The 141,107-nt window shown below is 45.0% G+C and overlaps 4 protein-coding genes and 1 long non-coding RNA gene across 9 annotated transcripts in view; 3 read left to right on the top strand and 2 right to left on the bottom strand.

The window, feature by feature from the left end:
- SULT4A1 (sulfotransferase family 4A member 1) overlaps nt 1-11,167 on the bottom strand; it is a 29,256-nt gene extending 18,089 nt beyond the window's left edge. For both annotated transcript variants that reach the window (XR_012766223.1, XM_075443282.1), the window contains exon 1: nt 10,922-11,167. Coding sequence is in view for 1 of the 2 variants with exons in the window: in XM_075443282.1 (XP_075299397.1) it covers nt 10,922-11,090 (169 nt within the window). In the remaining variant the exon portion in view is untranslated. The remainder of the gene's footprint in view (nt 1-10,921) is intronic.
- Nucleotides 11,168-11,732: 565 nt separating this feature from the next.
- On the bottom strand, nt 11,733-21,971 carry LOC142360541 (uncharacterized). The gene is made up of 3 exons (XR_012763143.1): nt 21,811-21,971; nt 20,490-20,592; nt 11,733-12,182 (listed from the first exon to the last, which is right to left on the bottom strand). It is a non-coding gene; the product is annotated as an uncharacterized LOC142360541 (long non-coding RNA).
- Nucleotides 21,972-37,941: 15,970 nt separating this feature from the next.
- Nucleotides 37,942-56,866, top strand: LOC104326998 (1-acylglycerol-3-phosphate O-acyltransferase Pnpla3). The gene is made up of 9 exons (XM_075443267.1): nt 37,942-38,157; nt 41,844-42,076; nt 42,828-42,893; nt 45,774-45,983; nt 47,146-47,206; nt 48,908-49,123; nt 50,097-50,229; nt 51,473-51,589; nt 54,830-56,866. The coding sequence occupies exons 1-9, from the start codon at nt 37,971-37,973 to the stop codon at nt 55,119-55,121; spliced, it is 1,515 nt and encodes a 504-aa protein (XP_075299382.1). The 5' UTR covers nt 37,942-37,970; the 3' UTR covers nt 55,122-56,866.
- A 677-nt stretch (nt 56,867-57,543) lies between these two features.
- SAMM50 (SAMM50 sorting and assembly machinery component) lies at nt 57,544-74,426 on the top strand. 2 transcript variants are annotated; one of them, XM_075443243.1, is made up of 15 exons: nt 57,544-57,652; nt 59,655-59,765; nt 61,136-61,237; nt 62,037-62,124; nt 63,230-63,336; nt 65,108-65,238; nt 65,452-65,539; nt 66,095-66,223; nt 66,914-66,985; nt 68,079-68,165; nt 69,944-70,014; nt 71,472-71,539; nt 72,356-72,502; nt 73,359-73,500; nt 74,216-74,426. In XM_075443243.1, exons 1-15 carry the CDS (start codon nt 57,632-57,634, stop codon nt 74,259-74,261), a joined length of 1,410 nt encoding a protein of 469 aa, XP_075299358.1. In that variant the 5' UTR covers nt 57,544-57,631; the 3' UTR covers nt 74,262-74,426. The 2 variants fall into 2 exon arrangements, with proteins under 2 accessions (XP_075299358.1, XP_075299368.1); XM_075443253.1 differs by lacking the exon at nt 57,544-57,652 and adding an exon at nt 58,096-58,385.
- A 10,748-nt stretch (nt 74,427-85,174) lies between these two features.
- Nucleotides 85,175-140,792, top strand: PARVB (parvin beta). 3 transcript variants are annotated; one of them, XM_075443209.1, is made up of 13 exons: nt 85,175-85,391; nt 104,536-104,625; nt 106,547-106,617; nt 115,660-115,762; nt 118,680-118,820; nt 119,585-119,700; nt 125,310-125,368; nt 126,891-126,910; nt 128,668-128,729; nt 130,802-130,870; nt 133,082-133,183; nt 136,545-136,617; nt 137,257-140,792. In XM_075443209.1, exons 1-13 carry the CDS (start codon nt 85,277-85,279, stop codon nt 137,331-137,333), a joined length of 1,098 nt encoding a protein of 365 aa, XP_075299324.1. In that variant the 5' UTR covers nt 85,175-85,276; the 3' UTR covers nt 137,334-140,792. The 3 variants fall into 3 exon arrangements, with proteins under 3 accessions (XP_075299324.1, XP_075299344.1, XP_009930144.1); XM_075443229.1 differs by lacking the exon at nt 85,175-85,391 and adding an exon at nt 95,047-95,144; XM_009931842.2 differs by lacking the exon at nt 85,175-85,391 and adding an exon at nt 101,790-101,899.
- The last annotated feature ends 315 nt before the right edge of the window (nt 140,793-141,107 follow it).

Here is a 141,107-nt window from a genome sequence, read left to right as displayed (position 1 = left end):
TACTTACCTGCAGATATACACTGAAACTGGTGAAAGGGGAATGAGCTTGCAGGCAATTAGACGAACTATGTGGAGAATTGCTTTACAGCACTTACGCGGCCAATCTGACAGCTTTAGCAGCCCTCACTTTTTATGAGCACTGATATCTACTGATGCTATAAAAAAATTATGAGTCAAAATGAGTCCATTGCATTGTATTAGCTGAAAGTTGATCAAGCATTGTAGATCAAATGAAGTGCAACTAACTGGGAGTGCTAGAAGACATACTAACATCAGTATTTCTGTATTTTGTTTCTCCATGTGGTTTCCAAACAAGAGGTGAACATAGGCTAAATTCTGCTTGTCTTTCACTAGACTTACATCAGAGAACACCGACATGGGCCCGTTCGATCCGACCTGTGCTTCACCAGAGGCTGTAAACAGCAAGCTATGAAAACTGTATTCTGTTTAGGACTAAAATGCACTTCGGTAAAAAAGCTGTCACTAGGCTGTTGACACACATGTATTATCAGTAGAATTATTGCTATTATGTATAATACAGTATCCTAAAGCACTGTTTTAATAAACTGGTTACAAAAGTGTTATTTTCAGCTAATGCATTAGTACTATTTTTAAAAAATGGCTTCTCCTTCACATTAGCACGCTACCTACTCAATAGAGGACAGGATGAAAAATGCAGAATCGACCACAATGCATCTCAGGCCAGGCACTGACTGTTGAGCGTCCTCACCTCCATGCAGCAAGGCAGGCGACGCAGTACGATTCTCACCTAACCAACAGCAGCAGCTTGGAGACAACCGCCTCCTGACGCTTTTGAGCATGCTGGATTCTAATGCTGGAGCAACACCAGTAAACAAAACACAGCAGGGCCTGTTCTCTGGGAGGACTCACACGACAGCCAAACCCAGATTCACGCAGATCAGCTTCCCAAAGCAAGGCAGCTTCATCCACAGCTTCCTGGGAGCAGCCCCTGGCTCCAGCCACCTCCCTCACCGTGACGGAGGACACACTGTCTGGGGGAGAGCAAAACTGTCAGGGAACTGCTAGCAAGGAAACATCACGGATGACAGCCTGTCAGAGCCTCTGTCACAGTTACGTTTACTAGTCTAGCCGTGGTGAAGCAGATAACTGGATTGTCTATGTTGCCTAATAGAGACTTTAAGAAAAAAAAACAAAGAAAAATAGCTCAAGAGTCACATACTCCCTAACCATTGCATCTAACCCATGGCTACCCCGATCTGTCCCAGTAGACAGGGGTCCACAAGGCAAAGACCTCTTGTTGAGGACAGCTGGGGCAAAAAGTGTTTCCTGCCTATCCCTCTTAATAAGCCACAACATCCTCACATGCACTGCAGCAAGGACCGGGTAAGTAGTACACTAACAGCCCTAAGAACTGAGTCAGGTCCACAGCTTGCTCAACATCTAGGGATTAAAAACAACAAGACACAGGACTGCCTTTATTTGCCTTTTGATTGATGAGCCATGATTTGTGTCTTCATGCTTGTCTCCACATCCATGATTTCATCATATCTAGGTGACCCAGATTCTGTTACAAGTCCTTCACTGACAGCTGATGCTGGGTGGTAGCTGGTATTTCTTGGCATCACACATTCAAAGGAAAAAGCATTGTACTCTTCTCTTTAAGCTTTAGCTGGGCTGATAAAATACGTCCATGCCCACGGATGCTTATCGCGTCTGCCCCAGATGTCATCACCAATGGAGCAGTTTGTGTGAAGTTACTCCAATTCACTTAAAAATTAAATCGGACAAATTAGCTTAAGGAGTTTCTGGTTTTGGCATCAATTCATCTAGCAAATTTTGCCTGGGACAAACTAGAATGCATTCACACAAAATACTCTGTGGGTGGTTCTTTAAGAGAAATGATGAACAGCAGGCTATACGGGCACCAACACCCTGCACTAGTGCAGATACTTTTAAAAGAGGACATCTACCCATACCCTTAGACGACTTCTCCCTTTCAGTTTCTACTTGCCAACCAAACACGCTCCCATGGTATAAGAGAGCACAACAGCTATCATGCCAAAACAAAAAGAAAAAAATGTATAGTATAACATGTCAGGAACATGAAAGTAACAGATAAGCCTGCTTGCTCCCTTACCAACTACCTGACAGAACGACATCCCTTCTCACACTCACTGACGGTTGGCCAGGTCTATAACCCAGTATGTTCAGTTGTTGTCTTCTTTCCCCAGGCCTCTCCCTTGGATGGACACCCTCATGACCCAATTCAGAGACACCATGCCTTTCATGACAACACCACGGAGCACACAGGATCATGCAGTCGTACCAAAGCGCTGTCAACACGACAGTAATTCACAGAGGAAGGGTACTTTTATTGGCCAATACACGCTACGGGGCAGATTGTCTCAAACCTCTGAAAACTGTCTGGCAAACTCTGGCCGTGTAAACTAACGATGGTAGCCCCTCACAGTGATGGGCAAAAGGTGTATGAACCATTTTTCAAATCTCACCTCCTCTCTGCAGCATATGTAAGAAGGTACATCCTCTCACCCCAATCTTACCTCATTCGTATCCTGCCCTCCTGCTTCCTCTGGCAGTCCCATTCTCCCAACCTTTTAGAACCTATAACAAAAGCATGCCTAAACTGCATCATGCATTACCCAGCAGGAGCTCACTTCATCTTCAACAGAAAGTCCCCCCCCACTGTGTCTAATTTCCCTTCATTTCAATACAGGTGACACAACAGTGTACCAAAGACAACAATGCAGAAAAGAACTTTGCTGTAATGACAAGTTTTTTAAACTCACCCTCAAGGACTTCATTATGTTGAAGAGAAGTGCACAGTTACCCTCAGTGCCACTGATTTCCAGGACAACTGTATCACTTTCTGTGTTCTCTTTTAGAGTCTTAACACAGTCTATGGCTAAATGCAGAGCCTCACAGTGAGCTCTGTTGACTGGAATAGGATCAGAAGGCAGGAGACAACAGGGAACAGGTATTAGAAACCTGTGCTGAGGTAATTGGCGTACCCTTTGCTGTGAACGTGTTCCTCTCCCTATATGGTAAGCTTACCTCAGAGGATGTCTGTCACTACTCAAAATGCAGTTCCATGCCTCAGTTTCAATCCCTTCCACAAAAATTGTTAGGCAAAACCTGCCTACACATTCATGTGCATTTGCATATATTGGGTGGTTAAATTGCAAAAAGGCAGCACACCAACATTATCATGTGAAACCACTGCAGATAAGAGTTATACAGCAAAAAAAAGCAGCACATTTTTGTTTCAGAATTTCAAGAAGCGTTGTTTACCCTCTATAGGTGAAGCTATGCAGCCTGTTTAGCCAGCCATTAGTTGTCTAAGGTCAGAGAGGAAAAGCATTTTGTCTCAAACAGAATCCCCTTCAAATTATAGCTGCCCTAAGCAAAACCATTCTTTGCAAGGTATCTGTGTCCCCACTCATATTTCGCACAGCCATTCCCTCTGTCTGCTGAGCTGCAGTTTTAGGCAAGCTACAGCCATTTCTACTCTATCCCTATCGCTGCACTTCAGAATTAGAAACGGAAATAGATCTAATTAGAGCATCAAAGGGGGATCAGCCAATCCACATCACCATGGGTTTTCTCAGTATTGCAGCAGAATCATTGAAGAGAACACACTATTTCTGACAGAAAGCACCGGTGATCCAACAGGAGCACTGACATTGATCATCAGTAACGTGCACTTCAGCTACACCTGCACAGAGCAATCTTGTTTCAGCAATGCCTGCAGCTGTTCTGTGCCACTTTGCTAACCCTGATCAGCAGTAAACAGGCTTTTAACTACATGGTTAATCTAGGTTTACAATTGCCTTGCATCAACAGGACACCGCAAAGCAGCCAGCGTACTGCCAGATCTGGACTGCTGCGCGTCTAGTCAGTGTGTGTCTCATCTCACCTGCTTCACGCTTGTCTCATCTTCTTGGCTCACATGAATTGATTACTCATGCAGTGAAAGGCTAATTCAGCACCACTGCCTATAGCCCATACGGTGATCTCATGTCACCATACATCATCTAGAACTTGCAGCCTTACACGGGACAGTGGTCTTCACATGCTGCGCTATCAACAGTGGGTGGGTAAATGCATGTGAAAGCAGCTTGCATTTCTTAAATTATAGAGGGGGTTTGGCATGTAGTGACGCAAATCCCTCCTCAGCTGCTTCTCCAGTGCTCTCCCTTTTGCTTTTTATCTCAGCCACTGCCTCAGACTTAACCAGCTAAATCTCCCCTACACACTTTCAGCCCCCGATATGCCTCCTTCCTGATGTGCTCACCATCCCTTCACTCCCCCTCCCAGCGGCTCTCCTAAGCCTATAGCCCAGCTTGCCTCAGATGTTGTCATGATGGAATGTTTCCTCTACCATGTTGTCCCATCTGCACATGCACACACAGCAAAATACTCCTCTTCCTTCTGAATCTGCAATACATTACAGGATTAACACATGACATAACTGGTTTATTTCTTTTGTACGAGTCTGTAAAAGACTTTGGTATACAGAACCGTCATTATTTCAGCTCTTGTGCCCCATCTTCTTGGATTCTCCAAGGTGCTACAGAAACTCTGAATAGGGTCAAAGTAATGAGATGCCAGGTGCCCCACATTATTAATCTTCTGTTTATTGCTCCCTCACACTGAGGGGATAAAATACATTGCTACACAGTATTATTATGTGCTCAGCTTTAATACCTACATACATAAATATAAGATAGACCCATTTCAAAAGGACTTTCAAAGCACAGGAACCCAGCAACCCTAACCTCCACAAACACTTGTCTACAGGTGTTATTTCTGCACCTGAGTAGCCCTCGATGGAGTGAGTTTAAGCAGCAGAGTATTTACTCTTCTAATTGGTGGAAGGAACATGATTTCAGTCACCAAGAGCATATAATCAGGTTCAAATACAGACCCTATACATCAGTCCCCAAAAGGACAGCTCACAAAATGCATCTCTGTCACCCAATGCAGTTTGCTGTTCCCTTTTTGTTTGTATAAGAAGTCCATTCCTTCTGGCCAGTTGGTATGAGAATTGATGCACATTCATATCACATTAAAATGGAATGATATCTGAGCTTTCTAAATTAAAGATAGAGAAGCGAGGTAACTGTGATGGTACCGTAAAAGAGAAAAATTTAAATACCATATGCTGATTTTAAAGAAATTGTTCACCCACATTCATTAAACTAACAGAGGTTTCCTATCTTTCCATGTCACAAGGAAGAGCTTGTAAGTGTGCGTAATATTGCCTAAAAAAACAGAGGTCAAAGGAAAAGAATCCCAAATGTATTTTGTGTAAAAATCTCTTGATTAAGCTGAATCTCATGATTTCTTGAGGCATGCCTCTGGGCCAGTAACATTTGCATTTACTCCTTAAATGAAAACGGATTAAGCTCAAGGCACCAAAATCCCGCAAAATAACAGGACTACAAATCCAGAATAGCAGAATCTAGCACTTTTGCAACTGCAAAACTATTACTACAAAATAATACCAACAAAGCTCTTGGGATGAGTTCCATATGAGAATACTGGAAACTAAGGCAAATCAACAAATTTAGCACACAAGCATCCATACGTATGCTTGTGCTCCCTGAGGAGCCTTAGCTGCAGTGGCATAAGGCCATCTCAGACTTGCCATCACCAGGGTGAACCTCTGTAGCCCACCGCAGCTGCCTCACATCACTGCGTCTGACAGCTCCCAGCCTGGAAACTCCCACAGCTTGGGCACATCCTTGGGCAACCTTTCAGCCCGATTCTCCTCTTCTCTGTGACTGCACAAATCAGGACTGACTATCAGCAGTGCTGGACCTCTGCATATCTGGGCAGGTGGGAAGAACTGGGTTCCTTGTGCTTAGGCTTGTCAGCCTGTCACATCATGCAGGCGCTACCGTACATGTTCGCTAGCGAGGCAGCAAGCCAGGGCACCGAGAAAGCACACCGTACCCAACCGTAACTGGGCGATGCACAGAGGCAGGTAACAGGCACAGCGACTCCCTGACGTAATATTCAGTCGATGGAGCTCTGTGCAGACCTGTCACCTACTCACCAATTTCTACAGCAGGTAACTGCAGATATGCTAGCTGGGGGGTTAGATGGCCACAGACTGCAGGACTCTCCTGCAAGCATAGGTCATGTGCAGCCACGTAATCCTAGTTAAGCAGTAACACTTTGTATTGAATCATAGAGAGTATTATTGTGCAGAACAATAAAGCGCAAAGAACCAGAAACCAATCTTACTTCTAAATATAACATCGCTGCCAAGAGATTTTTATAGTCTGAGGAAAATGCAAAGGGTAGGGCTGCACAAGACAAAGCAAGATTTCACACAAGGCATTGTCATTTGGTACATTTCCGTTATGGTGTATTTCTTAAACCAAGACTTTTTGCCAACATGTTTTATAACATCTTCCCACGGACAGCTAAGACTGACTGGAAGGTGAAAGGGAAGAAACAAGAGGCCAGAGACAAGAAATCCTTAAACCAAATTCACAGCCAAAGAAAAATCGCATGTGTCTACATCCCCAATGGTTCAAGCTTCCCTTTAAAGTGTAGCAACTTTTGAGTGCTGAGTCTGACTAAAGAATATTCTAGATGTTCATGAGCAGAAGTCTATTAATTTTAATGGGGAATCAGACAAAACAAAAAAGTGGGATTTACATTGTACCCTCTGTATCTGGTTTGCAGCCCAGCAGCTGTGATTGTCACTGCCGTAACAGCCAACGGATCAAACAACCGCTTACCCGTAACAGCGGAAAACCCTGGGGCCCATGGTGTCCCTGGCATGGAAAGGTCAACAGGGATTACAGTAGGAGGGAAATGGGCCATGGAAGAATGCGGACAGAGCCCCTGACATGTGGCAGAGAAAGGTGAAAGGCAGAACCTTGAACAGAGCTCCTCCCATCAGCCAGGGAAGGGAGTGGGGCATACCGGGGTCCCAGCAAGAGGAGGCGTTGGATTCAGGAGCGCTGGAAATAGAAGAGGATAGAAGAGTGGTATGCATGCAGTGGGAGAGGCATGCAGAACAGGAGACAGAAAACCCACCGTGCGTGCAATGCATTTCAACAGATACACTGAGAAGCATGACCTTCTTCTGTACACACATAATCTTTTAAGCAAATAAAATAATGGACAACTCCATTTAACTTTCTCTGGTTGATTTCATACAACACCGCAGGCAAGCATTAGAGAATTGAAAGAGGAGAACTCAATGAATGTACGCACAAGAAAACTGTCCTTGACCTGATCTGCAAATTCACATTAACCCAAAGGCCTAGAGTCAGCCATCATATTCCCTGTAAGCCAATGGGTAGTTATAAATTCCAGCACTGCAAAGAAAATTCAAAATGCCATCTACAAAAAAAAAAAACACACCTCCAGACAGATAAAGGCTATATCCAGCACTTGTTGTTCTGACCTGCTGTCTGGTACTAAATGCAATCATTCTGGACTTGAAGCTGGTGTTTTCCCAACAACTGACACTTTCCCCACACAGAACTCCAGAAAAATATTTGGCAAAATAATCAACGTGGGAGAGACAGCTTCATTATTAACGTAAACAGCTCACTTTCTCAAATTACCACTTTGCAAAAGGCATTAATTTGTGGGCTTTGACCCAATAATGTAACATGCACATCCATACAGAACAGATACTAAGAGATATGAAGAGAGCTACTGCACACCACTTATGAGTAAAGCCAATGGACAGATCAGGTGCAGTCAGAGGTTAGCATCGCCAGACACAGCAAAATACCAAGTGAACCTGGACTCAGTACAATACTTTCGGGACCGATTTAATTCCACCGAAATCACTGACCTTGACAGACAGCTAATCTAGCTCTTTGCATCGTGACTGAGGGAACACCACGAAACAATTTGCTTATTCATTAATTCTGTAGTTTAAGTTCATAGAGAAGTTTTTTATTTTCAAGTAGGGTACAAAAAGCCCACAGTATGAGAGGGTTCACGCGAAGCTGTGACAGAGCCACAGTGTTTCCTACGAACACTGCATCTGTATCTTGTCTGTGAAGCCCTCTGTTGTGGGAGCTCCAGTTATTTAATGCTATAGAGAGTGATATTCCATTTTACATCGTCAGCTACTGCAAATCTCAGTGCATCCCATTCAGCCTGCCCATTCTATACTGTAAGTTACACGACAGATGAAATTCGTGACTCCATTTCTTCAAGAACGGTAGCACACCTGATTTTAAATTACACCCCACGATAAAAAGGTTTTCTGTAATTACAGTTCTACTATATACACAGGCATAAGCATACAGGCACATTCATATATTTAAATGCCTAAATGAGTCACTGGCTTTTAGGCATAAGCTTCTCCTAGTCCAGCAACTCCCAAAAGCTGCTACCATTGATTGGACACAGGTGTTAAGAATAATTACAGATATAAGGAGTATGATCATTCAGGCATCCATCAGTGGAAATCACATTAAAGCAAATTCATTTTCCATTAGGCTTATTACATTATTCCCAGTAAGGCCACTGGTACATTCAATTTTCCACCATTATTGGACCAGCTTTTTCCTGGATGACTCCCAATTCACCAGTATCTGTAACTACTTCCAAGCACTGTCTCCACTGCACGTGTTTAAAGCTGTATCATCTAGGCTTGCAGAGCGTTAACGTCTTCAAAATGGCATACACACCACTTCCATCAGTTGCTAGGACTACCGAAGCAGTCCTGACCCTATAAGCCACTTGTGTATTTTCTTTGCCAGATAAACCAACATATGGTCAACAGCCACTGGTGGAGCCTTCTGCTATTGGATTGCAGCACAGGGCTCAGGAAGAGCTAGAAGCTCTGGCCTTTCACACATCTGGCAGACGGGCTTGTTTGTGTATTCTGCGCAGTTTGAGCAGATGGAGAGCTGGTGAAACACTGAACAAAACTGATTTCCTTAACAACAGAAAAGTTTTCCATTGAATTGACATTGGTGCCTTTTTCTTTTCCTAAAAAATTCTATTGACAAAGAAATTTTTGGAATTTTGTTCAAACATGATTTATTAACAGAAACTAGATAAGTGGTCCCAACCATGTTTTACCTTTAAAATTTACTACAAAAAGCTGAAGTACTTCACCCCAAATAATTCTATTTTGTGCATGAAATCCATTTTGTAAACCTACTTTTTTTGATTACAGCAACAGTATGAAAATTCTGCTTAGCTCCAGTGAACAGTAAAATCTTTGTCAATGCTACCAAGAGACAAGAAGATGAAGTTGTGGTTAAGGTCATACAGAGGAGCTTGGGGCTCTGGATGTAGTTTCTGGCTTTGCTGTAGACTTCCTGCATGACCTTGGCTAGATCAATGGGAACCATATTAGGGCAGCCTAATTTCTACTGACACGCCTGCCCCTGGTCAGCAGATGCTTTGATAATCGATTCAGAAGTCCTAAAAAAGGCACCGAGCTGTAAGCCACGTAGGATCAGCTGGCAAAACAAGTTCCAAGGGTCTCAGCAGACTTCAGGCCACCTAAAGGTAGAGCTTGCAGACATCATTATTGTGTTCTAGACCATCTAGACATCAGATTCCTCAAGACTTAAGTATTCTCTTTCCTGGCAAGTAAAATCATATTGCACCTGCTGTGATCCTAAGGCTGTTCCCCCAGCTCCTCCACACAACACTGCACCCTCAGTTTCGGTGCCCCAGTTCTCAGTCTTCCTTTTCCTTCTGCCCCAGGGACCGTTAGTCAACCCTCTCGTGGGATGCACTGCCACCAACTTTGTAAGTGGACAGTTCCCTGTCACTGGCCTCAGCTGGGGCCCCAAGAGACCAACACAATGTCCCTGTACTCACAAAATAGAAAATTAAATATCGTCATGCAAGCTGGCTTTCCATGGCCAACCGTACAGCCATCAGCACTAAGCCACTGCCAGTGACTTCTTAGTTCTACTGAGCCCGGCTGCTGGAAATGAAGGTTAGCGGAGGATATTTAACGATCCACCAGTATGAAGTTGGGGTGCTAGGTGTAAACCTAGATTTGCAAAACTGAAAGAATTCATCAGTGTTCTTGCTGCATGCTACAAATCTTTCAGAAAACAGTTTAAAAGCACAATAAAGATGCAGCTGTCTGCTCCTAATCCCAGCATGTTGGGGGCCACCCGTCTACATACTATCCCTTATCTAATGTCTGCATTGCTCAAGCTCTAGCCAGCCTTTAACAGCATCATTTGTAACGAAACACCAAAAAAAAAGTGAAGACAAATAGCTGAAACTGCTTGAGAAACGATAAGGTAACAGATGCCGCACTGTAGAAGCTGTGTGTGCGCCTGAAGCTGCGCACCAAGCAGTGGGAAGACACGAGCCGCGCACACAGCAAGCGACGAAGCCAGTCAGAAACCTGTGGCACCAAAACACCGTTTCACACGGGTATTTACAGCGCTGACACCCGTCACCCCCAGCCGACTTTGAATTTTCTAGAAAGAGATCGTCTTGTCGCCAGGAAAGAGTCACCCCAGAAGGATTCTGTCTGCCCGGGCTGACTCCCGGCTTTACCGGGTGGGTGAGGAGCCAGCACACGGCCCGGCTGCGGGCAGCACCTCACCCACGCTGGTTCTGCTCCAGCGCTTTCGCCTGGGAAGGCGCAGGAGCAGGAACCGAGGCCGCTCCGGGCAGGCGCCCGCAGGGCACAGCGCGGCTGAGGGCCGGGCCGGGGGGAGCACGGCCCGCTGCCGTGAGGAGATTTGTGGGGAGCGCGCGCCCCGAGCTCCCCAGCACGGCCGGGCCGGCCGCCGCGGGAGCCCACCCCGCCGCCCCCCGCCAGACCCCCGCACCCGCCCCGCCGGCGGCCCCGCCTTCCCCCGCCCAGCCCCAGCCAGGCCTGCCCGCGGCCCCGAGCCGCCTCAGCCGGAGGAGAGGGGAGGCGGGGGGGGGGGCCGCGCCGCCCGCCTACCTGACTTGGGGTAGGTGACGATCCAGACGTCGCTGTCCCTGACAGGGAAGTTGGCGATCTCCTCCATCCTCCCGCGGCAGAAGGGCGGCAGCCGCACCCCGCGGTACTCGAAGTACTTGCTCTCGAACTCGCCGGGCGTGCCGGGGGTCTCGGCCTCGCTCTCCGCCATCCTCTTCCCTGCCGGCCGCGGGGAGAGGGAGGCGCGGCAGCCGCTGCTCCCGGCCCGCCCCCGCGCACGCGCCGGGAGGGGCCGCGCCCGCGCGCGGTGACGTCACGCGCGGCGCGAGCGGGCGGCCCGGCGGGGCCTGGCTGCTCTCCGCCCGGGGCCTGTGCCGCTCGCAGCGCTCGGGGCTAACGGCGGGGCCGGCTCTCTGCCCCGCGAGCCCTCCATCTCGGGTCCCGCTCCCCGGTCTGCCGGGGTCCTCCGCTGGGCTGGCAGCGCTCGGCGCTCCGCGGGTGGGCTCCGGGCTGAGCCCCCAGCCCCGGCCCGGCGCTCCCCTGCCCGCTCCGGCTGCCCCCTGCGCTTCCCCGGCTGAGAGGCCGCCCGGCCCGCAGCGTGGCCGCCGCCTGCTCGCCCCTCGCCCCTCTGACAGCTGCTCTCCCAGCTGGGCTCCGCGGCCCGGGGGCTGCTGCTGGGGGTGGTTAGGGCCTGCCGGTGCCTGGTGGGGAGGCACAAAACCCCAGCCGCCCCGAAGTTCTCTTTGTGCTACAGCAACGAAGGCTCTTTGGCTGTTAGGTCTGGTACGAACAAAAAGCTAGCAGCAGTTCAACAAAATTCAGACTTCTGCTAGTTCTGGAAAGGTCAGTGCAGAGTTTTTGGTTTAGTTTGCTCATATTAGCCTTGTAACAGCTGCTTTGTGTTTAATTATGCGTCCTTTTGTAACGGTGCTCAAATAAAAGCTCTGAGAGCTTCAGATACAGAGTGTCTGTAGCAGATGTGCACGTCAAAGAAATAAAAAGCAGCGTATGAAGAAGCAGTGAAGCGAGGGAAGAGGGTACACGACTTGGACAATGTACGTCTCTAAGTACCAGAGAGTAAATTACAGCTAATTTCAATGGAATTTACCGAATTGCGAACCGCAGCCAGCTGGAGGTTGTGTGTCGCGTCAAAGCGGTCCCTTCTCCAGGAGCGACCTCAGGGAAAGCAGCAGCAAACAGCTGAGGGCAGCACTGCTTCCAGCCTCCGCCGCTCCGTCTACCCGTGTGTGTAAGCAAACGCTTTTACTGAAGCTTGCTGACAGTGGTTCGTATCGGTAATAACCTGCAGACATTAAAGCTACAGTTAGAGCTGGCAGGAAAAGTCCACCAAAAACTTAACATCGAAAGTATTGTTTCATTGAATGAAAACGGTTTGCAGGAATGTGTTACCAAAAAAAAAAACCCAAACAAAAAAAAACTTAAAAAGAAAAATTTATCCCAGAGTCGGTGGTTGACTCGTCAGACTCACCCTACAAGTTGATAATCCAGGCACAAGTCCCTGGGATACTGTTTAGTTTTGAGCCTGCTTCTTCAAAACACTGAAATCAGAATTATCTGTTGACATCTAGAAGAACTTTCCCAATTTAAAAAAAATAACATTTTGATAAAAAGTGGGTTGACAAGAATAACGGGCAGCTGGGCAGTTGGTATTCTGTATTTTGACATAATACTGTTATTATTATTAAGGCGAAACTCAGAAGCAGCCAGCATTCTGGCACTGGTGCCTATTTTATTCTTTTCTCTCCTGTGGTGTTTTAAATGGTCTGATTTCTTCTTTTCTTTGCTTAACAAAATAATTCAAGCCTGCACTTTCCTATGGAAAGTAGAGTTGTGGGGTTTTCTAGTGAACCTTTGAGGCAAAATTTATGTATTAGTCTTTTCTGATGATTAAAATCATTAAGCTATACTAGTAATAAATAACTTTAAAGTCCAACAAAGAAAACAGACTTGAATTCTAGTCTCTGTTGCTATTTTTTTAAATTTTAATTTAGTTTTTTAAATTCCTGGCTTAGTCCTCAGGCATGGATATGGCCTTTGCTCAGTATATCAAGTGGAGGGAGCCATACTGACAACAGAAAAACTCTGTTTCTGTTTTTCCTTTAAGTTAATGGGAGTTATGCAAATGTATCTCAGGGTGGAATATCAGCTTTGTAGAGAAAAAAAAGCCAGGCAAGTGTTACCACAAGGGAGGCAACAATAATTGGAGCTATCTCTTTAGCCACGGATGCTTTCATTTACCTTATCATGTTTCAATGAAAGAGCAACTGGAGCCCAAAGTAGCTGAGGAACCAGGTGCCCTGGATTAACTGCGCTTGGAAAGACCACCCCTGTGTTACAGGCGCAGTAAATCCCAGTGCAGGGATGTTGGACCTGTAGCGCGCAGACTGCGCAGCTCATGTACGCGTGTGGATATTGAGCGTGCAGGATGTGCTGCATGCATGTAGATCACAGCGCAGTGCTTGCTCAGATCTGACACATCTGAGACACATCAGATTTGCTGGGAATTCAAAGACAGCTGAACTAGAACATGCATGAAAGCCCTTTCCTTTAGGAATTCCCTGAAAAAACAAAAAGACTGCAGTCAGTACATTGTGCTCAGAGGCAATGCATCATGCACAAACAGGGCAGCCTACAGAAAAAATGGTGAAGCTGGTAGACTGTCATTCAGTTACCAAAGGGTATATACAAACGACCTGAGGATGATCCAGCATTAGAGCTAAATAAAAGTCAAATGTGCTGTAACAGATGAACCACGCTGAAGAGTTTCACTTACCCTCAAACTAGAGGGGAGTTGTGGAGGGACTCAGAATATGTACCCTGCAAAGTAATTTTCAGTAGGTTGCTTTTTTCTGCTTAAAAGGAAAATGTTAACAGTATCTCGGTCTATTTGAGTGTGTTCCCAGTCTCTTCTGTGACACTTAGACCTTTCTGTAATGTAACTGGTCCCAGAATGTGTAGCTATTCAGTGTCCCCATGAAGTAGCAGGAAGAAATGTAGGTAAAAAAGTTTGGATTCTCCCGCAACCATGTAAACTGGGACCAACTTCCCAGAAGCCTCTAGACTCCTCTCTTTGTAAAACTTAGATAAGACATGGAAAAAGAAGATGATCGTAGAAAAATAATGAAATGCTGACCTTAGGAAAATGTTGTCATTTTCAGATCTGCGAAAGTCGGTTTTAATGCTGGAAACGGACTGTCTGTTCCTATGCTGTTTGGGTATGTTCTGTATTACCGTGGTCTGTCACGACAAAAATCAGTCCTATACCTTTGTACTCCTGAAGAGTCGGAAGGCGTCTCCTTGACTTTGCTGTCAGATGCGCTGAAGGTACTGCAAAGAATGTCCCTGTCTCGAGATGTGTGCGTACAGTTGCACACACAAAAATGGAGTTCCGGCTTTCAAAATCTATCTGATGAAAAAAGATAAATCTGGTAATGTTTTAACGCACCTTTGTATTACACCCTTGTAACAGCAACCTGTGTCAAGTCGAGAGAGGCGCGTTCAGAGGAAGATGGACTGTTTGCACGTGTCAGGGTGCCAGCTGCCGTTCAGTTTTAGGCATGAAATGTGGAAATGCTAGCACAAGTATTACATGAAGCCGATGTCGTGATACCCTAACAAGAGCATGTGATGCTGTATCACTGCAGTAAACAGCTGTGCGGCGGGTTGGTGTTTATAAAACACTGCTGTCTGCTAGTCCTTTATGCTTGTTCAGTGAGTACACAGGAACTTTCAGGAATGTTTCTTTCTGACTCAGCCCAAATATCAGCCATAGCTGTGAGGTCTGAGCACAGGTCAACCTCGGAGATCTCAACAACAGCATTTAATTCTGGTAGTGAATGTGGCTTAGGATCAAGCCATCGATGGGCACTCGCCATCTTTTTTTTGTCTCTGGTACATGTAACAGTATGAAGAATGGGTGCTCTGGCCTCGTAGCCAGGATGCTAAGGAATCAGACCCTTTTTCTGCTGGGATTTCTGTGTAACCTTAATTAACTCAGTCTCCCTGTGCTTTAACTTCCACTTGTCAAACTGGTGCAAGCACTGTAATCCACCTCACGAGGCTATCCAAAGACAAATCTCTTACCTCTCATTACCCAAGCACAAGATTCAAGGCCTTTCTGGGAGGCAAGATTGATGCAGATCATGATTTCTTTGGTGTGATCCTGATCAATATGGTCAGAATGCAAAGGTTTCTATTTCTTGCTAAAGTGTTCATAGTTAGTACTTGAAACGAGGGCCAGTTGCTCAGTGTCCTCGGCTGCGGAAGACCACTCAGCATTAAATTCAGTAGCAATGCAAATCAGCCAGTGTGCCAGCTCTGAGACAGGTCCTTACCATATAGTATTTGTCACAAATATTCTGCCAAAAATATTGCTTCTAAAATTATACCCTGCAGCATTTCCAGTGCAGCAGACTTGGATCATGAGCACGTGCAGACGTCATGTATCATCGTTATTCTTAGCACTACGCTTCCCAGCAGGTTGTGCAGGAGAGACTTTCAGGCAAGAGGAGCTTGCCTTGCGGCCAGCCTGAGCGGTGTAAGGAAATGTGCGGTCACTTTGCTGACGCGTCATACACACTACGCATGAAACAAGGGCAGGAACATACAAAGGCAAGTAACTGAAAATCATCAGCAAGCTGTGGTATTGCTTCAAAGGAAAAACGCAGGAGGTACACCAATAATTTCGGTGAGTCAAAGCAAAGATCTCATGAGAGGAAGATGAGCAGCATGTAAGTCAGCACTGCAGATTAATGGCTCTGCTTTCCTGAAAGGTCACAATTGCAGTTTTGTAAACCTCCACCACAAATTGTGCAATGATAATTCCACCAGACAAGACAGTATGGGATACCTTGCATAACTCAGCTAGGCACACTGTAAATATTTCCCCAGTGGGCTGCAGATGGTTTTAGCTATCTGCGTGTTTCTATCTCCATTCCATCTTCCCACAATTTTGAATTTGTAGCTATTTTTAAACAGCAACTTTTATTCAAAAAAAGGGCTAATTTTTGATTTGGGACAATTTTTGTAGCATAACTGTTTATGGCTGGGACTGAGCCATAAGGAAAGAAAATTTTTAACATAATCTGCCCTAGGTTTCATCGGAAATGTTCATGATGTGGCCTTGTAGGCACAGTGCTGGCCTGGGACGTAGGGTATCTGCATTCCGTTGCAAACTCTTGCCACTTCCATAGGTGAAGTTGGGTGAGTTACTTTGCCACCCTTCGCTTCAGTCACCCTTCATTTTAAAGGGGGACAGAGACAGTTGATCATATTTATATGTTCATGGGAGAAAGTACAATTCAATATTGATATTTAACAATACTATCAGTTATGCTTATTAATTATTAGTCATGTTCATTTGTGTCATTATCAAGGTTGAAGAGAAACATTTTCTCATATAATAAATGGTCTCTTAAGTAAGATCTGGGCACTGAAGGCAAATGATTGTTTTAAGGCAGTAATTAGTGTGGCTTTCGCTGTATTCTTATAGTAACTATTTGCTAGTTTTCAGTGTGCTGGCAGAGGCAGACAACACAGTAGCCTTTGGACGTGCTAGTTTTATTATCTCTGCATAAGAAAGATTGTGCAGCTATCTATCTCATACAAAACTGGTTTATTTTTGAGGGACCTGATTTGAACATCTCCATGATTCAGTACCACAAAAACCAACCCGTTCTGCGGGAGTCATTGCGATTGTTCCAATTGCAACACCATAGACACGGAAGCCTCAGAGGAAGTGAACTGGATGTGGCTGCTTTAGCGCTATGGGCTAAGAGTTATTTTCCCTTCCAAGTGCCTTTGAATTTATCTATCTCAAAGCAAGCTGCTGTAGAAATGGCATGGATACAGTTAGTTGATATCAGTGAGAAAAATTTAATTTGTATCATGCTTCTAAGAGTATATTATTTTGATTTTTTTTTTAAAACATGGGCGTAGAGGCATGAAGATAGATAATCTTCGAGTCATGGGCCTTAAACCACACAAGACCCTATGAGTTTCTGAATTGACTTTAAAGTGTGTGCTTTTGTATCAGTATTCTGCTGTTCAGACAGCTGTAGAACGTCACGTCCAGTTAGCTGGGAGCATGTGTACATGAAAAGACAACTCCGAGCTGACTCTGCACAAGTGAGGCTGTGGTGTAGCCAGGTTTGTGCAGTGATGCAGGGAGGCTTCCCTGCTTCCCGACAGCAGCTCAGCCTTCTGTGTGCAGCTGAGCAACTGTGTGTGGATTTAACGGCTTGGGATGGTACTGGACTAGGGACTCTGCGCTGCGCTTTGCAATGCCTACCCTTCAGGCGCTTTTCTAAAACCACTCAGCTACCTGATCAGCATCTCCTACAAATTGCAGCTTTACAAATCTGGCCTCCAGGCTTTAAATTTGAAAAAAAGTGTGTTGAAGGAAATTAGCTACTACAGCTGTGCCGTCATTTTTACAATGAGGATGCAGATAGCAATAAAAGGTCATAGCAAAGAAAGGAGCTACTCAGCTGGGCTTCTGAAGAGTGTCTAGAGTTGCTTTAATCATCAAGTGTTTATCATAATTCTAGACTACATACCTCAAAAGGTACTAAGTATGCCATGTTAGACAATCTCTTATATGGTTTCAGAAAGGTTTAGAACAGTCTCTGCTACACATTCATTACAAAAATTGCCTTTCATCAACACAGAAAACTGAATGGAAATGCACAGCTGTGAGGCAGCTTTCTGCCTCGTTTACTAATGAATTTCTGGGAGAGGAAAGGCCAGAAGGAAGGAATTAGAGGGACTGAGGGGAAACCACGGAAAAAAGAGAAACGTATCTCTGCTACTGAGCTGAGCAAGCTAGAATGTCAGGGAAGAGACAGGATGATCACAGAAAGGCAGCGTAAAGGCAGTCAGTCTAGGAAGAGTCAAAGTGCTTACCAGATAGAGGTGGAATGAACTGGATGCTGAAATGAATGTGCCAGGTTGTTTCCAAGAGTGGGTGATGGCTTGGCACTGAGCCTGCTGCAGTCAGGAGCATTAAAGGTCCCAGAAACATAACACACAGGAATTGAGGGGGGTGGGAAATGGAAGACCACACAAGGGGCCTAAAAGAAGGTAAGAGCAGGTTTGTATAGTAATGTGATCCATACTAAACTACTCTAAATGTTAACTAGGAGTTAAGATGCAGACATTGAAGAATACATGACTTGAAAAGGATCTTTGACTGGATGACTAACCAGGGCGGTCCAAGTCAACTGGAGGTTAGCAAACGTGATGCCCATCTACATGAAGGGCCAGAAGGGAGATCCAGGGAACAACAACAAGCCTGTCAGTATGACTTCGGTGGTGAGAAAGGTTATGGAGCAGATCACCTTGAGTGCCATCACATGGCACGTACAGGACAACCAGATGATCAGGCCCAGTCAGTACGGGTTTATGAAAGGTGCCTCCCTGACTAACCTGATCTTCTTCTATCACAACGTGACCCACTTAGTGCATGTTGTTTACCCAGCCTTCAGTAAAGCCTTTGACAGCATTTCCCACAGCATTCTTCCAGAGAAACTGGCTGCTCATGGCTTGGACGGGTATACTCTTTGCTGGGTAAAAAACTATCTGGATGGCCGGGCCCAAAGAGTTGTGGTGAATGGAGTAAAATCCAGTTGGTGGCCAGTCACAAGTGGTGTTCCCCAGGGCTCAGTTTTGGGACCAGTGCTGTTTAATATCTTTATCAATGATCTGGATGAGGGGATCGAGTGCTCCCTCAGTAAGTTTGCAGATGACACCAAGCTGGGTGGGAGTGTCGATCTGCTTGAGGGTAGGAAGGCTCAGCAGAGGGATCTCAACAGGCTGGATCGATGGGCCAAGGGCAATTGTAAGAGGTTCAACGAGGCTTAGTGCTGGGTCACAACAACCCCATGCAACGCTACAGGCTTGGGGAGGAGTGGCTGGAGAGCTGTCTAGCAGAAAAGGACCTTGGGGTGCTGGTCGACAGCCGGCTGAACATGAGCCATCAGTGTGCCCAGGTGGCCAAGAAGGCCAACGGCATCCTGGCTTGGATCAGGAATGGTGTGGCCAGCAGGAGCAGGGAGGGGATCGTGCCCCTGTACTCAGCACTGGTGAGGCCGCATCTGGAGTGCTGTGTTCAGTTTTGGGCCCCTCACTACAAGAAGGACACTGAGGTGCTGGAGCGTGTCCAGAGAAGGGCAGCAAGGCTGATGAAGTGTCTAGAGGACAAGTCTGATGAGCGGCTGAGGGAGCTGGGGCTGTTCAGTCTGGAGAAGAGGAGGCTGAGGGGGCACCTCATTGCTCTCTACAACTACCTGAAAGGAGGGTGTAGTGAGGCAGGTACAGCTTACACCGTAGAGAGTACAAGTTTCAGGTGTGGACAGTGATCTTGCTGCTTAGTGAACACAGGGCAAAGTAAATTCCCCCCCACAATTATTCCAGATACTAGTGCAGTCACAGGCATATACTGCTGAAAGGGAAGGAGGTATTTCCTCATACAAGTGTTGGAATAACATTTCTTATTACGTAAACAGTGCAGACTGAGTAGCTGTTAGCGCTCGAGAAACTGCAGTCTAGACTCTCGCTGTGTTTTGCTAAGGCTTCTTGTGTGAGTGGTGGCAGCCACTGTAGTATCCTTCAGGACTTGTCTTCTTTCTGATCCTGCTTGTTGCTCCTCGTGCAAAGTGCACTCCCTGAAGGCTTGTGTGGCACAGGAAGGGAGACACCAGGCTCTTCCTCTGTTATTACCACAAAAAAATCTGTTCAGCAGGAAGCAGGAAGAGATGTGAGCAATGCCTACAGCATTGCCTGCATGTATTGTGTAAGGCACAGGGAGAACACCCTCGGGTACCCCAGAGTGACTACACAAACCTGAGTGAACCTTCCCTCATGTAAGACGCCATGACTGGTTCTGTGAGAACAGCAGTGTTAATTCGTAGTGGCCTGATCCTGCCCAGGTGTCTGTGATGGAGATCAACAAACCACATTACTACTGGGCACTGCTATCTGCCAGGCTTCAAGGCCACTCTGCCCTGCAAGTTCTGAAGTGATATACAACTGGAAGAGCAGGCTCTCTTAGTGGCACTTGCTGTATTTGGAAATGAAGCAGTTCATCTTTCAGCTGCCAAATCCACATGTTGACTATTGCATGGTTGAAAGATTTTTGGTTCCAGACCATCTCCAGCTCCATCCTGATCCTAATACTTACAGCTGACAATACGGTCCTTCAGATAAACAGTCACAAGGACGATGGTACCGTATCTGCTGGCATGTGGCAGTATCATGATGATTCTGGATGTATCATCATCATGCTTATAAACGCCTTAAGTACGGGTGTCAAGACGATGGGGCCAGACTCTTTTCAGTGGTGCCCAGCGACAGGACAAGGGGCAATGGGCACACACCGAAGCAGAGGAAGTTCCATCTGAGCATGAGGAAGAACTTTACTTTGAGGGTGACAGAGCACTGGAACAGGCTGCCCAGAGGGGTTGTGGATTCTCCTTCTCTGGAGATATTCCAAACCCGTCTGGACGCGGTGCTGTGCAGCCTGCTGTAGGTGACCCTGCTTTGGCAGGGGGGTTGGACTCGATGACCCACAGAGGTCCCTTCCAAACCCTACCGTTCTGTGATTCTGTGATCAGCTGCATCATGAAAGCATCCGTGAATAGTTCAGATGTAACGTGTCTTCTGCAGATGGCTGCAGTCATCTCCTGTGGGTGGACCTGTGATGAGGATAGAGGTCACAGTCCTTCAAGAGTATGTCACATGTTCAGGTGTAATATCACTTATCTTAACCAGGCTCATTAATTAGGCTGGCAAATAGCTCTGTATGTTTTTCTTACACCATATGTTATACCTTCAGCAGCAAGCCTACCTGCTTGTTAAATATCATTTGGAGCCTTTGAAATATAGTAACCTGCTATTATTCCTTATTACCTTTATTATCATAGTTTAGGTACTGAGTGCTAAGAAAGCATAGGCACTGGGTTTAAAAAAAAAAAGCCAACAAAACTGTAAGACTGCAGCTTAAATGCTCAGTCCTGACTATTTTCTGACTAGTTTCTATGGGACTGATCATATGAATTAGGAATGTAGGCTGTGTCTCTAAAAAGAGAAACAATACAAATCAGATGTATTCCAGGAGAGAGTATTATTCTGAAGTTTAAGCATGTGTATGGGCAATAGAAGTCTTAGTTTCTAATCTCAGTATTGTTCTGATTAACTTGATGTCCCCATTCAAGTTCTTAAACCTCCTCTTTCCATACTTATAAAATATAGTGTATGTCTTTGTCTTAGTGCCTCGGAGTCGCTATGCTGGATTTACTAAAGCCTCCTCCCTTATAGCAGCCTCTTCTGAGCTAAATGTGAGAGTGTTTACCACATGTCCAGTGCTGTGTTCTTCCCACCACCAACTCCAACTCCCAATACTTCATACTTGTTCAACCTTCAGTTACACAGCAGAGCAACAATGACTTTGCAAGACTATTATAACTTCTTCCTCTTACTTGTTTGCTGTTTCAAGCTTAGTAGCTCTGCCACTAGGACATATATGTGTAACCACCTAGTGAGATGAACAGTATAAATCCACTAGGGAACACCTAAAGGCCACACTATTAGTATAGTTTGTATAAGACAGAAAGGGGGCATCAGAGTAACAGCAGAAATTAAGGCACGGGGAGGCTACTTTTATGACTTAGGACAACTGAGCAAAAACTTACTTTTAGTTGAGAGGCAGCTGCAATGAGCACATAATTAAAATCTTCTGTGTGAATGATTTAGAGGAAATGAAATTTGTTTGCATCAAGCATTGACACAAAGAGGACGACTGCTAGGGAAAACAGCTGTTTGTTAGAAAGAAATTATTGCCCTATAAGTTCTGCATTGACAGGCTTGAGAGTTTCTCACCTAACACTGCAAGCTGTTCTGGTTATATTCAGTACCTTGTGTGGCTTGTTGGCTTGTGCAGGAAACTATTCCAGGAAGCAGAAGTCTCCTGAGTCTGCCTGTGTTCAAATGCCATCTGAACCAACTGCATTACGCCTGAGAAATACGTCTCATTTTCTCACAGATGAGCCCTTCTTGTGTTTATGTTGAAGGATCCTGGATGAGGGCCTACGCAAACAAAGATGAAAAACAGATTTGTGAGAAAGCTTCAAATCCCCATCATCTGTCTCCTTGGGCTGCGGCCTAGTCACCGGGTTATACACCGGGTGAGAATGAAGGGCCTGTCCGTGCTTGCTGTGGATGCTGCGGACTAGAAGAGCCTTTACTTCAGTTGTTCCCTTTTATAACGTTCATAGTAATGTTGCTAAACATGCCTCAACCTCAGTAACTTTGATGTGAAATGCAACCGTTAAATAGATACCTATAGAGCTTTGGAAACGGAAACGCTTGCTGTAGGCTGCAGTAAGGTCTCCCATATGCTTGCCTATGGCAAAGGTTGCTGTCGGAGATTTGCCAAAATTGAATGAACAGCCCAGTAACAGCCAATGGGTATGGACTGAGACACATTGCATTCACTTTGTGGCAGCTTATTGTGAGCGAATCTTGGCATTTCCCGAGACTGCACCCTGCTCTTTGGGGCTAGGATTTCCATGGCCCCACATAGAACAGCATTTTCTTGGTACTCATAAAAAGGCTGAAAAATATAAGCAGACACCAAGTTTAGAAAGTGTGTCTATAACCATATATGTGTCTTTGTAGTTAAAGCACTTATGTTAAATAGTCTGTGATCAAATATCACCTCAGTTTATAAATCTATGATGCAGTGAAAGACCTAAAATTGTCTTTCAGTGCTTATGATGTTAGTTGTTCTGTTGATATATGCGTTATTTTTCGTGGTACAATGGAAGTAGGCAAAGCCACATGGAAGTCTTCTCTAAGTAGAGAGATATCAAAATGTGTGTCTTAAATTATGCCAGAAAAACAGCTTACTCTGATGATACACTGAAAGTTCCTGTGTGAAAGGCATGATTATCTAGCTGAACTTTGAAATGCCCTCATGCAATCACGCTAAGCTTCTTGTTCTACTTGGGAAATTTAATGCAAGATAAAGATTAAAGCTACCAAGTACATTGTCTTTTTGTTTTCTGAATATGCAGAACTTGTGCTTATGTTGATCTTGGCAACAAATGAGATTAAAAGAGGTCATCTAAAGATAAGATTGCTTATCCCAACTACCTGTACTCTTTCTTCCTTCTAGCCTTCCAGTTAATCTTCATTTGTACTGCTGTGTGCCTGGGGGCAAAAGAGCAGTGGTGTTTCTTTTGAGCTAGTCTAGAATTATCTCCCCCCTTCCATGGAGCATCCAGAAATGATGGAACATTTTTGCTGTGTTAGGAAAAGACCCTGTTGTTGTGTTCGGAGGAAGAAAAAAGTAAGAGCTTGCTATAGAAGAGCAAATCCTCTGCCTGGCACATGTTGCAGTCCTTAGGAGCTTCCTGTGACCTTGCTGTATTTCCTGGGAATAATCAGTCTTAGCCTCATCTCTCGTGCAGTGAGATACATATTCTCCCCTTTTAGAGGTGCCAAAGAAGGGGTTGATCTGCTAGCTCTCGGTGTCTTACTCCAAACACCATCTTATGCTGCAAGGAGGAGCACAGTTCAGCTAGATGTGATGGGTCTGGGACTGTGCTTTGCCTAGGTGTGTGCACACCCCGAGGAGGGCTTTGTGGGAGGCCAGAGGGCAGCAGGCTGCCAGACAGGCTGCCAGAAAGGGGTGGATGGAAACAGGGAATTTTCTTATGCAGAACTTGACTTCAGTGAGACTAAAGTTTATTCTTTGCTTTTGAAATTGAATGAAGCAAACAAACCTTGTTTCTTGGGTTGACCAAAGTCAACATTTAGTTAGGGAAAGGACAGTCATTGTATCTACTTCTGTTTTTGGAGTAACATAATTCATTCCACATGACAGGTCGGGGCCAGATCTATCACTGTGGGTAAAGTTGAAGTTAAGAGTTTCTCTGAATGTGCTAGCTGGGAATTAAGATCAGAGTCTGGTTGTTTCACAACATGACTGACATACCACTGCACAGCCAAATTCCCTACAGCAAGCCAACATTTGGCAGCTGGGAAAGAAGGAGGGGAGTGGCGAGTATGGGGTGATGGTGTGACACCATGTCATAGATTAGCAAATTAGAATGGAGGAGAGAAAGGAAGGGGACAAAGGGATTCTGTGCCTTCCCAGTACATGGACAGGAACTTGAGGCATGAGAAGGTGACAACTGCTGTTTTGTACACAACTTAAGATCCGTTAAAAATGTAAACAGTGTGGTCCACCACAGCATTTCTCATAAGGCACTTCTACATCAGGGGCATCTATATGTGCCTGGGGTATACAGAGTGCAAATTTGGGGGTGGGAGAGGGGTACAGACCAGAAAAACCCACCTTTTCATCACTTTAGTCACAGTGAAGACAGAAACTGGAAAAGACTAGACTTCTGAAAGACCTGAAGGCAGACACAGCAGCAGTCTGGCTTCCATGGCATGTTTTGTGGGGGGAATGGCAGAGGGCAGAGGAGGTGAAGGTCAGTCTCTTCCCACACCCAGTGACTGAGGCACTAACCAGCCTGGCTGGCACTGCGCTGTGCCCTCTCCCTCACGCACCCAAGGGAGGGATGCGGGGGCCGCCCACAAGTCACGAGATGAGACAATTACAAGCGTGCCTCAGCACCCACAAGCCTCGCGGCACTGACCCCCATCTGAAGGTGAAGTTATGCTGCAGACAGAGCCAATCCACCAGCTGGCTCCTGCCAAGAAGGGAAAGACTGCCTCTGGTACTTGCTTAGCTGCTCTTTGCTAAGCCAATTCAGCTTGCTAACCAAGCAAACTATTCACTTTTGTCTTTCTGAATTTAGCTGATTGAATTGGCTAAGCCTAGGATCAGAGATGTGGCCGGAGAAGGAAAGGAAGATGGGGAGCACACAAACATGGAAGCAGAGAAGGAAGCAACAAAGAAATCAGGGGGACAAGGAGCAAAGGGATGAAACATAGAAGTACCAAGGAAGCAAAGAGTCCTTGGTCTTGCAGTAGAATAGAGCTAGGAAAGATGTCAGTACTCTTGGTCCAAAGAAACACCCACTGTAAGCTGCATAATTACTTATTTCAGCATAAGAAATCTTATACATAATAATAAAATGGTGAGAAAGGTCCAAGGGCACAGGGTGTCCCTCTGCGTGAGGGGTTTGTGCAAATCCAACTGAGAAAACGGACAAAGTAACTGTTACAAAAGAGGGACCCAGAAGTGACAAGCAACCACCCGTATGTCCTAGGAGTACACTCACATATTCCTACTGTGGAAACAATGGTGGTCTACAGGCTGTGACTTGCTATATGTGGCTCTCAGTTTGTCACTGGCCTTGTCTATCAGCACAGGTGAACATCAAGGAGGAGGATTATTCAAACCCTTGTGATTTAAAGTTTGGTCAAATGATGAATAAATACAAATAAGGCTTTATATTAGCTCCAACTAAATAACAGACAAAGAACATAGAACAGTTTCTTCCTTCAGAAAACTCAACCTTATGGAAATAAGTCACAGGAATGTAACAGTTTCAGTGATTTTCAATAAGAAGAGAACAGAAGAATTGCTTCAACTCTTATATTTAACTTCAATAATGCATTAATTTGAGTAAAATATTTCATTTAAATTCATTTGGTTTTAGCTCCATATTAATATTAATTTTATTGATGTATTTTAACGTTATCAATTATTTATTATTATTCAAATGAATAATTTGAATTGTCACACTGAAATATTTGCAAATAACCATTCATTTTCTTCTCCATAGCAAAAGAAAAGTAACCTGGGTTGAAAATACTAGACTTTCTCGGGGGAAAGGAAGCTGTAAAATCATAAAAAAAGGAGTGCAAAACAGCTACCAGAGGATGTATTGATTCTGTTCTCAGTTTTCAGCTTCCCTTCTGGTGACACAAGAATAGGATTAATCAGATATGAGTATCAGGTCAAGAGGAAAAACATGCTAGGGAAAGGTTCATATCAAACTGTAGCAAATATTTAAATGAAGATCAGATGCTGCAGTGAAACAAAAATTTAGCAGAGCATCAGCACAGTATACGAACTGACAGTGCTAGTTTGGGAAATCTGCATCAGTCTCCAAGAATTTAGGCAAAACTCTTTGTATGAATCTATTTCTCTAATGACAAATTCTGAATATATATGCTTATCGAAGTTAAATCTGTACAGTAAAATGTGTATTGCTATGGGGCTATTCATTTAACAGTAGACAATGTGCCCTGCGGTATGAATTTGAGTGAAGCGATTGACTCAGAAGCAGAAAAACAGTGAATGTACAATGAGAATGTGCACGCAATTTTTCCGTAAGAAACAATAACAAAAAATTCTGTAGCAGTCAGCACTGACCTATAAAAATCACTCTAAAATTAACCCATTGTACATGTAACGTGAGTTAGTTTCAGAATTATTCAGTTCTAACCCTAGTTACATTTTAATTATAAATATTAATGGCGGGAGGGGAGGGGAATCTATCCTTCAGTTGTCACCTTATGTGCTCTCAAATCCCTCATTAATTTGTTCTGCTGAGTTGCTTAGGAGATTGTCGCACAATAGTGAGAGAAGTGGTAAGTCCTGACAGATGCTTACTTTGTAGAGAGATGGTTGTTTAACTGTTCCTTCACCATCGCATCCTACGTATTTCGTTGTGTGAAACTCAGGCCCTAACTCTCTGAACCCTTATGCCCAAGCTTAAAGGATGTTCTCCAAGGTCTCTGGTCCAAAGAAAGACTTTGACTGACCTCACTTATCACGGTAAGATTGCAGTGTGAGTTTGAGTGTACTACGAGAAATTCCTTTCCATAAAACTGTTTCAAAATTGATATGGAGTTGCCTTGGTCTGAGCATGTTACTCATTGACTGGGGACACTGGGCAACTTCTCAGCATTGTACATGTAGAAGATGACTAGTGTGGCTACATGTATGTGCTTAATTTCTGCCCTCACAGTCTGCTCCTAACCTTGTTCCTCCTCTTTGCTGTTTTCTCCACGGGAAGGTGGAGCTCGAGCCCCGTGGGCATGTTTTAGCGAGAGAAGAGAATGGCAGTAGTCCCCATCCTGTCATTCACCACCCAGGGTAGCATGTTTGCTCAGCATCACAGCTCCCTCCTTACTTCAAACCATACCGCAACTACGTGCAGCCTCTCTTCTAGTTATCCCTGCTCCTCAACCGACGTTCAGGCAGCCATACCGCACAGGTGGTAACTGCTGTCCTGTTTTATGGGTATAGAACAACAATTTGTCTTTCTGGTACTAATTTTGTACTATTTTTCTCACTGAAAAGCATCACTGAAGTAAGGAGGAGCACTCGAAGTGAAGGTGTTATGCAAGCAGATCAGTTTACTGATTTCTAAAACTAAATTCAAGCAGATGAGTTTACCGATTTCTAAAACTAAATGCAAATTCACCAGCAGGTTTGAAATGTGAATACAACGATTTGCAGCAACTGAAGATCTGGACCTGGCATTCATTTTCAAATCCTAATACCAAGGGATAGGGGGTTGTTGATTTACAATGGCGTTTAAACAACTGGTGACACTGGAAGTCTACGGTAATATTCTTGCAAATTGTGAACTTCTGTAGGATTCCTGGTTAAGTTGGGAGCTCACCAGGCTCTTCTTTTCTGCTGTATAGGTCATTTGCCTATTAAACAGCTAAAAAATTAGATCATATCTAGTGCCACCTAGATGAAAATGAAATGGTGATTAGACCAACAAAAGGAATTGTTGTATTCGCCATTTCAACAGCTCCCTTGAAACACTCGATCCCCTGGGATAAATGTACAGCCTGGAGTTAAGGCTGTTCCTAAATTTCCTACGCAACACTTGGGAAGAATGGTGAATTCTGTTAAATGGGATTCACAACAGCCAGGGCCTTGCACAGTTAGCTGCCTAAAATAACTGACAGGAGGAGGATGAGGATGGATGTTTACTTTAAGCTAATGAGAGATGCATAGCTTAGGTGCCTTCCTCAGTGCCCTGACATAACATCCTTCCTCTAAAAACAAAAACAAAAAGCTCTCTATTCTTGTTAAAGCAGAGCTGTAGGAAGAGCAGCCTTCCTGAAGTTGTCCTCCTTGCTCTATAATTCAATGATTAAACCAGAGGTCCAGGCTGAGCAACAACATTTAGGAGAACTCCTGTGACACAGCTGGTTGGCCTGCAGAAGAAGCTGGAGCCAGTTCCAGTTTCGGACACTCCTCTCTAGCTATGTTCTTGAAGTGCTGCTCCAAACTTCCAGCTCCACAAAAAGGGTCCTTGGAGAACTTTTCGGAAAAGGCAGACTTCTTAAATTGTCTCTTCTTTCTTTCCTCCCCATTTTTAGAAATCCTAGAGGCTACAGAATTAATTTAGTGTGACTAAATGTGCACCATCTGGTTGTCCAGGTTCTTCACTACACGGGGATAACTTTCATTAAGTCCCTCAAATCTCCAGTACAGCTGATTTGAAAAGAAAGGTCCCTAACCACTGCGCAGTATAAGGTGTACATCACCCCCGTCTGGGCTGCCTCCCCTCCCACCCCTGGCCTCTCAGCTCCCCTCGCCTGCTGTTAGGTGCCAGCGAATGCCTTTCCCCAGGTCACCTGGCTGACGTGAAGAGCAAGGAAGCTTGTTCATGGTGAGGCCACGAGTGGTTAGCTGTTCAGCAGCACAACTGTTTAAGTTGAGAAACACCCCAGAGGAGAAATTATTTCCTGGCAGCGTAGTTCCTCCAGCCAGTCCACTGCGCACGGATGCTTGTGTGAGCACAGTAAAGGGTAGCAGAGGGCAGGCAGCAACTGCTCAGGTTGCTGTTGTTGCCCAAAAGCAAATTTTTGGCTTTGAAAGACAGACTACATGAACTCCTTGGGGCAGCCTTCTGTGGCGCTTGTGAAGTCCCCGCTGCTGCTGTGCTGGCCTTACATGGTTCTGGCATCCAGCCTGTGGTTTAGTTCAGCCATCTGCAAGGTGCAACTGTCTGAGATAATTTTCTTCCCTTCTCCAACTGGAAGGAAAATATCCAAGAATTTCAAGTATTTAAATAATCAAGGGATCCAGGACTACCATAAATAAGGCCTATATTTATGCACAGTGCATGTTTACATACCATCCACACACTCTGCTGACAGCATCTTCATCTACATTCAGCCCCGTAATCCCCTCTCTGGAATTTCTTACCCCATTTTCAAATGTTAAGAAGGGGCTAATACATGCTAAGCAGCTTGTTGGTTACTATTTACACAAGCAATAATTTCCTTTTATTACAAATTTTAGTTCCACACTGTTCTCCCTGTTTCCACCACTCGGGTGCTGAATTGAAGGACCAGCTGTTTCTGTGTCCACAGTTTCTTGCAGAATGGTAACTAGGTGAATATAAAATATTCTTCATGTGTATTTCCTGGCTGATGGATCATTGCGCTGCAAGGCAAGATCTGAAATGCATCGTAACTGTTGGGAAATACTCTGCCAGGGAAATTGTTCCTTATGTACATATCTATGTCTACAATATTTCCCTAAATATTATGGGTCTTAGACCTGGGAAGACAAATATCTGCTCTTTAGAGCAATAACAGGTTTGAAGTCTTTTCTTAGGTCAAGCCCAGGGAAGAGGCTTTGCTGAGAATCTGTCCCAGCAGCTGTTGTAAGGTGCTAATTATGGGGCCTTTTTACAACAAGATATTAGGTTTTTAAGATGCAACATTATTTGCCACCCATCAGTTACCAGATAATGTCCATAACTGTAATTAAAGATAATATAGTTAATGTAGAAATGACACATCTTAAGAGAGAAAACAAGTACATTACAAACAGAAAAAGGAACCTGTTGCTCTGCAAGACAAGATTTGAAAAGTCTAACTCCAGTGGCTATCTGAATTCCCCCCAGAGTTTGTTAGCCATACTCTTTTTTCTTGTTTCTCTGTCTTAATGAATAACAAATCTTTCAAAAGTAACTAATCAGAAAAAGCTAAGGTTGCAAGTTAGCAATGATCATGGTCATAGCTGTATCTCATTTGTAGGATATATAAAGTTGCATGGGATCTTTTGCAATAAGCTGTTGCCTCATGCATATCAGGCCACAAAGTTACAAAACAAAGATACTGTAAAAATATAACAAAAAAAAAAAAAAAGGACCATGTTCATATGAAATCGTATGAGGCTATTTGTTCTATGAAATAGTTTTGAAATTATGAAGAGTAAAGGCAATGGTTGTGATATCAGACCTGAAAAGCAAATTGTAACTCTCAGGATTTATCTATTGTACTTTAAGAATGAAAAACACAGATCACACCAAGGAGCTCAAGATACGAAAATTCATTGTGTCTCCTACCAGAACCAGTTACACTGGTTTCTAGCCGCCCTCTGAGACGAAAACACGGTTAGTGCTGGAGGACTTGTATTGCTTTTAGAAATAAATTGACGAAACAAGACTCTAGTCACAGAACTCAGTCGCTGTTTTCATTCCTTCATGGTGAGGTGGATAGCTCTTGGTTATCGGTGAGTGGGTTACACGCACGGTGGATTAACTCGACCCTTGCCAGCAGCACAGGGATGCCGAGCGCACGCTGCACACCATGTGCACCTTGCATCACACTCTTCTCTGCCTGCTGTCATTTAAAATGCATTATGTTCTTGAGAGAGACCTGTTTACAAACAAGCTGGTCAAAGGCAAATGCGCTCAATATATTTTGTTAACACGTGTTTTGTATTATCTTTTCTAAATTAGCATTACCACATTTCTCCCTCACACATCACTTGGAGTAAGCAAAGGTTGGCAGCAGAATTAGCATTTCAACAGACAGAATTTTTAGGGCATGGGATGCACCTAGATCTGAGGACCTCCCGTATATTTTGAGATTCAGCAATAGTCACAAAATAGTATACACAATACCAGCCAAAGTAGCCAAAGGACTTCTGATACAGCTTCCAGAATGAAGCTCCCAGTTTTCTAAGATCATACAGCTTGAAACAGGACCTGTAAAGAGATTTTTCAAAAGCTAGCCCTACTACCTCCATGCCTCAGCCACATTACAGAGAAAATAGGGGTCTACCTCTACAGAACGACTTAGTGCTGGATCCTAGCAAAAGGTATATGAAATGGATGCTTGATTTTTTTTTTTCCTTTAAAAAAGATCACGGCGTAAGCCCACGGAAAACTCCAGATGTTGCTTTATCTGTCTGGTTTTAGATTTTGTGTTGCTCCTTTCACACAGATCTTTACAGCTGATTTCCCTTTGCCCAAACCAGAGCCTGTTAGTCCACACCCACAACTAATACCCAGAGAACAGACCTCTTCGCTTAATTCAAAGCAGTCATTAGGATTATGCTGTGAAGCATGCAGGCTCCCCAGTTCAAGAAAGAGGAGCTACTGGAGAGAGTCAAGCAGAGGGCTACGAGGATGACGAGGGGACTGGAGCATCTCTTCTACGAGGAGAGGCTGAGGGAGCTGGGCTTGTTCAGCCTGGAGAAGGCTGAGAGGGGACCTTAGAAATGCCTCTAAATATCTGCAGGGTGGGGGTCAGGAGGACGGGGCCAGACTCTTTCCAGTGGTGCCCAGCGACAGGACAAGGGGCAATGGGCACAAACTGAAGCAGAGGAAGCTCCAGCTGAACCCGAGGAAGAACTTCTTCCCTCTGAGGGTGACGGAGCCCTGGCCCAGGCTGCCCAGGGAGGCTGTGGAGTCTCCTTCTCTGGAGATATTCCAGCCCCGCCTGGCCGCGGTGCTGTGCAGCCTGCTCTGGGTGACCCTGCTTGGGCAGGGGGTTGGGCTGGGTGACCCACAGAGGGCCCTGCCAACCCATACAATTCTGTGATTCTGTGAAGCTTGGAAGCTGCAATAAAATGGCTCAAAGTGTCAGCATCTACTGTATTAGATGTGTACAAACCAACTTTTGAGGTCATACTCGTAAATTTCTGCAGCTTTACTATGCACTGCCATAGTGACTTAGGAGCATAATCACCAGACTATTAACCCAAACCCCAAAATCTTACAAATGCTAGAAGATCAGGCCCAAGGGAAAAGCAGGTCAGTAGCCTTCACTAAAACGACCTACTTTCCATCTCTTGCCAAAGAAACCTGAGAGCAGTAAACTTGCGACCTTTGCAAGCTTAATGAGCCATGATAGGACATGCAAAGAGAAGAAAATCCCCGCAAAGTGCCTGTGTCTTTGCTGGGTGATATCACTGTTTTAAACAGCACTGGAAGCCAATAATGAAACAAGAACAATGCTTGTGCCAAGTGTAGTTTCTCTGTGAAGGTTAGTAGAAAGTGTAGTGAGGGTATTTCAGTTGGTGCTGCAAACAGATCAAAACCGTCAAAACTTATTTTGGCCAGGAAAATTTAAATATCCTTTCTGCAACCCTGCCCGCCAGCGTACGGCCCTGCAGCAGAAGCCGGTGAAGAAAGCGGTGCAGTGTGTGCGCGTGGGGCCTTGGCACAAGGAATGCAATGGGATTCCCTGTTCAGATTATGATCAGTAACTCTCCTCATCTTACCTCCCTCTGTAACTCAACACTTCTCTGTTCCTCCCCTGTGCTTCCTTGTGCATTTTAAACAGTAAAGGCTGTTTAACAGTCTTCTGGCTGCCGATCCAGTAGCATTTCCCTTATGGTCCACCCAAGCAGGATGATCATACAGGATGATCACACAAAAGGAGTAAGATTAATCTCTGTTGCTGATTATAATTTCTGTGACAAATTGGCATCTTCAGGGGAACATAAACAGGAGTTACCTGATAAACAAAGACAGCATAGCTCATACTCTTTCTCCTTTGCATGCATTGAAACAAGAGGGGGGTAAACTTGCAGCATCCCATATAAGAGATCTCAAAGGGAGTGTAAGCAATCCCTTGGTTTTGCTCTTTGCATCCTTTTAGGGAGAGGAGAACAAGGCTTTCTATCAGGAGACAAGGTTGTATTATTCACCAAAGGCACCCAAACTGTGCCAACAAATGCTCTGTATTTCTTCAGAAAATTTTCACAGTAGAGCATTCCCAGAAAGGTGTTAGGCAGAGATGAGGCCATGAATTTTTTAGATTAGGTAGATTATCACTTGACAAGGCCAGAATAATGTCACACACACACAAGACAGACTGTGCAATCAAGTTAAGGCAATTTTCCTGCGCTCCAGAAATTCTAGTAGGTACTTTGTCATCCTTCTGGAGAAGTGCTAGGCTATTAATCTGGCTTGGCACTCAGCAAATCAGGCTTCTCCTCCAACTTTGAAACTGGCCCTGCTGAGTGATATTGGACCAACTTCACTACTGTATCCCTTTCCACCTTCCCCACGAAAATGGCTATCGTGATACATCAATCTCTTCTAAAATGCTTTATGAAAAGTGAGAGATCAATGATTACTAATGAATCCCTGAAAGTCAAAAATATCATAGAAAACATTCGCTGTTTCCAAGCAGGGCTTAGCAATCATCTCTTGCAGCTCATGTCCTTCTCTTTCCGATGACAGAAATTCTCATCACATGTTCAAAGCTGGCCAGGATCTCAGACCTGATGACTTGCCACCTGTCCAGCAGTGCTCTTGTTACCTCCTGCCGGTGCTCTGTCCTGTGTGGTTCCTTTTCCTATCGGTTATATGCCCTGAGCTAGCCTAGTACTTAAGTGGTACCTTTCTTCTAAGGAGTTAAAGACACTTTGCAAGTGCACTATCAGTTTCTCTCTTCTTTTACGGTAGATTTCATTCAATACGAACCTTAGAAAATGGCATGCCTGTATCATAATTAACACGGCATCTAAATGGAAAGGATTAAGGGAGAAGCGTTCTGTGGTTAAATGACGGACAGATGGCACGCCTGTTGAATTAACGTGCCAGACATTGGGTTGGGTTGATGTCTGTTTACAGAACTTTGTTAGCAGCATGCAGGTTTCCTGGTAGATTGTACCCCCATCAAACTGTATTTGGTTTTCATCACGTGGCCTTTCAGACCTTGCTTCATATTCCTGGAGTTATGGGGAAATGATTATGGACTGGATTCAGTAAAGGATTCAGGATATGTCTGCAACACAGATTGCAGCATAGTATATGTAGCGATACTTGAGATAAATGGGACAATCCTGAAACTGCGTCTTGTACAACCCCAGGAGGGTTAGGGCAGTGCTTGTGACAAGGTTGCATCAGCTTTCTCACATGTCCCAGATCTTAGGGCTATCTCCAGGATCTTTATCCTAAACAGCTACGTGCAGGGCAGCTAAACCTGTAATTGGAATTAAATGAATAAACGGAAAAATGTGAAGAAAAGGAAGGAAAGAAAAAGAAGGGATTAGAACAGGTTTTGAGAGGAAGGACAATTATCGTTATAGGCCTGGAGATAAAAGGGAGATGAGATAGCCAGTGATTAGCCAAAGGTTCAGTGTGTCAAACTAATCTACCTTTTTGATGAGACAGCTGCTTTTCCTGGGAAGGGAAACGGGATCCATCCTGTTTATATGTACCTCAGCTGATTTTTTTTTTTTTCTGCATGAGAAGCTGTTTGCCGAGATGGAGATGATGTAGTGAAGAAATGGCAAGTTCTGTTACGGAGCAGCCCAAGGAGATAAAAACAGGTACTGAAAAAGTGTAGGCATATGCAGGAAGCGGAGTCCAGTGTTTGGAACAAACTTGGTGTTGCAATACATTTTTAAAAAAATGATCTAAGCGGATCGGGAAGCACCTGGATTTATCAGCTGATCATAATATAAGTAATCAGAATCAGTGATTCAGCTTCCCTAGCAAAGACTGTGTAAGGCTCTAGCAAAACCCCATCCGAAGGACTGGTTGCAGTACTGGTCGGGGAGCATTTGTAGTACCTTTCTTATGAGGGGAAGCCAGAGGAGCTCAGCTGCCCGAGTATCACGGAACGAGGGCTGGCAGAGAACAAGGCTTATGACTCCAAACATTGTCAGTGACATAGAGGAGATGCTAATGTAAAAGGACAAAGTACAAGAGCAGATGGTTATGAATTGGCCGTGTATCATTTTTCAGTAGAAATAAGACTCCTCCTATCAAAGAAATAAGGTTCAGGAACAGCCTTCTACTGGTGGTTTAAGGATAAAAAATATTTTTAAATGGAGTTGATCTCTACCAGCAAAATTGAGATTAGCCCTAAAAACCTATTGATGGGATAATGCTCTGAAAATCCCCTGCTCCTTTGCCAGTTAATTAGCTCTCCCTGTCAAATCCCTGCAGATGTTCAGAAATGTCCCTCTCTGAACACCTCAGTGTCTCTTTTCCAAAAACATGGATTACGAAATGGTACTCTCTGCACTTAAGTGCTCTGAGTAAACAGCATGAGAGCACACATGGAGAGAATATGAAATAACAGCGGAGCTGGCCCTTTCCTTTAGAAGAGACTGGAAAAAGACAAGGGTCACAGTCACCCTTTAATGAAATAGGACTCTTCTAGAAAGCGTGGGATGTGGTTTCAGCTTCCTCCTTCCCTGTGAACTGAAATAGGTTCAGTCTCGCACCTTCCTCTTCCCTAAATGAAAGGAAGCACTTAAATGACCGGTGGGACTGGTGTTAGGACACTCTCTGCTCTGCCCATGGAAATGGTGAGACGATGAGTGGATGAAGATGCACCGCCCAACAAGACAGAGGCAGCTAAAGAACTAAGTTAGAGGTGGGAGAACTGGATGTATGGCCCAGTGCTTCTGGTGCTCACTTAGCGGCAGAATCCCGAGTTTCTCATCATAGTGCTTTGTCTGAGGCTTGTTCAAAATCTCCATGGCAAAACAGTAATGATCGCTCGGTATGTCTTCAAGCCCACTCAGATTCTAAAAGGGCTTGAATCCTGCTCTCTCTTCCTGGCAGCGCGCTTTCTATAAATAAAAAATTGCACAACACAACCTCTCCTAGGTGTATTTGGAAAGTATGAGCGCCTCAGACTCTTTCGAGATGTTTTGAAATCCCATTGTTGGGATATGACGGTGCATGCAAGTAGCTAAAGATGTCGTCTGCAGCCCTGAGTGAGGCAATTAAATCCTAGAGGATTTCAGACACGCTGTTCTCTATTTCTTTTCGTAGTCCAGCTCTGGGGAGCTCCCCGCTGTGCAAGGTAATTGTTGCGAATTCCCTTCTGAGCCACTCAGTCTCCACCAGCATTACAGCGGGAGCCTGATGGAAACTCTGGGATTTGTGGTGATGGAGAGGAGCCACGTACAACTACCAGTTCCGCTTGCAACTGTTAGAGGAAACCAACACCTTTTACAGGGAGCTAAACCCTGCCTGGATGTGTTCAGATGCATTTAGGGCTTCAGAGGACGTGAGCAGAGAAACATTTAGGGCACATCTCTGGCCTGCAGTGCAGCACTCCACAGAAACACCTGAGCTAGCGGTGAGGAAAACAGTCTGCAGAGCCAAAAGTACGACGGTACTGCTACACCGACGCAGACAGGACTCAGGGCTGGTTGACACCGACACCGCGCCTTCTTCACGCAGGCGTATTATGTAGCAAACAGACCGATCTCGTGCAGTGCTGGGCTAATAAACGTAGGGGCAAGTGTGCAGCCAAGTTCACCATCACCACGCAGCACTGCATTGAGCAGTTCTGTGAAGACAACGGCAGGTGGTCATATCCATCAGTTGGTGCCAATCACTCTGTTGGTGTCCTTCATTGAGAATTTATGGAGGTCTCCAGTTGTTAAAGATGCCATTATGAGACCTCCAAAGGTCCATCAGTACCTGGCACCCGGTTTTGACTGATCAGTCAGCTGGGTGCTGTTGGAACCCTGTTAGATGACACTGCTTTAGACTTCAAATGGGGTTAGCTGCTTTGCTTGTACTTCTGTCTGTAAAGTGTTGGTAGAACATGAACACTGAATTGTGCAAGTTAGTGGTTTGAGATACTCAGGAAAAAAAGCAAATTATTCTATAATCATAGAATCATAGAATCATTAAGGTTGGAAAAGACCTCTAAGATCATCAGGTCCAACCATCCACCCAACACCACCATGCCTGCTAAACCACATCCTGAATTGCCACATCCACACATTTTTTGAACATCTCAGGGATGGGGGCTCCACCACCTCCCTGGGCAGGCTGTTCCAATGCCTGACCACTCTGTCAGTACAGAAATTTTTCCTAACATCCAATCTGAACCTCCCCTGGTGCAACTGGAGGCCATTTCCTCTCGTCCTGTCGCTACTTACCTGGGAGAAGAGACCAACACCCACCTCACTACACCCTCCTGTCAGGCAGTTGTAGCGAGCAATGAGGTGCCCCCCTCAGCCTCCTCTTCTCCAGACTGAACAGCCCCAGCTCCCTCAGCCACTCCTCACCAGACTTGTTCTCCAGACCCCTCACCAGCCTCGCTGCCCTTCTCTGGACACGCTCCAGCCCCTCAATGTCCTTCTTGTATTGAGGGGCCCAACACTGAACACAGCACTCGAGATGCGGCCTCACCAGTGCTGAGTACAGGGGCACGATCCCCCCCCTACTCCTGCTGGCCACACCATTCCTGATCCAAGCCAGGATGCCATTGGCCTTCGTGGCCACCTGGGCACACTGCTGGCTCCCGTCGCCGGCTGCCGACCTCCCCTTGATAAGCGCAGCAGGATCACCGTGAGCCCTCTCGGGCTTTACCTCAGGATTACCAAGCGGTGCGTGCTCCTGCAGCGGCTCGGCCCTTCCGCGCCCCGCGCAACCGGGGTGACGGCTGCGCCCGCGCCTCCCGCCGCCTGCCCGGGCTGTCCCGCTGCCCCTCCGGGTCCGGGAGCAGCGGTGCTCCCCGCGCTGCCTTCCGTCCTCACCTGAAGGCCAACCCTGCCTCACCACGCCCGGTCCCGCTCCGCCCGCCCGGGGCTGAGGGGCTGAGGGGCCGCCGCGCGCCCCCCTGAGACGAGGGGGAGCGGCGGGAGTCGGGGCCTCATTTGCATCCGCCCGTGGGTTGGCTCGGGGCGCCTTGGGCCACCGAGGCGGGGCGAGCGGCAGCGCGGGATTGGCCGCGGCGCGGGCCGGCGGCGCTGGGCGGGGCCGCTGCGTAAGCGCCCGGAGCGCCCCGCCGCTCGCGCCGCACTCGCTGGGCACCGGCTGCCGCGGCGGGAGCTGCCCCACGCGCGCCCGGCGGCCCTCGCCGCCGCCCCCCCCCACCCCAGCGGTGGACGATGCTGGACCGCGAGCGCGGCTGGAGCGTCTCGTTCGCCGGCTGCGGCTTCCTGGGCGTCTACCACATCGGCGCCGCCACCTGCCTGCAGGAGCGCGCGCCGCACGTCATCCGCGACGCCCGGCGCGTCTACGGCGCCTCCGCGGGGGCGCTGGCCGGAGCCGTGCTGGTCGGGGGCGGCTCGCTGGGTCAGAGCGGCGGGACGAGGGCGGCGGGGGGCCGGGCCGCGCTCCCCTTCCCCTTCCCTTCCCGGCGCCGGGTGGGGGGCGGCAGCCTGCAGCCTCTGTGTGGAGCGGCGGGGTTGAGAACCGCAGGGAGGGGGGGGGCGAGCCCTGAGGCGCTGCGAGGCGAGCCCTGAGGCGCTGGGGGGGACCGAGCCCTGAGGCGAGCCCCGAGGCGCTTCGAGGCGAGCCCTGAGGCGCTGGGGGGGACCGAGCCCTGAGGCGAGCCCCGAGGCGCTGCGAGGCGAGCAGCCGGCCCCGGCGTCGGTTCGGAACGAGGGGTCGGGGCGCTGCTGGGAGGCGGCAGAGGCGTCCCTAGCGTACCTTTGTTGTCGGTTATCTCCGCACGCAGGGCTCCGGCCGCCTTTAGCTTGCCGGCTCTCGAGCTGCCCCTCTCTTGGGGTGGGGCTGAGGGCGGTCAGGTCGGGGCTTAGGTTAGCTTTAACGCGCTTTTGCTCGCTAAGCTGCGCGCGGTGTGCATTGCATAGGCCACTTAGGGGTGTGTGATTAGAAACAGTGCGTTGGCTAAAATCAGCCATTTTAATTGCGGTTTAATTAGTAGGGTTAATCCTGTTTTGTATTTATGCTGGATGAAGGATGTTAGTTTCCCGCTAAATAGTCTCTCTGGTGAAGCAGGCGCTGCTTTTCGAGCAGTAGGAGAAGCACACCTTACTCGTACCTGTCCAGGGCTCGGGAGAGCCCCGAGCATCCATTTATCCAGTGACTTCGGCACGCCAGGCGTTAGAGCGAGCCTCATACACGTAAAATGTCAAGGTGTTTAGGGTAGTAAGAGGAATGCAGTTAGAAAATTGTATGGAGTGTCTGGGCATCTGAAAATGGCGTTCCTTTTGAACCAAAGAAATCCGCTGAGTAAAAGCTTGTCCGGTTCGCGACTCGGCACTGGCCGTTCTTGTTAACGGTATCCTTAGCGGATTTAGAAGTAGAAGGTTTTGTGAATTCACATTGATCTTACTTAGAGGAGGAAAACAATGAGGGCTTGTTCTGGATTTGGAGAGGGTGTGGGCTTTGCTTTTGAGTTTCCGAGGGAACAGTTCACTGGCTGACCCAGACAGAAGTTCCCTGCGTGTGTGAGAGTCACGCTGCGAGGGGCTTGTCCCTGCTGCTTGGCCACGGGTCTCTGCGCCGGATGCTCGATGTCTTCAAAGCTTTAGCGATAAACTTGTGCTGCTTAAACTTTTAATTTTGCTGTAATGTCCTAACAGCACACTTGAGTTTTTGAGCCTAATGCCGGCTTTTAAAACAAATCATATTTATCCACAATAGCTTTGAAGTCTTTTGAAACATTCAGTGTTTTAATCTTATACTCTTGGGTAGACACAGCATTTTTTTTTTTTTTTTTTTTTTTTTTGCTTAGGAGCCCTTCTTGTATTTAAAATTGGTTACAATAAATGAAATACGTAAACTTCATTTCCCCTACCCCCGCCCCCGTAGACTATCTAAAACGTAGAAATCCTTGTATGTGGAAGAGATGGGTAAACTGTGAAATCCAATTTCATTTAGATGGGTGGTTATTTTCTGAAAGGAAGTTGAAATGAGAGGAGTTCAAATCTAAACTGTTGGAGGTCATCAGTTTTGCAGCTGTTTAATTGGGCATGTAAAGTGAGCTGATACTTCTCTGGCATTTTTTATGGCGAGAGGTAAATAATCACAACACAAGGTTAGTAGATGGCACCAGTTTGCTGTATTTTTTCTGCAGAAACAGTGCAAATGGGTGAAGATGTTACCATGCTTCAAACTTGGAGTAATAGCCTGAGCTTCAGTTTGACAGGATGCTAGTTGGAAAAACAGGGTCAAGACCTGCCAGAGAAGTGAGAGCATGTGTGTATGTTTGCTTGCTCATGCATCCATGCACCCAGTGCTCTTCATCTGTTTTTTAGAACAAGCAATTTACTTGCTTGGTGCATAAGTTTTCAAAAATGTATTTATTTTGCAAAAGGAAATCAGTGCATGCATTAAGACTGCTGTTCCTGGACAGAGTTCTGGTAGTTCAGTATCTCAGGCTCCTGCAACGTGCCTGTAGAAAGTTTGGACGATTGAGTATTGCTCACTTAGTTTAATTAAAAAAAAAGGAGGCAGTAATTTATATCTGAGTGCATGAAAAATAGAACTGCTAAAACTGTGTACCTAACTGCTTTTGGAAAGAAGTTCTTCACTTGCCAGAATGTGTCTTGTGCCATTTTTTTTTTTAATTGCATGTAAAATGTGTTTTACTGGCACAGGCATATATTTGTCCCTGAACAGTGAGCTGTGTCTAAATTTTTTGCTGTCTTCTGGGATGGGAGGTGGGATCAGGCTATTGATATCAACGGATTCGTGACCCAAGGCTTCACTCTGCAGGAGTGAAATGAAAAAAATTGGAGTGGTAAAAATGGAGTTTGTCTGATCCCTCGGATTTTTTTAGAGGTACTCTTTTGAACATAGACTCTTGGTTTACGGTGTTAAGAATGAGAAAGGTTTAGGTATTGCTATATGAGGGGCGAAAGATAATATTTTTGGAAATTAATCTGAATTCAAAGGCTTAAGCGAAGTTGTTTGCAGTGCAGTGCTCACACTTAACTTGATAAGTTGACTCCTGTCTGTTCTACAGAGAGTCTATGTAAGTTCTGAAAATATTTTTGGATGACCTTGTAGCATATCACTCAGGTTAATAACCTGTTACTTTGACCTTCCTCCCCACCCCCTTTCCTCTACCAAGTTGACAAGCTTATCAGGCAATTTCCTCAAAGTATGCTCTGGAGAAACATGACATTAAAAATTCAAACAAAACATTGCAGGTGGATGAGCTGCTGTCCTTACTATGACTAGGAGTGTGGTGGTTTAAAATTATTTTAGTGTGCTTCAGGAACAAACACGTCTTCTGTAGTGGTTTGGTCTTCTTCCTAAATGCTGTTTTAATTGGAGAAAATATTATTAGGTGTCTGTTACATATTGGTAAAAATGTATTGGTTTAGGTGAAGACCTGTATGAGAGGTGTTACAGATCTCCTTCACATTTCTTACCTGCTGCTTTAAAAACTTCCCTCCTGATGTTCCTCCCCACAAGTTCGCATTTAATGTTCCCTTTACTGTGTTTATATATAAATGCAGATAAATGGTGCCCTGAAACCTGAAGTTCAGTTAAAGTCCAACAAGTGCTCCTAGCTGTGATGAACCCAGGTGTTCTTCTTCTTCAGCAGACATACTGTGGGCCTTAAATCTGTCCATCATACGCTGTAGGCTTTTATGGATGTTGCGTGTGGAATATGTCCATGCATACATGCTTACGGAAGGTCACTCATCTTTGTTTTTTCTTAAAGGATGTGTTTCTGGAATGCATAATTCCTAACAGAGGCCCCTTATATGCGTATTTTACACCTACAGTCTACTTACAAATAACATACAAGTGACATAGTGGCTGGGTCTTCGGCAGGAGTTCTATTTAAAAGTCTAGAGTGACTTTTTTTTTCCCTCAGAAAACTCCTAAACTCTGTTAAACACTAGCAGACAGTTATTTTATCTATTAAAAAGCTCTTGAATTTTCATGCTGGCAGTCAGAAAAAAGTTGGAGCTCTGGACGTGCTTTATTACTGGAAGTGGTTTTTGGTTTTTTTTGACTTATCTTCTGTTCTTAAATGAAATGCATTGTATTTGCAGCTCAAGCTTGTGCAGATGTTCTGGCATTAGCCAAAGAAGCTAGAAAGCGAAATCTTGGTCCTCTTCATCCTTCCTTTAATGTGATAAAGATAATAAGAGATGGACTGATGAGAAATCTTCCAGAAAACACTCACCTGTTGTCATCGGGCAGACTGTGTATTTCACTAACCAGAGTATCAGATGGTAAAAATGCATTGGTATCTAATTTTAACTCTAAAGAAGAAGTTGTCCAGGTATGCTTATTTCTGACAACTGTTAAAAGTTTCTGTAACCTTAAGTCCATTTAATGTCATCCATTGGATTTCCATTCTAAACATTTCAGGATATTGTGACTTTGACAGTATTTTAAAGATGAATTCAAGGTTTGTTATGCTAAATTCACTTATGAGTTTTCCCAGTCAATGTATCTGCGAATTGTTTTAGTGAGTAGGTGCGAGGGATCAGCCTTGAAAAGGATAAATGCCTTTAAAGTGCAGTGTATCTAATGAAACTATATCTTTCATGATTAAGAATTTTTTTAAGGTCATTTGTATAAAAGCGATGATCTGGAAACAGTTGAAAATAGCTTTTCAAAATTCTTAATATCAGTTACATAGCTAGTTTAATATGATCCCAGAAGGTCGATATTTGTGTCCCCAGTTAGTTCCTTAGGTCACTCAGAAAACGTATAGCTTGAGTGAATGATCATAAACTGTTCCTTGCTAATTAGCACTTCTGGAAATGGTCTTTTAGTGAGTATTGCCCTTTTTTTCAGATGGAGTGTGGTTGCATTCTAAAAAAGAAATGTGGAATACCCCTGTTCTCTTTAAAATAATGTTTGATGGTGCTTCCCCCCCAACTTCTTTTTATTCAAGCATACTTGCTGAGGATTTTTTTCATTGCTTGCTTGGTTGTTTTTGCTAACATGTAAAGAGATAAAGATAAATTATAATTTCAATAATAGAACAGTTACTGTTTAATTTATATGGTCTCCTTTTCCTACAGGCTTTAATCTGTAGTTCATTTGTCCCTATTTACTGTGGCCTAATTCCACCGTCATTTAGAGGTGTGGTAAGTCCCTATTGTTAAGATCTAAAAATAGTTCTAGGTATGCTGAAAATATTAAGAGACAACATGTATGTTTTTTCGGTTATCCTACTATAAACTAAATACTTTCATGGTAGCTTCTAGTACTGTAACTGTATGTTACAACTTCTGAAAAGAGCAAGGAAACACTAAGCGTGTAGAAGATCTGTTACATGTTTCTCCACCCTGCAAAACACACACATGCTCGCTCTCTCTTAGATTTCTTGCTTACTGATGCAGTAATTAGAAGAGGGTATTCTAAGCTAGCGAGTATTTAATTTAAGGATAAATATTTATTGAACAAAGTGATGCTCATTCACCTGCACAAGTTTATGGGAAGGGTCACTTGTTTATTTAAAAAAAAAAATCTTGTAAGATTGTTTATTGTATATCCTTGTGTTCTTGTTGTAGGTAGATCTGCGTTAAAACTGGATTAAAGCACTATGTTCAATCAGATATATATAAAGCTTTTTTAATGCCTTTTGTCATTTGTATTCAGTGTAAGAAAGGTTGCTTTTTAAAGGTAGAGTGTCAGTGTATTAATCTGTTCTATTACTTCACAGGAACCTGTTGGTTACAAAACCTCTTAATACTTGGTAGCTATACTGGGTTTCCTGAAATCCCCCATTAAAGAGGCAGCAACTGCAGAAAAGTTAGTGTAGTTTGTTGTAGGAGTTTTGAAGAACAGGTCTGGGAGCAGACATGCGCTTCAAATCAAGGCAGTGACATTCGTGGCTTTTTGTTACAGGGTTATATTAACTTGCATTGCCTTTCCTTCCAGTTTTGGTGCCCCTTACATAAGGAGAGGGGAAGAATATTGTAAGAAAACTCAAAACATCTTTGATAGTGGTTTATTACAGACTGTTCTCGAGGCAATCTGGAAGTGCTAAAAGGTCAAGGATAGATATGAAATGTATTTTCTTCTTCATGCTGAAAATTAAGCAAAAGTGATTAGAACTGTATAGGGATTTTTCTTTATCTGTGCTTCTAAACCTTGCATGTCTCCTTAAACTCTTCCAGATTAAAGGTGTTATGAAAACAGGACGTTGGACTGAATCCAAGGTTTAGGTGGATCCAGGCTAATCTGGCTATTCAGTTCTTGTCACCAGACAACAATGTTATTTTAAAAGGCTTAGTTCAGGGTACAAAAACATGCAAGTGATGCTTTATTTGTTCCTATTTTGAGGGAAGGGGAAGGAAGGAATCGTATCCTTTTGATCTTTGCAATTATTTTGATATTATTTTAGTGCTTAGGAGGCATTTTTGATGTTACTTGGTAAGAATACCACAGCTGCATATGCTTGGCATGGCTCCTGTAGGGCTTACACGGAGTAGAATGTCGAGTATGTAAACTTTGTAGCATCTTGCTGTTTGCTGGCTTGGTGCTTCATGCATGTATACTTTAAAACAAAGACTTACGTGTAACTTTCAGTAGGTATATCTAAGTGCCAGTTGTGAAGCTTTTGGGTGTAGTGGGTTTTGTTTAGGTTTTTTACCCCTTTCAAACCCAGCGATGGTTTTAGAATAAAAAATTACTAGGGGGAATACATAGTCAGAAACTCCAAATAATTAAAACCATTTACATCTGTGGAATAGTGACTGAGATGCATGCTTCCACCCGTTAATAATTTCACGAGAAGGCTGCATGCTATGGCTCCTCCTATGCCAAGCCTGTTGTATTGTACTTGGTACTTCCACAAAGCACTTGGTGCTTGCACGTGTACTGCAGTGATTGCATTCTGCACCTGTAGGAAGCTTGTCAGTAGCTGCATGCTGCTGGGTCTAAAGAATGTCCCAGAAAGCCGGCAGGTAGGAACAGGCTGCTCGAGAAGAGTATGTTGGGTAAATTGCTCTGAGCTGTCCTCTTCCTAATTCCTAGCTTCTTTCTCGGAATGGTCAGGGAGTGAGTATAAAGGCAGATGAAATTGATAACCCAGGTTGCTCCTGCTCAAATCGCCTGTTCTGTTACATTTACCTTGTACAAGGACCGACAGGTTCTGTCCAGCCTGCTTAGGAAGAAGGAAGATGCAGCCACTGAACCAGCAGAGCTGGTGGTCTTTTGCCACGTCAGAACAAAGTAGCTACAGCTGGCCCCGCTAGCAAGACACTGTTGTGAGCGAGTGGAGGAGTTGTCTTTAGCCGTAGCAGCTGCTGCACTATAGATTAGTTACCCCCATACACAACTCTTCAGTTCTTGGATCTTAAAATGTCTGAGATGGTGATGTGCTAAAACTACAGGAATGGGCAATTCAACGTGAAGGAGACAAAAGCATGTCCTGGGACAGCTTCTAAACCTGCACTTAAAGCAGAATAGATATCTGTGACTGTTGGCAGGGTTTCTGAAGCATTGTCCATTTTTACGTGCAGTTTCTTGTCCAAATATTTTTGATGCTTTTATATCAAATTCTAATTAATAAGAGTAATTTGAAGTTACTCTTATTCTAACTGAATGGTTTAGTATCACGGAACTTGAGCTCTGAAGTGTAGAGCTATTCTTTTACTCATATTGTTTCTAAGGAAGTACCCTCACAGCTCTTTGGTGCTGTCCTTTGAGGAAGAGGAGACAGCTGCCCAATTTTTTTCTGCATGTTGTGTGGGATTATGGTCTTTAAAATGGACTTGCTCTCTTTTAAAATACAGAAGAATCCCAAATAGAATACTCTTAGGCTATCTATGGAACTATAGGTAGGAATGTTTTATAACTGGCGTTAGAAAGCAAAGCATGCTACTCAAAATGTTTAACCCGGGAGCATAGGCAGAGACTGTTCTGTTGCAGTCTGAAATGCTGTTTAATTCGTGCATGGGAAATCTACTAGTCAGGAATTTTCAGCCTTTGAGACTTCTTATTTCTGATAATTTTTGTAGCGCTATGTGGATGGAGGAATCAGTGACAACTTACCTCACTATGAATGTAAGAATACCATCACAGTTTCGCCTTTCGCTGGGGAGTGCGATATCTGTCCAAAGGGGAACTCTGCCAACTTTCATGAAATGAATGTGACCAACACCAGCATTCAGCTCAGTTTGGGGAACCTTTATCGTTTAACACAAGCGCTGTTTCCACCAGAACCTAAGGTAACTAACTACCTTCATGTAGTTACTAAAACATCTTTCCATGTAAAAGCCTTGCTTTTGCAGAAAGCTGCAGTAATCCTAGCATTTCACCTAGTCATATAAACTTTTCTGGTGACATTTCTCTTCTTGTTTCTGTTTTTCTTTAATGGTTTGTCTTCATTCTCATTTTTAGTCTCTGTCAAACTGAAAATGGATGTCCTGCTATTTGCTTTCAGTATTTATTTGGGAATTAGCACAGGATTCTCTCAAAATCAACATTGGTAAATTAATAACTGTCAGTTTGTAGTCCTTTCATGTTTACCTGCTAACCAGGTGCTTCAGACCTTAGCAGAAGTTCCAAAGCTTCATGGTTTTGTAAAGTTCTCAATTAATACTTCATGCAGGCAGGTTGCCCTTAAACTTTGCAAAGTGCTGTTAACTGGAGATCTGATGCTCTTGAATTGCCATTGGGGAAGCTGAAAAAATGAAAACAGATTTTGCCAATTGGCTTGGGATACACTACAGAGGAGGGGTTGGACTAGATGACCCACAGAGGTCCCTTCCAACCCCTAACACTCTGTGATTCTGTGACTGCTATAGATGTATTTAATTGAGGGCTTTTTGACCACATGATGAAAAATGTTAAATTCTACTTATGTAGGCTTTTATTTTTGAATATTTTTTTGTCTAGGACTACTGAGTAGGTGATCTGGTGTTGCATCTGGTGAAAGTTGTTTTCATGTGGAAGACTAAGTCTGAGCATGAGAATTGCATAGCTGACTTTCTGTAGTTTTGGGAAGTGGGAAGCACTGGGAGGGAAGAAGGGGAATTGGCCAGCCTGTTTCACTGTTGCTTGCATCTGCTGAAGGGCTAGTCAAAGAAACAAAAGGGGAGGAAATTCTTGCAAACTGTTAGAATTCTGTACTTTTAGGTGAATAATTCAGTGCATCTGTAACAGCCGAAATAAGCTCACGTACATGTGATCATCTATGCATCTTCACAGTGGGCATATTAACCTGAATCTGTTGAATTATAGTATTGTTAATGTAAATTATAATATTGTTAATGTAGGTTTTTCTTACAAGAATGGAGGGTGAATGGAAGTGGCTTTTCAATCTGCAAATGGTTGATCTTAAGTTGAATCTCCTTTTATTTGTCTGACTCATTTACTCTATGCTTTCAGGTACTAGGAGAGATCTGTGAGCAAGGATATTCCGATGCTCTTAAATTCTTGAAAGAGAATGGTATGTTACACTTGTGGATAATTATTGATGATGGGGTTTTAACCTGAGTTTTGGGGAAAAAATAAAAAAGGCGAGAGGGTTGTGTGTAGCTAAGAAGGAGCTAGGTCTTTGAGGTTTTGAAGGGATCATAAATTTAGTTCTCATAGAAATCACATGGTTGTAGTAACTATTAACCTGAGGTAAGTTGTGCTGCCACACAGAAATTGAACTTTTGGGGTTTTGTCAGATTAGGGTGAAGTGAATGTTAAGGTATTGTTAAGTGAAATTACCAAAGAATTTCAATTCTAGGGAAATCATATTATTAGTATCTTTTGTATTAATTGTGAAGGATAGGAATAGGCTACTGTTTCCCTCTCCTGTGCAACCTGTAGCTTCTTATCACATCCTCTCTGCTATCATCCAAGTGAATTTCTAGGTGCTCACTGCTTATACCCTGTTATAACTAAACATTAAACATTCAAATTTTCTTGGAACCATTTTCTTCACTGTTAAAGAACGTCGTGGTTCTGCTTGAGAGTTTGATTTTCTAGTAATATTAAATACTTAATGAGAGAGTCCTGCTTTATACCTTTCACCAGGTGATTAAAAGTACAAGCTATACAAAGAGCCTATAATTTGTGATTGTCTGTGTTAAGATGGGTACCGCTGCTGTACTGCACCCACAAGTTTCCTGTGTGCATGTTTCCATCTGATGTTAATATCTGAGATTCCTTGCAGCTCTTCCTTGGTGTCTGTCCCCCATGTCCTCTGTGTATTGCACTATTGTCCTCCTTATTCACACTGCTGATCCTGTGATCACCTTTGTTCTTACTCTGTGACACGTTTGTCTTACTTCAAGTAATCAGTGATGACTGTAACCTTCCCAAATTCATTTGTTATGCATCTCCTTCTTGTTACTTCGACTGCAGGAGTTAATTTTTTCCCTGATCTGTAACACTTCAGATAACATTTCTGCAAAATTCACTGTATAGTCTTTTGGCGATTGTCTTTCAGGAGTAATCGTAAGTAGGATACGGATTCTGTTGTGTGTAGGTATGGATCCTAGTCAAATTTGGTAGTCTTTATATGTAAATAACTTGATAATGATTTTCTGGAAACTGGGTATAAATACCCTTCTTGTATTTTTCACTTTGTGCTCATTATCTAGTGCTTGTTTCTAAGGTAATTATCAGTGCTATTTCTTAATTGGCACCAGTTTTGCAAGGCAACCAATGTTGATCTAGATGTGTACTTTGGATGTATCTTAAAACAGTATTGTACCCTACTCATTTTCCTTCTCCACCCTGTTGTAGTAGTGCCTCAAAGTACTCATGTGATACCTGCCACGTCAAACTTTCCAAATGTCTGTTGTGTTTTAGGTGTTTTCTTTCAAATAAATACTAAATCAGTTTTACTTCTCTCCTTTAAATCATTTGCTTTCTTGCTTGAAAAGAACTTTGGTAAATGGCTGTATATTTCCAGTGCAGTTTCAGTTAATTGTTCGCTTTTTCCTTTTCTTTAGAACCTGTTTTAAAGTAAGACCTAAACCTGCAAAAGAGTACTCGTCACTATGATTAAACATTTATGGGATTATAAGAGCAAGTGTGTTTGACACTGGGTAGATAATGTTCCCTCAGGACAGGCCTTTGTCTGGATACATAGACTAAAGGTACGCTGAAGACCTGTGGATCAAGCCTAAGTGGATGTTCTTGACTCTTTCAGGTATTCTGAATGACTCGATTTATATCCACTTGTCCTTCACAAAAACAAATCCTCATGAGGCTGCGCAACACATTGACCATACGAAGCAAAAAATATTGACAGAAAATAACAGAGTAGAGACTTTGAAAATGGGAGTACTGAATGACCAGCTGAAGCAAAATCCGTGGCCCTTGGAGAAGAGCATATTTGAGAGTCTACCTCCTAGACTTCGTAAAGGTACATTCTTCCTACTGTTTCCTGTAACTTTGAATAACTTTGATTTATTTGTTCCACTACTTACTCTATAATTTGCGTAAGATGCTTTCTGTTTAATCTTATAACTGCCTGTAGAATTAGAAACTAGCTCAACCCAAAAAAAGTTCTTTAAATACTTAGTAAATGTGAACACGTATATTTTGATTGAGCTACAGAAATAAGATTTAAGCAGAAAGAAGGAGCTGCTTTCAGCACTGCAGAGTGGTGAATTCAATTCTCATTTGGCTTTGGATAAACTTTGTATGTGCACAGTATTTTTGTAAGCATGTATTTCACACCAAGGCTGAACCTCAAATCCAAACACTGGTTATCCCCATCTTGTTTTTGAAACACAGTTCTGTAGATTTCTAATTCTCAGGCTTTCCTGTCTTTTTAATAAGCTGTTAATAGACCAAAACCACTTCAGATATTTTTTTAATCTATAACTTTGACGTAGGTGTTTTTCTGCATGCTGATGGGTATTTTCAAGATCTGCAATTTGTAATCCCAGTGACCTAGGAGAACAAAATATGAAGTGTGGTATTTCTTGCAACTATATGTAACAACTGGAATATGTGAAACTCCAGAATTTAAAGAAGCCTGTTAGAGTTAAGAGAGTCTCTAACAAAATGGGAATGCTGTCAGAAATACATAAGTATTTTTGGAGAGGTGAACTTTACATCCACTTATAATAACTTGATTCTTAGACTTGTTGCTTAAAAGTTCTGGGTAATGCCTGTTGTCCCTGTGGTATGAGTCTGTGTTTCCCATATTTTAAAACAGCATAGACGAGGTTTATGAGTAAGAGTGCCTTGAGATGAATTGTTTCATTTTCTACCTGCGCCTTATTTTGTGATGCTTGATAATGTTGAATGAAGATTACCAAACTTTGAGAAAATTGTTCAAACTGTTTTCAAATGGTCTAACATCTTTTTCAAAAATAATTATTCTTAAGCACTGCAGGAAGCTTGTAAAGAACAGAGTGGATTCTATGCTCAGTTCTCTAAACTCTTCCCAATGCGAGTGATATCCTATCTGATGCTACCATATACGCTACCAGTGGAGTCTGCTTACTCTGTTGCTTTACGGTAAGGAACGTTTAATGAACTATTTTAGAATTACTACACTTTTGGGAGTGTACTTAATGAGAGCTTGTTCAGTGTCATAGGCATTCTGGTACCCCAAATTCAAGTGGTAACTGTCCAAAGACCATTATTTCTGCCTGCATAATGCACCCTCCTAAAGCCTCTGTAGTCTAAGGCTAGATAAATAAACATATTAAGAAGATGTTTAAACTATTTGCTCTTATTACTAGTAGCTGTCTTGTAATTGCTCGAAAGAAGCACCCTTAGTTGTGTTTTCCAGGACATTCTTTATTACTATATTCTGCAGTGGTATTTGAACTCTGTCCAGATAGTGCTTCTTTCTGAATATAGCTTCTTTCTGAATTCAGTAGTGAAATCCAGTGCCATATGCATTTTCTTACCAGGTTTGTTTAGGTTGACTGAAAGTTGTGGTCTTGAAACAGGGCTTAATTTTATAAGTTTTTTTCAATTTTCATAGAGGAGAAATTATGCTAAATGAAGGCACCATGAACCCCAGGCTTTGTGCTTGCTTAACAGAATGCCAGTCTTTGAACAGCAGATGTCATTACTGTCTTTAGAAAATACTTGAAAATTCAAATGTTCTGTAACTGGGGCCACATAGAACTCCAGTAAAATATTTATTTTTCTGTGGCACTTCTGTGCTAGTTTTTAGTGGATGGGGAGGAAGCAAGTTTCAACACAATTTTCCTGTGGGTTTTAACCCCTCGTCCCCCTGTGGTGTTACTGTCTTCTGGTGTTACTGTCTACTGTCTTCCTTTTCTAAGGAAAAAAATACATTTGTTCTGTTTCATTGTTCTGTTCTGTTTCTGCCTTCTGTTTGTTCTTCCATTGTGAATTTCTTTTGTTCTTCCTTCCTCTCCCACCCAACTTTAAACTGACCAGAAAGTTTCCACCACACACAAAGAGGTCTCAGAGACAGGAATTCTTTGCAGGCTTCCTAAATGTTGGTCATGAGGTGTAGAACGCACATACTTGTCAGCCACTCGGCATAGATCAGAGATGCAGCGGTCTGTGCTGCCCTTTTTCTTAGCTTGTAGAAAAGCAACGAGTGGACTAGATGGAAATTTAGAGAGGTTGTGAAGACCTGGAGACCTTGGTGTCGAGTTGACTTGTGGAGTATAAAGCTGTGTTATTTTGTTGGAATTTGGACGTGATATGTAAGAATATAATGCAGATTGGATCTACTGCTTACAAAACAAGAAGTATATTTTGTTTTTGATTGTAGGTTAGTAAACTGGTTTCCTGACATGCCTGCTGATGTTCGATGGATGCAAGAACAGCTTTGTCGGATTGCTGGTACAGTTTATTCCCGGGCTAAAAGCAAGCTGTTCTGTACCTCCAGGTAAAGTGGAGTGCAGCTGGATGCAAATGATGCGTTTTTAGAAATTCTCTCTCTTTTGTCAGAGCTTCAAGTAGTAATAAGTTTCTCTCTTAAAACAGGATTGAATAATTTTCTCAAAGGTAGCGCAAAACAGTTCTCACTGCTTCTAATCCTTAGCATTGTTTCTTGAGTATATTTTCTGGTGCTTCTTGTTTATGACTGATCAATGACTGCTACGTACTGTAGATGAAGAGGTGTGGCCTGTTGGTAGGCTTATGCTTTTTGGGGAGAGGGGTGGATTATGGAGCAGGCATTGGACTGAGAACAGAGACTTTGCTGCTTCTCTGCTCCACAGTAGCTGGAGCAATGGGAAAGAAAAGAGGAGGAAAAGGTGGCTCAGGATGTTCTAAATCAGATGTAGCAGGTAGGAACTGGAAAACAGTGGGAGAAAGACTAGATTCTTACGAGTCTGGACAGGAAAGGTTTTAAGAGTTAAAAAGTAGATGAATATGAAAGACAGTCTTGTAAGATGGTTGGGAAGAATTAAAATAAGACAAATACAGAGATTTTTTAGGAACTTTTGTTTCTGTGGAAGAGAAACCTCTGCTCTAACCTAGTTGTAATTAGGTTTGTTATGCTTCTCTTACCAAGCTGGCGTGAGATTTAGCCTTTCAGACTTTCTACTTCTGTTAAACTTTGTAGGACTATGTGTATGGAGGGATTGGTGACAGCTCACCTCGGTATGAATCTGAGAATACCATTACTGTTTGACTTTTTGCTGGGGAGTGTAGTATTTGCCCAGGGAGCTCTGCAAACCTTCACAGACTCAATACGACCAATATTCAGCTTTGATTTTCCTGCTAAAAAATGGACTTGTTGCTGGAACAGTGTTGCACAGCCATGTCAGAGTAGTGCTGTAAGTAGAGAAACATAGGTGCTCTCTGAGGTCCAAATGCTTACAGGTATGAAGTCTTCTAAGATTTAGTCTGAAAAAGCATAAATCCAGACTTCAGCAGAGGTGGCCATACCTATTTTACTGTGACTTTTCTGATGGTCTCAGCTCCTGGAGTTGCTGGGTAGGAGGTAGAAGAAGGGAGAGAGAAATTAGTCCAGAAAGCTGTTAGGAGTGAACAGGATTCTTAAAAGCTTCCAAGAGGTAACTGTAGCACTAGAGACTCCTAACTGCAGCAGTTACTTCAATTAAAGCATTGCCATGTTCTATATACAGCACATTTTTAAATTAAAATGAAAAACACCCTTTTATTTGTGCCAAGAGTTCTTGAGCTTTTGCCTTCCTGCTTGTAGGAATAAATTTAGATAAGGAGGAAGGTCATAGATGCTCTCTTTTGCCCTGGCAATGCACTGACCCATCGGAAATGCAGATTTGGTATGTCTGAGAAGAACTGCTTGATCCTACTTCCTTATAAGAAGCTTTGACAGGTTCTGGATTGGCATCGTGAAAGATCGGATTCGTATGCTCCATCCCTTCGAAGCACAGAGTAGTCAAACTCACTGTTAAAGGTTCTGGCTTACTGGAAGGCTTAACGAGGTTGAAGCTTGGGTTTCCTTCTCCCTTCAAAAGTATTAAATGGTGGCTTTAATATTAGGTTGTAAAGATACTTTCTTTTTACAATATTCATTTTTTTCCGGACACATTAAATTCCTGTATACAAATAGCCTCTCTTCTCCCTCTCTGAAATCAGTTAAAGCCTTTTCTTGTCTAACACTAGTTGGCTTTTGAGGCCACGCCTCTGAGCAGAAACGTAGTTCTTGGTATATATTTGCTATCATCCTACCGTCATCTCTTCAGTTCTTGGATACCACATCTAATCCAGTGCCTTTTTTTCCTTCTTTCCTAAATGATATTCCTGACTCCTTTCCACAGTAAATTTAGGTATGGTCATCTTCCTGCTTTTGCCCTTATTTAGCAGCTTCTTGGTGATGCTCGTGTTCCAGCCGTAACAATCATGAAACTCTTCATCCGAAATGGGCATTTATCACAAGATTGTCTCAGATCTGACTTCTCAGAGGGGTTATTTGGTCACTGAGTCATAATTAACTGGACACATTGTTTCTCTTCTTGCTGAAAGAGAAGCTCTTGGCCATAAAGCAGAGCATTGTGGTCGTGGCTTTCACTGTACGCTTATGGTGTCTTCAAGGTGATCACCTTCCCCTGGACTGTTCACACTGTCAAACTTCTGAGTTTTCTGAAGCCTTCCTTTAAGTGGATTCCCTCTTCAGGTAGCAAGGTCCCAAGGCTCTGTGTGTAGAATACTGCATTGTATTCTACAGGTCGCTCTTTGTGGGCTTGTACTTTTGTTTCAGCATCCACCAAGAACTTACTGCTGCTTTTGCAGAAAGTGCCCCCACACCTTTTTTTTTTTCACACTCTTCCCTTTTTTTGTCATCAGATCTAGCTTCTGTTTTGGAATCAAACTTAAATCATGCAAATTTGCACTGTTTACAGTTTGAAAATCCTTTTAGGAAACTTAACATGGTGGATGCTATCTTCTAGTGCACCTGAACTTCAGGTATGGAAGCTGGTGTTGAAGTGTCTGTATGGCGAGTTGGGCATTTTTGTGTGTGAGAGGCGGTGTTGTGGGCTGTTTTGGGTTTTTTCCCAAAAGCACTGCAAGAGAGGAGGGAGAACTTTGAAGAAAAACCTGGGTATTCTTGGTGACAGCTTCTGTTTCCTGATTCTCAAATTGGGAAAGACTAACCTGGTGATTAAGGTGCTGGTTTAGAGTCTAGGAAAATTCTGCTCCAGCTGTTCAGGTTGGTGATAATTAGCTGGTTGTAAAGTAGAATGCAGAGATGGCATTTGGGAAGCTGAACAACTGTATTTGCTGCTCGACTTGTAAGTGTTGAGAATGTTCTTGTTAATGTTCAGTTAGTGCTGCGATTGGTAAATCGGCAAATATTCCAAGTGGATAGCTGGGGGGGGAATCGGGACGATTTAAGAGATAATGTACAAGCTGAGTCTACTCCTCTGAGCTCATCAGAACGGTGTGACTTTTAGCATAACTATTTTATACCTACTTCTGAGGACAACACATAGTGGCAGAGTGCCCCTCTTCTAGATATGGTCGTTTCGAGATCCTTTTCCTGTTGTCCCATATCCTAACTCATTAAATGCATTTAGAATTAACCATTTTCCTCTAGGGTTATTCCTTATATGAAGATACCTGCCAGACATAAGAACAGTAGTAGAAACGTCACTGAAACGCTAATAACCTTTTCCTTTTTTCTTCTTTTAAGCAGGAAAGACAATTTTGCATCATTAAGAAAATGTCAAACTGTCCCATCTACTATGGAATTTCATTCTTCATACTGCCACCTTAAAATGCCTCACTCTTCTGCAGACCTTGAAACCTGGCTCTGGGAATCTTCATGCTTCGTGCACTCAGCTATGAAAAATGCTTCTCCTGACACGCGGGAGCATTCAGACTTGAACTCCTGTCCTAATTTTCTCCCAAATTCTGATGAGTCTGGTTTGGAAATAGATTTTGACTCTTCCTCAGAGACAAGTTTCCAAACTGCTCCAGAGTATTAATTTGGAAGTAGGTTCCACAGTTTCCAAAATTCCAATCTGGCAGAGAAATTTAAATCCTGAAGGATGAAAGATCACTTTATTGCCAATAAGTCTTGGACAATTATTTGTTTACAGCTTCTTGACAAACCTGCCTTTGGAATTCTACTGTTTAAGGATTATAAAAACAGTGGCTGCTATACTAAGTAACAGACTACAATTCTGTCACAGCACCAGCTCAATCAACTGTAGTAAGACTTGTAGGAAACAGTGTCTCTCTGGAAATAAATTTTTTAAAAATCTACTTTCAGCATAAAAATGTAAATTCTTTAAACAGATTGATAGAAAAAACAAGCAATGATAACAAAAGCTTTTTAATAATACAATTCTTAACAATATTATGTGTGAGGATCACTTTTGTAGCACTTAAATGTAACTGGACTTTCACTTCATAAAGGGAAATACACAAATGAGCTTCTTGGCGGCCTCCGGTATCCATTTGCCTTACATTTAAACATCTTGAATTGTTTATGGAAATTGTCTGCATGAGGTACTGTAGGAACAGTATTATTCTAGGTGGCTGTACGCATTCCACTGTTCATACTTCTCCTCTATGGCTCTCTGCCCCTTCAAATACTTAAAGGGAAAAAGACAAAAGAAATGGGGTGCGTTCCGCTGAAGTGTAAACAGGGACAGTTTCAGTGATTTCAGAGGACTTCTTTTGTGCTTAATAAGGGCTTAATACTAATACCAAGTATTGACAAGTAGGTAAAACAGTGACTGTGATTAGTAGCAAACAGTAATTTGGGAAGGTGTTAAACTTTATGGAAGATGTTAACAAAAATCAACGTGTAGCAGCTGGTGAATGATGTTTAGGTTTTCTGTCTCAGTGCTGCCCAATCGTTCTTGATTCCCCCCCCTCCCTGCCCCCAATTTGAGAGATTTTTTTTCTTCCCCCTTGCTAAAGGAAGGAAGAAAAAAGGTTCCCTCCTGTCTTAGTGAGGTGTGATAATGCAAAGGAAGCTTTCTGAGGCCGATTGCTAGAAGAAGCAAACGTGTAAGACTTCGTGGAAGCGTCAGTGTCCAGGGAGCTGTGCAGAGGTCTCAGACAATGGGCTGAAAGTCAGCCAGGTAATACCTGTGAGCGTTTTAAACACTTCCCACTCCAAAGGTTCTGCATAATTTTAATAAAGACAACGCATTAGTCTACGAATACATCAGGAGAAGTACAGAACTGTGAAGATTAACTGCTCTCTTGATGTTTTGTTACCACGTCTTGCACATTTTTTTTAAAGTGGAAGGAAGCGATGATGGCTTTGAGTTTGCGCGTGTGTTCGGGGGCAGGCGTGGGACGTGGGAGAGCTGCTCACTCAGGACTGTGTCTTCTGTGCACCCCGGGTGCCGCCCAGCAGAGAGCCTACAGGTGCTTACGGAAGGAGAAGCAGCGATTGGATCGTGATGCTCGGGAGGGGGAGCTCTGGAGTGTGAGCTTCCGTATCCGGAGGTCTGTCAGATATGAAAATGCAGCATTTTTTGAACTGGACCAGCCTTTAAGCAGTTTCTCAGTTGTAATTTCCCTAAGCTTTAAGTGCTAAATTTTACAACATTAAAATTTTTAGAGTGGGTGTGGGACAGGGGGGACATGTCAAGCTGTCCCTTTCCACGCTGCAGGAGACTGGTGCTATTTTACTTCAACCCTTGTTCATTTCTTCTGTGTGTGTACCTTCAAATTTGCAAGAAAAGTCGGAAATGTTACTCTAACTACAATTAAAAGACACAAAATCTGTTTTATATTGTCTGTATTTATGACTTTAAACTCTGTGTAATTTACTGGGGTGATGTTCAGCACAGTGTCAGTTTAGCAGCGTGTGTGAGTGCCAGGGTTTGCTCCCTTTCCGGGTACCAGAACGGCTCCGTGCCCTGCGTTCAGCGGCCGCTTCCTCTGTCGTCTCCTTTTTCTGAAGTGGAGACGGTCTCGCCTGACGCCGCGTTTCCTGCGCTGCCCGGCGCGAGCTCGCCTCACGGAGCGTTGGAAAGGTTTAATGCGAGCGCGGTGAGATCGTGAGGCGTGAAGCTGCCGGGAGAGGCCGGGCGGGGAGCCCCGGGACCGAGCAGCTCCTGTCTGTGGGCCCGAGGGTCAGAGACAGCTTCCTGCACAGGAACAGCCGGGAACCAGAGGAGCCGTCACTTGGCGCGGGGGGACAACACAAACGTTGTCCCCGTTCTCGGTTAAAACTCAGTAACTGAGCGCAGCGCAGGTACCGGTGCTAACGAACCGTTGTAATTAATTCACAACGTGAACTTTTCGCGGGCTTTCAGACGCGGGCTTCCCCCAACAAGGTCCCCTCCCACCGCTCCCGACTGCGCATGCGCGGCTCTCGGGGGGGCCGCATCCGGGGCGCGCAGGCTCCGCCCCGCCTCTTCCCGCGCCTCTGGCCAATGGGAGCCGGGGCGGGGCTGCCTGTCATGGCCGCCCCCGTGCTGCGGCCTTGAGCGCCACAGGCCCGGCCGCCCCCGGCCGCCGCCGCCCCGCCATGGGCACCGTGCACGCGCGGGTGAGCGCCGCGGGGCAGCGGGAGGGGCCCGCCCGAGGCCTGGTCCAGCGGCCGGCGCCCGCCCCGGGCCCGGCCCGAAGGTCGCCGAGGGGGGGGCACGGACGTGCGACCTTCGGGCCGGGCCCGGGGCGGGCGCCGGCCGCGCTTCTTCTCCGGGCGCCGCGTGGCCGGGACCGGGATCGGGGGCTCCGGTGCGCCGGGCCCGGCTGGCGGCGGGCGGGCGGGAGGGGACGGGGAAGGGGCCCGGCCGGGCGGGATCCGCTGCCGCCGTCCCGGCGCTGGGGCTGAGACCTCTCCCCTCCCCCTTCCTTTTCTCGTTCCTTTTCCTTTTCCCCCTTCCCTTTCCTTTCCTTCCCCCCTTCGTTTTGTTTTCCTTCCTTCCCCCCCTTCCTTTCCCCTTCCCCCTGGAGATCCCCCTGAGCAGAAGCGTGAATCCCCAGATCCGCATACGTCTGCTTAGAGCTGCAGGGTGAAGACGGAGGTGTTTGTGGTGGTGGGACGGGAAGTAGCGGCCGTACAAAAGCGCAAACCTGAGGAAAGAATCTCAGAGCAGAAGGTTGCGTCGGCTCTGAAATGCTGCGGGAGGGCGTGAATCCTGCGTGCCTCGGGGCTTCGCTAGAGGGGCATCTGTGGGGGGAATTTTAGATGCACTCCGGCGCATTCTGCTCTGTGGAGGGGCGTGAGAGCCGTGCGAGGTCGGGCTGTGAGAACACCAGCGCGCAGGGCAGAAGAGGTGAGTGCTGCCCTGGACTGTAAAGCAGAGGAACCACCGTGCAAATCTGAAGCCCGTTTGGTGAAACACCTGGTGAATTTGGCTTAAACTGCTTTCCCCTGAAAGGAACCATGGGGAGCCTGCGTAGGGGTGCTCAAAGCTGGCGTAGATAATTTAGGTGTGATTAATGAGGGACTGACCTGTCTGGGAGCTAAGAATGATCTGGGTGATTCCTCAAGATCCCAGGTAGCAGACCTCTTTGCTGCGAGCCTGTTGAGAGCCAGCGGGCTTTTACAGTGTTTAATTAGAATGAGGAATGTGCTGCTGCAGGGGACTGTTAAGGCTCCAGAGTATCTAATTGCCATCACTAACTTAAGTTCTGTTTCAGATTTTTTTTCCTCATATTCCTGGTTTTATATCCATCTGCAGTATAAACTGGTGTTCAGCACTGCGTGGATAGAGAGTGTTCCATGTTTGCTTCAAAGTTATGGGGAGTGAGAGGGGATTCTGTCTTCGTTTAACTTGATTCTGACAGGCAGCAGCCGTTTACTATTCCAGCAAAACAGCTGGCCATAAATAACGCGGCAAGTGCTGTGTCAGTGACTTCAGACTAAAAGTAGAGGTACCGAGTTCTCGGGCGGCGACCTCTGCTCTTGCAGGTAGCCCTCTGTTCGCTCGTGCTGGAGTCCGTTCTCTTCAGAGGAGCCTTGTTTTGGGACTCCTTCGGGTGTGGTGAATAAAGCCATGCTGTGCTGGAAACCGTGTGGATGAAGGTGTTCACCTCTGATGGACAGGGCCTGAGGTCCTTGAGCATTACTTGGAAGGATGCTTGTAAAAGAAAGATTAAAGTAGAAAAGCTTATAAATATCTGAAAAGCAAAGTAACATGCTGAAAACACCTTTTGTTTTTTTTCATTGTTCAACATTCATGCTCCTCTCCCCCCAAAAAAAGCCAGACTAAGTAGTGACACCCTGATTTTTGTACTAAGAAGGTAGCATTCATCTTTAGCACAGGAAGCATCCCTTAAAAATAAGGTTATTTTTGGAAGAGTGCAGAGTACTTTTGAGAAATCATTCAACGTGGACGCTATTCAGCTTTTATTAGAAGTTTCAGCCAGCAGGTAGGTAACAAGCGTGCTGGCAGTCCCCCCATTTGAATTCTTCTCTGTTGCTTTTTTCCTGTAGGATCTGATGAGCACAGTGTCAGGAACCGTAGCCTTTTTCCTTTGTGAAGGGTGTAAATCGCATAGCCATGTGCCATATTCAAAGAGGTTTTCTTGTGTGCTTTCAGAGTTTGGAGCCTCTTCCCATGGGTGGGCCAGACTTTGGTGCCCTGGGAGAGGAAGCTGAACTGGTTGAAGTTGAACCCGAGGCCAAGCAGGAAATTCTGGAAAACAAAGATGTGAGTACCTGAACAGCATCCGGATTTTTTCCTGAAGAGGAATGTCTTGGCACCCTTGCTTGCTTATTTCTACCAAGGGAGCTTTCTGAACTGTGGCTTGAGATGTGAAAAAGTTAAATTTAGTTCTGTGAATTTCATCAGATGTTGTCGGGTTCCTGTTCTTTTTCTCCCTCCCGTAGGAGTTGTTATTAAAATTCAGCTCTGAGCTGAGAGACCTGTTGCCAGATGCTGCTTTCCCCTCTCTCTCCTAAGAGATTGCTGGTTGGGAGCAAACCAAGCAGCTGCCCTCAGTCTGCTGCAGTGCAGTGCTAGCCAGGTTAGGACAAAGTGCCCCCACCTGAATTAGGTTACTAAGAGAAATGCTGACTTCAGCAGAGGATGGTCATTTTTTTTTTTTTTAATGTTTCACCTGTGAGAGTGTGTCTTGTCTTGCCCTGTAATCTGTTTAGCCATGGTAGAGGGGTGAGATATCATGCACTATCTTAGTTTTTATTAAAGATTTCTTTTCTCTTGCAGTACTCAGAGTCATCCTCTCTAGAAGCTTGGTAATAACATTTGGTTTTTATTTAGCTCGTGATTTATATATTCTGATAGGGGTTTTTTTCAGCAATTTGAAGTAATGCTGGGTTGCTCTTCTGCTGCTGTTTTATTATATGTGAATACATGAAAGCTTTGCAGATTATTATTTTTGGACACCCATAAAATTATAATAGACTGAAAAGTTTGGAAAACTAAGGGAAATGCAATCACTGTAGTCCATTTGTACCGGCTGACCGGGAGGGTGTTGTGATCTGAAGATAAATTTATCTCAGATGGGTATATAACAAGGTGAATGATTTTAAGAAAATATAAAACCTTATAATGGTGGTGTTCTTAATACACATTTTAAAGTACAACGCTCCAGTGGTAGTAATAATTTTAATAGTTAGAGTTTAAATATTTATGGCTTGTAAGTTTTTTTTTGTTTTTATTGTAACTCTTTGCTTATGTGTAGCTGATACAAGAAAGAGCTAACTACGACTGACTACAGGTTTTGTCTTGTGTGGCTTAATAACTCAGTGTGGCTTCTGCAGTGACGTCCTTGTCCATACAACTCTTGTCAATCAAATCTCAGCAGCTGCAGTCCGTTACTGCCTCTTCTGCTGCAGCCAGGATTTGGTTAGTGTTAGAGCTCTATTTTCTTTCATTTTCGTGTTAAGGGAACAACTTTCCAGAATTGTAGATAACATTAATTTCTGATAACGTAGGCTAGCAGTAACCAGCCTAGGAAGCTTCAGGGTTTTTCACTTGGACAACAGCGCAGTGGTCATTTTGATACTCATTGTTAGATCCCAGTTCAATATTTGTGTTTAAACGTCTGCTCTGTTCAGGTGGTGGTTCAGCACGTGCACTTCGATGGGCTCGGAAGGACCAAAGATGACATTATCATGTATGAAATCGCTGATGTGTTCAAGGCTAAAAATCTCATTGATGTAAGTACTGTGGTGACTATCAAACCTACTGTTTAAAAACTCAGGTGACCATTTTCTCGCTTTTTCCTGCTTTGGGCTGCTCCCTTCAGACGTGGGGCGACTTCGTTGAGTTTTGTGATGATTCTGATCTTGTGATATGGAAGCCAAACTTCAATATGAAATACTGGCAGATACTGTATTTTCTGATGCATTCAGCTTAAAGATGTTGTGAGGTGACAAACAGTTACTCTCAGATCACTTTTTCAGCTTCACTCTTTCCATCTGAGAATTGCTGACTGTGTAGGTGACAACTTCTGTCAAAGTGGCTAAGATAAACGGTTGTATCTCAGCACAGACAACTGATGCCAGTCCCCACAGCGGATCAAAGTGTGAGTTAGACCGTATGTCCTTGCACTTTGTAGGTGGTGATTCCTGCTGGAGTGTGACTGGCAACTAGACCTGTAAATTGGTCTAAATTTAAACAGATTGGGGTGTTTGGGTTTTTTTTGTGAAAAGCATGGGCCCTGTAAATAGGTGTGTAGGTTTTAAGTGCTGAAGCATATTTGAATAATAGGTTTAAATATTAGAAGAATTAGGATGCAAGCTAACAGAAGGCAGGAATTGAGCCGTATGCTCTGGGTTTGATTTATTTCTTTACAGATTCAAGTGCTAAAGTGGTTGTGATCCGCCTTGAAGGCGCATATATGTGTCTTCGTATACAAAGTCTGTGAATATTGTATGACTTTGCTGCATTTTAACTATCATATTGTAGTTATTTTTTGATAACATGAAAGACTGAGCTACCTATCTCGTCCTGTAGGTGATGAGAAAATCGCATGAAGCTCGTGAAAAGCTGCTTCGTCTAGGAATCTTCAGACAGGTGGAGGTTCTGATTGATACATGTCAGGGTATGTATTGCCTCATTAATCCCCAGCTTTCTCCTCATACACGTGTGGGCATACGTATACCTGTAATGTATGTATTTCCCTGTGCAACAGGTTGGAGATTTTTAGTGTATAGAACTTACTCATATACCTTTATATATTTTTAGATGTACTTGTAGGTGTGCCAGACATACGAATGTGTCTACATCCGTTATCCTTATGAAAAAGACGTGTTTGCATGTTGTGTGTAGAAGTGTGTATATATAAATATTACTTGTACACACGCAAAAATGAGTGAATTTCCAGCACTAAAATACTTCACAGTACGCAAGCCTTAATCCAAAGTTTCGGAGGAACGCTTGAGGAAAAGCTTGGAAATGTGTCCCGTGCTTCCGTGTGTGACACGTCACGTAACTGACGTTGTATCTGCGCATCCCTGGTGCTTAAGGAAATGGTTGTACCCGTCTCGGTGCTTGTGGTTAAAAATGGGCGTACAGCGTGTGTGGGGCAGTGAGGCTCAGCTGGCGTTCGCGCGCTGGTGGGTGCTGTTCGGACTCCTGGCTGCTCCTGCCGGCAGAGGGAAGCTGTGGTACTGGAAGGAACGGCAGTGCAGTCCCGCAGGTAGCTGGCGGTGGGATGCTGTCCCCTTGGCTTCAAGCAGAACTGGGTACCCTTGGCAGCTGTCGTTCGGAACAGCCGCCGTGGCCAGAGCCCTGCGGGAACCGGGCGGTTTCTGTTGTTGAGCATTTACCCACAGGGTGCCGAGAGCACTGCCCTGGGGACCCTAGGGACGCTGTTCTCACCATGCCCGGACCACTTTGAATTTCTGTTTATTCTAGTGCAAGAATTTGCATGCATCTTTGCTTTTAGTGGGTTGGTAACAAACAAATGTTACTATGTCATAATTAAACGAACACGTTGATGATTGAAGCCAGCCATGCTGTGATTGAGCCCAGTTCTGCACTCATGTCCAAACGACATTGTTTTCTCAAGCCAGTTTTCTCTGTAATGTAGACTGTTCTTATCTAATTCAAGCAGTTTTCAAATGATTCAAGTCATCTTCTGTCTGCATTTTTTTTCAGTAGCTCTGTAGAGATAAGTTTGTCGGTTGGTTTGTTTGTTTATGCAGGAGATGATGCCCTTCCGAATGGTTTGGATGTAACCTTTGAGGTGACGGAATTGAGAAGACTGACTGGAAGCTACAATACTATGGTTGGCAACAATGAAGGCAGTATGGTATGGATTATTTCAAGTAGTTATTAATTCCTTTTGATAGTCCTCTTGCTTTCATGTCTCAAACCTAGCAAGGAATTCGGTGATTAAATAAGTGAGGACTTGATCCAGGCCAAATTATTTTCTTGATCCAGCTTTACGAAGGCTTTGCCAGACCTTTGTCTCTAAAGAGCCTTTGTATTAGTCAGGCTTTCATTCAGCAAAAGCCTATTTTGAGCTAGGGGAGAATGCTGTACCTTCCAAATGAGTATGTTAATTTTTCAGTTCTTAAAGTTACTTAAATTATTTCTTGACAATATTTAAGACACTTTATCTACTGGAGAGGTTAGTGAGGAGTTTGGCATTTAGTTTCTATGAGATCTATTTAAAGTGTTTTTCCTCTCAGTCGCAATGCTCTATGTTTGACATGGAAGTTGTTCTTGGTTTTCACTGTTTTAGCCCAGTGCCGGTTATTCCGGACAGCAAAATGCAAGGTTTTCCAGAACCGTACAAACTGCGGCGCTTGTTTCCAGTTGATTCAATTAAGGAGGCATCAGATGAAAATGTTGTGTGAAAAATACTTAGCAGTTGGCAGACAAAGTGACAGCCGTGCTGCGGTTCTGTTGATGTCCTGGGAGCAGCAGTGCTGCTGTCGGTAGCGCGTGCTTGCAGGTGCTCGTTCCTGCACCCGTTCTGCCTTCTCCTGCCGCCGTGCCGCTGCGCCTGGGGCTGGTGGATAAGCCAGATCAAGGGACTCATCCTTTTCTGAGCAGGGGTATTTTTAACCTGGATAACGTGCATGACTCAGGTGATGGTGTTTTGCACGCGCAGGGGGGATAAGGACTCGGCGAGCGGAGAGCTGCTTGTGCAGCTCTGCGGCTGAGGTCGGTGTCCACGCTGTCGGGGCCTGACTGAAACCGAAGGGGAATCCTCCCGGTTGGTGCCAGCGCATTTTAAAGCAGTCTGAAAGCTGCTGTGGTTTCTCTTTTTGTACTCGACGCCCCCCTCCATTTGATTTTAATTTGTTGCAGAGAAGTAAAACGTTTGGATGATATAAAAGCATGACTGGTAGACACTGGTATTGGCAGTAGAGATTACGTTTCCTTAAGAGTTAGGTAGTTTTGACATTTAATCTGTTGAATTCACCTGAAGCCGACACATATAACATTTCATAGTAATAGCCCTTTGGGTTAGTGGTTTCTGGTTAGCTGGATAATTGCGTAGTAGCCGTCACCACAAAGTTCGGGTGGCTGATTTGCTGCCAATAGCTGTTAGACAAAGGCAGGCAGGGTTTGGTAGCTTTTTTACGTTCTTTTAGAACAGAACACACAACAGTAGAAGAGTCCTGGTGGCGTCTGGGCTTGGAGGAAACCTGCTCTGTCCTTGCTGCCAGAGGGCCAAGCGCTGCCAAAGGGACGCAAGGGATTTGTGCCAGCACGGGCAAAAGGTTTAACTGGTTTCTGGCGAATTGTGCTGGTGTGCTGCCCTGCTGTCGAGGCTGATTGCAAAAGCAGCTTGTTACTCAAAACACAGATACAGGGGTGAGAATGCGGATGAAGTCAGTAGCTCCCAGACAGCAATAAAAATTGGGTGGTTAACTGTGACTAGTGCTGTTGTGATGGCTTTTGCTGCCAGTGAAAGAGAAGCCTGACTTAAAAGAAACACGTTCAGTTACAACTATATTTAATGTTTTCATTTCTCATTCTCATGGTAGATATGTTTGTCTTCAGCATACAATGAAGATGCAGCACAGCAAACCACATGAAATGCTGTTGGGGGTTTTTATTTTCCGTAGGTGCTTGGGCTCAAGTTCCCAAATCTCTTTGGGCGTGCAGAAAAGGTGACCTTCCAGTTCTCCTACGGAACCAAGGAAACTTCGTACGGCCTGTCATTCTTCAAACCACAGCCTGGAAACTTTGAAAGAAAGTAGGAGATGCATTTTTGAGGACTTTTTTATTTTAGCGAAGGAATATAAAACAATCAATAAGATCTTTAACTGAGTAATAATTAAATTTATTCCTTTGCTGAGGGTCTGTTAATAATGTAGCAGAGCTGGCTTCTGAAGTTTTTCTGAAAATTTGAAACTCCACCTACTTAAACAGTTTCACTTTCAAACCCACCAGTAATGTTGTGTTGCAGTTTTTCAGTGAACCTCTATAAAGTAACTGGACAGTTCCCTTGGAGCTCTCTGCGCGAAACTGATAGAGGAATATCGACGGAGCTCAACGTAAGTGTAGCACAAGCGTTCGTGGAACACATGCTTTATTTGCATTTAATTCAGGTCACAACTGGCTTTCGCAAATACTTGGTTTACTTTTTTAAGGATTGAAACACTGTGCACAGGAGTACCCTGTCATTATTTCAAAGAGATGAACAATTTTTAAATGAGAGAGGTAACATACCTTAGTCGTTTTGTTAGAATTCAATCTTATTTTGGCCATATAAAAATACCAATGTGTTTTTCTCCAGCTTTTTAATGTTTAAAGTATCATTTCAGAGGGGCAGCTGATTGCCTAACTCACTATATCAGCACAATTCAAGATATTTTTTGTTTGGGATGGATGAAGTAGTGTGCACCTATTTGGAGAAACTCGCTTGGCTGGAGCAGAATTAGCATTACTCTGAAATGAAAAAGGCTTTGTCTCTGATCCAAGAAATTTAGAAAGAAAAAGCATAGAATCGTGCATAAATAAACTTTAGAGAGAAAGATTTTTCAGGGAAATATTGATTTCAGTCTTGTAGCAAAAATTTTTTCCTGTCTTACTCAATTCTTTATTTGTAGTTTCCAATGTGGAAGACCAACCATACACTGAAGTGGGAGGGTGTGTGGAGAGAGCTTGGCTGCCTTGCTAGAACAGCATCCTTCTCCGTTCGAGAAGAAAGTGGACACTCTCTGAAGTCTTCTCTCTCTGTAAGGCTTTTTCCTGACAATTACTTTAAACACATTATTTTGTGTCATTTAGTACCTACGAGTGATGCCAAAGGAGCTTTTTGTGGTGTGTTTTACTGCAGCCGTCTTTTGCTGTGTTTGGTCATTCAGAGTCATCCAGGAGCTCCAAGCAGAAAACATCCTTTCATGGTTGACTGCTGCGTTTGGACGGCTGCCTCGGCTGCCTGGTTCTTCCTGCAGGGTCATCCTCTGTCTCTCTTTGCAGGACTGTCTTGTTGTGTAGAAGACAGGAGCAGTAAATTTCCTCATCCTACAGTTGCTGTGCCCTTTCTAAACACGCGTTCATATACCAGTTTTTGGTCACTTGTCATCTTTAACTTGTGGCTTACAAATTGTAGGAGATAAACTGTTTGCAGGTTACTGTCACAAAACTGGTGATTTACACTGGGGCATCGTTGCTGCTATGGTTTTGGTGTGTATCATGGCTAAAAGGTGTAAATATATATATATATATATATATATTTGATGTGGCTTCTAAAGTCAGAACCAAGTTAGTCTGTAGGTACATTGTTCCCAAATCCATGGATCTACACTAGCCTGAGCTGGAGCTGTCTTCCACTGCGTGCACAGTTTTTGAAGGAAAATAATAGTGTCCCTCTGTGGTATTCAACAGAGATGAGAACCTAAAAACAATTGTTTGATTCTTTTCAGCATGCTATGGTGATTGATTCCCGGAACTCTTCAATCCTGCCAAGACGAGGTGCTTTGCTGAAAATTAATCAGGTAGTGTTAAATCATGTACGCTCTTACTGGATTTTATCTAGAAGTGTGTTTGAGTAGTGTTAAAAATGTCTGAAGTTAGATATTAATCATAAATTGACTGGGAGACAGTGATGGTCAGTATTTACTTTTTATCTTTACAGTGTGTGCCTTTCAAAATCACAAAACCTTTTTTATGGTGGCAAAGTTTCATTTGTATACCGTTGGTCAAACAGCACGGCCATTTCGGCTCACCGTTAGCGTTAAATTATTTATTAGCTGAGATATACTGTCAGGGATAGTGTTTACACGTTACAGTAAGTATTAGTCCTTGTTTTCTAACACTGTAACGTAGGAGTACCAGACCATGGTCCTGTTGCCACTTACAGAGTTTGTAAGTCTTAGAATTAAAAATTAAAGACTGGGTAACAATAGCTCTCAAAGGCATACGCTTACCTTTTTGGCATGGAAATGGTTTTCACTCTGGCTTTTAGAAAAGCTGCCTTCTCTGCTGTATGGGTCAGTGCGTGAGACGCATTAACGTCTGCAGTGCTTCAGAAGCAGACTGCTTTGAAATGTCGTCGGTACCAGAAGTGCTGGTGTTCCTGTGAGCAGCTCTGAACCACTCTGAGTGCGAAAGGTGGTTACAGTCGGGGTTTGGTTAACACGTCGTTTGTTGGACGCTGCTTCTAGCGCCAAGTCAGTCACTTCGCTTTTGTTTTCAACTGTCGCTGGTGTAGTGCAGCTGCCTGGCTGGTTCTTCAGCCCTGCTTTAGTACGTGTGAAATCTTTGTGGGTCTAGGTAAGTACAGTAAGAGTTTTTATTTCGGGTCCTGAATTTTTTGGGTCCTGAATTTTTCAGCTCCCTTCTATTTCGCTGTCATTTGCAAAATGAGTTACAGCAATACCTTGGTTTACTATTTGGAGGAGGAAATTGAATCTCGTTGTTCTGAGGGTCATGCATGCTTTTTCATTGCTCCAAAATTCCGTGGTCTCTCCATAGCACTAAGTCTGCCATTCTTGTACAGAAAGCACTGCTGATGCAGACATGATGAACTTCTAGAGGGCAAAAATGTGTAAAATCTGTTACAACTTTCATAAACTGATGTCTTTGCAGGAGCTGGCTGGCTATACAGGTGGAGACGTGAGCTTTCTAAAAGAGGATTTTGAATTTCAGTTGAATAAGCAACTTCTCTGGGATTCGGTAATTCTTTTAAAGATATTTTAGTAATTGATCTGAGTTACCAAATAAGGTTATTGAATCTGTGTCTTGTGATGGTTTTTCACCATGGAGTAGAAAAAGATCATGGAAGTGAAAGATGACTGGTGTAGATGTCTTGATTTGTTTTTTTGACAGTGAAATACTCTTTATTTTGTAACCTTACGTTCCTGCCGTGCACAGTCACTCGAGAAGGGAGCCATTTCGAAGGAGTGGCCTGTTTGACAGTATGAACTGTTCTCCTTTCGGAAGTAATGTTGGGCATGTCTGTTCTTTCTGATCTCCCTTAAGAGGGATTTTTTTCAAAAACTTTTTACAGTCTTTGTTCTGTCTCTTTCACCTGATTATATATAGTCTGACTAATCTTGGTTTAGTTTTTGTCATGATAAATTATTAGTATATGACTACTGATTTTGGTGTCCTAGCATGTAATTATTTCTTCTGTGTAAAATTATTGGGCAAGAGTGGGAAAGCTGATTTCACTACAACACTCAGCTTGCACCACAATGCGTTGAACTTCTTCATAATTGTGCACAGTGAACAACTTAAATTGCAGTAAGAAAGACGCATGACGTGATAGTGTGACAAGTTTATGAAACGCCAGTCTTGCCACCCTGTAGGCAGAGCACATCCCAGATCTTATGGTGTGGTGTTTATATTAGTGCTTTGGTCTGGAGTGACTGTGGTTTTGGAGCAAATTCCTGTGTCGTCATCACTTAGAAGACTTGGACCCTTGTCCTGTCGCTGGGCACCACTGAACAGAGTCTGGCCCCATCCTCCTGACCCCCGCCCTGCAGATATTTAGAGGCATTTCGAAGGTCCTCTCTCAGCCTTCTCTTCTCCAGGCTGAACAAGCCCAGCTCCCTCAGCCTCTCCTCGTAGAAGAGATGCTCCAGTGTCCTCCTCATCCTCGTAGCCCTCCACTGGACTCTCTCCAGTAGCTCTTCATCTTTCTTGAACTGGGGAGCCCAGAACTGGACACAGTGCTCCAGATTGGGACCTCACCAGGGCAGGGTAGAGGGGAAGGAGAACCTCCCTCGACTTAAAGAGTTCACATCTGATAATGGCCGGGGTGGCATCTGGGGACTCTCAGGTCAGAAGGCAGCAGAAGTGTGCTGTGAAATCAGAGAAATTATCTAACACCTTGAGCCTGGTTACTGGCAATAGGTCTGGCTGTCTGGCAGTAGTACTGCTTGGTACCCAGGCAGCAAGCAAAGGATTAAATGTATTTATTGTAGTGGTTTGGCTCCCAAGAATTATGGTGTAGACAGGCGGTAACAATGTATGTGTGTTTGATGTCAATACAGCGAGTTGCAGAACATGGTTTAATTCCAAAGCTAATTTACAGACAGGTAATAACTGTACATTTTTGGTAGCTATTTGCTGGACTTAGCCTCCTATGGGTTTAAGATTGGCAGGAGTAATTAATGTTAGCAGTGTTGTCTTATTTCAAGACATGAAAATTCATAAGAAAATAGGAGCTGGATGGGTGTTCCCTCTAGCTGTTGCGAAAGTCGCGCGTGGTTCTGGTGTGCTGCGTGGGCTTTTTCAAGGCGTAGCACTGCGTAAAAGGAAGAGGGCAGCAATGGTCAGGAGTTCCCCAACATGCCGTTACGGTGCGATAGCCATGCACACTCTGTCAGCATCCCCAGCTTTCTGTCAGACCAGCGAGAGCTCTGCCTCTTGCTGAGCAATGAAATTTTACTGTTTTTAGGAAAATGAAGTAATAAGTATTAATAAACAATTTCTTTTTCTCTCCAAAGGTTTTTTCAGCATCAGTTTGGGGTGGAATGCTGGTACCTATTGGAGACAAGCCATCCAGTATAGCTGATAGGCAAGTTTTTAAAAGGTTTATTAATTTTTTTTCACTCAACCCAGGTAATGTGTAAAGAAAACCATATAGTAGAGAAGTAGTAGTAGTAGTTCTGGTTCTGAGGAGAATACAGTAAGTTTCTAGTTAGCTAGAATGTTAGTACTCAAACCAGGCCTTCTGTTGTTGATTTTCATATTGGAGTAGTATAAATTTATAATTTGCTATGTAGTAGCTGTGCCTGTCAGTGTTTATAGTTGCAAAATGGTATGTGCCATGTGCAAAATTTTGTATTGGGCTGTCCTGCGTGCGGTTGGGATCGAGTTAATTTTCTTCTCCATAGCTGCTGTGTTTTGGATTTGGCACAAGAAGACTGTTGATAGCACTGATGTTTTTAGTTCTTGCTGTGACATCAAGGACTTTTCCCAGCTTCTTATGTCTGGCTGATGAGCTGGTGTGCGGGAGCTGGGAGGGAGCACAGCCGGGCAGATGGCCACGCTGGCCAGTGGAAATACTCCATGCCATGGGCGTCGCGCTCGCTTTATAAACAGGGGTTGGCTGGAGGGGGGAAAGAGGCCACAGGAATCCTTTTTTTTTTTTTTTTTTCTTTGTTTTCTTTTCCTTGAGTTCGAATCCTCTCTTGTCTGGGTGTTCAAACTTTTCTGGGAGCTTGGTCTTTTTTGGGAGCTTTGTGAAATTTGCCAAATCTGCGAGTTTGGGGTTCCATGATCACTGTTCAGGGACTGACTGTGGCTTGGTCATCAGGGGGTGAGAAAATTGTATTGTATATAGTTTGTTTTGCATATTCAGTAGTAGTAGTAGTAGAATTTCCTTCGTTGTCTTATTAAACTGCCTTTGTCTCCACCCATGAGACCCCCTTTTGTGCGTCCCTCCTCCCCATGCCGCTGCGGGGAGGGGGAGGGTTGAGCGAGCGGCTGTCTGGTGCCGCGTCGCCAGCTGTCAGGTGAAACCAGGGCACAGGCATAGGCAACGCTGCAGGGGTTTTTAAAAGTAAAGCCATGTTGTGACTATGTTGACTTCTTAGGCAGTTTTGCCCTCTGACGCCTGTGTTTAAAGATCACTAGCAGAACCATTTAGACTTAAATCTATTTGCAATAAATACTAAGTGTCAGCTTCCCGTGTGATAGATCGTAACGACAGTATTTCTGTCAGAATGAGTACAACAGGCAGAATCAGACAGTATTCTGATTCTTCAGTGCAGGGGAACCTTCGGTTTTGATCTTCATAAGTGATGGAAGACTGATTAGTATTTTTAATATTTCCATTTATTTTGAATTTTTTTCCAAATGCATCAAGATCTGTATTTATATACAAATTTCTTGTATTGTTTTAAATACACTTTACTAAAGCTGTTACAAAGTTACCTGTAACTCTGAAAAGCAATGTTAGACGCATGGCTAGATATTTTCAAGTATGTCCTTCAAGCGAAGCATTAAACTAAATCTGACTGTATTCTCCAGGTTTTACCTTGGTGGACCAACAAGCGTGCGTGGATTCAGTATGTACAGCATTGGACCCCAGAGCGAAGGTCTGAAGCTTTTAAATCCCGCTCCTCTGACAATACTGTAAATATTAGCATGTAACAAAAAAACAGATTCTGTCCTTAAGCTTTGTATAGCTTAAAAATAATTGTACTCATTCTGCGCTTTCAATCTGAGAAGTGTTGTGTCTTTGATCTCTTGTTCTGTATTAGCTCACAGTGGAATAAAGCCTGGTAGTTCTTAGTTAAGCCATAAACTACTGTTGAAAACCAAGTATGAGTTCGGAGTTGCACACTCCCCGTATGTCACTTTAACTAGTAAGCCGCCCTCAAGCTGAGCAAGTTCCCAGAAGGTTATAGCAACAGTCACGTTGAGTCTCTGATGCAGCGCATGTTCAGGTAGCTTAGGGGAAGGGTGATCTGGTCAGCAGAGGGGTTTGGAGAGCTGGGAGCTGCCTCAGTTCTGCTCCGTACTCTGCTGCTGCCTTGCTGTTGTCAGTGGATTCAGTACTCGGTATATTTTAAAGTTAACTGTCTAATTGTATCGATTTCCCATTTTTAAAAGTAAGGCAGGTATTTCAGAGGTGTTCAGGAGGTGGTCTCTGATGACGCCCAAGTAGGTGCGTGCCTCGGGCTGTTCGGCTGAGGGAATGACGAGAAAGGGTGATTCACTGAGACGGTTTGAAGAACTGTGTAAATGCTGATTTTTTTACTTTATAGTGATGAGGTTGGAGGGAGCTAGAAGCAAGTGGCAAGACTTGTAAAAGAGGTAGCGGTGCAGTATAAAACAACTTCAGGATGTGTTCTTGTTCTTTTAATATATTCCACAGTAAATGCTTTTATTCCAACATTTTCACTGAATAGGGGACTACTTGGGAGGAGAAGCCTACTGGGCTGGCGCCTTGCATCTCTACACCCCTCTCCCTTTCCGGCCTGGCCGAGGAGGGTTCGGAGACCTTTTCCGAACGCATTTCTTCCTTAACGCTGGAAACCTCTGCAACCTTAACTATGGTAAGACTTAGTAGAATTGTGTATAACAAAACCTGCTTCTCTCTATATGTAAAAGCACAAAGAAGAGAGCTGTTATGTATCTGTTTACGCAGAAGCAGTTTGTTTACGGCATATATTTTGGTGCCTGTCAAAAAGCTGCTGCTGTTCACTTGTGTAGTTGACGGACTGCAGTAGTTTTTGCAGAACTGGACTGGTAAGAGCAGTATCTGTGAGAGGGTGATGTCTGCAGACCAGTGTGGTAGTTGATTAACACCGGCTATACAGCAGTCTGAAGGGAGACTGGAAGGTGATGTTTTAGTGGGATTCTAATTTTTTCTGGGGTGAACTACATAAGTGGTGGCATCAGAGTGTGGATGAGGGTGTAGTAGCTGATGCTTTTGGATTTTTTTCTTCCATCCCCAGCGTTTTTCAAGATATATTTCAGGGTATTAGTCTACGATTTTTCATTTACCAGTTCAGTCAGTTTGGGGATATAGTGATATTTGATGTCTGCCTCGCTTAATGGAATAGAGGTGGCATCCATATGGGAGGGAAACGCTTTGTGCACAATTGAAAAGCAGAGGAATCAACTTTAACAGAGATCCACTAAAGACTTTAGTTAAGTCTTTGGTACTCGTTTACAGATTCATGCAAGTATTCTGTAGTGGGAAATGAAGACCAACCAGCAGTCCCACTAAAATCACAGTACTTTGAGTCCAAGGTGTACGTGGCATGCATGGGAGTTGCGGGTAGTAAATAAATTATGAATCTGCAGGAGGTGCTCCTAAGTAGTCTGTCTCTTAGCTCTGAAAATCCAGTTAGCCTTTGACCACCTTGACAGTCTACTTTGATTCTTGTTCTGCTCTTTTGGTTTCAGGTGATGGTCCCAGAGCTCACCTGCAGAAGCTGGCAGAGTATATCCGATGGTCTTATGGTGCCGGAATAGTGCTCCGACTTGGAAACATTGCTAGATTAGAACTTAATTACTGTTTCCCCATGGGAGTACAGTCTGGTGACAGGTTTGTTTTTTACACAGATTTTTTTAATAGTAACTGGTCTTAACGGTTACTGCACTTTTATCTGGTTTTGGCAGAGAGAATTGCTGTCTTGAGGTTTTGTTCATTCCATGCCAGTTTAGAGATTTTTCAGCAGTTGATGCTGCTCTTTCAGCTCAGTATGAGCAGCTGTGTGGCAGGTTTTGTTTTCTTAGGAGAAATGACCACTCAAACAGCTCATGGGCTTTTCTTAAGCCTTCCAAAAACAAATAATTGGATAAATACCAAGTTTAATGTTTCTGCTTGAAAAATGCAGACAAGTTCAACTACAGGTAAAGAGAAAGGGAGAACAAATTAATGTTAGCAACCAATTACCCTACACCAAGCAAGCACCGTAGTACATAATAGAAAAGCTTCGGGGGGCCTGTTCTTGCCGGCGAAGACTGTGTGAGATGCTGTGTTTTGTACAGGAGTTGGATTATGCTTCTACTTGTCACTTGTGAAACGTGAATGAATAATAGCAATTTGAAAATTATGGGCTTTATTTTGCAAATGTAAATACTCAGATGAATGACAGATTGACAAAGCATTCATTTTAAAAAGCCTTTGTCAGCTAAAATTTGAATTGTAGCTTTCCAAAGTTTGAAAACCTTGGGAATTTGGGGTTAGGGAGAATTTATTTTAATTTTATCAGTACCTTATGCATCACTTATGTTGTTTATTATTTGTTTCTTTTCAGGATATGTGATGGCGTTCAGTTTGGAGCTGGAATCAGATTTCTATGATACAGAAGCATTTTACATCAGTATATGAAATTGTGCTCTGTAATTGAAATCAAGACTATAATATAGCTCGATCCGGTCTAACTTTTTCTTGAAATACAGATACACTTCTGAGTGGTTTACCTCTCAGACTCCACAAAAAACTACATTAAAAAGTTATGCTTGAAAGGTTCATTGCATGTCTGATTCTTATGAAAGATGGGAGAATGTTTGTAGGATTGTAGCTATTTTAACTTACAGCTTTTAGTTATTAGTTGTTACTTAATTAGAGAGTTGTGTCAGAAATTGGCTCTTGGATAGGTTCACGTGATTATGGTTGTCACTGGCCTGCACAACCTTCACTCTTCCCACCACAAGTCTCACGAGTGTTGGGGTGACCAAGGGTGAGTGTGGCTGGCGTGGAAATCCTCAGCACACGAAGGACATGGACCTGTTGGAGCGGGGCCAGAGGAGGCCACAAAAATGATCTGAGGGCTGGAACAGCTCTCCCACGAGGACAGGCTGGGAGATCTGGGGCTGTTCAGCCTGGAGAAGAGAAGGCTGCGGGGAGACCTTATTGTGGCCTTTCAGTGCTTACAGGGGGCCTGTAGGAAAGATGGGGACCATATTTTCAGTAGGGCTTGTTGCGGTAGGCTAAGGAGCAATGGCTTTAAACTAAAGGAGGGTAGATTTAGACTGGATATAAGGGAAGAGATTTTTTACAATGAGGGTGGTGAAACAGTGGAACGGATTGCCTGGAGAGGCAGTGGAGGGCCCGTCCCTGGAAACATTCAAGGCCAGGTTGGATGGGGCTCTGAGCAACCCGATCTAGTTGGAGATGTCCCTGCTCACTGCAGGGGGGCTGGGCTGGCTGACCTCTCAAGGTCCCTTCCAACCCAAAGCATTCTGTGATGTTATGAAATGAAGGGGGAACAGGTTTTCTCCATCACCAACTTCTGTGAGCAAATGACCTTGAAAAAATTCTGTTATGCATCAGAAATTATATTAGAAAAATAAGGGTTGTAAGTGAACCAAAATGTTCTGATTCACGTATATTTCACTGTTGTAAAATCACCTACCTATAAACGCCTCCTACAATCTGAATTGCACAGTTCAAGTCAGCTGTCTAGCACAGTATATACTAAAATTCAGGAACAACTTCGAAAGGTTAAGGGTTCTCAACTTGAAGGGAGTTTTGAGCATTTTAATGCTCTCAGTGAAGCCGTTGGTTTGGGTCTTGCCAACAGTTCTTTTTGTAGCAGTTGCAAAAAGGGGTGTCTAGACGTGTCATCATGTGGTACTACCCACTTTGCTTCTGTGTGAGAGGCAACATGTCTCGTTTCACTCAAAAGTGACCTCCTGTTTTGTCACTTGGTGTATATTCCAGTTTTTATAAGTTTGGACTAATCATTCACTAGTTTGGTCCTAATGACTCAGTTACAAATTAAATTTTTGTGGAAGTATCAATCGTGAGTTGTCAGTACCCTAAGAGAATCTGAACCTAGAATCCACTTTCCCTGCATCTAAGTTGACATTTTTTGTTATTAGGTGTTGGCAAAATTAAAATCATGATACTAAGAAGATTCTGGGAGAGCAGAACAGAAATGTGCAAGCTGTTATGCTCCTGATTTCTTCCACTCGGCTAAAGACACAGGTGTGGATGTACTGGCAAGCTGCTTGACTTTGCTGAACCTGTCAGGACTGTGGTGAGATCCTGTGCCCAGTGAAGGTAGCGCTGAGACTCCATCCTCGTTAAAGAGGCCACGGTTTTATACCTTGCATTAGCATTGGTACGTGTTGCTGTTGCTGTAGTAGAGTAACTCCGTCTGTTCCTGTTGAGAACTCGCTTTCCAAAACAGGAAGGCTGGAAACGGACCTGCTTGGTTGTGCAGGGCTCTGTTTGACTGAACGTTCTCCTCCGTTGGTAAAGCTGCCGCAGCGGGCTCACAGATGTTCAAAACAGAAAGTGGTGTGAATGACAGAGGTCAAGTCTATTTGAAATACCAAAATTTAACACAAATAATCTTTTTTCAGTGTGTGTGTCTCTCAGCTACTGTAGCAAAGATATATTTAGCATAGCATTTCTGTTTTTTATTTTTACGACATAAAACAGGACACTATGTTAAGAATGTCAACAAACGTTACTCTGTTTTTCTCCGGCACTATCTACGTTTTGACATATAAAAATATTTTTAATGGGAATGTTTAGATACTAAAATACTGTTAGCGTTTTCTCCTAGGAGTTCAAAGTTTATTTTGGTCCTTTTGATCATATTAGATGTATTCTGTTGCCGTAAGAACTCCTTACTGTGCACGTTGTTTGTTACTAAAGGCTGCTGAAGTGTGGTGCTTCCATACTAGCTGAGAGAGCCCCAGGCGAGTACCGGGTGGTCGTCGCAGAGGGCACAGCGGTCTTCCGGCGCTGAGCAGGCCTGCAGGAGCGGCCCCGGGCTCAGCCTGCACGCTGAGAAGCAGCCAGCCCGTGGTTCAGTTTTGAGAGAACTGTGAGCTACGTGAGAAATTAGGGGTGAATGGGGGAAACTGCTGAAGGCCAAAGAGGCCTTCCCAGCACATCTACTGACAGACCACGCTGTACCGCACACCATAGAACTGTCCAGTAAGAAGAACAGGAGAAAAACCATGTTACATGAGCCTTTACTTGGGTCACTTTTTCTACCCAAGTTGCACTACGTTGAAGGAGAACGTTTTCTTACAGTCTGTAACAAGTGCACAAAAGCTATCGTGGTACGTGAAGTACTCCTGTATTCCTCTAGAAGCAACATCTGGATGATGCTGTTATTTTTATAGAATATTGATACGATTACTGTAGTCCCATCTGGAATTTGCAGAGGCTCTGATAACTGGGATGGGTAAGACAGAGATGAGAATCCCACTGGAAGCTGCGGTGGTGCTCAGCAGGCTCAGTGGTAGAACAGCTCTGGATGGACCTAACGCAGGTTTCTTCGTGGATGACTGTGCTTCTGGCCTTAGGGTTTGTCCATGAAAGGGTGAAAGGCGCAAGGAAGGCCTGCAGTCGTAACTGTGGTTCAAAAGCACGGTCTTTGCTCAAATGGGTAGTTCGGGATATTGCGTTACCTATTGAGTGGTTGGGATGCTCTTGCTTTTATAGCCGTGCCTGCTGCTTGGGACGGGAAGGTGGTGGCAAACACCTCCAGACAGCACGCCTGAAAGGGCTGGCCACCTGGCTGTGGGCTCCTCGATCTGAGGTTGCACATCCCATTCGAAGTAGAGTTTCTTCAGCTGTGTTGTTACTCTGCTGTTTACCGTTCTTCCTAGGGGCTAAAAGAGGCCTGGGGAGGAGAGGAGGGCTTTTTGGGACCAGGACTGTGCGTCTTGTTGCTGCGTTGGGGGCAGCTCTGAGCCAGCGAGAAGGCGGCAGTAACGTGTCAGAAGCAGGGCTAATAGTTGTATCGCCTGTTCCGAGACAGCGGGTGGTTTCTTGGAGCTTCCGTTAAGAAGTTGAAAATGCTCTCTCTGTTTGGGAGGTGTGGTGGCATTAGGCGCTGTTAACGATTCCGCTGCTCGGGAGCTCTGGAGGAAGGTGGAAGAGGAACTTGGGAGGTGGTTGGAACGTAAAGTGCAGGTTTGCTGCCACACTGTTAAGAGTATGACTGTATTTGGTTTAAAAATACAGGCTTTAAAAATAAAATATGATGCTGATCTCAGTAATATGGAAGCGTGCTTCAAAGTAAGTACAATTCCTGTTGGTCTCTGCCTTTTTAATACAGATCCGTACTTGCTGCCAACGGAAATCTCTGCGGAGCTGCGGCAGCTCATGTTTGGTACTTCCCACCTTTACGAAAGACCTGTTGGTTTTGTCAGGCTTCTGTGTGGAAATTGCTGTCCGTGTTCTGGCCTTTGAGGGAAGCTTTCAGAGTCTTCCTCTCCCGTGGGCAATAAAACGTACAGGCCCACAGGAAAGCGAGCGGGGTTGGCCGTGGCTCTCCCTGCTCTGGGCTGCGTGAGCAGTCACTCAAATGAAGACGTGTAAAATTTTACTGTCTGTACGGGGCAGGGGGGGGAACCCTTACTCCTTCGTGGGAATATTAGAGTTGGTCAGATGTCTGGGAGATCATCCTGAACATTGTATAGGATAACATCAGAATATCATCTTAAAATTAGAAAATTTGACTGTACAGGATTGTAAGTTCGTCCTACCATTCTTGTCTTGTTTTTAAAAGGGCTGGAGCCTGGCAGCCACAGCAGCAGGGATCCTTTTTGGGAGGATTTTTACACAGCTGCTCTACCATTGAAAAGTTTTCGAAACAGTGTAATTGAATGTATGTTTAGTGACAGCAGTGCTAAATTGCTGATAGCAGCTGCAGTACTCTTGGATGATTCTAACTTAATTGGGAGGAGTGCACGCTGTGCAATACAGAGCGTTGAGCCTTCTTCCCTTGTGAAGATGAAAAACCAACCCGGTCAGCAGCTGGCAGAGCTACTGTCTGCATGGCATAAATGGCCTTTGTAAGGTTTCCAGTTAAATAGAAAACAGACTAGAAATTATTCTGAAGCAAATCAGTGGCGTCAGTTAAGTGGTACGTTTCTACCTCAGTATTGAATAAAAAATATGATTTAAAAAAAAAACAAAACCAAAAACAAAACCACAAGCCAAAACAAAAAAACCCCACCCAAAACAAACACCGAAACCCAAACACCAAAACCTGTCCAAAGCACATTTTCACCCATCTGGCAGACCAGGAAGAAAAATGAACTGTGACAGTGTCCTGTGTCTGTAAGGTATCTATCATCGTAGAAAATCAGCGCGGGTATTATTATACTAGCACAAGACTGTATATAATGATTTTCTGGTTTAAAAAGCTGGTGGTTTTGCTTTGCTGCAATACACGAAGAACTGTGAGAGACCATATATTCCATGTCACCATTATTTTGTGATACAGCTAATGACAGTAATCTCAGGTAGTTTAAAATTTTGAAAACAGTAGAAAATACTGTAAGGCTAAGGCAGAGGAAACAGAACACCTCTAAAAAAGGTGAGCGATGTTAAAATGAGAAAATGTGAATTCAGACTTTTAAATGTTCAGCTAAATATTAAAGCTAACAGTTCAGGGCTGAAATTAAAAACAGAGCTTGAACTAGGTTTAGTCTTCCCAGTGTTATTCTCTGTTTCTGAAAATACATATTTATGCTCTGGCAGTTCTCTTAATGAACATGCGCTGACAGGAATCTCATCCCTGATGAGAGGCAGCGTACAAGCGAGAATTTTCTGGGGTGTAGAGTGCTGGCATCTTCTTCAGCAGGGAAGGTTTAAACAAATAAGAGAGCTGTCCTCCTTCGCGCTTCTCTTCAGACGGAGCACGCGCTCCAAACTGCAGGCCGCTCAACTCGTGGGCGGCAGCTGTGTCCCCTGTACTGGCCATCAGGCAGTGCAGTTATTGGAGACTAGCACACACTCGATGGAAGGGCCGATAGCAGCTCCTACTTCCTATTCAGAAGAGCACTGTTTGAACCACCGTGATGTGACTCAGAAAGACTCCAGGCTTTGTTTTGGTTTTTCTGAAGTGTAATTTTACTTTCTTTTGCCATAGGCGCTCTCTTGTCTCAAATAACCTGGCCTCCTTTTACTTTGCAACTGGCTGACGTACTTTCTCTACTTATTGTACAAATTTAAGTGTTTCTTTATAAATACATAGGACATCAAAGTTGGAAGTGAATGGATCTGCGTGGTTTTATTTCAGTTATTAAAGGATACTAGCTTATAAGTCGTAGCACCTCGAGTGCTGTGCTGGAGTCGATGACGTTTTACATGCCGTCTGGGCTGCGCGTGTAGCTTGTGAACCAACTGGTGTGCTTTCTTGCTGGAGGCTTGTACTCGCAGATTATCTGATTACAATTTCATAAAAAGTTCAGGTATGAGAACTGATTGATTTTTATTTTTTTTTCCGCTAGAGGTTGGATAAAATGCTTTTTCCAGACTGCCTTAAAGCTAAATGTAATCTAAGGCTTCAGTATGAATTTTATGAAATGAAAACATCCACTCTGCTAGTCCTGCTGCAGATCAACGTTTATGCATACTTTAGTGCTACTAGATTTTTTTATATGGATTCAAGTTATTTTTGATGCAGTGAAAATAGAGCTTGCATTTGTAAAGTGTCTCATTTGGCTTGTGCCAGCAGAATGCAGTTGATGCCCTTCCTAATTATTTAATTTTAATTTTGCAAAGATGTGTAATAACTTTAAATGAAATGTGCACTTTAACCAATGAGTGTCTGTCTGTACACCTCTTCAGCATTAATTAAGGCTGCTCCTTTTTTTGCATCTCCCTCTTTTTTCCACCCACCCCTTATTTTCCTGACGTGTGGATTGTAATGTGGACTTACAACGTAGAGAGAACCGCAGGGGCTGTGGATGCGATGCATGCCTGGTCTTTGGGCGCGTTTGCTGCATGGGAGTTGATTTTACCGTCAGTGTCTGTATGGAACACACAAGTCTCGCAGGCGGTAAGGTACACTCTGTGAAGATTTTGAGAGCATTCCTCCAAGAAGCTGGAGGAGCTGCATTTGAATTAAATCATTGAAGAACTGATGCAACTTTTCAACACTCGCAGTACTGGCGTTGCTGCTGCTGAATGCTGCAACAACACGCTTGGCTGGCAAACCTGGTGCTGAAGGAGCCTGGCAGCTGTGGGTTTGGATATGCAGACACAGAATTGCGTGAAGGGTACCATGTGTGACTCTGGATGGCAAACTGGGTGTGCATCTCATTAGCAACTCCAAGGGCTGAAATACTCACTAGAAAACTGTGTAGTAGTTGAATTGTAGGTATTTATTTGAACAAAGCAGAATAGCTAGAGTTTTTGGTATGCTAACCCACTTTTTCCACTAGCAAGAGCACAGGGAAGAACTCCCTCCTGCGCAGGAAATCAACATAAAACATTCATCAGGTATAGCCTGAAACCTTAAAGTCATTTCAGTGAGAGGCAGATTTGTAACTGGTATTGATCCCAGCCCTGGCAAGTCCTCACCTGCGGTCTAAAAGCCTTTGCTACGGGCAACACACTGTTGTTTCAGGAAACAGAATTTATTTGTTTTTCTAGAGAAGCAGTGTCAATAAAAAACAATCATCATCATTGCGTTCTAGGCAAACACAGCACAGGCTTGTCTTGCTGTGAGGCATAAAGATCTAGGATTTGCAGGGAGGAGGTTACGACTAAAGCTGGGGCAGTGGGCCGTCTAATTAAAAACAAACTGCTCCCTTTCAAGTTTTGGGTTTTCTATGCATTCCAAAATCAGCATAGCATAAAGTTCACAGCTTTTTAAAGGCAGTGTTAGCTATGAGCTAAGGCAGACATTTCTGTAACAAAGGCACGAGTATCCTGGTGTGGCAGTAAACTTCAAAGAAAATCTGAGCTGGTCGGGGAAGAGGTGAGCGTGTGAGAAGAACATCGTAGTGCTCGGAATGCAGGAACGTGGAGCTGGGATGATGTGGAATGAGACTGTGCAGTCACTGCAACTTGCATCAGCTATGCATCAAACAGACCCTCATAAAATCCCATCTGTGCTCCATCCGACACTGGTCACAGGATGCTTCCTCATCTCCTGCAATAAATCCAGATTGGAACTGAAAGGCTTTGGCAGGTTTGGAACTTGCCAAGGAAACGGGGAGAGAAGTTGAGGTTATAACCAATCTCTTAATCAGGATTTCCACTTACTGATTTCTCAAATTCGGAGAAGGAAGCTTTGGGAAGGAATGAGAAAATAGATTTTGTGTAAGTTTCAGGATACCTATTGATGAGTGCTCAGAGCAAGAAATTACGCTTAAAAAAGGTATTTAGACTGCAAATATAGGGCATATTTATCTGGAGACGAGTTTGTCACATAAGCCCTTAAAGATCTCTGGCATCACCTTCTGCTTGTGCAGCTCCTAAACTTGCCAAAATGGTTCTTTTCATTCTGGGCAGTGCCACTTCCACTACGGCTGCATGTGGCTCATCGGAATTATTGAACTGGTTTGCACCCTTCCCAGACAGTCCGTGGGCTGACTGAGTGGTTTGGTCAGCGAAGGTCATTTCCTCAGGTGCCTGGAGCCTTTGTTGTTGTCTCCAGTGCTCCGGCAAGAAGAGGTGGGCACCGCTGGTCTGGTCTGGGGGCTGGACCTACTGGAAGCCGGAAAATGTGCAGAATGCACTGGTGATGCAACGGTGACAGGGTGTGCCTCGTTTGTGTGTTCTTCATAATAATTCTCACCACTCTTTATGCAAACAGGATACTGAAGCTTCATAATTGTTTCCATGATCAATTAGAGTGACTCTATACGTTGCGCTCAGGTTTGGGCCAGAGGTGAGGGAGTGTGCTAATTTACACCGGGACTTACTGCGTTCCCTGCAGTTCTCAAGCACAGCGTGGTTACAATTTTGGTTTTGCCTTGCTTGTTTTTAGAGAAGTCATGCTTTTTCTTCAGAGAGGCTTTGTCCGGGGTTTCCTGAGATTTTCGTTTGCTACCAATCCACTCTTAAGCTGGGTGTTCCCGGGGCTCCCTAATGGCGAAGCTCTGCCAGGCAGGATCACCACTCGGCAGCCCAGCTGGCGGAGCAGACCACGAGAGAGATGGCTTGCAGGAACAGCTACTGCTGCGTGCGTAGCCAGTGAGAGTGACCACTGTGTTCAAACCCACAGTATATACTATTTTGTGAGATATTTAAATGATGTGGTAATGCATAGTGTAATGGCGGTATGGGGCTGGAGGGAATTACGGATGTGGAAATACTGCTCATTAGTCTGACGAGGAACCCTGGTCCAAGCTCCCTGCAATGCAGGGCTTCTGAGATGCAGAAACAGCACTCCCGTTTCTTGGTTGGTGTTGCCAGTGATGCAGAGTGGTGCTGCAGGTGGTTTCATACCTCGTGGCGCTGGAGCAGGGGACTATTACAAACTTGAAATCTAATCCAATAAAGGCAAATATTAAAAGTAGCTGCACGTCCTGCTTCAAACCTGTGACTAACCCGCAGTTCTACGCTTTGAAACAGTGTTTGTCTGTTTGCTACTCTCCTCTTGATTTGCAAAACACAACACCAGAAGCAGAGCCTGTAAGGCAAACCTGTGGTTAAATGCAGGAAGAAACCCAATTAGGGAAATAGGTGAGCAAGCATTGTTATTTTGAATCTTTCATTAGCTATTGTGTTAAATATTACTTTCAACAGGGAAAAGCAAAATAATTTTATACAAAAATTTACAGATTTTATATAAAAAAATACAGATTTTTTTTTCTTTAAGGCAACGTAGGTAAATTAACTATATTTAGAAACTGCCCCGTGTTCTGTTAACAGCAGTTCCTCAGGAATGCACAACATGTCGTCTCTTTTCTTAAAAACACTTTCAGGCAAAATCAGACTACATCCTGTGCTGTGTTCTTCTTTGGACAAAAAGTGCCATTCCAGTTCAAACCCCCTCCTGCTTTGGGTTTGTATTCCAAAGAATCCTCCACTGCTTCTGTCTTGCTTAATGAAAAGGCATTTTCATTAAATGCTGAATGTTGCGCAGCTTCTCTTTCCCTGCAAGCTGGGGCAGCCTGTCCTGTTCTGAGTAGCGTCATGCTCTCTGCAGACACGGTGGGATGGTTGCTGGGCGCTGCGGGTCCCTTGGGCCTGTGACCACAGGACGAGTTACAGGCTCTTGGTTAAAGCTCCCTGCCGCGCCTGGGCTGGTGGGCGGCACTGCCCGTTCCTGAAGTGCCTGGCTCTTCCTAAACAGCATTTGAACTTGCCCTATCCACTGTTCTGCCGCTGAGGGCAGCAGTACCTCTCCTGTTCTTTGGTAATGTCTTTGTAATTGCAAAGATGGATTAAAATGTGTCAGTCTAGCTTGGCACCTTCCTCTGAAAGCATCATCATAAAACAGAATATCACCAAAAAAAGTTAGTGTTCACTCTTGAATGCATTTAGAGTTGGATCCCTAAAGAATTAGTGTCTACTCGAAACCAGTCATCATTCTGTCATGCGTATCACTGCAAATTCATGGTTGTCATCAGCTCGCAGAAGTCAGCGCTGCCATGCGGAGGGGTCTTCCTAGCCCTGGGCGTGTGTTTCCGCCACTTCCCTCCTGCAGGCGCTTGCCCTCAGGTGACTTTCTGCTCAGTCGCAGCAGAAGGCTGGGCAGGGGGATTCTGGTTTTGCTTTGTCAGGGTGTTTTTTGATTCGTTGCCTGTAGAAAAGCAACAAGCACCTAGGTGTGGGACCAGAGCAGGTCTTGGTGACAGAGGGGACTAGCTCGCGTTAAATCTCTTATGAAACTGCATGCTCAGAAAAGCGTCTCTGCTGTCTTGTGCTCTGGATGTGTCGCGGGGTGTTACTTCTGTGTTGCGTCAAGTAGGACAACCTGCCCTGTGCGCATGGACCCCGTGCTGGGCTGCGCTGATCTGCAGGGGGGTCTTCGCCGGAGCGAGGGCTGCGGACAGGGCACCCTGTCGTCTGGCCGAAGCCAATGCCACCGCTTCGGGCTGAAAGCGAAGGGTGTGCGCCAGGCTTCCCAAGATCAGAGACCATTTTTAACGTGGGTTCCCCAAAACCCCGGTCACGCTCCCGGGTGCTGTAAAACGAGAAGCAATAAGGAATTCTGTGCGGGACCCAAGCCAGCGTCCCGGTGCTGGGTGCTGTGGCGGTGCCCGCGGCCTGGGAGGCGGCGGCTTCCCCCTCGGGGGTGCCTGCGGGGCTCGGCCGGCCTGAGCCCGGCCGGGGCGAGCCCGCGGCCCCCTCCGCTCAGCCGCGCCGCGGCACCCCGAGCGGGGGAAGGCGGGCCGGCCAGACGCCCGCGTCCCCCCCCCCCGGGACCCGCCGGTGCCTCGGGCCGGCCCCTCGGCGGGCGGGGGCGGCAGGGCCGCGCTGAGGGGCGTCAGTCCCGCCCCCGCGGGCTTCCCGGCCGGGGCAGGGCGCTGGGCGGGCGGCGGCGGCTCCCGGCCCGCCCCCGGCCCCGGGCGATTCCCCCGCTCCGCGGCTTTGTCCGGCTCGGCGGGCGGCTGCAGCCCCCAGGCGGGGCAGGGGCCGGCTCCCCACGGTCACCCCGATGTCCGCCGCGCCCGGCCGCTCCCCGACGCCGCGGCCCCACAGGATGAGGAAGGACGAGTCGTTCCTGGGCAAGCTCGGCGGGACGCTGGCGAGGAAGAAGAAGGCCAAGGAGGGTGAGTTCGCCGGCGCGGCGGGGAGGGAGGGGAGCTCCTGGCAGCGCCCGGCGCTGCTTCCTGCCGCACGCCGGCGTGGGGTGCCTGTTCGCCGGCCGTGCAGCCCCGCCGTCCTCGGGGCCGGCCGCCCGCTCGCTCCGCCGCCCCCTGGCTCCGCTTCTCCTCAGGGCCGGCTGCCTGGCCGCCCCTCGGCTCCGCTTTACCTCAGGGCCGGCTTCCCGCCCGCTCGCTCCGCCGCCCCCTGGCTCCGCTTCTCCTCAAGACCGGCCGCCTGCCCGCTCCACGGCACCGCTTTACCTTAGGGCCAGCTTCCCGCCCCCCGGCTCCCCTTTACCTCAGCGCCGGCCGCCCCCCGGCTCCCGTCCTCCTCAGGGCCGGCCGCCCGCCCGCTTCGCCGCCCCCCGGCTCCCCTTTACCTCAGGGCCGGCTGCCCCCCCGCTCCGCCGCCCCCCGGCTCCCGTTCTCCTCAGGGCCGGCCGGCCCCCCGCTCCGCCGCCCCCCGGCTCCCGTTCTCCTCAGGGCCGGCCGGCCCCCCGCTCCGCCGCCCCCCGGCTCCCGTTCTCCTCAGGGCCGGCCGGCCGCCCGCTTCGCTGCCCCCCGGCTCCCCTTTACCTCAGCGCCGGCTGCCTACTCGCTCCGCCGCCCCCACCCGGCTCTGCTTCTCCTCAGAGCCGGCTGCCTGCCCGCCTGGCCGCCCCCCGGCTCCGCTTTACCTCAGAGCTGGCTTCCCGCCCTCTCGCTCCGCCGCCCCCCGGCTCCCCCTTCCCCACGCCCGCCCGCTGCTGGGAAGGGAGCCCGCGAACCGGTTTTCTGCTGCGGAACAAACTTCTGGCGGCCGAGGAGTCTGCGAGCGCCGTCTCGCCTCGCCCGAGGGCTGGAACAAGCCGCGAGGGAGCGATGAAACCCAGCCGCGCTTTCCGCCCCAGGCGCGCTCGGTCCGCTGGCTGCGTGCTGGCGGAGGTGCTTCGCCCCGAGGCCTTCGCCAGCCGCCGGCCTGCGCCGGGGCCCGCGCGGAGATGGCGCGGTTGGCTCTGGCGCAGCTCCGCTTCGTCGTTGTTGTCGCAGATAAGGCGTCGTCGCCTTGCCGCTGGGCGCGATACACGAAGCGTACCTCTCTCCTGAGCGTTGTCTCCTCCGAGCATGGCGTGTGCTGGGCTCCCCTCCTTCCCCGACGGACCAAGTACCGGCTTCTGCGGAGAAACCCTTCTCCCGTGTCACCCCCAATCTGCTGCCAGGAAAATTGGGTGTCTTTGCCTTGTGCCTGAGTGGATTTTCAGCTTTCTGGCCTTGGCTGTGTTCTGATGTCTGGTGGGTGTAGGGTAGGGACGTAACATGACTTTCGGCCGCCTTGCAGCTGGCTGTTGAGCGAGCACGTGTTTCACCGATGTTGAGTCCATTAATTGCCAGCAGCGTTTAGAGGGCAGCTTTTTCATGTTTAAAAATAAAATATTTGGCCTCAAGACCTGGCTGAAGGAAATTGCTTGCTTTTCCTTCTCCTGGCTGCTTTGGTGTGGCTTGCTGGTATTTCCTTTATTACCTATTTTTAATCAAGTTTCTCCAGTGCTGAGGAGCAGCAGAAGCAGTCGTGCCTTCCTGATGATCTCATTTGCTTCTGAAGGAAGATGGCAGAGAAAACTCACCTCCAGCGGGGAATGCTGAGCACACACTCCAAAAAGAATGTGTTTTGTGCAGAGGTGGCTTCTAAGCTTGGGTTGGCAGTGCCTCTTCTTAAACGAGAAATTTTGGCATCGCTAGGTGATGTTTTTGTGGCGACCACTTTCAGCGGGGACCACCCACTCGTTTTGCTGAGTTTACCCATTATTTTGCCTACTCTTGTGGCCATGGTTCCTCTTGGCGATGGAAGGGCCCATGTTGGTGACTGCCTCCGGTACTTGGTGGGGAACCGCTGCCGTGGTATGACGGTCACACTTCTGGCAGTGCCATGGGGAGGAAACTGAAACGTGTGACGCAGCTTCTCGTGTGAGTGTGCCTTCCAGTCTGAAAATGGGAAGGGAGGAGAGAGCGTCTGCGGGCCTGCAGAGCCACCCGTTGCGTGTGACACACCGTGGGGTCACGGGTGGTGGAGGCCTGTCGCAGTGTGGAGATGTGGCTTGTCACCCTGGTACGTTTTCCTCCGTTGGAAGTCTTAAAGCCTGAGGAAGAAACGTTTCGCACTTTCTTTACCCGGTGGGATGGCTCTCAGATGCAGGCTGTCCAGACCACGGCTGTGAAACCGCAGGGGGCCAAGGAGGGAGTGACGAGGTGGTGGGGGAGGTCAGCACCAGCTGGGAGAGCGGCTGGTCCGTGGCTTGTGGTAGGACCTGGGTGGCTGTGGGAGCAAATTTCAGGGCTAGAAACGATATCTTTGTATGCAAGCGTGAAGCAGAAGTAAATTGGAAGCTCATCGGAGTGGTGTTGCTTGAATGAGTTGATAGACCATATAGGAACCATGTGGTCAACTTTTCCTGCCTCTCCCCCGAGGTTTCTGCCGGGTTTCTCTGAGGGGACCACCAGAGGTCAGAGTGATCTTCCCAGAGTAGGTGTTGCCCTCCCCACAACAGCCAGTCGAAATGTTGGCTGCTGATTTGCCACAACCAAAAATCGTTCTTGCCTCCTCTGCCTCTAGCAACGCGAAAAGCGAGCAAGCCAGAGAGCTCTTTTATAAGTACTTCTTGCCTTTGCTGCCTGTTTTTCGTATCGTAGCGTTAATACAGGACTGCTGTCACCATCTCAGCTGTATTCATGTAATGGCCTTTAACCCCGTCTGTGCGAGAGCTGTAATCCAGTTATATTAATCCTTTTCATCTTTCTGCACAGCTCCTCTGAGCCACGCAGCTCAGAGATCCTTACAATGACACTGAGAAAGTTTCTGCTGTTCGCTTACGCGGTTTTCTTTTTTTAATCATGGGTGGCAGCCATGTCATAAATAACCGTAATGTGTGGCTACCAACCCCTAAGCAACTAAATTTAAATATTTCTTTGGCTAACTACTTTATAACATGCTGCAATCTATTTTTAGAGAGGTTATAATGGGAGAGGAGTGCTCGTTAGGCTTATCAGGGCGGCCGGTGTGAGTTTGTACCATTGCTTTATGACAGGAGGATAAATAAGGCTCCTGGGTACGCTGGTGATAGTCGCTGCGGCAGTATCCGAGGTATTTACCACAGCGTGTAAACAGCTTTGCCGCTGCTCTTGCTTTAGCAGCATGGCGTGACATAGTGCTTTGTAAGTGGGTGCCAGCGGTGAGCTAGGGTGAAGATTTCGGGTCAAATTCTTCAATGTTTTAAGTCACATTCTGTAGGTTGCTTGACTGTTTGATGAAGCCTTTGAATTTCTACCTTCAACGTCTGCTTGACACTATTACACCTTAAGTTTACGTTTCTGAGTTTTTATGGCTGAATGGACTGACTAGGCAGCCCTGACTTACAAGAAACAGCAGACACCAATGTTCATGGGGGAACTGGTTTTACCTTGGTTTCCTATGGAAGTAAGGAGTGGGTGATCTCGCTGTCTGTTTGGCTCCTCCCTTCCTTCCTATTTTTAACCCATAGTCTGGCTAAAAACGACCTTGAGAGAAAACTACCGGTCTTAAGCATTGTTAAATGACTGCAGATTATGTCAAAAAGGGTGACCCGTAAGTACAGAAAGACCTTAGCAGAGTCCCACTGCAGGAAAACCTGCACATGAGCTCAACCCCTCAGTGCCAGTGGAGAGGAACAGATCTGTTGAGGAGCTCCAAAATCCTTAAATACCCTGTGAAGCTACTGGGGAGCTGGCAGGGCCCGTAGTAGGATACAGTTTGTAAGCTAGATGATCCCTTAGCTTCTTTTCAGACCCTGTAAAATATACTGCAGGAGATAGTGCTGTGTTTCGTCTCCATCTGTAAAAGCCACTTTGAAAAAAAATTTATCCTTTTGGTCAGAGTGGTGTCTTTCTACTAAAATAGAGGAGGGGGTTTGCTGCAATCTTTGCTCCTTGCCTCCTTGCAAAGCTTTGTTTTCTTTTCCTTGTAATCCAATTATGAAGACTGTGGGCATCAGGTGTTTGGCTAAACAAGCCTTCTGTTACTGTATCTGTGTAGGGGGGTGTATATATATATAGCCTATATGGAGGAGTCAGTGAGAGAAATACAACAGACTTAATTGCTTAGTGTTGTTTCCCAGTGGCACGATTGAGGGTGGGCGTAAGGATGAGGAAGCTGCTCCAGAAAAGAGCAATTTATTGAGCCTGATGAAATCCATAGGAGGGGGGAAAGAAGGCAAGAGATGAGAGCGCTACAGAGGGCAGAATTACTGTAACAGCAGCTGAGCAGTGTGAAGGTTTTACGTGTATCGAGGGAGGTTGAAGTGTTGTTCTTGGGGTCTGTGGCTCAGCGTAAGGGTGAGATGGCGTGGCTGTGGAACGCTTGCTGTTGTGTTTGCCTGCGGCACACCAGTTTGTGAACAGCTCGGTAGGCGCGAATTTCACTAGATGGCAAGGTGTTTCTCCCAGAGGAAGATGGCAGTTGTTGCCTCTGTTTTGCAGGGAGAAAAGCTGGAGGGTGAGGAAGTGAAGTGATTTGTTCAAGGTCAGCTGGCAAGCCAGTGGCAAAGCCAGGGAAAGAAACTATTCCCGAGTCCTCCCTGGTGCCATGATCCTTAGGCAAAGGCGCTGTGTAATCTGCCCGTTTCCCACAGCTCTACATATGCTAAAACCTGTCTCCAGATCGTTCAGGTGGGACTGCTCGTACTGCCCGATCCACTTTGACTTTCTGGAGGGAAGAACATGAGGAAATCGGCAAAAGCTCTGCTGTGGATATAGTTTGTGTCAGTGTCTCAACAAAAATGAACTTTACATGCACAGGAGTCATCCTTTTAAGTGTGTCATAAACCCCATGTTTTTCTGCTGTCACTGCAGCTAGGCTGGGACAGCTCACCCAGTGCAGCTTTAGGCACAGTCTCTTGGTGAGACAGTAGAGTTTTGAATGACAGCTGGAAGTTGTCTTCCAGACAGGATGCAGCAAGATACACGAAATAGCTCTGGAGCTCTTCAGTAGTGGATTGAAGAAAGAGACTTGCCCTTATTTAAGAAACCAGACATTTTAAAGTTGTTTTATTTTCAGAGTTGCACTCATTAATATAAGATTCATTGTAATAATGTTACGTTGCATCATAAAACCTTAGCAAGGTGTTTATCAACACCTGCAATTTTCTAAAACTAGATTTTAGAATTTCTTTAAAGTTCTAATGCAAGGATTTTGAAAGAGACTCATTTTTCTCCTTAAAAATGAGTCTACCATTACTTAAAGGCAATTGTTCAGTGATACCTGTTTATTTTAATTTCTTCTAAAGGGTTTATTAGTACTGGTATCTTGGGGGAGACTTCTGGAAGCTGGCATCTGGCTGTTTGTTTTGAGGAGCATGTGGGTGAGCCCTGTGAGATGGATGGACTACGGAGGGCTGCACGTGGACCTGATCTGAATGGGGAGAGCTGCAAAGTCACGACTTCGTGCAAAGTCTGTGCAGAGGCTCTCTGCTGGACGTTGTGAAGGGGAGGGTCTTGGTCCCACGGGTGGATCTGTGCAGGGAGATTGGGGCGTATTCTGCAGTGCATTGTATCATACTGACTTAAATGCTTGTTTTTTTACTTAAGAGTAGTTAAATTTAAGATCTCTTTATGAATATAAATACATCCTACTGATTTGCATGTCATCAGTACAGGAGTCCAGAAGGTTTAGTAGTGCATAACAGTGCTAAATGTCTTTTTATGTGCTTAAAGAACTGTTACAGGCCAGCTGATCTGAAAACAGATGAAGCCGGTGGAGTTTTCCTATGTGCTGCTTTGAGCAGCTGATCATACTTTGACGTTAGGAGATGTGGGAGATTAGCTGGCAAGCTCTTTCCATTGCAAAAGCATGTCAGAACAACTTGTTGGCAAGGGACCCAGGGTTGGGTGGTCTGTGGCAAGACCAGTGTGAGGCCGAGTCCGCTGGCTGCGGGAACTGGTGTGACAGCAGTTGTGGCTTTGCTGTTCAAATGGGAAGGAAATTTAGTGTGTGTACCTTATGCATACAGGTGTCACAGACACAGCTGAGGAGATCCAAGCGTGTCGCTGTGGAAGTGCCAGTGTAGCTGGTTCCTCGAAGCCGCTCACGAGGGCTGTGGATGCCAGATTGCTGTTAGTTTTCAAACGGAGTTGAGTGTACAAAACTCTTGGGCAGCACTAGGAATCCTGGCCTGCAAACACGCACCTGAGAGGTTGTCTGTGTCAGGTTGTGGGACATGATTTCTTGACACGGACACACAACCATACAGGCACGCTGACGTGTATCACAAGGAGGAGCTTTCTGCCTCTGCGAGAACGTCGTCTGTGTTTGATACTTGTCACCTTGCTGCTGCTGGTGACGCAGGAGGCTCTGTGCGTGCCTGCTTAACCTGGGAGTCTTGTTCCTTTTTCAGTGTTTTCAGCCTGTCCGTATTCTTACGCCGATGAGGCAGGGTCTTCACTGCAGCAGCAGGCTGAGAGCCAGCCCTCAAACTCCTCACAGTCATTTCAGGAGACCTGAAGACCAGCAAGAAAGAAGGGAGGGAAGGCTTGTTTCCCAAAGGCTGCTCTTTGTGCTGACCTCTGCTTGTCACAGCAGTGATGACTGCAGCAACCCTCCAGGTTCTCTGAACTGGTGGGGTCTGGGTATGTTGTTGTTGAAGCCAGAGCCATGAAAGTCAACCACGTGGCTCCAGAGTAAGATCTGACCTATGCCAATGTCTGGATGTGACTGATGCACAGGCTGTGTTCTGGTCAGCTGTCATGGTGTCCACTGAAAGATGCCTTGCTCTGCACAGCCCTCTAATTAAGCTCTTTTGCGTGATGACGTTGGTAGTTGCTTATTCTCTCCTTCATGCATCCTCTGTCTGCTTTGTGAAGTGTGTTATATATACATATTGTCACTGAGGAACCTTGTTTTTTACCTCGGGACACGGTAAAATCAACTGGTGCAGCTGTCAGTTATCTACTGTAATTTGCAAAGCGTGTGTGTCTGCGGCAGGTTTTCCCTGGGGCGTGTATGGCGTACGTGGACCAGCCCTTGCTTGGCGTGCTGTCCCGGTGGCTGCGGTGTGCCCGCCGTTAGTGGTTGTCATAGGCTGCATCGGCCCTTCTTGCCCTGGGCGGTGGAGAGAAGCGTGGCATGTGTTGTGGTGGGGGGGGGGAAGGAGGGGTAGGGTGAGCGGTGGGAGATTCCTGCTTTTCAGGGGGCTCTTCTGGGCTGCCCTCAGGAGAGGTGCTGGATCCTGGGACCTCTGCTGCAGGACAGGCCACTTGGTGGTGGCGCATGCTGTCCCCGCCGTCGCAGGAGGGGCTGTGTGGGGGGATCTAAACCAGCAGTTCTCACGTGGGTGACGGTCACCCCCGTTTATCTTTGGGGGTGGACTGAGCATGGCGGGGAAGTGGGAACAGGAACCTCTGTGTTGCACGACTAGTAGGTCAGCGGCCAAATGATCTCTCCAGGGTGAAGTGTGTTCAGGCTGCTCAGGTATGGATTTCCTAATTTGGACTCCTTTGTTGGCCAAGTAGAAAGCTGCAATCCAAAATTCGTGACTTCTGTTGTGTACGTCTAGTTTAGCTGGAAAAGTGTTATGGGTAACATATGTGGTTTTAGGGTTTTGTAATTTGAATCCGGTTAAGTCTTGCTGTGAAAACCAGGTGTGGAGAGAACGTGTACACCTGGCAGTGCCTGCTGGCCTAGCGCAGTGGCTCCGTACTCCTCGGGCCCTTAAATCACTGTCACCTCCTCGTGGAGGAATGTACATCCACACAAGGAAGCTTCTAATTAGAAGTCCTGTACACATGATCTGTTTCTGTGCAGCCGCTGCAGAGCCCTCTCCGGAGCCCTTAGGCTGAGAGGGGAGGCCGTGGGATGGGGTTCTGGTTTTGGCTTTGCAACAGGATCCTTGGGAATTCTGTTTTGTCTCTCAGTGATTGTTTCTCCAAGTTAAAAAAGGCTTCTTTATAATCCCCGAGACCTGTCTGGCGATCAGATATAAACTCTTATAAAATCTCTTTTCGACGTATGCTGCATTTTGGTTTTAAAACAAGCAAGCTGTTCTGGCTCCTGCAATTCCAGTTCCTCCTTTACTGCTTCTTTCATTGCGTGGTTGAACCACAATGAAATGCCCTGAAAAAAGAAATAGTGTATTTTCCATTATAGCTGCCATATGGCCTTATTGCTAGTTTTTAATTAGCTGAGATGGTTGCATACACAATTTATTTGGAGTGAGGAAGGAGACTGTGAGAGCTGGATGAGGAGGAGAGCTATTCTGATGTCTGTACAGAGGCACAGCGTCTTTTTTACCATCTTTAAATAGACGAATGTGTAATCTCAGAAAGTGTCTTTCCACTAGGTCTGTTTGGCAGATGTATGCATGTGTGTTATTAAACAGATGCAGACACTTCTGTCATTTTAAAATAGAATAATACTGCTCTGGCTTGCCTAGCCCAGCGGATGGATTTAGAGGCTCTTCAAAATTGACAGGATTTTCTTCAGAAATGGTAGAATAGGAGAAAGTACCAGGGCATCCAGGCTTGCGTTTTCTGCTTAATATTCCTCCTCAGGAACAGGGTTATAAAATTGTCCCTCAGGATTACCGTTTGCCTTCTTCCCTGTGTGTGGCTCCCGGTATTGTGACAGTGAATTGGTTCCACTGGAAAATTAGGCAGGCTGCAAGAACTGTCTATTACACTGTAGATGTATCTTGGATCTGTACTGAACAAGGATCTCGAGTCTCTAATTAGCTGGGTAAATAAGCATATATAAAGGAGCCCTATCACTGGGAAACTGGATTTTGACTGGGTGCAAGGTGTCGTGCTCCAGATGGTCCTGTTGTGCCAGGTGACGATCGTCTGGGAGCAACCAGATCTGCTGCCTCTATAGCAGATACGACGCTGCCTGCCACACAAACTGATAGGGTTTTTTTTTTGCATGTGGAAGGGGAGAAGCAGTCAGAACTGACCTCATCTAATGTGGCGGCTGTCTTCACTGCACCTTCCTCTCGTGGACTGGCTTTTATCTGACCATGATCTCTGAGTTCCAGACTCTTTTACTGTGAGGTCTGTAGGGCTTATCACTGAAGTGCTTGTCTTGGCAGCCTCAAAGCAACAAGTAAAATAATATTCCATATATGACTTGTCTGGAAACCATTGAGAAAACTGAATTGAATTTTGCAGCATGTGCTTGTATAGTGGGATGTTTCAGTTCGTTTTCAATACACTGCTTTACTGTCCTGGATACAGGTGGGACGCAGGAAGGGTAGAGCTGGGCATGAGCAACCTCGGTGTATGGTACTCTGAAAGCGGTGTGTAGAGTGTTTAGGTTAAAGCTTCTGGTCTGGACCACGGCATATCCCTCCACTGGGCCCTGTGCTCTGTTAAACTGAAAACTAGTATTTACTAGAAAACCTTCAATGTGTGTGTTGCAAATATAGTTGCTATATATGAGTGGTTTTCGGGGTTTTCCTTGTCTTTCTGGGTGACAGCTTGGCAGCTCCAGCGATCAGACATGTGCGCTTTTTGTGGTGTGCAGAATCGTTTATCTCAGCTTATTCTTCCTGCAGAATGATGTTACACAAGCAAAGAAGTTTATTTTCTTTGAATTGCAAGCCCTAGCTGTAGCCTCCTTTCCATTTGCGTGAAGTTGGTTTGGGCTCTGCACTATCAGCTGGAGAAGACTTCTGCCTTTCTGTCACTTCTGGTGCTCACCTGCCGTCACTGCCTTCAGAAGTGAGTCCGTTACTCTCTACTGCTCTTGACATGTTCAGAAGAATAAGCAACATCAAATGTTTTCATATTTGCACAGTAGACTGGTTTTGGTGGCGGTTGTTAACCTTTTCATGCCTATGGATATGGGGAAAGCAGTAAGCTGAAGCAGGTAAAACTGCTTGGGCTGTTAATCATCTGAGGGGGGTTTCATTTGTGTACCTACACATGAAGTGTCAAACCGCGAGAAGGAAGTGGAAGGAAGTTTGTGGACGGGTGGAAACTGGTTCGGTTTTAAGATGTGTTACCATGAGCTGCAGTAGTGCCTTGCTTGATGCCAGGTGTTCTGCTTGTTTCTACCTGAGAGGAGGCTGTAGTGAGGCAGGTGCTGGTCTCTTCTCCCAAGTAACCAGCAATAGGACGAGAGGCAATGGCCTAAAGTTGCGTCAGGGGGGTTTAGATTGGATATTAGGAAAAAATTCTTTACTGACAGAGTGGTCAGACGTTGGAACAGGCTGCCCAGGGAGGTGGTGGAGTCCCCGTCCCTGGAGGGGTTCAAAAAACGTGTGGCTATGGCACTTTGGGATATGGTTTAGTAGGCATGGTGCTGTTGGTTTGACAGTTGGACTTGATGATCTTAGAGGTCTTTTCCATCCTGTGATTCTATGATTAGGATCCTTTCAAGCTGCAGTTACTGCCTGTGATGTTTGAGGAAGCAGCCTGGCTTTCCTCTGTTAAAAGACTTTGGGATTTAAGCCGTCTGTTTACAAGTTTAGGACAATGCAAGTGCCCAAGGTATGCCTGCTTCATGTCCTGGAGTACAGAAGCTGTGTGGTTTTGGTGTGTACTATGTTAGTGTTTAGGAGAGCTGAGTAAAGGATTCGATGCTGTACGTTGTTTTATTTTTTGCCTTAGAAATAAAATGCACGCATGAGGGCCTGGGACCCTCTTTACCTGAAACATTTTCTGATTTATCAACAAGTCTCTGGAAAAGCCTAGTGCAAGGGGCAGGAAATGGGGGAGAAAAATCTCACATCCGTGAAATGGATGGAAAGTCGATGTTAAGTTGTGGGGTCCTGCTCCCAGCCAGGTGCTGGTTCCAGAGCTCGGAGTGGGCACAGGGTCGAAGTGACGCTGAGCTGTGACAGGCAGCGTGCGTCCTGAGCGTGCTGCAGCACGTTACGAGCAAGGAGTGCACCTTGGTGACCTCTCCTTGCTCAGCTGCGTGGAGGGGACTGTTGCTCCCTTTTGGGCAGGGAGGACAAAATGGCAGAACTGTTTGCTGGGAGCTGCTGAAAAATGTACTTATGCCTCTTGGGCATGAGGAACTGTGATTAAAAAAATATGCCATTTTCCAGGCTGTGGGATTGCTGCTGTGAGGTCAGTGTAGGGAGACTGAAGCAGAGCTTACAAGGTCAGTGCATCAGCTCAGTATCCTACTGGGTGGCTTTTTCCATACTTGAAAACCTTGCCTTTGTAGGTGTAATTTTGTAAATACTTTAAACCCCCATTCTTGTCTTATTTCTGCTGGGTTTTTTCCTTTTTTTTTTTTTTTTTTTTTTTTTTTTTTGGGCCAGCATGAGTGTTTGTGTGTCTACACAGTGAAAATTGACTTTATATTTTTTTCCTTTCTTACCTGGTTGGTTTTCAGGCATGCTGTGTCCCTGCTCTGTGCCCTAATGTAGCTTCTGCAACCACTAGTGCCAGCAAAAGGGAAGTGGTGAGTGACAGCTAGGGATGGAGGCGAAGCCTGGAGTGCCCCTTTGCTGACAGCGTGGATGCCTGCCTGATAAAGACAGCTACATAACTTAAGCTTAAGATAATAATTAAAGAAATGAGAAACAGGGACTTCATGCAAAGTGATGAATCCCAAGTTTGACGTTTAGTTTTAGTTCCATAGCTCTCTTGTTAGCTTCTGTCAAAGTCTGCGTGCGTCTTTTCTGCCTTGAAGAATGTGTTTTGAAGGATTCCTAGTTAAGCGTTTACTAAGTGGGTGTTAGACCTGTTGCATGAGCTGAGCAGAAAGGGACTGAAACAGCCGGGTCGCCAAATGCTGAGATGAGTTCTGGCTGGGTGCTTTGGGAGCTGTGAGGCTTGGATGGGATCAGAACAACTGCCTGAAAGAAGACCCGAATGTTAAATATAATGGCTCTGAGCTGGTGCTGTGGGCTCAGCGTGGCTTTTGTCGCTGGCTGTTTGTGCCCGGGCAGCTGCGGTCAGCTCCGGCCTGGGCAGTTGTCACCAGAGCCGGGTTAATACCGGACGGGGGATCTGTCTGTTCGTTGTGTCGGCACTGTGACAGCAGTGGTAGCCTGTCCTGCTTTGCAGACCGTTGTGTCGCCCGCGGCGTACCGGGACGGGACGCACGGCTGCCCAGCACGGGCAGCGGCTGGGCGAGGGCAGGAGCCTCCTTCCTCCCCAGCAGCACCAGCGCTGCGTTCGCAGGGCCCTGCAGGCAGCTGGAGCAGAAAACTGGTTCAGCACACAGACACTGAATTGCGTAGGATTCGGCTTTCTTGTGAACGGAAGCGGGCCACGTAACTGGCTGAAGATCTGTCTGCTTAGTAATTACAGAGTCTCGTTTTGTGTGATTTGGTGTTGAGTTGCCAGTGCTGGTCATGTTGAAAGCCGCTGGCGGCCACTGCGGTCTGTTTGGTGCTCCTCTCTCCCAGGCTGCTGCTGCTCTGCCGATTCCCATTCTGCCGCCACGCACCCTTCCTCTTTTCAGGAGGGCTGGTACGTCTGCAGGGCTTGGCCAGGATAGCTGCAGCAGTGTTAACACTGGCTATCTCAACACGGCTGCCATCCGCCAAAAAATGCAGATTCTTTTATTCACCAAAATTAAAAAAAAAACCAAACAACTCGATAGGAAGAAGTAATTTTCATGGGAGAAAAACTGAAAGCAGTGTTTCACCCTCATAAACAACACAAAATCCCAGCTTCTCATAAACATTTCTCACTGGCTGAAGTATTGGATGTGCTGCTACCATGCTAGAGATGTGTGTTACCCCTGGCAAAAGTGAAGGTGAGATCCTTGTTCTGGCAGTCGCGGAACAGACCACTCGTCTGCGTAAGTTTTGACCCATCCATCATCTAAGCAAGCACGACCTGCTCGTTGCAACTGAACAAAAGGATTACTACAGCCCTTTCCTAAAAGTTGCCTTTAGTTTTACTCATCCCTTTTTTTAGGTCTTTCCGTTTCTGTAAGTGACACAGCCTGGCCACTATGAGAGCCTTGTCTGCCTGCTGAGGCATATAAATAATTTCCTTTATTACCACAGTTCTGCTTTGAATGCAGTCCCTTGGTACAGTGCCTTTATGTGGATTTGATCAAGTCTTTGCCTTTGATCTATCTGCCTGTGATTATTGATTCTCTGGCATAATTAATGGAGGCTTTGTCTTCCTCCTGCAGTCTCTGTCAAAAGAGCTCAGAGCCTTTTGTAAATGTTAAGCGATTAGTAATGCACTAGCAGAGTGGCGAGTTGTGTCTGTGGTTTGTCTCTAGAAAGGAGACAAAGAGTCTCGGTGTATCAGCATGTGCTATGTTTGGAGCTGGTTTGAAATCTTTCAGTACAAGAGTTTTTCTTGGAAAATACCAGGTTTTGTAAAACTTTTTTTTTTTAATGTTCCTACAAGTCTTACAGTTCTGAAGACGACTTTTCATGAAAGAGTTTAGGTGTCAGGTGGAAATTCTGTGTGTGTCAGTCTGCGATAGGCAACCAGAGGAGCAGGTTAAGAGCTAGACGCTGCAGGGTCTTTACCTACCAAGGACCTGTTGCTTTCTGGTCCGACACCTTACGTGGGAAGTGGGAGCTCCAGCGGATACTTGATCTTTTATGCAAGGGTTGGCAACTTCATCAGGGGGATCTGTCCCATGGCCAGGTCTCACCTGAGCTGTGAGTGAACGATGGTCATGTCACTGGTCTGAGTGGGGTAGAAATGGTCTTGAATACGGTCTTTCTATTTTGCATGTGGTTATCTGAACTCTTGGGATATGAGTTGCAGGCAAGTGAGTCACGGTCTGAGAATAGTGCAGCTGGTTGTGGTTTTGTCTCTGGGAAGAGCAAGGAAACTTGGGAAGCAGTAAGATGTCGTGGGCAGGAAAAGAGCTTCCCGTGCAGTTCGAATTACGTGGTCATTGCACGTTTCCCTTCTGTGTGCTGCTCTGACCAAAGAGGGTGACAAAGTTGCTTGAACACATCATCTGTAATGGAGCCAAGGGTAACAAACCAGTCTAATAGCTTCCAAAGTTAGGGTTTCATCACGAGATGAAAGTACATTGTGTAAAAGTTGTGGCCAGGCAGTGCTGCGGAGCCAGCGCAGCGCTGGTTGAATGCGAAGCAAAGCACTGTATCCAGAAACCCGCGATTAGCGTCACCACAGCTGCTGCTTTCTGTGGGGTGGGATTCAGCTTTGCCGTCAGAAATAGCTAGACCTAAAATTAAGTAGCATTTACCATCTGTTTTTGTAAGAGGCAGAGGCTTGCGGTCAATTTTTTAATAATAAGGCAGTGAATGGTAAGGACTTAAGAGGTGTACTGTGCTGTTGTTGATATCTTTTAAAATTACACTAAAATTATTAAGACTGAAGGTAGAAAGGATCAAATTGTCGACATCAGCTTGCCCTTTTTTATAAAAGGAGAAAGCTGGGACTTTTCTTCTTTTTATAGCACTCCTGCTGACTTTAAAGGCCACTTTCTGACTTGTGAAGAATCCGTGACAGTTCTGGTGGCACTCCCAGCTCTTGGCAGTCAGTTGTTCCTGTTCGTGCAGTTTGCCTGTAGTCCCGTGCGCAGAGACAGCCAGCCTAGCTGACGGGTGGACGGCTGTATAGCATTGGATGCAATCTGCTAATTATGTTAATTAGTTTGAAAGGCCAGCGCAGCTTCCAGTGTGCTGACTGCTGACACTGCCAGGAGACTGTTAAAACATTGGAGGGCTGCCAGGAACCCTTGCTGCTTTCCTGAGGATCGGTAGAGAAGTGGCCTTTTACTCATGAATTTAAATTTGTGGTTTAGGGAAGTACTCGGGGTTTTTGCTGAATGCCTTGGCCACTTGCCCATCCCTCGTTAAATCTGGATTTTGCTAGTGCTGGCTGGTGGGGTACTGAGGCGGTTCGCAGGACTAGTTCATTGAGGGTCTCCTCAGAGAGGAGATCTCCAGCCGGAAGGGAGGGAGGCTATAGCCGACATCTGGGAGAAATCATAGCTCATGCTGCCAGAGACCTTTCCAAGGCATCATCTTGCTGTGCCTGTAGTTACACCTGGCTTGTCCTGTGTAAGTTACCAGCTGAGTCATTTAGACCATCGGCAAGTTTTACCTCAAGGCTGTGACCATTTAGCAGTCTGTGTAGTGGGCCAAGGTGGGGGCAAACTCTGTGTGTGGGCGGGAGAGTGTTCCCTGGGTGCTGGAGCTGCTCGCATGAGTTCTGCTGGCACGTCTGAGGGAGACCACTGCCCTGGCTGGCGTGCCAGCAGGAGCAGACAAACCAGCATCAGGTACAGGAGAGGTTCTGCTGTGGACCAGCCTGGACCAAGTGACGCTACTCCAGCCTGTCCTTAATTTTCTACCCCTTCCTGCCTTCCCCTACTGCAGGTTTCCTCTGACTGATCTATGAAATGAAATGATCAGGATTTAGAGAAAGATGTTTTACAGAGATCTCGTGCAGAGAGCAAAGAATTGTGCAAGCGCAACAGGGGAATATGTTTCCTGTGGGGACGGGAATAGAAGGGGACCTGTGAATGGGCAGGTAGAGAGCAGGCAAGGAGCAATAATACCTCACGTGGGACCATCCATGGCTGTAACCTGTTGTGCGAGCGCAGCTCTGCTCCATCAGTAAAATGCCCTCTTGCATGGATGGCTCATTCGATCGAAGTATCTGGGATGAATCTTACAGCAAAGCCACTGTTGCTGACACAAAGTCGAGGAGGTTGGCGTTTGCCAATCGATCAATATCCCTAATCGTTTACAGTACCTTTGGTTTTGGGAAAGCATGGGCTGAAAGCTGTTCTTTGTTGTAAATTTGCATTAAAAGACCTGTCAGGTTCTTCTTAGAAAGGTGCCTGTTGCTCCATCCTGACTATTATTTTAACTGTCTCCATTTGCTCGTTTGTGGGTTCTCTGTTTTGTTCCAGCCTTGCGGCTCGGTTTCCTTTTCCTGCCTCGGTTTCTTTGCTCAGCAGTGATAAGTGAATACTGGGGGCAGCGAGCAGGGAAAAAGTCCTCAGCATTTGTTCAAGCGCAGCGTGATGTGCAGCAGGCATCGGCAATGCCCTGGCAAACTTATGTCCCTGGGCGCAGTTGCTTCCCTGCCTGCTGGCTGTTGCTCTGTGAGCCTGTGCGTTCCTGGGGCAAACTGTCGCGGTGGGGAACCCGACTGTGCTTCGGCCAGAGGGTGGAGATGACTTTCTCGGGAAGCTCCTTGAAAAGAAAACGCTGTCTTTGAGGTGCCTGCTCTTAGGCAGCCAGCGGCAGGCCAGGGGAGGCACTTGGCTGTCTGCAGAAGGGGCAAGGACGGGGAGCGGTGCCTGGCTGGGAGTCTGTGGGCGAGTGCTCCCTCCCGGCCCCCCTGACCCAGCAGCTGGGAGGCTATCTTGGTGCCTCCTCCTGTGTCACCGTGCCCGAATTAACGTGGGTTTGGCAGTCCCGAGGTGGTGGCCCCGTGTCCAGTTGCTGCGGCTGCTTCAGCGTTCAGACAGCCCCACGCTGTTCAGCTGCGACGTGGTGGTGCTGCCGGGGCCGGGATGGCAGGGCTTCTGTGTAAGAGGCGCAAAAAAGGAGGTAGGAAACGTTCTGTTTGTAGCAAGAACCTCTTCCTAAGCTGTGTGCCTAGGAGCTGGTGTGCGGCCGCTGTGAGCAGGGCTCTCCCTGGGCGGCAGGCTTTGGGAGGCGTTCTGCGGGCACAGCCGTGCCGTAGGAGAGGGTGTTTTGGTCCTGCGGGATCTGGCCCCGCCGCACTGGGTCTGAAGGCGAGCGTGAGGGCTGTATGTGGCTCTCTGTGTCGTGAGGGATGGGGGCTTAATACATAAATTCAGATTAATGTTTTCTTTCAGTTTAGTAAATTGCTGAGAAACAAGGTGTTCTTGTTAGGAAGGGTGGAAATCATTTTTATATTAAAAAAACGCAAGTGTATCATCTTAATTGAACTTTTGGGGAATAAAACTAGTTTAGCTGCATTTAAAAGTATTCTGGCTTGCAATGTGTGCAATATTTTGCTTATATAGCATACACTCAAGGCAGTACTATGTATTCACTGCCCAGAGGAACGTGGCAGCTCTCTTCTGCATTTGCAGAGCATCAGGAACAGCGGTGCCCTGACCTCATTGCATGCTTGGCATTCCCACAATGACAGCAATGCTATAATAATGAAAAGAGAGTTACATCTAGAAGCAGGGCTGGTGCTTCCAAAAGGAGTCTGATTTGAGTGGAATTTGGGCATCTGTAGTCCTGGCGGGGTTTTAAAAATCTTCCTTGCAGTGTCCGCTTCCCACACGATTTTCCTTCTGCCTCCTGGTGGCTGTGTTCCTGTTGGCATCCCAGTGTAGGAGCTGCCTTGGTGAGAAGGATTGCCTCGAGCAGGGTGGGTAAGGCACGCCGTTAGGACTCTCTTGGTCTGTTGCGTGAGGCCTCTTAGCTCCCTGACTTCTGTTTGGAGAGTTTTCCCAGAAAATGAAAATGAGTGCAGAAAAGGGGTAGTTAAGAGTTTCTTTAATAACAACACTTATTCAGGAGGTTAAATCTCGGCCCACAGACGTTGTGTTCTGTTTGCAGTGAAGAACGCCGTTCCCTTCCCTTCCCTTTGCAGAGGGTGCGCAACGCACTCGCTGCTGGCAGCCCCCTTCCCCAGGCGTTCTGTCGCGTTAGCTCTCACCTGCTGCTCTGACGCGGTTCGTGAGCCAGGAGGTCTCAAAACACGAGACTGCTGTTCGTTGCTTGCAGAATGTAAGAACGGCATTTCATAATTGAGGATTTTAGTCAAGTTCAACATCGTGCTGTGAACCAAAATTAACTAACGTATTGGAAATGCAATGCAGAAATGTGGTAACTTGTTTTAAGCACGCTTGAAGTATCCGTGAGAGAAGGTGTGGGGACTGTAGTGTATTATTCTTCCCTGTCCTCCTCTGGGGCGGTAGAATCTCTGTGTTTTCCCCTTCTATCAAGCAGGAAAAAAGCAAGTTCTGATGGAGGATTTTGTAACCTTTGCAGACTGCACACAAATGATTGGCCTGTGGTTTGATGTTCCAGTAGGAAAGGGGAGTAGTGGCTGTTCTTGAAGGAAGTGCTTATTGGGAGACTGTGACTATTGGGTAACTGTTCCTCCTTTTGTTTCCCCAGAAAAGTTTAAAAACCCATATTTATTTGGAAGTCCTTGCTTTTCCGTGGAAAGAGAATGGGACTTGGACCTGTCCCAAAGGAGACTGCAATACCACAAATTATCTTAGCCCATGCTAACACAGAACTGTCAGAGAATTGGTGGGGTTGGTAACAGTGTCTTTGTATCTCCTATTTCAAGTGCACGTATTTCAATAGCTTGGCTTATAATAAATAGTCATTATTTGAGTTTAGGTGGAGATGTGCCTTGGAGAGTGTGTAAGTGTTAGAGCATTGCTAGTGCTTTGCTGGCTGGCGAGCTCTGTGAGGATACTAAACAACTATTCAGTACTTGTCCTCACGTTCAGTTCCTCCTATGTGGCAGGATGTAGAGGATTATTCTGCTACCCATTTTATTGGTGAAGGGTACTCTACTGACTTTCCCAGATGAGAGCTGTAGGTTTAGGACAAGAGCTTGAGATCACAAGTTCCAGATTTGTGTTCACCAGATCATGCTACATCTGTTTTTAGCCAGTGGCAATGCTAGAATTAGATACATTTTTGTCTGTATTCGGTAGGTCTCCCTGGGATTCTCTGAGGCTTTTAATAAGGCCAGTAGCAAGTTGCAGTTCCTGGTGTTCTGCAGCTGGAAAAGGTGGTGATGAGTGGTGGTTGTGCTATCAGAAAAGGAGTTTTGTTCTTACAGTTTGACTGCTCTAGATCTGGGCCGTCCTGCAGATAAAGCTCACGCCCCTTCCTTCTGGATAAATAACCGCTCTGAGGTTGCTCTTCTCACAGAACTGGGTTTCTAGCAAAATATTTTCAGCCACTTATATAGTGGTTCAGTTTAATAAGAAGCTATACAGAAGGATGTTACTTTGGAATTATTTTCCACTGCGGCTGCAGTTCTTAGTTCCATAAACTGCGGGCCCATTTTGAAACAGATCTACCAGATGTTAGTGGTTGGACTCAATGATCTTGAGGGTCTTTTCCAGCCTAAACGATTCTATGTTTTCTCTTATTATGAATACCCTCTTCAACCCCTACATATCTGCAGACTCTGCATTTATTACAATCTTTCTTTCTGTTTTTTCCCCGCTATTCAGTGAGTGACCTCCAAGAAGAAGGCAAAAATGCCATCAATGCGCCGATGAACCCAAGCACTGTGGACATCCATCCAGAAGACACACTATTAGGTAAAGTGTTTATGCTACAGACCTCGACTAAGCAATTAGTAATGGAGGTGGCCACTGTGACCCCCATACCCATTGCTTTACCTGTGTCTCTTAATCTACGGAATTAGCTGAAGCAAGCTGTCATGGAGACAAATAATGAAACAGTAAATTAAAAATAAAAAAGTGTTAGTCATTTAGATTTTCTGATTCAAAGAGTAGTAGGAAATGCAAAGTACTGTTCTGAGATGTGGGCAAAGTGTTGATTGCTCGGTGTGTATGTATGGATCAGGAGTGTCTCCAGTGATTTCTTCTGGCTGCCACTAAAGGTGTGTATGGCTTTAGAAGATGGAGGACCACTCCCGAAAGCCTGTCATGCAAAGACAGGACCATCAGTGAACCTGGAGCAAAGCTCTGTGGTGATTCGTACGCTGTTATGGGTCAAATCTTCCTCAGGGTTTCAGCTGGCAGTATTTTGGGCGTGTAGTGGGTGTCACTTCCTCACGACTAGGCTGCCTGACTCAGTAATGAGGAAGTAAAAGGTCATGGGGGGAAAAAAAGAGCAGAAGAATTCATATTTTTTGGTAGGTTTGTGGAAATTTGTGAAGTATGTTCAGATAGCAGTGTCTTTATTAAAAAAATAAGATAAATGACCCTAAAAATACTGAACCCAAATGTCTGGGTGAAGTCTAAGGTAACCGGTTAGATGGTGTAGTCTGTCCTGTGTGTGGGGCGTGCGAGTGTCGGGTTTCCCATCTGACGGGGTGAAGCCCAGCACTGCAATAGGAAGTCACTGCAGATGGGTCATTGTCAGGCGTTAAAGGGTTCCTCTAAGCAGTGTGGCGATGGCCTGACCAATGGTCATACCAAAACCCCTCCTTTGCTGTCGTGCTGGAAGGAACTGAGAGATCAATAGGAGAATAGGCTTCCATATGGCCTGTCTAGACTCAGCTGAAGATAAATCCATGGGATTTATAAATTATAAATTATTTTAGCTGAAGAGATGTTGATCTCCGCATGTAGCTGTGACAGTCACCCATCCTTGTGTTCCTGTTGTGCCAGGGTTTGCTCTCCACTGAAAGGAACAGGTCTAACCTAAATCACAGCTACCACTTGGCTACTAAAGGAGCTAAAATGAAGGGTGCAGGGAGAATTCTGTTACTTCAAAGCAAGCACCAAAATTTAAAATACGAGACTCATGCCACCTGCTTCCTAAATACTGGTATCCATATCTACGGTAGCATATTAACATGCACATGTCTGTATGTGCTGTTGTGAAGATAATTCTGCCAAAGGCTGTTTGATTGTTAGCCTTACTGAGCTGAAGTTGATTCTGCTACCAACATTTCTGTATCAAGTTATCCCTTCTAAAAATTTGTCATTATATTCATGCCTCTTGTGGTTGTCCTGCTGGCTGTTGGAGGGCATTTCTCACATCTCTCCCATCTCCCAGCAACAGAAGAAATACAAGACTTTACACCTGAGAAATCTATTTTATGTTCTTTCCCCATGCACAAGTACAACTGATATAAGTAGTGGTAGTTTTCATTCTCCAGCTTAGCCAAAGGTTAAGGAGTTAATACACTCGGGGCCGCATGTGTGACCAAGTTTCAGGGAGCTGGAGAGTGGAGGCACAAGCTGCAAGGCCAAGTCTCAGCAGCTGCACGGACTGTAATGCCGTCAGCTTGCTATACTCTTCAAGACGGTGTCTTGAAGGTCAGTGGAAACAATCTTATTTTAGGGAAGTTAGGGCTGTGTTATCTTCCTGTGTGTCTGAGAATGCCTAACACTCTGATCATGAGATACTCCCTTCCTAAGATGACGACTAGCCACTGTCATTTCTTGATCAGCTGACAGGCCACTTCATGATTAGGAATATTTGCAGTATTTCAGCAGTTTACTTTTGAAGTAGATCTCACTAAAGTTTCCTGTTTTGCTTGAACAGAGGAGAATGAGGAACGCACTATGATTGATCCTAACTCAAAAGAAGACCCCAAGTTCAAAGAACTGATCAAGGTAGGAAATCACTGTTTTGTCCTTCTTCAAACCTTTAACTAGTAATCTGGACTTATTTACAAGCTGGTTACCAAGAACGTAGTTGAGGAGTAACAACCAGTTACTGCAGTATATCTGTGAAAACTGAGGTCATCAACAAGGTAAGGCTAAAAGCGACAATGAGAGAAAGAAGAGAAAGACAGAACGTCAGAGCGCTCATGGTAGGTGTGGAGTAAAGCTCCATTGTCCATTTACATCCTTGTGATTATCACAACGGGGAACAGTGGCCAGCTTGAACCTACCTGCAGTCACTGCAGGTAAACCTGGGTTCCTCCAGTTTATGGAAAAAGGGAGGGACCTTTGGAAAGCGTTAGTGAGATTTCAGGAGAAGAAAGAGTAGGACTGAAATGAGCAAGGGCATGGCAGGGGACAACAAGGAGACTTCTGGTGTTACAGGGAAGCTGGAACTGAGATTCTTCTTGCCTTGTATTCTGTTGGGGTTTTTTAAAGATAAACTTCTGTTTATCCGTGTGCTGAGGCAAGAGCCGGATTGTCCTGAATCTGTATCGCCACTGGAGACTCCTGCTGGAGGTCTTGGTCGTGGTGTCCCCAGCCGTGCTGAGGTGAGGTGTGGCTTCCTGCCTCAGCAGCTGCCAGGTGTGAGGGGGGGGTTGATCTTGAGGGACTAGAGTTTAGGAGAACCTTTTCTACGCAGTAAGCTGTTGAGGTTAACATAGTAAAAGCTTGAGCAGGAAGAGAAGGGACGGCAATTCTGAACAAATGCGATCTCTTTCCAAAAAGCATTTGTGCTTGTGGTATACTTCCTGCTGCACTTCCTCTTTATTATTTTAAAATTATTTAAAAAAGAAACAGCAATGCAGCTGCAGCTGGGTGGGTGTGAAACTTTGGATCGTGTATGCTGTCTCCAGATAGGGTGTTGAGCTGCGGCACATTCCTTTCAGGGAGCGTTGTGCACCCTGGCTGCACTCCTGTGCTTCACAGAATGCCTCAGCAAACGGCTCACCTGTACATCTTTGAAACAAGCCCAGTGGTCTGTTGCGGACACTGCAGTAACAGGTTTAGGATTACATACAAAACCACATCAAACTGAGTTTAGCAAGGAGCTGTGCTCAGATTTATTTGTTATTCTAATTCACCTGGAATACACCGTGGTTTTAAATCAAGTGAATTTGCACATTCTTTCTTTGTTAGTACCTAAATCCATTAATTCTGTGTAAAGGTGCGGTGGTCTTGCACCCCTCTTTCAAAGAGTACTGTGGTTTCGTTGATAATATCACTGCTTCGTTAGCATGAATAATTCGCTGAACCAGAGTCGTTGCAGTGAAGGAACCAGATGCACTCTGTGATGCTGGAAACTCGATACCGAGATCAGAATTTCTTTTAAATTGAGAATTTTGCTGTTGAATTTAATATGAGTTGGTGAGTCTTCCCTGGACGTCATAGTCTAGCAAATTTATGTTTTCCTGTTTAAAAACCTGAAGACCTTCAGGAGGAATGGAAATCGGGGCTAGAGCTGCGTTCAGGAATGTGTCTGGGTGCTTATGGCACGTTGCAGAATCGGGCTCTGGTTCACTGTGCCAGTTTACACTTGCACTTACCGATTGAACTGGAGCGGCTGGCGCAGGGAGCAGCATGTAACTGAGATTGTTTCCTTGGGATCGTCGTCAAAGGAGAGATGTGTCCTGTAGAGTGCCTGCTTAAAAATTATGTAATTTAGGTAACTGCTAATCATTTGTATACCTCTCAGCAGTTAAGCGTTTTTACAGAGATTCAGCTAGAGAAGCGTTTAACGTTATGCTGGTGTGAATCTGTAAGGCAAGGAGAGGTTTGAAGTATGTTGGCAAAACCTGTTTTATGCCATAGAGTTTGGATAGTGCAAAAAAAAAATGAGTAATTTATTGCTTGTTTACTGTTCTTCAGTGGTTAATGACATTTTCCAAGAGCCCCAGTGCTGGATGAGAATTAGCCATGTTAAATGCTACACAGCAGCAGCCAGCACGAAAGACTGCCTGCCCCACAGAGCTTGGAATGAAGGAGCTCCGCAGACTGGCAAGGAGTGAGGAGCTGAATAGATGGAGATTTCTGTAGTTCAGAGTGGTTCTATCTCTTTTCCCCTCCAAGAGGAGTTGTGTCGATAGCAGCAATAGAGCCTCACGCCTTTTGAAATTTGGCAGTGTGACTGAATTTCATTGGTGCCAGCCAAATCTCTTTGGACACCAGTTAGACATGCCAATGGTTTTCCACCATTGATTCTGAGTGTTTCTGTCCCGTCAGTCACATGCGGTTGGGTAAATGGATCTCGGCGCAGAGAAGCAGCAGAGATGTGTGTTGCTGACACTGCTTGAATATCTCTTTGTCTCTACAAAGTGTTGTTTTAATTTCTGCTAGCCTCATGCCGTAGGAATTATATGCATAGTGGGTGGGTCAGTGCGAGCTTGTGTGAGCGTTGGGAAGTTATTCTGACAGAGCTGTTGTAACTCTGGAGACACAGATTAGATAGCATTGTGGTAAGACAGAGAGACCAACCAAAAAAAAAACCCAGAACCCCACAACAAAAAGTCTCATTCCTCACTCTTATAAAACAAATATACAGTGAATCCTCATGTTGAAGGCTGCTTAGTTGGGGAGGCTAAAATACCTGCTTTAAGTCCTCTTGCACATATGAAAATCATCAGGAACTAGAATTATGCCTCAGAGTGTTGTTGGTTATTATCATTGATGGTGTTCTAAAAATAGTTGGCCACAATTTGTCAATATGGAGTGTTCAGCTACGTTCCCTCTGTGGCCAGGAGCCTTTTTTTCCTCACTGCATTTGCGCTGTATGTAGTCAAACACGAGGTGGTGTATGGCTCAACAAACCTGAAGCTGGAAAATCCGATCAGGGGAAGGGATACGAGTTATCATTTTATTTATATATATGTGTAAATAAGTTATTCACAAAATACTCTGTTTCTGGTGTCTGAAACATGCGAGCTTCTTTTACTCATTGCCCAATGTTTTCCAAGTGACAAGTGCACAGCTAACTTAAAGTAAGGGTTTGAATTGTAAGTTTGGGCTGTTTTGTGGTCAGATCCAGAGGTGTCCTGTGAGACATTGTTTCTTCCTGTATACTTCAGGGTTAGGTTTCTAGTCCGTATGCTATTGTGAATCCGTATAAAATTCAGTTTCTGTTAATATGTGAAATTCCCTTAGTGGTCTGTGTCACGAATTGCATAGAGTGTTTGGGAGTTCTTTCTCTTTTGAATACTCAAAAAAAAAAAACAACCAAAAAAAAAAACCACCACCACCACCAAAAAAAAAAAACCAAAAAAAAAAAAGAGGCGGCTGATGTATGCGTGTTTTCCGTGTGGTTGGTGTGTGTTTCCTTGTGTACTGGGTGTAAAGGTGGACGGAATCTTTTTTCCCCACTTCTGGTTCAGATATGGCTGAAGGGTCAAAGTTTCAAAAGCTTCATTGCTGGTTGTCATCCTAAGCATAATTAGAGTTAATAGACTGTAGGAATTGAGTCAGAGACTTTGAAAAGGTATTTGAATATTTCACATAAGTGGCAGATTTCCTGGGGTTTTTTCATGTGTTGCAGGAGGATAAATATGAAGAAGAGCTCCTACTAATTGAATGCAAAATTTTAGAACAGCAGCTTGCAACATGGGTCCTGTCTGGAAGTCCCTTGCTTTGACAAAAGGCAGCAAGTCACGGTTGCGAGATGCTCTCCCTCCCTGCAAAGACTTCTGTAAGATCAGCAGGTACTGCAGCAACGTTTGGCCTTGAAAGCCTCCTCTAAACTTAATACAGGTGCAAACACTGCTGCTCTAGATACTGCCTGAAATGAGGCAACATTCTCATTTGTGGTAAATCATTCACAGTCCTAGAAATTATAACCTTTTTCCATGTCTAATTATATGGCTTTTTAAAATTCACTTTGGTGAAGAGAAAACCAAAATAAAGCCGCTGTCCTTATGGTAAGGTTTGACGTGTGTCCAGATGAAGCCTTGCTTCCTATATGCTCAGTGCTCTGCTTTTGGAAACAAGAAGCTTGCTGCTTGTTTGCAGGCTGCCAGTGCTTTGTGTCTAGTCAATAGTTTCCAGGCATGAATGTGAATTTTTAATATTAATTTTCCATTCTCAATCCTGGAGCCAGTTAAGCTTTGATTCCTTTGATCTCTGCTTCCTCGTTCTCCCAGGAGTCGGGGGGGGAAAGGGTCATTGCAATCAGGGTGTTCTTTCTTTGCTGTTTTTGGTGACTGGGCTTCCTGTTTTCCCATTGTGCCAGATGTGTACATGTATTTTGTCTTTCTTCTCATTTTATTCATTACTGTATAGCGGTGACTGTGGGCTCCTTATGCCCTTGAGCCCTCCAGATTAACTCTGAATGTGCCTCACTGCCATGAGAGCAGCCAGTCTGTGGAACAAAAATACTTCAGCTGGTGAGGTTTGATGTAAAAAAACCCATCTTGCATGAACTGAAAAACCACATCGGCCAGGCAGACTCATTTTTCCTTCTAGATTTCTAGCACTTCTTTTGTTTCAGTTGTCTGCCTCAGCAAAGTTCAGTTTTAGCCCAGTGTTTAGTAATGCAACATGGCTCATTTAACCAGACACATGCATTTGTCCTAAAAATGATGCGATAAATGGATGTGTCAGAATTTAAAGCACCACTGGAAATTTTACAACTACAAATGCAAGTGTCTGAGCATTTGATGCAGTTCAGAGATATTCTATGTGAGTATGGATATGCGTGAAAGGACAGGCATGGTTTTGAGGACGTGGGGATGTTGCATTAAAGTTTTACAGTCATGCTGCTAATCCCAAATACTATAGAAGACTAGAGAAAAGCAGCTTTTCATGAAGGTATGACAACTTCAGTGACCTAGCAAGCATTTCCATGTGCCTGCGTGCTGTTGTCTGAGTCTCCAGGTGCTGAAGCAGAAGATGAGTCTCCGGAGCAGTGAAGATCATTAGCTACACGTGGGATCTTGTGGTGGCTTCACCAGCCGCTGCGTGTCAGGAGAGGCATGGCGTTAGGGCGGACACTGGGAGAACTGGCTTTGCAGTAAAGCACTTCCTCAGTCCTACAGTGTTTCTCTCACAGCCGTTATTTAATGCAGCAAATGAAGCCCGAGCTTAACAGGCAGTTCTGAACCACAGATGTATGAGGTGCAGGCACAGAAGCGAAGGAATGGGTAGAGGTGTGTGAGACCAGACAGATCGAAGTGAAGCATATTTTCATGCACAGGAAAAGCGCTCTCTCTGTACCTTCTGTCTGCTTCCCACCCCATACTCTGTGCCTCTGTCAAGCTGTTGAAATTTTTAGATGTTCAGATTATTGAATATTTTCTGCTTCTGTCTTTGCATGACGGAGCAACTACAAAGAACTGGAGAGCTGACTTTCTGTGAGCAGAGAGTCGGAAAGTATTTCTGCGTGTTCGTCATTTCAATAAGCAATGTGGTACTTTACTTCCCTTGTAAAAGTTTAGAATAAAAAAAATTCTATGCAGAAGGATTTTTCCAGGCTCCTAATTAAGACACAATCAGGAAATCAAGAGGTGGGACAGCAGATTTTTGGGGTTGGTTTGTTTGTTTTTTAATTACAGAAATTGCCAGTCTTCATGTGCTGTTAAAAAAAACACCTGATTTTTTTTTCTTAAATATAAATTGCAAATTCATTTTTTCTAGCAGAGTTGCAGTTGTAGTCTGAATACTAAGGAAGTTAGGATGTTCCTTGGGATATTTTTTTTCATTCATGTGCTGAACTATTAAAATAATAAAATAAGTACAGCTAGACCTTGTTTGATTTGTATCTTTTATGCAGTTTTTTGCCAAAAGTTTTCATGCTAAATTTCTCTGAAACGTTGAAGTAGCACATAGTGGAAGTATTTCCCTTTTTTAACACCCTGTACCCAGAGCCACTTTGTGATTCCTGTGTAACTACGCTCTTGGAAATGGGATGTTCGCTCCTGGATTAGAAGGTACTTCTGGCCTTTTAATTCCTTGGAATTTTCTAGATTCTGACTTCAATACCCTTCAGCACAGGACAGGCAAAATAAAATGTTTATTAATAGTTTCAAACAGTTTAGCATCTGGAGTCTTCCTTTAACAAAGCTTGTAAGGACTTTTGGAAATCTGGCCTCTTTCTGCAGGGACTGTAGTGGGATCTGATTAATGAGTGTTACCTTCAGCTGAATTTCAGATAATTTTTGAAAATCTGCTCTGTAGATCTCGAGGAAGACCTAAATCTTCTATGACTATGATTTTGTCAGTTCTTTTTCTGTTGATGTCTGTGTGTGTCAAACTCGTATCATTTTGGAATTGGGAAGTCACGTTACTGACAGGCATTGAAAATCTCTTTCTAGGTGATCTGGGACTAGAAAGTATCTTGTTATTTGGGATTCCCTCTCTGTGTTCCTGGTGATCGGTTTTCAAGGTGAAAGATGGTATCCCTCTTCTCATTGTCTTCCAGCTGTGGTAATCCTTTGCTAACTTGTCTAATGTCTCTCTCCAGCCCTTTACCATAAATTTCCTTCTGTCCGCTGAGAAAGATTGGAAGAGAGAAGAATAGCTGGTTGGAGCTTTCCCTGCAGTGTGGTCGTGGTTCCCCCCGGGGAGCAGAGCGCTGCTAACTGTTGTATTTAGGCTGCGTCGTCTTGCATGTACCTTTTGTTGGCTACGGTCTCCGATGAGCTAATTTTCATTGGGGTTTTCAAAGGAAATCCAGAGGTTTGATGCCCTGTGCCAGGTGGTAGCTGACATGTGATGATTTTTTGAAAACCGTGGCTTTAAATCGAGAGGAGAGGGACTGGGCAGGGAGAGTTTCCCTAATCCAGAGGCTGCTGAAGAGGAGTCCAGAGAGCTGCTAGAGGGTGAACTGCAGGAAAAGCAATTGTCTTGACATTTTTCTCTGCCCATGTGTGTTACATAGATATCAGGCTGTGTGACGCAGAAGCGAGATGGTTTCCGGGTCGTGATGGAGCATGTGCCAGGAGACAGGCTTCCCGGCGTTGCTCCTGTGAGTACAGCCGAAGGGGGAGCAAGGCCGTGCCTGCCCGGGCACGGTGCTGCTGTACCGCTTTCACGCCAGGGGCAGCCGGTGTGCCAGCAGGCTGGGCTGCTCCAGCAGAAGCGCGGTGGTTGTCCATTTGTTGGCAGTGCAAGCCGTGAAGGTGTTGCAGGAGGGGAGCAAGAGGCAGGGGAAGGAGAGGGAGAAACCGTGTGATCCTCCTGCCCAGCAAACGGCGTTAGGTGGGTAGGAGAGTGGAACAGCTCGGTGGCCTGTGCTGGAACAGTGGTCGTAGCTGTAACTGCACGGCGGAGGCGGTCTGGTAGAGGGAATGGCCCAAGTGACAGGTGAGGTTCCTGCAACGTCGCAGGGGAGCGCTGGGGCAAGAATACTGGTGCAGAGCACATCCTTCTCTATCCACATCTGTCTTCACATGTCACCTCCGCTTTTTCTTTACGTGCTGTAGAGAAGGCCACTTTTGATACAAGTTGCTGATATTACTAGTGAATAACTTACCGGAAAATCTTTATTTTTCATCACTCTGGGCAGTTTAGAGGGCAAAAGTGAATTTACGTATGTGAGCATCAATGCTCCTCCTTGCTTTTCATGAATTGACTGGTTGCCATATCACCCAGCTATAATTTGCCACTTCCACTGTTTTTAGAGCTGAGTTTCAGTCCTCAGCATTTTCAGCATGATCTGGAGGTACTAAAGGCATAGATTAGAGGTACATGAAGCATTAGTATTTCGGTTTGCATTGTGAACTTCTTTGTGGACACTAAGCCTAGCAAAACTCACTTGAGGTTGGTAGATTCAGTGAACCTCAGCAGCCAGGCTGAACTGCTTAATTGTCCTTGTGACCAGCATATTCAAATGCTCGTGTTTCCTGGGACTGCCAGGGTGGGTCTTTTCCAGTGCAAGCCTGTCTACATTTTGTTCATTTGCTTTTGTTTTGCCATCTCTTGTATATTAAAACCCCAGAACTTTCTTAGCCATCGTGACTGCTGAGAAGAGGCAGAAGAGTGGGATCTAATCGGAAAGTGAATTTAAAGAATCCACAGTTTTATATGAAGCAAATTAAAAACTGCAGCATTTTTAAATGAGGCTTGTTGCTTTAAGCTGCTTTAGTTAATGTTTTTGCACGTCTATGACTGGCAATAATCATCTCCTCTGACAGAATCAAGGATTTAGCAGGATTTAACAGTGTGTTTCTTCCCACAGAACTATATTATTTTTGCAAAAGTGATTTAATTTTCTAAATAATAAATTGGAGGAAGGTAACTTGCCAGCTTCAAACAGTCAAGGCTGTTTTTCCTGTAACTGTTTGGAAATTATTATCTTTGGCACCTGGAAAACTTAACTCAGTTCCTTTTCTTTTTAAAGGCTCTTTATGTTCATTCCTGTTTTGCAGGTTATTGAATGATTTTTATAGTTATGGTAGTCAGCATATGGAGACTATTGTATGTATCAGGGCCATTTGACCAAAATTTTAATTGCAAAATTCTGTGTTTTGCAATAGCTTGAGATAAATGGCCTTGTGGTGTTGCTGGTGGCAGGGATCTAGCTAGTGGGTCTGTTTAGCTCCTGTTAGTAGAAGTGTTGGCTCTTTTGCCTCTGAAGCTCTTCTTTCTGGTGCACCACTTGCATCTGTTCAGGGTAGAGATGAATGTGGGAGCGTGGGACTATTGTCATCTATTGGCAGGTCTGCTGTTCACATAAACCAGGTAAGATGTGTTTTGGGACCTGGAGAACATAGCTGCTGCAAAGGTTATTGTTGCAGAGCTACTAGTTGCTACTTGCTTTAGAATTGGTGCAATAAGGAAGCATTTTAATGGGGAAAAATAGAAGGCACTAAAATTGCCATGCTGCAAGACCTGAATTAAAAACAATAGAGGAAAAGCATCTCTTTGTTTGTTATTTTTCTGTAACTTGGAAATACGTGAATATGGTTACTCTTGCTCTGTTTTATATTCCTGATTACTGCCTTCAATGGAAGGAACATATTTCAGTGGTTTTTAGACATTTGCCTCCTTTTTCTGTACTTCCAGGTTCTAATTGACTGGATCAATGATGTGCTGGTGGAGGAGAGAATCATTGTCAAACAGCTTGAAGAGGACCTTTATGATGGACAGGTGCTGCAAAAGCTGCTAGGTGAGTTCACACGAGAGAAGGCAGCCCCAAAGATTGGAAGGGGCCCAAAGTTAATGTCTTCCAAAGCTGCAGACAGTCGCAGGTCTGTGCAGTAACTCACCGTCTCACCAGGGGTACAAGAAACGGTTAGCAGGCTACGCAATATCAGAGGAGCTGAGTTGGAGATAGCTACGTGGTTGCAGAACCATGCTCCTGTGGAGACCACCAATGAGACTAGGCACCTTGGACCCTGGTGACCCACAAAAGCAGGACTCCGCTTCAGCGTCCACCCTCCAGCATAGCTACCAATAACAAATATGAAGCCTTAACAACCGTAGATACCCAGGAGCAAGGTCTGCAAGAGGAAACTACACCAGCAGCGCACAGCGGGTACTGCACAAAGAGACCACGGGTACTCGTGGTGGGTGACTCCCTGTTAAGGGGCACTGAGGTGCCCATCTGCCAACCTGACAGGGAGGCACGCGAGGTGTGCTGCCTTCTGGGAGCTAAGGTCCGAGATGTGGCCGAGAGGAGGCCACAACTTGTAAAGAGCACAGACTACTATCCGCTGTTACCCTTTCACATAGGCACACATGCCACTGCAAGTCGGAACGTTGGCAGAACTAAGGAAGATATCAAAACCCTGGGGTGAAAGCAAAAAGTTCTGGTGCCCAGGCCATCTTTCCTTCCATTTTACCAGTTGGAGGAAGGGGATCAGCTAGAAACAGGCGCATTACGGGTATCAACTCTTGGCTTTGTGGCTGGTGCCGCCGTGAGGGTTTTGGTTTCTGTGACAATGGGACTTTCTTCAATGATTACAACCTGTTGGAGAGGGATGGGACCCACCTCTCTAGAAGAGGCAAGGGGATCCTTGGCAGCAGGCTAGCCAACCTGGTGTGGAGGGCTTTAAACTGAAGGACTTGGGGAGTGGGGGGCAAAGTCACAATGCTCAAGCCATCCCATCTGGCTGGGGATTAAGAGTGGCTAATCAGAGCAGGGACAAATGTTCCTCAGCTGTGTCCCAAGCTGAGAAGCAAAAGACCAACAACCTTAAGGGTGGGCATGGACATGGCAGATCCTCTTGCACCCCTCCAGGGAAACCAGCATGCTCTCCAACAAGGAGAGGTGGGGGAGCTGCTCTGCATGTGAGGGAGCAACTGGAATGTACTGAGCTCTGCCGTTCCTTGTGTGTGAGACATTTTCCAAGAAGAACTGTCGTGACAGGCAGACGCACAAAAAAGATGAAAGACAACAGCTTGTCAGTGGGCTTATTTTGAAGCAGTTTGGAAGAAGAGATTAGCAAAAGGCTGCCTGCCTGGCTGAGGTGGAGCCCCTTGTTTAGTTAATTTTATCAAGGAACGAGTAGTGCCGCTCGAGAGGCTGGAGTGGCTTGGTACGCATGATGTCACAGTGAGAGGAGATAAATTTCTGCTTGATCGCTGGCAGCTAACCTGGGCTGAGAAGAGATAGGAGCCATAACACATGACCAAAAAAATGAATCTTGTAGTATATTTTTTTTATAAATGTCTAAAAGATTTTAAAATAATATGTGCGTGTTTTGGTAGTCAGTTTAAAAAGACCCAGAGACGTCTTGACTAAAGAACATTTTTCCCATTAATATTCAGATATTGATAAAAATTTCCTACTGTAGGTTGACAGAAACAGTTCAAAGTGTTTGTGAGTTGATAACCTGCAAGTCTCTTCTTTTTGGGCTATGGAAGTACTTTTGTATTTCTGTCACTTTTTAAAAAATAGGTATACGTATCTTCAGCTAGATAAAATATCCAGAAGAAATACCTTCTTGAACTTGAGAGCGGAAATAGTTCCATTATTGCAATAATAGGTTTTGACAGCTCTGAAATGTTTCTGAAAGATAGAGTTGAAGCTCATCCCATTTTGTGAAAGAGGTTGTGGTGAAGTATTTTTTGTTGTTTTAAAGACTGGAATAATAATATACATATATAATTAGAATATGTTCAACCAGCCCAGACTTCCCAGTCCCAGCAGCAGAGTGAGTTTGGCCATGTTTTCCCCCGGGCTGGAGGGGGAAACAAGATCAGCTGCTGCCATTGCTCTGGTGGCTGGAAGACTCTACCCCGCCTTCCTCCGTTCCCTTTCTTCCTTTTTTTTCTTTTTTTAGAAAAATTCAGCTTCTGTGTCTTTAGCAAGGGCCACAGTGCAGAGGAAGAGAAGAATGACTTGTCTATGACTTTGGCAACCAAAAATTATATTAAACAGAATTCAAATTTTAGTAGTGGCATTTTACAAAATTTCCTGCGTTAATTCATTTTCGGAAGTAATCAACCGTGATATGACAATGTCATAACAACATGACAAGATTACCAACTTACTTCTTTCTTTAAATTAGTTCCACTAAGCCAGTAGAAATCTTTGGGCCATACGAGTCTATTACTCTTGATGGTTTGAGGAAGCAGAGTTTGCTTTGGTTTAAATTCATACCTTCAGTTAACCTGAAATAAAGGGTATCAAGCTGAAGTGAATGTTCACACAATATTTCCCCTTTTTTGTATTAAATCAGCTTGTTATTAGAAAAGTCCATTAAACCTGTGCAGATTGCTCGTGTGGTGAAGGCTGTGTTGTACCAAATGCTTTTCAGCAGTGAAAGAAAATGAGAGGTACAATAAATATTTTTACTAACTTGGTGCCTGTTTGGAAGTTGTTATATATTTTGACGCCTGATTGGATGAGCATCTTCTGCCAGACCTTACCAGTCTTCTATCACGGGTCGTACTGGAACTGACACAGTTTGATGAAAGGTTTCCTTTCAGCTATTTCGCTTTCTGAGGAAAATCATTCTCTTGGAAAATTTCTGGCAGAGTTCAGCTCTGCCCAGTGCTCTGTGCTCGTTATTCCCTCCTAGGCCTTTGTTTAATCTGATTTTGCCTGTTCTTTTTGTTGTCCTTTTTTTCAAATACAGAAAAATTGGCTGACCGTAAACTGAATGTGGCAGAAGTGACGCAATCTGAAATTGGTCAGAAACAGAAGTTGCAGACGGTCCTGGAAGCTGTCCATGACTTACTCCGACCACATGGCTGGACAATCAAGTGGAACGTTGACTGTAAGGACTCTGTTATGCTTTCTGTCTCAGCTTCACAGGCAAGGAGGGTGTGATAGTCAATAGGTTGATCATATGCTCTGTGATGCAGTGTGTTTTTAAAAATTGTTTATTTATTTGTGCAGTGGATGTTACCACATCCATGTATGTATTGTGACCAGTACCTTCTTCTGTGGCCTTTGTTCAAGGACAAAAGTACATGGCTGTGGGAGAGTTGAAGTAATTTGTTCCTTCAAGGATATGCTGTTATTAGAAAGTCTTTTGTTTGTTTCTTGAATTTGAATCACTACAGATACGAGAAACTGTTAGTCGTTCAAGTACTAGAGGGTGGTCTGATCCTTTGGGCCACCACAGGATTCTGCGTCCTGCTGGAGGATGCAGCTTCTGACAGGCTGAGCAGAAAGTGCCCTTGGTTCAAGCATGGGCTGTTGCAATCCGAAAGTGAGAATGGAATTTGTGACGTCCATTCATCTAGGCAGTGGGTGGGCTTCATCTCTTACAGCCAGGAAAACTTGTGTTAACACTTTGGAAGTCTGCTAAAAGCAGAACTCTCCAGTATTCTCCAGTACAGTGGAAGGGAAGTGATTGAGTCTGCCTGTCTTCATTGACTAGAGAGGGAGCTGAAGTGTTTGGACTCTTAGGTTAGGCACGTAACTAAAAGGGAGGGTTGAATCTAGGCTTTGCTACCTAAACAACAGCTCAGAGCTGTTGTCTAAAATAAGGCCTCAGCATTCTGTTATTTGATGAATTTTCCTTGTTCTCTACAGCAATCCACGGCAAGAATCTGATTTCCATTCTTCACCTTCTGGTAGCTTTGGCAATGCATTTCCGGGCTGCCATTCGGCTGCCGGAGCACGTGTCTGTCCAGGTGGTGGTTGTGCGGGTGAGTATGAACTCAGGAGAGAAACCGAGCAGAACAAGCACTGTTTATCAGTCTGGTTTTGCAGTGCTGGGCTGCTCCCGTCTGTTGTGCCCTGATGTCTTGTCATTTAGAAAATTCTTGTCCCAGTTGTTTCGTGAGTTCCGGTCCTGGGAATGCATTTTTGGTGTGCTTAAATGTGATCCCAGGAGCATCATATCTCTAATATGTTTGGGACCACCATTTGCTACTGCAGTATCAAGCTAAAAACATGTGATGGGGTTTTGTGTAAGAGAGAGTTGTGTCTGTAATTTCTGGCACTCAAGGAAATGGGTTTTGCCATGCATTTTTTGTAGAGAAGCCATTGAAACGCAGACAGCACAGAAAGGTGTTTCAGCACGTAGAATCTCCCTAGTCTGGGAAGCCTGTTACTGGTGGTGTTTTTCCCCAATGACTTATTATGCAGACTTAGACATGTTATTTTCCTTGGCATGCTAGTAGACTTTCATCATTTCTTTCACAGCCTTGTGTTTTTATTAGCTTTCCTTAGATATGGAGAAGAGATCTGACCTGAGGAACCCTGACTTCTTCCCTACTGCCCTAGATACTGCTCTAGTTCTTCCTTTCTCTGCCCGGTGTTGACCATTTCCTTTCACTCTACAAAGACTCTGCTTTCAGAGCCTGTGTACTCTTGCTTGTTACCTTGCCTTCTACCCCAGCTGAAGCTGCTGTGGCAGCACAGTCTGTAGCAGGAGAACCCAGCTGTCCTCAGCAGCGGCTGGAGCACCAGGCAGAGCTGTTCCAGCCGGCGCTCTGGTCGTGCCGTGACTGTCCGCTGTGGTGCTCGGTGCTGCTGTTGCAAGGCAGGCTCAGCTGCTGGCAGCAGGCTGTGGAAGTGCCTGCTGTACCCACCACTTACAGCTGCCAGGCTGTAGTGGGTTTCCTTTGGAAAATAAAGAAGATAAAGTGATCTCAGGCTCTGTTTTGCGCCTGTGGGTCCCCTTACAACATGCGATGCCTGGTGGCTGATCAGGCAAGTCTCATTTTGCTCTGCGTCTAAGTAAGGGGGATTTCCAGACTGCCTGCCGGAATGCTCTAGAGGTACAGGGTGTGATGTAAATGAGTGGTTGGTGGATGCTCCCTGGCTCACAATAAGTGTATGTATTACCTTTAAGAAGTGATTTTGAACTGCTTGCAGGCTGCTGTGGTTCTTTCATTTTAAGAACGGTGAGTTAGGTATAGAGTAACATGAATGCAAATAGGCGACTAATTGCTTTTTAAATTGCTTTTTAAATTGCTTTTGACTGTCTTGGAAAGGGAAGGGGGGAAATGTAAATATAAAGTGGTCAACAGTCCTCTGACACCCTGATGCTGGAAATCTCCTTCTGCCCAGTATAGGGAAGTGTCTTCTGTAACTGACAGGTCAGAAAAAAACCTTTGGTAAGGAGGTAAAACCTCTCTTTCCTTGTCCTTAGTTCAAGCTTCGGGACCCTCCACCTCTGTAGCAGAGGGAAGGCTATGGAGAAGGTGTTTTCACATCTTTTGCTGTTGGAGGGATATAGAGAAGACACCTCCTGAGAGCATCTGGTCCCTGCATCTTGAGACTAGACAAGGCTGAGGTGAAGACAGGGTGAGATAAAGGCTGATGGAAACTAGGGGAAGAAAGAGAGAAAGAGCAACTCCTGTATCCCCAAGGGAGTGTCTGAAGGTGTCAGAGCAGTGGTACAGTGAGAGGTAATTTAAGCTTGAAAGGCTTTAAGCTCTTGCTTTTGGACCTAGAGCCTGGAGTCCTGGAGATGGTTATGGCAGCTGCGGGCTGTGAGCCCACCTCAGCTGGCCCTGTTGCAAGATGAGACTCGTATCAGCCCCTCTGTCCCACTGCTGGGAGAAGCCTGCAACTCTTCGGCTTTGTTTATTTAAATGGAAAGCGAGGCATGGTATAAACTGAAGCATGTTTCTGCTCAAACAGTAACTTTTGCTGTATAGTTTCGTAAATTGATTTTTTTGTAGTTCAGCATCCATAATCTAGTCTAAAAATAGATGCTGGTTCAGTAACACATACCTCTTTAAATGGATTTAATTTAGCTTTTGTTATGACAAATAGAAGAATGGTAATGAGGTTAATATTGTTCCTAATTCAAGTAAGAGAACAATTAAGATTATTATTATTATTGTTATTATTATCAACTTAAACGATCTCTTATTACAGATCCCAATAATGATTAAGGTTCTGTCAAACTAGTTCACAATTAACAGAAGATGTCTGTTCTGAGACATTTTAGTTTAAATGCTGCTTCTTGCCTGAATGTGCGTTTAAGGGGATTAATCAGCAGTTTAAGTGACTTCTTTGTGAGCTTTTCAGAATTGACCCTGCAGCAAGAAAACCTTGTGAGATGATGTGGAAGTATTGTGCAAGAACACACCCATGCTGAAATTTTCAAAACCAGTGAAGTCTCATTTTCATGGGTGACTTTGACGCTTAAGGTCATCATTGTCGACTTTGTTGAGCCGTCCTCACGCTGTGCAGATGCGTGACGTGCTTCTTGCCCAGAAGCATTTTACATTGTGAAAACAGGAAAGTCGTACTGGCTTAGCAAGTTACTCCTTAGCCAAGTTGTGTGGATTTCCATAGCCCATCCCAGAGCAATGCAGAATACCTTATTAGCTTGTGTAAATGTTGTGGGCTTTTTCTTTAATTTTGAGTGTCCTGCTCTCTAAAATGAGATAGTATTGTGACAGCACTGTGCTACATCGAAAGAAATTATCAAGCCCTCCAGACGGGTGATGATTCTGCCCTTCCCCTAAATTCTTCCCTTCCTTTAGCATCTTGAGGTGATAGACGGAGACTTTCCTAAGGTGCTGGGGTTTTTTTTAATTAAAAATAGTTAATTCAGAGTCTGAGAAAGATCGGTAGCTGGATCTGTATCTGTCAAACAATAGACTATCCTTTTTTGGTCCTGCACTGTATAGTTTTCTCAGAAACCCACAAGCATTTTGGAGAGGACTTTCTGCTTTACCTTCCTTGGCAGGAAGAACCTTTACCTATCCATCTGTCTGTCAGTATTACCTAGAACAGCTACAAGACTAACCCAGCAGAAGAACGCTTTCGTTTAGATTATTTTACAATGGGCATCATGAGGTAGCTCCTCTCAAGAGCAGAGCTCCTGAAACCTAGGTGCTTTCAAATGTTTTTGAAGTCAACCTCCAGGATTGGTTTTCTTGGTGGTTTTTGTGTGAAATAGAAAATTTCTAACCATGGCAATATACATCCAAGTTACATAAGGTGTCCTAGCAGAACAAGGGTTTACGTGGGTCTTCTAGTTAAGATCCCGTTGATAGCTGCTCTGAGTGCTGAGTGAAGAGTCTGAGATGATCCGGGTTTTAATACTGGCGTCGCTCAGCATGTGCCTGTTGTTCCAGCCCTCCTCAGCGAGGGCAGGGAGGAGAGAAACTGTGTGGTTTCAGCGCGTGCTTTCAGTGAGAACTGAAAATCCTGACGTTTTTCTCCTAGCTGACTCTACTGCCTGATATTTGAAACGTGAACTTGCACGCTAAAGAAATACCCTAATTCAGGAAAACAAAGACGTTCTCAGAAATAAGTGTAAAAATTGTTCTTAAGGTTCACTGCGTTGGTTATTCTTACAAGGCTCAGGAATGGCAGTCTTTTGCACTTAGCTTTGCTCATCTCATTTTAAAAATTGTACCATGTCCCACCTTGCTGCTGATGGGAGATCTGAGGTATTTTTACAGTAATTCCCTTGCAGTGCGAGCTGCAGACTGAAAGCGCAGAGGCAAGGCAGGAGGAAGAAGAAATGCTTCTGGTGGCGGTGGTGCAGGGACTCAAAAGTTTTATGAAGGACTGACACTTGCTTTTGGACCTAGGCTTTGCTGTGCGAGCAGCATGCTCAGCGGCCTCGGAGGGGGCTACGCAGAAATGCTGCCATTTCCACCTCCTGGGAGTCGGTGTTGGCATCCGTTCCTCCTTCTCATCAGGCGCTTGGAGGCATGATTTGCTATGAGTTTTTGTTCACAGTTATGGCATCTGCTCCCTGGGGTCCACGGTGCCTGGAAGGCCCAGAAACCTGTGTTAATAAAGCAGAGACGTGGTGGGATGGAGTAACGACAACATTGGTTTGTATGCAAGAAAACATGGCCCTGTCAGATGTTTTCTCATTTTTTCCATCCATGCTGTCATCCTGGCTTGTCTCACGGAACCTTCTGGCGCCGTTGCGGTGGCTCCCTCGGGAGCAGGGCGAGCTGCCTGCGTGACGGGGAGCTGAGGGGCTGTGGAGCCGCGGCCGGCTGGCAGCACCCCGCGCGGGGCCCTGCTTGGCACGGAGCTTTGGCAGCACGGCCGAGCGAGACCACGGCTCCCACCATGCTTGCAGCCAGGCTCCCTGGGCGGTGGCTGGAGAAAGCAGCGCTGCCTTCACACACGGAGTAGGGAGTGGAAGGGCAAGAGTTCTTACTGGTTTTTAGATGTCAATTTTTATTTCTCAGGTTGCTGCTGGGGAAGGATGTGTTTCTCTTCAAAGCTCCCTACTAGGTTCTTGTTTGGGGTTCAGCTGGTGAAAATGATGGAGATGGCGTGTGTGCATGGAGCTTGTGCTCGGGGGGAGTGGTTTCCCTGCTCACCTGAGCTAGCAGCCTTTTTAGCCCTACTGTAAGTCATTCTGACAGACCCGGCGGCTGCGGAGATTTGAGCTCTGTGTGTCAGCTTTTTAAGCGTAGAGGAGGGAGGAAGGAAATTCCTCTGTTCAGGAATAAGGCTGCATCTCATAGATTGGGAAGGGACCCATAGAGGTGTTAAGAAGGTTTATGACTCGGGTGAAAGCACTTCCAGCCTCTGAGAGACACGTGCCATGTCTCCAAAACTCTGGAGAGGGTCAGAAACATTTGACCCCACCGGCATCAGGGGGCTGTGTCTTAACAGAGCCAAGGAAGCTGTTACAAAGCTGTTTTGAAACTGAGTCTCACCGCATCCCACCTCTCTGTTGGGTAGGAGACACCATATTCGTGCAGAAAATTATCGCATGGAGAGAAAACCCAGTAACGGGGAAATACTAGTCGTTGTGAAATCCCTAGCTGGGCTGTTTATGCTCCCTGCGTTTCCGTGGTGGCTGTGTTCCTGACAGGCGTGTGGCTGGTGGCCTCGGTAGCGTGCCTGCTGGAGGAGAGCCGCCCTCAGGCCTGGGGAGCTTCGCTGGCGCTCCGGAGCCCGGACCTGGGGGCAGCCGTCCGTGTTCTTTCAGCCCCAGAGCTCTGCGGAGAGCCGGGCTGCCAATTGTGTCAAGCTGTTGGGTGACGCCGTGATGTGAACGAGTGCCCTTGAGGAGTTTGAAGATGGGGCTGACAAACTCTCTCTAATTTGTGTTCCAGGCACGGTGCTGACTCTGGTCTCGGGAGGAGAATTGTTAGCAAGTGCGTTGGCTGTCAGCCTGATAAATGCCACTGTTCTGGGAGTGAGCCCTCCTCTGTCAGCTGTTTCACCTCTACCTCTACAAAACCTAGCGAGCACACTTTATCCGGTTTTCTCCTCTGGGATTCTGAGGGATGCTGAACGCTGCAGAGCCCTTAATGAGCGGCTCCTTTACTAACGCTGTCTCAGTTTCTAACTCCATCTTCCTTTCCAGAAACGTGAAGGCCTCCTTCAGACCACTCACGTTACAGAAGAGCTGACGACTACGACAGAGTAAGCACAAATCCCTTCAGCTTCGGAATGTGTCCGTGCTGCATGATGTGAGACTGCTTAAAAAGGCAAAAGAGAGACTGCATCTTCCCCCTGCCCCTGCTAAGTTAACAAAATCCCTTAGTGTGGTGCTTTTTTAACTGTATAGAAATAACTTGGTCTCTGGAAAGAAGTTACAAAGGAGAAAAGTGTCGTCTTCACATTCTTGTGTTACAGAAGCTTTTAACTGAATAGTTCATTTCGAGTGACCTTTGTGGGCCTTCCCCCCCCATGCCTCTGGAGGTAGCCATAGATGACTAATTTCTGCCCAGTGGCGTTGCCTCTCTTGAGTGAAGGGCCAATTTTCGGGAAGAACTAGTTTGACAAAAGGCAATTTTCAAAACTGAAATGATACCATGTTAAAATTGTAAGGAGAGATGATCGCTGTTTTCAGTAGTGCCCCAGGACTTGAGCTCAGCAAAACCAAACTAAATAAATAAACCTCTTTCCTCTACAGTTTTTGCAATGGATTACTTTGCTTCATGTTTTTACAGTCCTTTTTATAAGGAGAAGGCTAGACATGCACTTTGGCTGCAAATAAAATCTGAGATTTTCCTCCGTGTGGCCTGCAGGCAGCTCTTCGAAGAGGGGCTCGCACGAGCCCTCCTTCAGTTTGTCAGTGCGTTGGCTCCCTGTAGAGCTGGCTCAGCTTTCCAGGACTTTGAAGATAAATGAAGTACCATGTGGCTAGCTCAGTGGGGAGGATATTTCAGATGGAAACGCTCAGAAATGAGATCATAACTTCTCTGTGTGGACATTAAAGATCTCATAGTGTTTTTTGTAGGCTCAGAGCTCTGCCTCAGCTTGCTGGGCCAAAATTCCTCCCTGCACTCCTGTGCTCTTGGACAGTGTCGTTAGCTTGTCCTCTCCTTCAGATGTGGTTTGGAAGGTGTAATTTGCAGAAAATGCAATGATCAGCACAATCCAATGTTCATTAAATACTTTCAGATTCCTCTGCGCATCAGGGCCTGATTCTCAGCTGATAAACATCTGCAAATATCCGGTGATGTCACTGGCTGTGTATATAAATCATATGTGGCAGTTTTATGTACATAATATTTGGATATGTTGTGTGTTTTCTTTCTTCAGAGAAAACAGATCAAAGTGAGATAGATAGCCTTGCTCCTTCTGAGCTGCGTGCTGTAGCGTCTGATGACTTATTTGTGGAAACTGTACACAGAAATACGTTTGTTCAGTCACTCTTTATCATAAAAATAGTTATGCATGAGAAACCTGAATTATGTGTAAAACATAATTACGCATTTCCATTCATTTCAAATGTATCTCCCTGACATCACTGGTGCTCTGCTGGGGACATTCTTGCAGCATGTTGGGTCTAGTCTGCGACATGTTCAGCCTCCTCACTTGGTAGGAGTGGTTAGCCCTCGGCATCGTGCAGGAAGAGGCGCGTTAAGACCATGGTCTTGTCTTTTCAAAGTGATTATTCATGAACTAATCCAATATTTTTGAATGCTCTGACTTACAGGATGATGATGGGAAGATTTGGTAAGTAACAAGGTTGACTGTGAAATTTTTTGTTATTTATGTCAGGCACAGAAATCTTGTCTGTTTTCTTGCAGCAGATCGAGACAGTGGGTTGACCAATGCTGCAGGACTGGAATGTACTGCGGGGGCAGTTCTTGTTACTCCATGCAGATGTGGAGCATAATGGGTAGAACCAGATCATCCAGCATGTGCTCTTTAGTATCTGTTGATTTGTTTTCATTTGTAACTCACGAATAGTGAAAATGCTGCACAGGGCAATATTTCCTGGTACTGTTGTTAGTGGCTTTCACGTAAAATTCTTTGCAACCCCCAGCAATGAGTTACACTTTCTTCACAATGCGACCATTTAGTTTACGTACAAATGAATACATGAAAATTACTGCCGTAAAGGCGTATGGTCTGAGGTCTAAGAAAGCTCTGTTCATCTGTCCACTTTCAGTGACCAGTCAGCCCTCTCCAGTTCCTCTGCATGGAGTGTCTTTTCTCCTCCATGTTCACTAGATTTTAGAGTTTAGTCCTTACCAACCAGAGATCTGGTCTTCTAAATGAAACTCTTTGGTGTTGCTGCTGAGAGTCTTCTCTTTTTGCATTTAGTTTTGTTAGTGGCATGAAGTCACCTCTCACCGAAGATACGTGGGCTCCTCCAGGGGGCTTGGAACCAGATGGTCTTTAAGGTCCCTTCCAACCCTTACCATTCTATGATTCTATGAAGAACCAATCATTTGCTTTCTCTATTCCCCAGTTATGTGAACAATACCATTTCCCCTCTTGCAGAGTATCTACTCTAATAATTAATAAGGTACTCAGAAAACAAGTAATGTCAGGAGGCTATAGGAGCTAAATTATGTATCTTCAGATACCAAAGGAATTTGGATAATAAATATGTTTGTTTATTTAACAATACAAAACTACTAGAATGTGTTCTGTAAATCAAAAGAATCTGAACTTGGAAAAACTATTAAAATACTGTGTTAAAAATTTTAACAGTTTAAAGCCCGCACACTTTTCCAGCATTTTTATGCTTTTTTTTTTCAAGTGCAACTGCAATTGGTTAGATGTCTAATTATTTCTTACTTTACCTGATGATGACATTTGTCGTCCAAAAAAAACTCAGTGTTCCGAAAATTTCAGTCAGCCAAAAGCTGCCACAGTGTGAGATGTTGCACTAGAACAGTCAATATAGTAGATTTTAGATTGCATTAGATATTGTTATACAACGCTTTGAAGGTCTGAACGTAATTTAAATCTGCATACTATATGTAAGCTTTGCTCTTCATACACTGCTGAATCAGATTTCACTTGTGTTCGGGTTTAAGCTGTGCTGAAGTCAGGGGTACTACCAGTAACTTTAAATTAACCAGAGAAATACCTGATTTTGACGCCGAGTGGTGGATGCAACCACAGCGATCACTGTAGCTGTAGTGCACCAAAACCAGGTGATGTTTCAGTTAGGATGGGGGCATAGTCAAAATTTGTGTTTCATTTTAATTTTTCTTCCATCTACGTATTTTGTGTACCAGTGTCAGAAAAGGGAGTATAGTGGATGATATGTTTATTTTCAGTTACCCCTAAAATTACCAAAAGAGTTTGCTTTGGCACTTAGTTAGACTTCAAAACAGGGTGATAACATTTAGCTTGAGTCTCTGTTACGTGGCTTTCTGAGAAAGACCTTTAAGCTTTGGACACGTAACCTGCTTCCCATGGCTGTTGGAGGTGTATTGATTTTTCTGTATTTTTTTTCTCCCTCTTAAAACCAGAGCGTGATGCCTTTGACACACTTTTTGATCATGCGCCAGACAAACTCAGCGTAGTTAAAAAGGTAAAAAATAAAATTCAAGTTTTGTTTTCTGTGTTGCTTTTTTTCTTGTACCTTTGCAAAGATATCCAGAAAGACGTGGAAAATAGCAGCAGAGAATTCTGAAATAGTGAAAGGGGGGTTTATCCCCCAAAGATCACTGTTTCAAAGCCAGGTGATACCTCAGTTCCTGGGCTTCGATCAGGCTTGTCTCGTTACTCTGGTTTATTGGCCAAGGCTTTTCTAGGTAGCACTGCTAGATTCAATCAAAATGATGCAGGTTGGAAAAAGCTGCTTTGCAAAGTATTCGCAGCGGTGCAGATCATTCTGACTGGAGAGCTGTACGTGCTTTTATGTCCCTGGCGCTGCCCTCCAGCGAGGAGGGGCTGGGCTGTGGGCTAACAGGCAGCTGGTGGTGGTGGCCCTTCGCCACAGTCGTGTGTGTGTCGCCTCAGTCTCCCCAGGAAGCACTTGCTGTTTGGTGTTCAGCTCATTATTGTGCTAAAGATGATCCTCCACAACTGGAAGAGATTTTCCACAGTACCCTGAAATGTGATTCACCCATAAATAAGTTTGCTAAGTATAAAGCTTTTACAGAAGAGTTGCTTTTGTCCCAGGGCTCTTCTACTTAACGCGAATTCAGATGGTCCCCTGGTCTCTGCTCCAAGGCTGAGCATCGTCTCAAAGCACACCTGTCCAGACATACTCTTGACATGGCTCTTTGTGCTTGGCAGAGTGCAGGGGTAAAGTAGCTGTTGGTCTCTGCCAGCTCTTGTTAGTTTTAGAGAACACATAAGGAAGAGACTCCACGTTGTACCATGAGCTAGTTCCAACATGGCTGGTAAGAAATCTATTAGAACAGTAGTATGCAAATATCAGTGTTGTAGTTTGTCCCTTTGCTCCATATGAAACAGAGTATGTATGCATTTAAAATAATGCTTTGAAGTCTCTGGAAGATTTTACTTTTCCAGTCTGAAACGTCTTCTAGAAGATTGTTTTTAAAGTTGGTAGAGAATTAAGTTAACTCTATCCACGCAGCAGAAGTGTCAACACCCAACTCTGTGTCCCTTCTGGCAGTGTTGTAAGCAGGCTGGCGTATCTCTGTGCTTCAGTACATTAGCACGTGTCTGGCTCTAGTAGCAGGATCTGCATGTCTGCTTCCTGCGGGAATAGAAATGCCAGACTTGGGTTACATACTGACTGTAATTTGCTAATTGATACACGCACATCACTCTAGGAACAGAGGTGGGTGCAGAGCAGTGCACTGTTGGCATCTTCTCTTGGGAGTCTTAGGTTGGTGCTGCTGATGCCTTGCTCCCAGGCAGCGGATCACAGAATCCCAGAATCCCAGCATGGCAGGGGTTGGCAGGGACCTCTGTGGTCACCCAGCCCAGCCCCCTGCCCAAGCAGGGTCACCCAGAGCAGGCTGCACAGCACCGCGTCCAGGCGGGGCTGGAATATCTCCAGAGAAGGAGACTCCACAGCCTCCCTGGGCAGCCTGGGCCAGGGCTCCGTCACCCTCAGAGGGAAGAAGTTCTTCCTCATGTTCAGCTGGAGCTTCCTCTGCTCCAGTTTGTGCCCATTGCCCCTTGTCCTGTCACTGGGCACCACTGCAAAGAGCTTGGCCCCGTCCTCCTGACACCCACCCTGCAGATATGTGTAAATATATATTAGGTCCCCTCTACTCCAAGAACAAGATCTACTCCAAGAACAAGATCTACTCCAAGAACCTGAAGAGATCACTGTGGACAGTAAATGCACCTACTACTTGCTTCATCTTCACAAATAACCTACAAAAGAACTGATGTTGTCACAGCTTTTTCCCATGACACTGGAGTATGCTTTGTGTGCTAGGAAAAAGAACTAGTAAGCTGTATGTAATAGCACCATCTGGTGACTTCTGGCATACGGTGCAACAAAAATGATTATACAACTGAGTTGTTTTCAGTTTTATGTACTTTTTTATGCAAAAGCAAATAGCATACATGCATATTTATTAAGCTTAAAAAGTTGTCTTAAAAGATTATGTTAACTCTTTCACGTAGGCGCTGACGCGTAGTGTCTAACATCAGTGGGTCTGGTGTTTTCTTTTATAGTCCCTGATCACCTTTGTGAACAAACACTTGAATAAACTGAATTTGGAAGTAACGGAGTTAGAAACCCAGGTAGGAGAATTGATGTTTTTGTATGTAATCTAACTGTGTAAATTGCAAATCTAGGCCCTCAGTCCATAGAACCTTGTTATGGCACTGTTTGTCTTTGGGCATGTTGGTTTATGGGGTCAGGGCTCTGTCTTTTGAGTAGCAATGACATTCACTGATGCTTGCTTCCTTTACTTGTGTTTACATGTACTTCATATCGCTGCTGATTTGTATTATAAGGTGAAATTCTTGGATATTTAATAAGGTCGTATTAACGGTTGTAGAATATGGCTGGGTTTCAGGGCAGCTTGCCTCTGGGATGGCAGCGGAGTGCTGCAGAGCAGGTGCTGTCCTTCTGGGTGGATGGAGAACCTTCTCACTGTGAGGGTTCGTGGTGAACTGGTGCAGGCTCTGAAGAGCTGGCTGCCTGGGACTCTGCGGGGGAGCGTGGGCTGCAGTCTGCGCCTCATCACAGAGAGATCAGTGCTGGCTTTGATCACATCAGAGTGGGACTGAAACAGTTCTGCTGTTGTAGCAAAGGCCTTCATATCCCCTTCGTTGCTATCTCGTGAGCATGTGCGCTGTGCTTGCTTCTCCGCAGTGTGGGTTAACAACTTGGAGCTGCTGTACTGCAGTGGCTTGGCTGCCAGTGGTGTCCAGGTGAATGCCTGTGGAGCTAGCGGAGGTGACTGTCAGCCACCACCGTCTGCTCTGAGGAGTTCTCTGTCTCTAGCGCAGACTGGGTACCGAAAAAGCTTGGAAACCTTAAGTAAGTGTGGATTTCAGTGTTGGTTCTCACGTTACAGATAAAATTAAGCGTATTTCAGGCATAGGCTTGGCTAAGCAGAAGCAGATGTGCTTTCCAGAGTTCACTGAACTGTGGAGAGATGGTTGTCTTATTGTCCCGGCAAAAAAATAAGCACGGCATCTAGAGAATTATACCAGGAGTATGGGTAATTGGTTTGAGCCTGGCTTAGCTTAATACCAGTCCTTCACTGCTGTTTTATAGCTTTGTTGAAATAAATGGGTGACTGGACCTGAAACTGTCACAAGAAATTGTTGCTTAATTGGAATTGCTTGGAAGTACTCAACAACCTATTTCTGAAAAGGTTAGAGAACGTCGCATACACCGTATCAGGATCACAAGTGAGAAGTCTGTTAGAAATACGTAACATTACCCCCCTTAGCCAGTGAGTAGTCATCATATCTGGTAGGAATACTGAATAGTATGGCTGAAAGTATTTAGTATATTATTTAGTATTTGGTGAAACTGTAAACGATCTGTTTTGACTTGGGGGGGCAGGAAAAAAGTCATTTGTGAAGTTAAACTTTCTACCTGTGACAGGGGAGACTTAATTGCAAGTTCTGATTAAGAGCAGAGATTTGAATGTCCAACAAGCGCGACTTGAGGGATTGTGGTTGAAAAGACCAGGTACTGTAGTAGTAGGACTGGGAGTATATAACGTGTAAACGTGTTTCCCAGGAAGTATTTTTTTCTTTCTTTTTAAATTGAAAAAGGTTTGTTAAATACTGTAATGAAGTTGGCAAGATTCCTCCAGCAGATAAAATGAAGGTGAGGAAAAGCAAGAACAGACACACATACTCTAACCTCGCCCCAAGTATTCAGTAGCCTAGCCCTGCCTATTCAGATAAAATACTCTGCACAACTAAGGAGTACAAATTGTAGATAACTCCTAGGTGAATCGCTTTTAGTTTCTTCTGCTTAGAGCTATTTACTAGATGTGAGTAATTTCAGTAGTGGTTGGCACATGATCTTGCATGGGTTAAAGCTATAGCAATAGCTGATGGGCTTCCTTGCTTTGCTCAGGAAGTAGGAGCAGGGGAAATGCCGCTGCCAGATGTAGGGAGAAATCCTTGTATCCTGTGTTTTTTGCTTTTCTTTAGAGAACTGACAAGAAAGCAGCTATATCCACCAGGCTCTTAAGACTGATTTAGCTTGCTCGGCTGCAGTGGTGATGCAAGGGTATAGGTGAATCCAGGGAGCAGACGAAACAAAGCCCTAAATGCTTGTTACGCTTGCTGTCAATTCCTCGCTGTGCCTGAAAGGAGCAGTCTGTGACTCCTGAGCCCTCTTACGCTTCTGTGCTAGCAAACAACAGTGGTGGAAATCAAAGTACATAATTTGGGCCAAGCACTCTGTGTTCTGCTTGTTTATGAGTGGTGATCTGGAAACAGATGCTTTCACCTAGGAGTGTCATCAGTATTTCTGTTTAGTTTGCAGATGGCGTTTACTTGGTTTTGCTCATGGGTCTCCTTGAAGACTACTTTGTTCCACTTCACAACTTCTACTTAACACCTGAAAGTTTTGATCAAAAGGTGGGTAGAAACTCCAGGTTGTATTCCTTTTGCTTTGTTACCACATGGTGTTTTCCGGTCATCGTGTCCTTTCTCTCTGTGCCCGGTAGATCAGCACCTGGTATGTTCTGCTCTGCGGGAGCTGTAGCAGAGATGCACTGGCTACAATGCTTCATAAGTTAATACCACTAAAAGTTGCTTGTGAAATGAAGGAGTAAATTCCCCATGGTTAAGGAAGAAAAGTATTCTGTTACTAGCATCAGACAACACATAGCTCATGAATATCCAGAATGAATAAATCAGTAAGAAGTGCTTTGTACTGTATAGTACTTTGCATAATCAAAGTGATTTGTTAAATTGTAGTACTGCCTGAAGCGCTTTTGTGCACAGGGATGCCTTATTGTGCTGGAGAACAGAGCTGGTGCCCAGCCTTGCCTAGCATGCACTCTGTGAATAGGCAAGAAAGAGAGAGGGTGAGAGATGGGAAGCTCTGCTTTTGCTGCATCCTGTACACAGAGATTGACGTGGAGAGAGAGCTGCTTCACAAGGCCACAGAATGTCATCCCTAAAAACTCCCCCCTTATCTCATTAGTATCAGTTGCAGAACAGTCATTAGTTCTTTTTCTGTAGTTTATTTAATGTTCTTACAAACCAAGCAAATAAATAACACAAATTGATATGCAAATGAGATACTGTAGTAGAAGAGGTGGTACCTGGGCCATGATCTCTGGCTGATCGGCGGTTGGAAACTATGTGTTGACTGGCTCGAAAGGAACGTGTTTTGGATCTAAAGCCAAGATAGATGCTCTGATCCTGCCAGGGAGTGAGCATGCAGAAAATTGCCTCTTTGAAGTCAGTTTGTGAGCGTAGACATCTGGTTCAGTGTCCAGTTCCCGGCAGGGTCATTGCCAACATTGCTGACTAACTTCTGAGAGAATGTGCTGGCTTGTCTTTTTTGGATATTTCTTTCTGTTTGGTAAGGAGTAAATGACTTGCTGCCTAACAGTGTCTCAGACAAAAAGAGTTTTGAGGAAAAAAGAGTGGGTTCTTTGCAGTCTTAGATTATCTTACTTGTAATCGGGGTATTGGAGATGGAAGGAGATGAAATAAGTGTCTTGCTTTTAGTCACACACTTGCTCCATTGTCCTGCGTCCTTCCCAGTGCTGACGATGAGACGCGTGCTTAACACACATTTTATTGTCATAAGCAGAAGCTTGCCTCTTTCGGTAGTTGTTCCTGGACACGTACACACACCTGTGTGTATTTGGTGCCTGGTGTCAGAATACTCTGAGCCTGGCTGTGCTAGAGTAATGCATCTGCCCCCTGCTTTTTATTCTGCCAGGTTCTGCAGGGGAGAGGCTGCAAACAGTGTGTTGGCTGAGCTGAAGCATGAGATGGCTAGGTCAGGAGTGGAAACATTGGCAAAAGTTAAAAGATTGAATGCTTTGTAAGGTGAGGGCTGTTTAAAATGGCGAGGTTTTCATAACAACTTCAGCACAGATTGCTGCTGTAAGGCACCCCTCAGCAAAAGGCCTTGCTCTCTGAGGGGTGGGACTTCATTGTCAGTAGAAGAACCCAGCTTTGACTGGGTGGATCATATCAGCATTGCAAGAGGAAAATGGAGCTGCACCAAAGGAGCGCTGTCACAGACCCAGGCTAACGTGCTGAGCTCGCTGGTTCTGTAGGGTTTGTTGGCTTGAGGAGGAGGTGACTAGTTGCTATTCGGGAGCGTAAAGGGACTCCCTGAAGGCAGGAAACCAAGCTCCGGTGAGAGGGGCTTCTTTAGGTGTTAAGTTTGTGGATAGGGTGGGGTTTAATTAATTTTGAATGTTGTATACTGCACAGGGACTTGATAGAGCAATGGGAAAGTGGTTATCTAGTGTGTCTTATACAGGCTCTCCTTTATAGCTTTCTCTTGCTTTTTTAGTATCCTAGTATCTTAAATTTTCACCGTGGTAGAAATGCAGGATGCTAAGTGGTAGCCAGCACCTGTTCAGTTATGATTTTGTTATTAACAGTTTAAATTCACAAATATTATCCAGTATTCCTAATCTTGTGGTTTTGTGTGGAGACTGCTTTCAGGAGAGAGCATTTGTAAATCAAAGAAGGAGAGGTAGACTCTGTGTTTCTGGGAAAGGAAAAAATATTTTCATCTCGAAAGTGATTGGCTTTGTCACAATGAATGAGGAGAAACTGTGACAGGTAGAAAGAGATTAATAAAGTCCTAAGCAACAAGCACCAGTGAAAGGGGCCTTTGTTCCTTGGTGTAGGGGAGCTTTGTACACGTAACTCCCTGATTTTCAAGATGAGTAGCTTTAATTACTTCTCTCTCCCTTGCTGTGTATCTCCAGAACTGTCATTTGCAGTAACAAAAATGTACAGAACACATAATCCATATTACCTTGCTTAGATTTCAGGGAGCATCGTCGAGAAAGCTGCTCTGCAGATCTCTTTAAACCATAATATTCGCTACTCAAAGGAGAGATTAAAAGAAGACACCCACTTTCTTGCATTTTTCCTTTTTGTCCTGTTTCTCTCCTCTGATTTTATGTTCGTCTATGGTCCTTGGTGGCTTGTTCAGGAAGCTCTTTCTGTACAGTTGCATCTAGCTTGTTTTGCAAGTTCCCTGCACAGTCTGTCTAGGAACTGCCACCACCAAGCATATTTTGAAGCATTTGCTTCATGAGAGAAACTGAATTTGACTTTTAGCTCTGTCTTCAGTTAGAGGAAGCCAAAGCACCAGGAGATTAAGGTCGTGCAACAAGCGGCCTGGCTCCTTGATGATGTGCTATTGATGTTGCTTGATATGCAGCTGGTAATAATGCAGAAAAGGCTATTGTTGTTTGAAAATAATTCCATTTAGTGTCCTTATTTCGTCTTTTTTATGCACCCATATGTATTTTCTCATCTTTGTTCAGTTATGTCACTTCTGTTACATTTCGTGTTGCCAGGATGGCGAGTGATCTCTTGCCTTGTAGTCAGAAACGTTGATCTTGGGTGCAGGTGGGAAGAACTCAACACAATGCAGCTCTGTTGTAGTTGGTACTGGGAGCTCTCTGGCCTCTGCCGTAGAGACTGAGGTCAGGGCTTAGTGGGGTTCACGTGGTACTTGGTCACATTTGTACACTTGAAACTTGGAAATCTTAAATTACTTCCTTTGTATCAAAAAGTGAATGTTCACCCTGTAATGATACTAGCTTTAATTTTGTAGTCTTTTATATGTGCTTTCTGCCATGCTAAATATGTAAATGTTTAATATTGATTTGAATAGAATTCTTATTCTCTATGTCAAGTATAGCGAGCATAAAGCACCTCTAGAATTTGGTTAAAGGTGTTTAATGCCTATATATCTTCAAGATGCTAAACACTTTACCTCTTTTAGGTCCATAATGTTTCCTTTGCTTTTGAGCTGATGCAAGATGGAGGACTGAAGAAACCCAAAGCTCGCCCTGAAGGTATGGACGTGCCGTGTGGCTTTAAAATGTATATAAAGGCAGAATAGCAGGTGCATTTCAAGTGCAACTCTGTTTGAGGTCACTAACAGTGGTACCACGAAGTGGAGCTGTAAATGTGCCCCTGGACAGTTTGCCCAAGGATTCCTTGTCTGTGCCTGGGGTATATCCTTACCCGTGTTTCTTCTCTGGAATAGATTCACTGAGGTGTGCAGGCCTAGCTTTAGTGAGTGACAGAAGAGCTGTTCAGTGCTATATTACAAATTTGGCTGGTATTCTCAATAACAATCCAAGCAGGAAGCTTTCCATGGTCTCATTCTCATAATTCTTACAGTTAGCACTAGTTTGGACTCTTGTGATCAGATTTCAGTGACAGATATCTGAAAGGCTTTTGTTTTTTTGGTGAGAACCAGTAGCAAAGTCTCTTCTTGATGTACGTGGACTTGGGAGTCAGAACTGAAAAGTGTAAAAACTGAATTTTTTCTTTAAAGTCTCTGAACCTTGAAATTACTTAATGATGAACTCTGTGGGGGTTTTTGTGGCCAATCCCATCAGCTTGGAGTTGTGGGGACTTTTGTTCCTTTGAGGAAAAACAAGGGAGGAAAAAAAAGCAAATTAAGGATTTCTGCTTTTCTTCCACAGATGTTGTCAACTTGGATCTGAAGTCTACCCTCAGGGTTCTGTACAACCTGTTCACAAAGTACAAGAACGTTGAATGATCCTGGAGGCTGCTGAGGTCTTCATCCTTCCAACCTCCTTAGGCAGAAATTACAATAACACACCCTCTGCACGCTCCCTTCGTGCCTTATGCTGTACTTGATGCATTCTTTCTACAGTTGATGTGGCCTCTCTGTAGCTGTTTGTATGACAGTCCCACTGAAAATAATGCATGTGTGTTCTTTAGTCACTTGATAATGTGTAGATATTTCACACTTTTACGAGAAGATGCTGTTGAATGTGTTGTTTGTGATCATCAACAAATGTTCTTTTGATAAAGGAAGCATACCACTAACTAATAACCAGGGAAGACATGAGACCTTCCTCATGGCTGGAGACTCCTTGATTCTATAATAGACTTTCTTTTTCCTACTCTTTGGTTGCCACTGGTGTTTGGTGAGGTACCAGGCTTAAGTGTTAGCAATAGGAAATCACCACTGGAATTTATTTAGAAGCTGAGCCTTTTCTGTTAAATAAGGTATTTTAGGTTCTGTTGGGTGTGGGGGGCTGAGGGGAATTACAGGTGCTGTCTTTTTTGTGTTAACCTCATACTACTCAGTGTTACTTCCATTCAGTGTTTACACAGAAGAAGTCTTGCAATTGGATAACCAGCTGATCTATTTTCTCTTTCATCTCCTTTCTAGGATAAACTTGGTTGCTAGAGCCACTGTCATCCATTAAGCATACAGCTTCAATCAGGTCAGTCAGGAGCTGCCCAAATAGGTGTGGGGCGGATGAATGCGTTTTTCCCCCAGTTCTTTCCGAAACGTACGTGGGGAATAATGAGCTTGGCAGTTTGAAGGCTGACTCTTCATTTTGCATCGCAGAGTTAAAGGGTCAGATTCATTCCTGTTGGAGTTACTGGCAGCTGTACAGTCCTGGGGGTCAAGCTTTTATGAACAGTTTTACGTATTTTCTTTCCTAAAGAGTAAAACTGAATTCCTGTATAAATAACAGCTTGCTTTTACTTGTGAATTGCACTGAGCTGTGCAAGGCACGTGGTGTGCGTAGTGCAAGCCAATGGTCAGCACTCAGATGTGAGGCTCTGCAGTGAGCAGTTGTGCTTTAAACTGATTTTTTCGAGTTGTAATGTGCCATCCCAAGACATACCGTGCTAGTCTTTTAAGCCGTTTTGGATTTTAGTGGGAATCTGTTTTAAAAAAAGATGGCTGGATTTATCTGGTAGAGTCTGGTTACTTGACAGGTTTCATCTGTGGAGCTGTTCCTGGCTGGTGATGTGCAGGTGTAGTGGTGCATAGAAGGAGGCTGTGCTGCAACATGAGCCGTAGATTTTTGAGGTGAGCTGTGCGAAGGAAATGGGAATGCAATTTCCAGAGTAAATTATTTGTGGAACATGCATGTAATAGCACTTCTTTCCTTGGAGTGCACAGGGGAGAGACTGGACTGCTGCTTTTGTGTATCACAGCAGCAACTTTTCTGTTATGGGCAGCCATGATTTTGTGTGAAACGTGAGGCTGAGTGCCCCAAAGAGGAAGCGGAGAGCATTGCTCTGCTCCGTGGGCTCACTGGAGGCCTGCTGGAAGTAGGCATCTGGTTTCCCTAGAAGTGGATTTCTTATGCCAACCTTTATTTACCTTTCTGAGTTCAAGAGGAAACTTGTTATTTGAATGGTATAATTTTACAATTGGGATTTTCTCCTTCCATTCTTCAACTTTTTTTTTAATCTCGGAGACAAATGGGCTTCTGCTTCTTTGTTTCATATTTTTGGGTTCTGAGTTCTGGTATTTGATTTATTTGGGTCACCTCCTCTCCAAAAAAAAGATTGAAGGAAATTGCCCTTTCTTTCTATTAAAAATTCGGATCTCATCTACCCGATAAGGTTCTGTGGGGAATGGTTGCTCGTCTGTACTGTAGGAGGGAGCTGACCTCTCACTGTTTATACAAAGCCTGGTACAACTGGACTTGAATTTCAGATGGGGCCACTAGGCTCTAGCATGATGCTAGCAGTTATTACAGAGGAGACTCGCTGAGGCACTAAGGCCCGGCGGGTCAGCTCTCCTGGCACATTAATGGAATTGGTCGAATTTCATGCTGTGAAATAAGGGTATCATAAGGCTGGAAGGTGATTGAACTCAAAGGTCTCTCAGGCTTCAGTGCAGTGTTGTTTGTGGGGTAACAAGTCTGTTAGAGCTGTCATTCCACCCACTTCCCTTCAGCTGACGTGGAAGTGCCAATGCTGTTTATGTTCTCTGTGATGCTGGGAGAGACCTCCAGAGAAATGGAGTTTCTGAAATCGCAAGCGATAGAAAGATCAGAAGCAAAGAGAAATTAACGAGAGGAGCTTGGTAAGAGCAGTGCGGCTTTGGGAGGGGAGGTGGCTGTTGCTGAGAGGGAGATTTACAGCTGACATCCTCATGGCATGTGAGCAGATGGGAACATACCACCAAGTTTTAAGGCAGGCTCTGTTTTGTTCGATGAAGTTTTTCGGGTCACTGCAGAAACCTGAGTCCCTCCTCTGGAACCTGAGGCCTGGGTCCCTTTTAGCATTCCTTGCATTAACGTCCCTGTCAGTCCAGACTGCAGGCTTGATGCTCTGGACAGACTGGTGTTGTACCCTGTTTAGTTATGTTTTGAAGTCTGTTGGTAAATGTTGCATAGGGAAAACACATTTTTCATCCCTTAGCTCCTTGCTCTCTGGCCAGGTTGCTCTTCCTGTAGACACTGTATTTGTTGTTAATCCGATGGGGAGCAGGGTGGATTTAACTGAACTGGAGCTTCAAGCAGTCCAGTTTACAGCCAGGGCGATGCAGGTGAAACTTCTCTACACACCTGTTTCGGTCATGCCTTTCCCTGATATATGCATGATACTTCTTTTCCTCTCAAAAAGAGAAGTCAATGTTAAAAATGTCCTTGGTGAACTCTGCGTTACTGGAGTTTTAGATATGTTCCCTGGGTGCCCGTGGGGTAGGTCTGAGTCCTGTTGAGTTTATTTGGAACATGGAATGCTCTGCAGCATTAAAGCTTCCACATTTGTAGGTACTCAATGAATGTCTGTCTTTTCTGGTCCATACAACTTAACTTTTAGATGTATCTGCTTGACATACTCAGTTCCAGTGAGCTGTTTACCACAGAAGAAGCTGCATTCTATTTCCCAAGATGAAAAAACATCAGTGGCAGACTTTTTTTTTTTAATCAATTTAAACCTTATAAGGCTTCTTACCCCTGTTCTTCACACCCCAGTGCTTTCAGTATTAATGTATTTTTTAAGACTCTCTTCTACTATTTTAACAGTATTTACTCTGGATTTCTAACTACTAAAAACCAGCCTTGCAGATAAAATTCTGGACTTGTCATATGCTGGAGACATCCAGCTTTGTGGCAGGAGCTGTGTACTGTAAGCAAGTTACAATGCAATGCTATGTTTGCTGAATTCACAGCAGTAGTGTTGTGCATGGTTTGTGACAGTTGTACTATTTATTCAAATAAATACTTGATGATCACTTGGTTTTCTACATCTTTTTTTGGCTAAATGGGCAAGTCCATGGGAAGAACTTTTGAAAGGTGGGGTGCGCCTGTTGTCATCGTCGTCTTCGTCAAGGGTCCTCAGTATAGGATGATCTATGCCATCCTGGCAAAGCAGTGATCTCGGGTTTCTGGCCCTGGGACAGGTCATGAGATTGTATGGGCAGACACAAATGAGCTCTTCTATACATTTATCAATGACTTTTTGTTTTTTTCATATTGCTCAGCTACTGGACCAGATCGGGTTGTTTACCTTTTTTCCATCCACGAGGCAAAGTAACTGAATTACACCC

This window comes from Opisthocomus hoazin, chromosome 1 (assembly GCF_030867145.1).
Source record: "Opisthocomus hoazin isolate bOpiHoa1 chromosome 1, bOpiHoa1.hap1, whole genome shotgun sequence".
NCBI lineage: Eukaryota > Metazoa > Chordata > Aves > Opisthocomiformes > Opisthocomidae > Opisthocomus > Opisthocomus hoazin.
This window is presented reverse-complemented; position numbering and strand designations above follow the sequence as displayed.

Coding starts and splice junctions, on each gene's coding strand:
- SAMM50 (XM_075443243.1), top strand. CDS start 57,632: ATGGGCACCGTGCACGCGCGG. Junction 66,224..66,913: donor CTCTGAAGTCTTCTCTCTCT/GTAAGGCTTTTT, acceptor GATTCTTTTCAG/CATGCTATGGTGATTGATTC. Junction 68,166..69,943: donor AGCAACTTCTCTGGGATTCG/GTAATTCTTTTA, acceptor TTCTCTCCAAAG/GTTTTTTCAGCATCAGTTTG.
- PARVB (XM_075443209.1), top strand. CDS start 85,277: ATGTCCGCCGCGCCCGGCCGCTCCCCGACGCCGCGGCCCCACAGGATG. Junction 85,392..104,535: donor GAAGAAGAAGGCCAAGGAGG/GTGAGTTCGCCG, acceptor CCCGCTATTCAG/TGAGTGACCTCCAAGAAGAA. Junction 133,184..136,544: donor CTGAAAGTTTTGATCAAAAG/GTGGGTAGAAAC, acceptor TACCTCTTTTAG/GTCCATAATGTTTCCTTTGC.
- LOC104326998 (XM_075443267.1), top strand. CDS start 37,971: ATGCTGGACCGCGAGCGCGGCTGGAGCGTCTCGTTCGCCGGCTGCGGC. Junction 49,124..50,096: donor ACCTCCTAGACTTCGTAAAG/GTACATTCTTCC, acceptor ATTATTCTTAAG/CACTGCAGGAAGCTTGTAAA. Junction 51,590..54,829: donor AAGCTGTTCTGTACCTCCAG/GTAAAGTGGAGT, acceptor TCTTTTAAGCAG/GAAAGACAATTTTGCATCAT.